Raw genomic sequence first — 144179 nt, forward strand, 5'->3', positions numbered from 1 at the left:
TCCCTGTGCACCCCTCGGATTACATGTACCCCGCTTGCGTCAGCGAAATAGCGTGTAAAACTCCCTGCGCACACCTCGGATTACGTGTACCCCACTTGCACCAGCGAAATCACGTGTAAAACTCCCCGTGCACCCCTCAGAATACGCGTACCCCAAAAGGGCCAGCGAAATCGCACGCAAAACTCCCCGCGCACCCCTCAAATTACCCGTACCCGATCGCGCCAGCAAAATCGTGTGTAAAACTCCCTGTGCACCCCTCAGATTACATGTACCCCGCTGGTGCCAGCGAAATCACGTGTAAAACTCCCTGCGCACCCCTGGAATACGCGTACCCTGCTCGCGCCAGCCCAATCGCGTGTAATTCTCACTTCCGTACTCCCAGATTCACGCAGCAGAGAGGTGAGAAGCCACATGCACCCCCTGCAGCCAGACCACACCACACCACACGGGTCCACCTTAGACCCCACCCCATGCCCCGCAGGCAGCCCATCCACCCTGACCATGCCCCGCAGGCAGCCCATCCACTCTCCTCATGACCCGCAGGCAGCCCATCCACCCTCCCCATGCCCCACAGGCAGCCCATCCACACTGACCATGCTTCGTAGGCAGCCCATCCACCCTGACCATGCCCCGCAGGCTTCCCATTCACCCTGACCATGCCCCATAGGCAGCCCATCCACCCTCCCCATGCCCCACAGGCAGCCCATCCACCCTGATCATGCCTCAGAGGTAGCCCACCCCCCCTGACCATGCCCCGCAGACAGCCCATCCATCCTCCCCATGCCCCAAAGGCAGCCCATCCACCCTCACCATTCCCCACAGGCAGCCCACCCACCCGCACCATGCCCCGCATGCAGCCCATCCACCCTAACCATTCCCCACAGGCAGCCCACCCACCCTCCCCATGCCCCGCAGGCAGCCCATCCACCCTGACCATGCCCCGCAGGCAGCCCATCCACCCTCCCCATGCCCTGCAGGCAGCCCATCCACCCTGACCATGTCCCGCAGGCAGACCATCCACCCTCCCCATGTCCAGCAGGCAGGCCACATGACATCATGCACTTGGGAGCCCCGACTCATGTCCCCTCCAGCCCCACGCAATTGACAGGCACCTGCCAGCAGGCACCGACTCATGCCCCCCCAATTGACGGGCACCTGCCAGCAGGCCCCGACTCATGTCCCCCCCACCCACCCCCAATTGATGGCCACCTGCCAGCAGGCCCCGACTCATGTCCCCCCACCAACCCCCCATTGATAGGCACCTGCCAGCACGCCTCGACTCATGTCCCCACCCACCCCCAATTGATGGGCACCTGCCAGCAGGCCCCGAGTCATGTCTCCCCCACCCACCTCCAATTGGCGGGCACCTGCCAGCAGGCCCCGACTCATGTCCCCCCAAACACCAGGTCATAACTATACAGACCCCTGGCGCTAATGCCAATCCAAATCCCACCCCCCAGTACAAACACCCAACGATCCACTGCACACACTCCCTACTAAATTACCCATTCCATGATAGTCTGAAAAGAACCAGCATGCCCATCAACAAATGTCCTACAGAGCCACACAGTGGCAACACATGACTGAGCCAATGCTCATGGAGACATGCACAAAAGAAATCATAGTAGACCACACCAAGAATGAAGAATCATGAAATGTATTAAAAATTAAAACAAATGACAAAATGAAAATCACACATGCAAATGAAGAAATAATGATTGCAATGTGAAAAAAAATGAAATCCAAGGAAAAATAAAAATCCAAAACATGAAAAAATAAAAGTGGTCCATCCCCAAAGTCCATAGAAATAAATCCTAAAATGAAAAGCATAAAAAACATTACTCCATGTAAATATCAAAAAATATAGTATGTACATGTCTGGAATATTTAAAACGAAAGTCTGAAGGGTCCTGTCGGGGGGAAATTCTCCCGAGGTCGGCTGGGCCGTCCGCGGACCTCCGGGCAGGGAGGCCCCAACTCCTCCCGTATATCCCAAAAAATGAGTATGAGACACACGCAAGAAGCAAGGTGATTCTGCTGTTTATTAAACAAACGGCAGGGATGGGTCAAGGATCGTACGCGTCCGTCCTGACACTCTCTTCTCAATCGTGGGGCTCGCAGGCCCTTTTTACCTTAGTATGACGCGCTACTTGCGTCATCTGGCAAAGTTAGCAAAAAAACCTATCGTCACTCTGGATTGGCTCCTCGAGTGGTAGGGTTAGTATAGCATACGTATAGAGAGCGTTATTAGTGGTCGAGGGTTAGTCAGGTGGTATACTTGGGTTGTCCCTTCAATTTGATACATGAAAATTGTTACATGAAGACCCCTGAGGATTGGCTAATGTTAATGGCATCAGTGATAAGAGCCCCATGTTCTGATTGGTCCACTCGCGAGCCCCCCAGTCTGGGACCATCGCTGTTCCCAGCTCGCGGTGCACCTGTCATTTGCAACAATGTATCACTATGGGTATGTGCAGACAATGTGAGGATTTATTCATATGCTGGAAGGCAGACTACTCCCACCGCCGCAGATGTCCATTGAGTCGCTTAATTGTATCTGCCTGTGTCTTGAAATGTGGTATCCAGGCGCCTCCCTCCTCCTGGGCCTGGCACCCTGTCAGGTTCGGCTTGGTCACGTGAGGTGAGACCGTGGTTGAGGCAGAATTCTGCACAATTAATATTGCATTTTCCACTGTGTGCCTGGCTTAATTTGCAGGCGTGGCCTTGGCGTCGGCTTGTGGCATGCGAGTTTGCAACATTGTGCCCTTGACTGTCTGCTCTCGCCGGGCTCATTCTGCAGGGTCAGCAACTGTACTCTTGCTCATTCAATGTTCATGGAAGCTCTTGCTTGCGGCCTACTTGGGCCTGGTGCATAGGTGGAACCGTTTGATACACAGCGCTTTGGGTTATGGTATCATATTGCTTTTATCCCCAGTATCAGGTCTTCGTTATATTTCTCATTGTAATGCATGGGTTTAGGAGAAGCGTGAGCAAGCATTTTAGATGAGTTCATTGTGCGTCTTGCGTTTCTGCATTTTGAAAAGCCTATGTGAAAAATAATAAAGATGCACGTTGGTGGGTGTGTCCGTCACCTACGTCATAGCACTGAATATGTTCTTCGTGTGGATTGGTGTGGGAGTGTCCAGTGTGCATGTTTGAACGGGTGTGCTGACCGTTGGCTAGGTCGTCATGGCATCTCTAACGATGTGTTGATTTAGTGTTGGATGGTTCAGTCGAGTCCATCCATTCCACAGGTGTCGGCATGGGCAGGGCAGGCGGGTGGGCACGCGGGTGGGCACATCCGTATGTTCCTGTACCAGGGTATTTGGTCGTCTGGTAGATGGGCAAACTCCTCTCGTGGCGGGTGCCTGGGCCGTGATCCTCTAGGCCAGGGGTGTGAGGGGATTGGTGGGAGCCTTTTGTTCCATTCTCCCACTTCAGTCCCCCCTCTGGTCGACTTGTCGACCACAAACATATCCTTTTCCTTATCTCCTCTCACTCTCCATATTTTAGTTACTCCTCCCAAATGTCTATAGTGGTTAACATGGTCTTCAAATGACCAATACATATATGCACAGGTTCCTCCAGGTGTGCAGTATACCCATTTCCCTATGTAGCTCCTTGGTTTTCTTGGGTTTTCGAGCTTCACAGATGGTGGGTCCAGACGGTTGGTGATGATCTGGTTGCGCAATTTCTCTCTCTCTTTTATTATTGTACCCGTGTGTTGGTCATCATCTGCTGGCATCAAGGGGTGCATACCAACCATTTCGATCATTTTGTCTGTGGTGCGTGCCTTCCGGGCCTTCCAAAACCTTATTATGATCAGTGCAGCTCCAGCCAAAATAATGCATCCAACTATAATCTTCAGTCCGTCTGACAGCCAAGATGGCATCCATGACCATAATAGCGAAAACCAGCTGTCATCCTTTTTCACACCTTTACTTTCATCCATCATTTTGGAGTGCATCTGGGCCAATTGTGATACTGCTTCTGTCAGTGTACCATTGTCAGCATCGTTAGCAGGAATGAATGTGCAGCATGATTGTCCTATCTTTGCGCAAACTGCTCCTTCCATTGCTGTGAGGAGGTCCAGTACATATCTGTTCTGTAGTGCTACCATCCTCACTGCCCGCAGTTCCTCTTTTATTGCGTTGAATCCATTTACTGTAGACTTAATCGTCATCATTAGTTCCCATCGAGTTATCTGGAGCCATTTTGCTTTTGCGTAAGCCTGTAGTCCCGGATGTATTATTGAGGAGAAGAACATTGCTGCTCTGCTGAATAGTCTGTGTTCTGGTGGGATTGAAGTGAGTGCTGTTTCCGACCTTCCCCATAGGTAATTTCCTGTCAGAGGTTCTCCTTGTCTTTTCTTTCTATTCAGGACAGTGTTGTTGCTGTTGTTTTGGTTCTCTGGCCCCTTCTGAGGTTGTACAGATCTCTTCTTCCTCTTGTTTCCTTCATCCATTTTAGGGAGGTTCGCCACGTTCACATGTTTCCGGGGCACCACTAGTGATGGTACATTAACGTGTACCATTGTGCATATACCGTTCCACAGAGGGGGCAGTGTGTGGTATGCCTTGTCTCCGCAGGCCCAGTAATGGTCCATTAATACTGCTGTTCCTGCTCCCCCCTCAGGTAACTCCACCACGCTTGCACAGTTGGTGTTGTATCCCACGTTCACTTCTCCTCTATGTTGGTAGCATACCTTAGGTGCAGACAGCGGCAGTATTGTTATTGGGTCTTCATCCTTCTCTATCCACGTTAGCATGGGTACGTATTTGACCCAAGTCATCCAACATCTGTCGTTGTGTTCAGCAATAGTTGTAGTATCCTCTCTCGTTACCATGTTGCTGCCAACCACTCCTATGTCCCATTTGTTGTCCAGGTACACCTTCCCTGTTATTATTATCAGTGGTCTTTCCCAACATCCTTGTTTACCAGGAACTTCAGTGGCGTACCAATCACATGGTAGGTATTGTAGTGTTACTTTCTTTGTTTCTCCTTTTTCAGGGCCACTTGTTATGTATCTGAATGCTTCAGCATGCAAACTGGTCTTGTGGTAACTCAAATAAACCTTGAGGAAGTTGTTTTCGTATGGGTATGTGTCTCACGTTTTCCACACCAGGTGCACCGTGTTCCCTTGAAATCTCCCTTTCGTTTGGAACAGTGCCAAGTATATTATACATCGTGCTGTCTTTTCATCTATTTCCGTGGCAACGAAAGTTCGAGAAGCGCTCATGGCGTATGGGATCAGTGAGCAAACGTAGCAGCTGTCTTCTGTTGTCTGCTTACCTATTTGGGTCATGTGTTGGTACCACATGTTGTTCGAGACGTGAGCTGAATCTTGTATGTAGTTGTCAATACCTTTATTATCTGATTATGTGCTGCGTTTAACTCTATCTCCCTTGTGTGGAATTTTGCTAGTACCACCTGAAGTAACACCTGTTGCAGCCGTGGGTGGGGGTATATTAGGTTTGGGTACAGCCAAAATATTGATAGCATAACTTTTCTGCCATACAGAGGCAGCCAAGAACCCGGTGATCATCAAAATCCCTATCATCTTTATTACAGAGGCTAGTCTCACCGGCATTTTGCTCTTACCTTGCTGCAGTCCGGCAGCTAATTCTTGCGACGTTAAAGTTGCCCGCCTGAAAATTCTCAATATGCTTGTTATTAGTGTTAGTTGTTGTTTTCAAGCTCTCCCTATCAAGTAGTCGTTCAGTGCCCAGGCGCAGAGCTGTTCCCACGCCAATCTAAGCGATCTATCTCTTAGGACAGGAAAGTATTGGTGAAGATGGGGCATTGATTGTTCTATGGCCAAGAGAAATGCTGTGTAGTAGACACATACCCTCCTTCTTTTCAGGTACTTTGGCCTTTTTATGTGATAGACAAATTGGTGTGATAGCTCTTCAGGGTAGTTATCGTCTGAGGGTAGCATCTACTCCTGGGCAATGAACTTTGTTAGTTATCTGTTTCCTTAGCAGTACAATAATATGCGGTACCTGCATGTGCGAGAAAGAGAAAAAGAGAACATTCAAGTGTTTACATGTGTATATGTGAAAGACAATGTCCTTCAGTTGGGTGATTACTGCAGTGGGTAGGCGGTCGAGGGCAGAGGGTTTAAAGCTCAACTGGCGGAAGTCTCTTTACTCTTTGATCGTGTGACCATGGGGTGGGCGGTATGGGAATTACCCTTCTCTATTTCAGTAGTTGTCTCTGGGGAATCTGGGGGGTGGTAGGGTAGGGAGACACTTAGGTCGTCAGCTGTGGTAGAAGTCTCTTCCTCCGTGGGTGACGCTGCTGCTGTTCTTCCAATGGCCCTGTCGGTGATGCTAGGGCGGGTCTGGAGTTTGCAGATCTTTACGTCGTGTAGGTGATTCCAAGCACGTTTGTCCTGTAACTTTACTGCTCTCGTAGATGCTTCCTTTACCAGGTGGGGGCCAGTGAAGCGTGGGCTGTTCCACTTTCTGTTTAAATTGCGGAGTAGTACGTGGTCACCTTTAGCTATTTTGCACAGTTTTCCCTTTTCCAATTCTTTATCCGCGTGTTCTTGTTGATCACTCTTAGACCCGCCCCGCGTGCGCTCGAGCTGTTGAGACACAAACACTACGCTAGTAATCAAAGAAGACACATATTGGTACATTTCATCACCAAGAACAGTTGCAGTGTTTTCATAATCTGTGAATGCTCTTGATGTTGGCGCTAGAGGAAGGCGCATTTGACGTCCGGTCACCACCTCGTGAGGGGTGAGGTGGTGATCGGAGCCTGGTCTATTCCTTAGCTCAAATAGGGCTAGCGAAGGCAATACAACCAACTCTTCTTTGTTGTTTGCTGTATCTTTGCAATTGCCTCCTTCAGTAGGCCATTCAGGCGTTCGCATATACCGTTGGCCTGCGGGTGATATGCACATGCAAATTTATGCTTGATGTTCAGTAAGGATGTGATGTGCTGGAACATTTCATTAGCGAAATGCGGGCCATTATCTGACCGCAGTACCTCGCACACTCCCCACCTGGGGAAAACCTCCCTCACTAGAAATTTAGCTGCTCTGAATGCATCTGGGTGTGAGCAGGGTCCTGCCTCAATCCACCTGGAGAAAGGGCATACTACTACAATCATATACCTATTTCCTTGACATGCGTTGATCATATCAACATAGTCAATATGGATGTGCAGGAAGGGTCCCTCTGGCCGGGGTATAGTACCTTTTATCACCTTCAGCGTGTGACCGGCCGTGAACTGTTGACATGTGAGACAATTGCTGATAAAATTTGTCACATGGGAATTTAACTCGGGACAGAACCAATCTTCCCTAATTCGTGCTGCAATAACTTCCTTGCCTGTGTGGGCTGGGTGGTGGAGTTGGCTCAGGGCGGTGTTCAATAGTGCCAATGGCATTACCATCTTTCCAGTGTTACCCTGGCGCCATAGTGCGTCAGTTGGTGACATTGTACATCCTCTTTTTACCCATATTTCTTTTTCTGCCATTGGTGCAGACGCTTGTAGCTCCATTATCTGTGTGGCTGGGAGGTGGGTGTACCCTTCTCTTATCAACATCTCCTTAGCTATCCCCCTCCCTCTCCCTCTCTCTAACTCTGGGGGGTTCCATATCTCACCAAAATATGCAGCATACTTCGCATGTGCGTCTGCTGCTGCATTCCCTTTTGAGATATGATCTTCTCCATTAGTGTGTGCGGTACATTTGACCAAAGCTAATTCTTGGGGGTCATTTATTACTTCAATTAGTTCAGCTAACAAGAGAGCATGTTGTACTGGGGTGCCGTCAGCTCTCCTAAACTCTCTTCTCCTCCATTTGGACAATCCTGAGTGGACAGTAGACGTGACATATGCGCTGTCAGAATATATGGTCACTCTTTTGTCAAAGCTTTCCTTCAATGCCAAGATCAGTGCAACCAATTCAGCTGCTTGAGTGGAGTAATGCTGTGGTAATTGTACGCATTTCATCGCCACACACACCGGTTCCTCTGTCATTTTTACCACTGCTGCCCCAGTTCTCCTTATCCCATCACTTTGGTCTATTGTTGATCACCCATCAATGAACAAGAGCTCACCTCCATCTAGTGCGTTCTCTTCAACTTTTCTAGTACATGAGTACATTTCGGTAGTCTGTGTACAATCGTGTGCATAATCTCCTTCCTCAATTACTTCTGCTATAAACCTTGCAGGGTTAACCGTGCTGCATCTAACAATTGATAGTTCTGGTCTATATAAGATGATCTCATAACTTGACGCCCTCTGCGTGGTTAGTGTGGACTTAGGCTTGTTCAATATTGCAAATAGTGCATGTTCCACAAATAGTGTGGTTGGGCACCCCATTGTTATTGATGATGCTTTCTCTACCGCAAAGGCAGCTGCGGCGAGACCTTGTTCACAAGGGACATGACCTAACATCACAGGATCCAAGTGGCCGCTGTAAAACGCTACTGGTTTGTAACCCATGCTTCTTTTTTGAGCCAACACTGCTTTCATTACTGCTGAGTCGCAATGTGAAAATATAAAGAATTGTCGTTCATAATCTGGGGTGGCCAGCACCAGAGCAGTTGATATTGCATCTTTCAGTTCATCAAAGGCCTATTTCATTTCCATTGTCCACCCCAACTTTTTCTCCCCTTTGTTAGCTTCTTTTAATGCCTCAAGTAGGGGTCCTATGTATGAGCTGTAATCAAATACCCAGGCTCTACAGTAGTTGCACAGTCCCAGGAACTGCTGCAGTTCCCTCACTGTTTGGGGCAGCAGCGTTTTCGAAATGGCCTGTGCTCTTTGTGGTGCAATCTTTCTTCCGTATTGGGATATGAGCGGACCAATGTAAAGTACCTGTTCCTGACAGTACTGTAACTTTTCCTTGTCTACCTTGTAACCCTTTTCAGCCAATATTGTCAGCATCTTCAATGAGTCCTCTCTGCATCTTTTTTCGTTTGTGCTGCAAATTATTATGTCATCAACATACTGCAACACTGTGCTTTCCACTTCAATGTTACCCAAGTCCATCTGTATTACTATGTTGAAAATTGAGGGTGACTCGCAGTACCCTTGTGGCAATCTGGTGTGTTTCCATTTAGTGTTTCTGTACGTGAAGCTTGTCAGATCTTGTGAGTCTGGGTGCAGGGGTATTGAGAAGAAGGCATTTTTGAGGTCTATCACTGTAAATCGTGATGCCTCTGCTGGAATGTCGCACAATATTGTGGCCGGGTTTGCTGCTATGGGGTATTCTGCTTCCACTATGTTGTTCAAGGGCCTGAGGTCCTGTATGAAGCGCCAAGACCCCCCTTTAGCTTTGCGCACTGGGTATACAGCTGTGTTACATGGTGATTCTGATGGTACCAATATGCCATTATTTATAAGGGCTGTTATTGTTTCATATATGCCCTCGTCTGCCTCTTTTGATAGTGGGTTCTGTTTCACTCTGGGGAGTATAGCACCTTTTTTCAATTTTATTCTTACTCCCCCTATACTTTTTATGCACCCCACGTCATAGGGACTAGTAGTCCATAATGATGTTGGTACCTTTGCCATATCCTCCTCAAAGAAGGGAACTGGGGTGGATGTGGGTGCTTCAAGTGCCATTGCAATTTTCTGCGCCACTTGTTTGTACGTCACTCTTAGCCATATTTCTACACTCATCATAAACACCATTTCACCTTTTTCCTTTTCTTCTGAGAAGAGCTCCTCATCTGACACCTGGGTGAGTCTACATCCCTCTGCTAGTGCTATCACTGCCCTCCATGCTCTTCCTTCTCTGTCTTGGGCATGTACTGCAATGTAATCAGCAGTTGCTATAATGCTCTCTATGTTCACTGAAATCACCTTTCCTTCTGGTTCATTGGCTGGTGTTTCTGGTCTAAACAAATAGGCTGCTGGCCTCTTCCAGATCTTTCCTTCTATTCCTGGCATCCATGTGAATGCCATGTCTGTCCCGTACTGGAACAGTTCACCATCTACTGGCTCAGCCCTAATCACTGTCTGTCCCCAGTATGCTTGCATAATTTGTCATGCAGTGAGCATGTTAATTCCTGGAGTGGAGCAAATTATGCCGTCCTCCGTAAGGAGATCGTCATATTCAACCTGCTCATTATGTCTCTCCCCAGTATATTTACTGGTGAGGCCCTAGAATAGCGCCTCACCAAAGCGGCACTGACATGTCATAATCCCCTATTGATAAGGGAATGTTATGAGTAAAGGGAACCAACCCCCTAGCCCCAGAGAATCCTTGGGTGTTCATGGCTTCACCTGACATCTTAAATTTACCTTCCCTTATGCAAGACCGGGTCGCCCTGGTGTCAACAAGGAATGATAATTTTTTGTCACCTATCGTTACCTCTATGCGTGGTTCCTCCGCACTAAAGGCTGTCTGTGGGCTATCCTATTGAGGGTATAATGATTGACCACTTCCTGTGTAAGGGTTGTGTCCCAGGACCGTCACCTTTCCCAGTTGTGTTTGCTGTTGTTGTGTATTGGTAGAGGTTATGTTATGGTCTTGTATTTGGGCAGGTTGCTGTACTTGCTGTACTTGGGGTTGTTGTGTTATCGCTACCTGTTGTTGTGGCAGTGAATATGTCTGTGGTTGTTGTTGTGTTACTAGTTGTTGCTGCCCATTTCTCTGTTGCAATGTCTGCTGTTGCTGGATGCCCTGCTGTTCCTGTGTGGGCCCTTGTTGTCCCTGTTCACTCCATGATGGTGTGCCTGGTCTCACTCTACATGTGCGTGACATGTGCCCCACTAATCCACAAATCCAACACACCGGTGGTTCCCTGTTCTGCCATGGAAAGCTTCCTGGGTTGTCCTGGTATACTGGTTGCCAGGTGGGGTAGAAATTTCTAAGTCCTCCCCCCTGCTGTTGTGTGTTATATCCGTATCTTCTCCCCCTCATCATTCCTCCCCTTCCCCTGTTGTAATTATAATACCCAGCTCCTGGCGTTGAGTATCCTCCTCCCATGTTGGTCGTGTATGGTTGGAGTGGCGGCAGCTGTTGTTTTACAGTCTGCGATGATTGTATTTGGGAGGGATCTTATGCAGCCACTACTTGTGTGGGGCTTTGAGTAATTGTTGCAGGTGTAGTTATTAGCGCACCTTCCATTGTGTATTTAGTAAGTTTTTTCTGTACTAATTTAGCCTCTTCCGTTTTTCTAACCTCTTCTTGTTGTTTCATTTTTTCTTGCCATGTCCTACAATAATGCACTATTGTCAGTTGTATTTCTGGCCATGCTTTTGCTTCCATCCCCACTACTTTCTTCAGTTGTTTCTGGACTGCTTCTGGGAGCCCTTGTACTAGTATATGATAGAATATTGCTGGTGTCTTGTCCCATTGTTCTCTAGTTTCCATGCGCCACTTCTCTTGAATTTCCTGGATATAATCAACAGGATCTTCGTTCTCAAGCATCTTGCGTGAGGTAATTGCTCCTATGTCTGATGTGTCTGGGTACTGTACCCTCAGTGCCTGCCATAATGCATGTCTGCAGTTTGCGAATGGTGCCCCATCGTGTGAGGTGTTTGTTATTGTGACCCCGGGGAAGCCTGCTCTCTTCCAGATGTCATCTGCTGCATCCCCTAATATTGATATTAGAAGGCCCTTTACATCCCCCACTGCCAATTTCTGTCCTGCAGTGTGTTTTTCCATTTCATATATCCATTTTCCCGCACCTCCACTTAATGATGGGAGCCTGCACTTTATATTTTCCTTGTCTGCATGCTTCCAGGGGACGTATTGTGGTCTAACCCCTCCCCTCTCCAGAAGTGGCATTAGGTTGTGTCCTGGTTGGCCCTTTGGGTCCCACACAATCGAATCCGTACACCCCTCCTCATCTTTCCTGTCTTCTACATCGTCAATGGGGTCCATATTTCCCCTGCTCGTAACTGTTTCTCCTCCATCTCTTCCCTTTCTTTTATCATTTCCTTTATTTAATGTGGGCGTGTGTATTAGTTCTCCCTGCCTGCGTCCAGGGAGGTCCCTAAGCCAGCCTGCGTAGGGTGTCAGTTCGTGTGGGAAGGGCGCGGGTTTAGATGGGCATGTTGCACGTAATGAGCGTGGGGTAATGGAGCATGTGGGACGGGATGGTGACGGTGTGGCTGCATGTGTCTGCCTTTCCGCTATTCCTTGCTCTTCCTCCTCACTTCCCTCCAGTTCTTCCTTTCTCCTGCAGATCCATGGTGATTCTCCATTTGTCCGGGTGATGTATAATTTATCTAAGCTTTCCCTTTCACTGTCTCTCCCTTCCTTCTCTATTCCTTCTCCTTCCTCACTGCAAAAGTCCTCCATTAATGGCAACCCCCAGTCTGTCTTTTTCCCCCTAATCGTTACTGATTTTAAGTCTATTAGATCCGTTCCTCCCTTGTCTTCTTTGCCAATTGCTCCCCTTTGTGCTGATGTTGTTGCTACTTCTGTGTCTCTGTATACATACCTCCTTACTTCACTCCCCCCTCTCCTTTCTTCTCTTTCCCCTTCATTTTTCTCCGCTATTTCTCTACCAATTTCCTCTCTTTTCTTTTTCAATTCCTCCATTACTTCAATACTCGTCTTTTCCATTATCCTTTCTTCTTCTTTCTTCCTTTCCCATCTCGCTCTTTCCCGCTCTAATATACCCTCTATCAACCTCCCTTCTTCGTATTTCCTAGTCGTTTCTGATAGTAATCTCCTTCTCCATATTTCCATTTCCTTTTCTTTCTCTTCTTCCTCCCTTTTCTTGTCACGCAGTGCTGCTCTGGATACCCTTTCTGCTTCTTTCTTTTTCTCCTCAGTTCGTTCCCTCATTTTGTCCAACTCATTCTTGCTTTCTTTCCTTTCCCGTGCTCTCTCTGTTTCCTCTCTCTCGAGCTGCTTGATCAGTGTATTCTGCTCTTCCCTTAATTCTGCTAATCGTTCTTCCAAAATCTCTTCCTTCTCTCTTAACAACTCCTCCCCCTTTCTTTTCCCCTCTTCCCCCTTCCTTTCACTCTTCCTGGTGTTGTCCTCGTCCATTTTCCTTACTACCTCCTCCTCTTCTTCTGTTAATGAACCTCGTAATTTTAATAATACCTGCGCAGCTACCCACTCATCCTGTCCTATTCCTGCGATCTGCTCTTCGTCAATCCCCCCTTCCCCTGCGGGCATTTTTGTGCGAGCTGATCCCGTCGTGCTACTCTGCTCCCTTCTTGTGTGGCTACCTGTGGCTGTATATGGTGGCAGGCTGTATGCCGGGTTCGAGTACCCCTCAGCCGCCCTTAATTGAACCATGTCTCGTAGTTCTGTTAAAGGATATAACCCCCCTTCCTCCTTTTTCACTACCTTCGCTAGGGGTATATCGTCGCTCTGTTCCTTTTTTATTTCCTTTTCGTTTATGTTGTTACTCTTTTCTCCTCCCTCTTCTCCGTTCCCTGTGTTCTGTGTGCCTTCACTCTCTTTTTCCCCATTCTCTCCCTCCTCCTTAATCTTCTCTTCTTCCGTTGGTTCCCCCATAATAAACATTCCGTTTGGTCCTGGTCGGGACCCTTGGAACATCCTCCATAAGTTAAACACCTCCACGTGGTGCATCAACTTCTTCCCCTTGTATGTGTTATGCAGATGGTTTAATAGTGAATGTTGGGTATATGGATCGAAACTGCCATTAGGCGGCCATGGTGTCATCATTTGGTTGTCCGTCCCCTGTGTCCATTCTATGCTATACTTGATCAGTTTCTCCCTATGGGGTGACAGTGTTTTACATAAGTGCTGTAGCGGGGTAGTGAGGGTGTTCCCCCACCCTCCCGATCCTGCCCCGTATGACATAGTAGCGTTTCACTTGTTATCCTTCCCCTATTTGGTAGCGGTTATCTTACTAACAGTTTACACTATACAGCCTTAGGTCTTTACTAGGCCCCGTAAATTTGGGGACTTGCGATAGTCCGCTAAGGAAAATTAATAAAATATAGCAGTTACATTTGTATATTCTTTTCTTTCTTTTCTTCCTTTACCGAACACCTTTACAGCCCCCTGCGGCCGAGGCGCACGTAGCCCCCTGCGGCTGCATGCCCCTTGTGACGTTCTTATACAGCCGTCCCACTTTCACTTGCTCCTCCTCCCCTTTCTACACTTGCCGTGGCCGGCGTTCTCTGTGCGCAGCCACGTCCCCCTTTTCACCTTCCCCCCGATCAACTCATTACCGTTTACCTCCGTTTCCACTCCCTTATCACAACTCTCTTCCCCACCACTCTCAGAAAGAAAGATGCCTTGTGCTCGAGATATCCTATGAAAGCCCTACTGGTGACGTCACCGATCCCTTCAAACTACTGGTAAGTTCTTCATATGTTTTTTAAAAGTTCAAAATACGCTTGCAATCTACCCCTGTTAACGCCACAGCTGTCTTCCTGTCACGCCTGGAACAAGGTAATCAACAATATAATCGGACTGCACACGCTGCGTCGCCTCGCGTGTGATACGCCCCTCGACAGGAGGGCTTAACCAGCCAACTATCTTCCGTATTGGGCAACCAGCTAGCTACCGCCTACAGGGAAACGTCATCTATCTATCGAGTTTCCTGCTCGATCAATAGGGATCCTCATCTACTCATTGATCAATAATTACCAAATTGTAGGAAACCGCACACACACACACCCTTACACGTGGTTGCGACCTAGGCCAATCAGTATCTACGAGCGGCCGCACGTGATGTTTTCGTGCTCCGCCCCCTTTTCTTCCGTAACGTAGCGGACTGCTCTCGCACTTGTCCAGCTACCATTCATTGCACCGTCAACACTAATTTATCAAACCTTCGCCGCGCACCTGTCTAACACCTCCCGCCTCCCTTATTCAGTTCCTCCCCCCTCTCTCACAATTTCACATTGCTTGTTGTGCGTGGCATACTCACCAAGTTCTCTTGATGCGGGGCCGCTCGACTGCGTGCACCCCTCCAAGCGGCTCGCCACCTCCCCTCGTCTGGACCACGTGTGGACACTCGCCAACCGCGGGCGGGATACTTCTCAACCGGCTCCTGAAGGCCAATATCCGGATTGCGCTGTCCGGTCTTCTCGCAGTTCCGTGATGGCCCTGTAGTCCTCAAAAGGGGGCAGCGGCAGAGAGGGCCGCGCCGCCGGGCCTCCTCGCAACGGGAGTACTCGCAAAAATAAAATAAAAAGCAGACCTCAAACAGATCTCAGCAGTGCCTCCAACTTGTCGGGGGGAAATTCTCCCGAGGTCGGCTGGGCCGTCCGCGGACCTCCGGGCAGGGAGGCCCCAACTCCTCCCGTATATCCCAAAAAATGAGTATGAGACACACGCAAGAAGCAAGGTGATTCTGCTGTTTATTAAACAAACGGCAGGGATGGGTCAAGGATCGTACGCGTCCGTCCTGACACTCTCTTCTCAATCGTGGGGCTCGCAGGCCCTTTTTACCTTAGTATGACGCGCTACTTGCGTCATCTGGGAAAGTTAGCAAAAAAACCTATCGTCACTCTGGATTGGCTCCTCGAGTGGTAGGGTTAGTATAGCATACGTATAGAGAGCGTTATTAGTGGTCAAGGGTTAGTCAGGTGGTATACTTGGGTTGTCCCTTCAATTTGATACATGAAAATTGTTACATGAAGACCCCTGAGGATTGGCTAATGTTAATGGCGTCAGTGATAAGAGCCCCATGTTCTGATTGGTCCACTCGCGAGCCCCCCAGTCTGGGACCATCGCTGTTCCCAGCTCGCGGTGCACCTGTCATTTGCAACAATGTATCACTATGGGTATGTGCAGACAATGTGAGGATTTATTCATATGCTGGAAGGCAGACTACTCCCACCGCAGCAGATGTCCATTGAGTTGCTTAATTGTATCTGCCTGTGTCTTGAAACGTGGGATCCAGGCGCCTCCCTCCTCCTGGGCCTGGCACCCTGTCAGGTTCGGCTTGGTCACGTGAGGTGAGACCGTGGTTGAGGCAGAATTCTGCATAATTAATATTGCATTTTCCACTGTGTGCCTGGCTTAATTTGCAGGTGTGGCCTTGGCGTCGGCTTGTGGCATGCGAGTTTGCAACATTGTGCCCTTGACTGTCTGCTCTCGCGGGGCTCATTCTGCAGGGTCAGCAACTGTACTCTTGCTCATTCAATGTTCATGGAAGCTCTTGCTTGCGGCCTACTTGAGCCTGGTGCATAGGTGGGGCCGTTTGATACACAGCGCTTTGGGTTATGGTATCATATTGCTTTTATCCCCAGTATCAGGTCTTCGTTATATTTCTCATTGTAATGCATGGGTTTAGGAGAAGCGTGAGCAAGCATTTTAGATGAGTTCATTGTGCGTCTTGCGTTTCTGCATTTTGAAAAGCCTATGTGAAAAATAATAAAGATGCACGTCGGTGGGTGTGTCCGTCACCTACGTCATAGCACTGAATATGTTCTTCGTGTGGATTGGTGTGGGAGTGTCCAGTGTGCATGTTTGAACGGGTGTTCTGACCGTTGGCTAGGTCGTCATGGCATCTCTAACGATGTGTTGATTTAGTGTTGGATGGTTCAGTCGAGTCCATCCATGCCACAGGTGTCGGCATGGGCAGGGCAGGCGGGTGGGCACGCGGATGGGCACATCTGTATGTTCCTGTACCAGGGTATTTGGTCGTCTGCTAGATGGGCAAACTCCTCTCGTGGCGGGTGCTTGGGCCGTGATTCTCTAGGCCAGGGGTTTGAGGAGATTGGTGGGAGCCTTTTGTTCCATTCTCCCACTTCAGTCCATTATCCCAAAAAAAAGGAAACCTACCTAAAGCCCTATCTAAAATATAACTATATACAAAAAGTGGAGCAAAGTCTGTGAACTCCAAATAATAATAAAAACCAAATGAAACCTAAACCTAAATAACTATATACAAAGGTGGCGGGCTAGTCCGACGGCACACTTATTGATGTCCTGGGCCAGGGCATCATTGAACTCCATGTCGATGTTTCGGAGGCGGGCCTGTTCCCTGGCCTCGAGGTCTCGCAGGGATGCAGCCATGGCCTCCTCCAACTCCATGTGAGTTGCCTTGAGGCACTTAGCCCGCCTCAGAGCCCTGTGCATGGAGTTCTCCACCCTGACCATTGTGAGCTGTGCCCTCTCCGCCTGCCACCGCTCCACACCAATTCGCTGCCCCAACTGCTGCCACATGGAAGACACTCCCAATCCTGGGTCCTCCTGCCTGCTGGCCAATGCCTGCCCCAATGATGTAGAGGGCCCCGAGGCCACATGTCTCCTACGCCGAGCATGCCGCCACCTTTCTGCTGCCTGACGCCGCCACCACAACTGCCTCCGGGTAGATGGCAACACCTGGGGCTGTCGTACAGGTGCCCTGCTTGTATCTGCCTGCACATCGTCTGTTGCCTGGGGTCCAGTTGCTGGGGTGGCTACCTATGCTGCAGCTCTGACTCCCGACTGTGGCAGGGATGGGATCTCAACCAGCCTGGCTGCATTGGTTGGGGTAGGTCCACAGGGGGTCCTGGTGGCATCTGGGCTGGAAGACAGCATGGATAACGACTGGCGTGGTGTATAGTGTGCACAGAGGAGGAGAGGGCCGCAAGACAGAGCGGCACATGGAGGAAACTCCCAACCATGACCCCTCCCAACTTGGCCACGTTGGCACACATCTCTTCGTGATGACGTGTGTGGTCCCCCCAGGAAGCGCGCACGTCATCACGAATGACACACGTGCGCAACGCGACACCAATCAGGACGGACTCAATCCTGTCATGGGTCCCCACGTCCACAAGTAGAGGAGTGCCAGATGACGTGGTACTCCCCCTACCTGCGGACGGGCCTGGGAAGGGGCATCCCTGCTGGTGCATGGTGATGCAGTCACAGTGTCAGGGACAGTGACATGCACAGGCCCGTCCGCAGTGACCTGTGCTGCCTCCTGCCACTGCCCCCAGACTACATCACTTGCACTAGTGGTGCCACTCCCACCAGGCCCCATGTGCGGCTCTGTAGCAGCCTCCTCCTCCTCCGTACACACCACCAACCTGGATGGCTCCGCACCATCTTCCGCTGTCGCCAGCCCCTGTGGGGGCTCACCCGCCTCTTCCATTGCAGCCGTAGTGGTGGACGTGGCACCAGTCCCCTCGCCCCCGGATGATGGAATTTCCTGGGAGGGTGACTGGGTCTTGCGTCGCTGGCCGATGGAGGCATCCCTGTCGCTTTCCTCCACAGCGCTGTCTAAAGCCTCTTCTTCACTCGCCACTTTGTAAAGGAAGACATTGAACACAAGCATCAGGGTACTGTACAATAGTCCCCTAGACACAAAGCAATAGCACATGAGTGGCACTGTCAAACGTCACTTCCATCATGTCCCTCCACAACACATGGGTCAGTGCAGGCAACACACATATAGGAGCAGACATGGCACATGAAACAAACATTTGCATCCATGTCCAAGGGATCGTAGAAACATACAATGGTGGGCTGAAACTCACATGCATCATGGGACATGCTGATCAAATGCACACACATCACTGGAGGGTCATGCATCTGGCCCTGTATACCCCCATATGGTAAAGAGAATTGGGCCAACTAGACCAAAGATGACAGCTAACTATTATTTAAATCATAGTAGCTTTCTATTCATTGTACAAATACACACCAGGTTATACAAAAAGATATACAATATTTATGTTCATGTAAAATTTAACTCCATATACCAAACACAACACATCCCTCCATACACAACTCAGTCATAACTTCTTCATGCATTTGTCATAATCACAAAAGATAGAAACACAGAAGTGATATCGTGTTCATATCACAGTGTCAATTACACACTCAATTATTTTACAATGTGCCCCTGTATCTGTATTCAGGGGGTTGGAAAACTGTTGTCACCATGTTTCGGTTGAGTCCTCTTGGCGAGAGTAAACAATCCCCTCGTATAAAGACTTTATATTCAACCTTCTTCAGGACAGGAGAGCAATCGCCCATTCCGCGTAGCCTCTTTGTAGAAAACAAAAATGAGCATGTGTGGCAAGGGAGCCTTGAATCTAGAAAATAGTGAAAAAATAAATAAAATTGTCATCTCTGTTTATTCAAAGATCCTTTACTGAGTAAGACATACAGCTGTGTGACTTGACTGTATAGCACCAGCTCACCTCCTCTGAGTCTTTCAGGGGCTGGTGAGCCGGAAAAGTGGAGTGGATCCCGTCGTGAATGCTCCCAATAATGGCGCTTCACGTCGTATTCAGTGTCCTGTAGTGTAAGAGGACATGAATACTCAAAAATCTAGAAAGTAGAGTATAACAAACTGTAGTAGTTTCAGCCACTGTCATATGAACAAGATATCACTTCTGTGTTTCTATCTTTTGTGAATATGACGAATGCATGAAGAAGTTGTGAATGAGTTGTGTATGGAGGGATGTGTTGTGTTTGGTATATGGAGTTAAATTTTACATTAACATAAATATTGTATTTTTTTTGTATAACCTGGTGTGTATTTGTATAATAAATAGAAAGCTACTATGATTTAAATAATAGTGAGCTGTCATCTTTGGTCTAGTTGGCCCAATTTTCTTTACCATATTATAGAATTGACTGGAGGGCCATAGACAGTAATCAGGCTTCCCTTATTTTTTCCTACTTAAGTATAGCCCACGGCTGGAAGGGCTTAATAGTCTTCATAAGGTTCCCTAAAGAAATGGATAATGTGAACCTTTTTTCTTTTTCCGATGAACATTACAAAAAACTTTTAGAGACACCCGTATGGCTAACTAAAGATCAGATAGCTGAAACAACAACAGGTGGCAAACAAGACAAAAGTGAAACAATTTTACAAAATAAGAAAAAGATCACGCGTACAGAAGTACATGGTAAACTGATGCTTGAGTACATCAGAGCCGGAATCATCCCGGAAGGACTCCAGGTCAGAAATATACCGTGTATTTTCATTGATAATCCCAAATTTCAGAAAAATGTTAGTGGTGTTGGTAATCGTTGCTCACGTGACTGGATTATATTAATAATCGAGACTGCAGAGGAGGAAACAAAGAAACAGGGGGAAGAGCTAGCAAACATCGAGAAAGAATTTCTTGACAATGAAAATATACAAGACGCTAAGAAAATACTGGAAAATCTAGAACTAGAGATCAAGAAATTTAAACAGCTAAAATTAGGTCGGAAAATAATTAAATTAAAGAAAGGATACAAAGAAGACAAAACCTACCCCTATCTGAAAGAAGGATTTTTCACCAACCCACCATAGAACCCTAATCAGAAATTTAAACGCAATCGGACAGTGACATTCTCTAACTCATCCGGGTCCTCTAGTGGATCCGACCCATCTTTAGCTGGTCCATCAGGGCCACCACAGAGAGGGCGGGGTACATTCCCCCAACAAGGTTTTTTTTTCAGAAGAGGCCCCAGAGGGCTACCACGACAATGAGCACTGCAAAAACAGGGGGTCCGAACCAGGCAGTAGTATTCAAACCAATAAATCAAGATACCCTTCCTATTTTTAATTTATCCTCCCACATTGTAAATTCTACAGAAAAAAGACTCCTGGCTAAGGGCCTTTCATATGTACCCGTCATGAAGGCAGACCCATTCAGTGTAGAGCTAGAATTACAGAGATTTTTCCAAAATATCAGGCTTAAACACTTCTTTGAAGTGTATATACCTAATCAAAACCAAAAACATACGGGTGACAAAGTGCTGGAACCGGCAGACATTAACATCACAGGTCTAAAAATGAAATCGAATTTCATTCTGCCCTCACATACTTGCCCACCAGAAATCATCACCTTTGAGAACCGGGTGACCAAGCAAGTCCTGACCAGCCTGAAAAAGAAAAACTATTGCACAGACAACTTGACCAAAAACAAAAGAGTCAGTCTTCAAAATGTAAGCAATCAGGAGAACTTAACTATAAAATCGGCTGACAAGGGCAGCGGGATAGTCCTGATGGACACTGTAAATTACGACAAAGAATGTATTAGACTGATAAATGACACTAGATCATATAGAAAAGTGGGTCAAGCCCCCACTGAAAGATTACAGGACGAGATTAAAAGCTTTACAGCACACGCCCTCAAGAAGAATGTATCTGCCCTGATGAGGTGAAATTTCTCAATAAAAAACATTCTAAAAAAGCAGCCTTTTATGTACTACCAAAGGTACACAAGAGCCTTGATAACCCACCGGGCAGACCAATTGTGTCAGCAATAGACTCCCTATTGGAACGTTTATCCATCTACAGTGAGTTTTTTCTCAAACCTTTTGTCCTGGCTATACCTTCTTATATCAAAGACACCGCAGACATGAGTAAAATCCTCCAAGGCGTCATGATAGAAACAGGAGATCTTTTAGTGACCATGGATGTGGAGGCATTATACACATCGATCCCCCAAATGGCATGTCTGGAAGCATTAGCAGAAGTATTAGACACAAGCAATAGACCACACAAACCACCAACAGGATTTATACTAGAATGTTCTAGACTTGCCATGACAGAAAATGTCTTCCTTTTTAAAAATCAAATCTACAAACAACAGAAAGGGGTGAGCATGGGGGTACCTTTGCCCCACATGTAGCCAATCTGTACATGGCCAAGTTCGAATCAAGGTCTATTGCCGAAATCCTAAAAGATCAGACACATGGACAGCTGAAGATGTGGCGTCGCTACATTGACGACGTGTTCATCATCTGGCGGGGTGACAACACATCCTTACTTACCTTCCACAAGTGGCTCAACAAGTGTGATCTCAATATTAAATTTACCATCAAGTGGAGCAGAGACCAGGTAAGTTTTCTGGATCTGATGATTAGAAAACAAAGGAACAATTTAGCTACCTCACTCTACAGAAAAACCACAGATAAGAACACCCTACTTCACTACTCCAGTTTCCATCCAGATAGCCTCAAATTTAATTTACCTTACGGCCAATTTCTTAGGATTCGTCAAAATTTCACCGACAGGGAGGATTACAACACACATGCCACACAACTCAAAGAGAGGCTGGACACTCGGGGGTACCTGAAACATTTGGTTAGAAACAATCTAAAGAGAGCCGCTAACACTAACAGAGAACTCACCTTACAAGGCAAGGACAGAAAATCCAATGAGAGATTGGTCTGTGTTACAACATATAACTCCATCAGTAACTCAATCAGATAAATCATTAACCAAAACTGGGATTTAGTCAAAAACCCTGGACATTATCGAAAAAATCAATGTTTGCATTCAAACGTAACTGCAACCTTCGATAAAAGATGGTCCACATCTACCGTGAGAAACCTACAGAAACTACCATCATGAATCAATGGGGACTTCCCCCAATCATTGGACACTAGAAATGTGGCAACTGCAGTTTCTGCCCCCTAACTGAGACCAAACATAGCTTTCAATATGGGGCCAAGACATGGTTGATGAAAGCCATACCAATTGTCGCACCAGAAATGCCATTTATATCATATCATGCCAATGTCACCTACTTTACGTAGGGAAAACCACCAGAGAAGTTAAGGTACGAATCGGAGAATATCACTCATGTATCAGGAACCACACTCCTGACAAACCCTTGGTTGACCATTTTAATAGGAACAACCATAAAGACACAGAAATGAAATGGTGTGTACTACAAACCCTAAGCAGAAAGACAAGAGGCTGAGATATGGCAAGTGCCCTACACCATCTCGAACAGAAATTGATTTACTCTTTAGACACGGTACAACATGGGTTAAACATTTTTTATTTTTTTTATTTTTTATTTGTGTATAATCTTTTTAGATTTTCGGCATTTGATCGTCTAGACTATGCACGGAGATCTGGGTTGCCGTCTAACTCATGGATGCAAATTCGCGTTGGCATCAATGAGGGTTGGTCTTTTCCATGGCGATGATTAGGAGTTTAGCCGTCGCAATTAGCCATCTAGTTCGAGCTCCTGTGATTAGACGGTTCCACCACGTATCTTCATCGTCTACGAAAGAGTTTATGCTCAGAGGGCCAAAGAAGGCGTCCCTTTCTTGTGCAATCGCCGGGCAGGCCATCAGAAGATGTCTTATAGTTTCTATTGTTTGTGGATTTTTGCAGAGTCGACAAGTTTTGTCCTTAGTTGCTGCTCTGATAGCTAAGATTTCCTGGGTGGGTAGTAGATTGAGACAAGCTTTTAGTAGAGTTTTCATTAACAGTTTACTAGGATATTTTGTGCAGTACTCCATTGGCTCTCTAAGCTTGTTAGGAGCAGGTGGCAGATGGCTTAGCAGTTTGTTTGATACTGCTTTTTCGTTTGTGTTTATCCAATCTAGCCATTCCATTTTCGATTTGATTCTTAAAGGATTTTGGAGTAGGTCTTCTTCTGAACACGCGATCTCCTGCAATGTTTGTTGTTGAATTTCAACCCAGTGTTTTAGCATCTCGTTGTTTCCTTTAGTAATGTCTTCGTTAATCATGTGGTATATTTGGAGGCTCTCCGGGTGTCGAATCTTTCTAAATAGCTACATTGTGCTTTGGGCCACTATTGCAGTCAAGGAGAGCAGGCCAAGTTCTTGCCTTATTGCAGCAGATGATTTGGATTTAGGGAGACCAAGTACTGTTCGCCAGATAAAGCCTTCCAATTTAGGCCAGAGAGTGGACGGGATTGAAGGTGTTGCATCCATGCCGTATACCAAGGACGGAATTACATTTGCCTTGTAGAACTGGATTGCAGGTAACAGGCTAAATTTGCCATATTTCCTATCAACTGCTCGGAGTTGGGCTGTTAGGTGTTTAGTCTTTGTCCATAAAGATTGTTGCATACTAGAGCTGTCAATTTCGACCCCAAGGTATTTAAACGCTGAGACGACTTCAATTTTTTGACTTGAAGAGGAACCACTGCAGGCTTTCTTTCTTCTTATTTCCCTTTTTCTGCATGATCAAGATTTTAGTTTTTGATTCGTTTATCTCCAAATTGTTGTCCTTGGTGTACTGTGCGAGGTTGTCCAGTTGGCGCTGGAGTCCGACCTGTGTGTGGTCCAGGATTATCAGGTCGTCGGCGTATAGAAGCCGATTGACCCTTACGTTGCCGACTTTGGGAGAAAATGACCTGATCGTATCTTGAGAATCTTTAAAGTCACCTAGGAACGATATGAAAAGAGCGGGCACCAGCGGGCAGCCCTGTTTCACTCCACGGTGGGTAGGTACATGGTCGGATAGTAACCCTTGGTTGTTCAGACGGACAGACACGCTGGTGTTCGAGTGGAGGGCGATTATGGGAGCCAGGATTTCATCGGGGCAGTTCCATGTCTTTAGTTTATTCCATAGTTTAGGCCTATCAACTCTGTCGAACGCCTGAGATAGGTCGACGAATGCAAGAAAAACTCTTGGTGCGCCCGACAAGACTTTGTCTTTAATGATGCTCAGGATCACTATATTGGCTGCAGTGCTAGCGTTTTTCTGGAATCCAGTTTGTAGTGGGTCAGTAGAGGGAGAAAGCCGTGCCCAATTCTGAAAGTAGCTCAGGAGGATTGTGGCGAAGACCTTACCTACGACATCCAGCAGGGCTATAGGTCGATAGTTGGAAGGGTCCTCTCTGACGCCCTTTTTGAAAATGGGGACGATAACTGCCTGGGTCCAGGAGTCAGGTAATGTCCTTCGGTTTTTGCAGTCTTTAAAGATCAGACTCAATACCGCTGACCAGTCGTCTGGATATTCTTTTAGATCAGAGTTTGCTAACCCGTCCGGTCCAGGGGCTCTTGATAGTTTCAGCCTTTTGATCATTCTTTTTATCTCGTCTTCGTCTGAGAGGTCCACCCAATTACCCTCTAGGGGTCTCGTTGGAGGGTCGATAGAAGTTAGAGGTGAGTCAAAGAATTTTGAGAAGTGTTTGACCCAGTTTTCTTCGGTAACAGAGTTAATCATTACGGTTTTGGGATGACAGTTAGTTTGGTTGACCATAGACCAGAAGTCCCGAGATTTTATGGTAGCTAAAGCCTTGAGCATACTCTCTGCATCTGATTGGTAAAGGTCACATCTTACCTTTCTCAGCCATTGTTGGTATTTTCTCCTCTCAGTGTGGTAAGATTCCCACAAGGTTGCTGTGTTCAACGCAGCTGCTTCTTTAATTTCCTTAAGGATCTGCTTTTGGTTACCAGGGTGGCGTTATACACATGGTTATGATTAGACCTTAGATCGTTGGTGAGCTTCCGTGGTTTTTTAAACGGAAGGAGCAGAGGAATGTAGCTGTCTCTGAAGATGGATTCTTTCACTTCAATATCAGAAGTTAGGCTTTTGTAGTTATCAGTCAGAGTTTTGATGTCTTTGGAGAACATACACAAATGGGTAGCTTGGGAATTTGTCCTGATCGATGGTTTGTAAAATAGGTGGTCGCGCACAGTGGTGTTACATTTAAGGTTCAGTAAGTTGTGGTCGCTAGCCTTTGTTCTAATTATTTCGAAGGAGGTTATGCGCTGGTAGACCTTTTCAGAGACAAAGATGTAGTCGAGGGTGGCTGATGAGCTATCACTTTCCCACGTAGGTATCAGCGTTTGGTCACTCATAACATTGGCTGTGTTGTGGAGGTTCCTGGAGGTCATTAATGCTAGCCATAGTTTTCCCCTTGACTCCTCCGGAGTGTAGGGAGAAGCTTTTGTCTTTGGCGCGGTTTTGGCTACACAGTTTGCGTTTAAGTCTCCACGGATAAAAATGTTTGTGGTTTGATGTTTAATTCTGATTTCATCAATGATATTGGCGGCTGCATCACAGAAATTTTCTGTTGTTGTTTTTTGGGGGTTCCAATAGGCATTGATGATAGCGAGAGGCTCTCGGAAGGTTTTCTTTCCACTGCGATTTCGTCCGTCCATGTGGCAAGGAGAGCCAAGAATCCATAGGTTGCTTCTATTTTCTTGATGATGTGTATGCCTGATCCTATGCGGGTAGCTGTTAATAGGCCAGATGACGGGCGACCCAGTGGGCCTTTGTAGGCAGGAGAGATCTCTATGCTGTAACCATCCAGTGCCGGTTTGTCCAACAACCAGGTTTCCTGGAGGCAGAGGATGTTGTGTACTCCCAGGTTGTAGCTGTCAAGTTCAGTTAGGTGCATATGGCCTCTGGTGTTCCATGAGGCTATGGAGAGAAGCGGTTTTTCCTGTGCTTCTCGTTCTGGTCGCGTCGGGGGGTCGGTGGACTGGCGCCCCCTGTTTGCTGCTACCTTTTGATACCCGGTGTTAGGGCATCCTGTATCCATAACCAGCTACCTTTTTTTGGCACGACGTCTGAGATAGTGGTGGGCAGGTCTAATGTTTTTTTTCTGCTTTCAACAGCGTGTTCCGGGGAGGATCGATGGTCCTGATATCGAACTCTCGAAGGGTGTCGGGGAGTTTGGTGTCTCCCTTTGTCGTTGTAGTTTCTGTGCTCTATTGTTGTTAGGGTTCTCCCATTTCTGGAAGGACCATGTTTCGATTTATCTGGTGTGTTTGTTCGTTCCCAGGCTGATCTGGTGTAATTTTGGATGGTTTCTCTCGACTGAGATGAAGTTTTCCTCCTTCTCGAAGATCCATATAAGTCCTCCGTTCATGATTTGAATCTATATTTTTTGATGTCTGAGGTCTTACAGTTTTCTTCGTGGTTGCTAGTTGTGTTCTGAATTGGGATCTCGTTAAGTATAAAGCCCAACTGTTCTAACTCCTTGTAGACGCCCTGAGGAATTTCACGAAGTTCCGAGCTCCTGATATGAAGATACGTTTTTGCTTGCTTGGACCTGTGGTACGGCTCGATTAAGGTGAAGTCGTTTGAATTTAAGGCCTGTAGTGTGTGTACTTGTTTTAAGATCTTGAGCACTGTTCTTCTGTTTAGAATCATGTAATGTTCCTCCGTGATTTTTTGTTCTATTTTAAATAGGCGGGTAGCTCTTGTTGTAGGAAGTTTTGATCTTAAGAGGGTCTCTTTCTGGTTTGCTTGCGACGATTTTCGCTGCCTAGAGTCGATCTGCTCGGGAGAAGTTACCAGGCGACCTGGCGTCTCTTTCAGGTGTGGTTGAATAGTTCCCGAGAGCTGCGATGTCGTCGTTCTATCCTTGTTCTCAGTTTTATGATTTAAGGATATTTCCTTGGTTTTATCGTTCTTAGAACTGGGAGGGACCTTTGGTGCTTCAATTTTGGAATTGGTAGCATTTTCAACTTGTGGTTCTGAGCTTTCTATTGTGTCCCAGTGCTGTGTTAAGTCAATCATGGAGCTTCGAATTAGGAAGTCCTCAGTGGTCCTGGGGGAGGGGGTATCGTGTGGCTCTGCGGTGTCTATATTTTCGCTCTGGTATCGAAAATCTTGGTTTTCCTTCGTCGTTTTGTGTTGTTTTCTTTTTTTAGTAGTTTTCCTTGAAGCCAGCACTAAATCAAGCGCTGACACTGTTTCCGAGTTGGAAGAATCTTCTTGGGCGCCTGTAGCGAGTTTCAGCACGGGATGGTTTTTCATGGCGGCCACCGATTTTAGAGAAATGTCACTTGGTGGCGTAAGTTTCGGTACTTTGGTCGGCGGACGAGAATGTTTATCAGTTGTTTTTAAGAACACCGGAGCCAATTCTGTAGGTGGAGATGGTGGCGTTGACTGGGTTTCTTTGTCAGCCATACTTGGTTTGGCTAGAATAGTAGATTTTAGGGAGTTTAGTTGTTCGTCGAGTGAAGCAAATTTCTGGTCCCAAGTGTCTCTGTCTGTCTTGTTCCTTTGTTCCAGGGCTGTAATGAAGCCTTCGACGAAAATCAGCTTGGTGTGCATCATTGCTGTGATTGTGATGTGATCTTTTAAAGAGTCACTGATGTTCTCATAGAGTTTCCCAAAGGGTGCTAATGCTATTGTTATAGCCGACATAATAGTTGTTAGGTCGGGTTTTTTTGAAAATGATTCCTTGGCGCTTGGTGTAGATATTTCACTTAACCTTCTATTTTTAGGTGGTGATCGATCTCTTGTTGTACATGGCGATGGTGGTGCTGTAAATGTAAAGCTTTCGTCTGTCTGGATCGATCTGTTCGAGTTTTTTGGTTGGGGTGGAGGTTGGGCAGATTCCAGTTGACTCTTCGATGGGCGGCCAGGAACGCTATACTGTCTAGAGAGTGGTGGCAGTGCCGACTTTGTTTTGGTAGGTGAGTTTTCTTTTGGTGTGCTCTTAGTGGCTCGTGGTTGTGCGCGACCGTTTATTTCTTGTTCTGTGGGTGGAATGGGTTTATTGATGTTCTCGGCTTGTATTTGCGTTTCTGTTTGTTTTGAGTTTGTTTTAGACAGCCCTGGTGCGGTGATTTTAACTGGGGACTGATTTTCCATAGTCTCACCAGGCGGGTTTGCCGTGGGCGGATTTTGGTCGTCCGTAGGGGGTGAGGCGCTATTGGGGTTAGCGCTTCTTTCCGGTGTAGATTCGCCATAAGTTAGTAGCCGGGGTGTCTTTTTTGCGTTTTCAGTCACTTTCCTTACTTTGGGCACTGGGGGTAGGTCTTGGATAGCCTCCAGAATTTCCGCATCCGATAGTTCTTGGTCCTGGTCCAGCTTTCTTTTACATTGTTTTTTGAAGAAGTCTTTAAGAGCGACTGATAGAAGCGGATGCGGAAGGAGTTTTTTTGTTGCACCTTTTTTTTGTATTTTGACGTTTGAGAAGGACCTAGATTCCTTCCACAATTTTTGGCGCGAAGGTTTAGGGGCTTTATCAAGAGGAGTCGGCTTTTTTGATTTTTGGTTTTTCTGTGTTTGGGTGTTCTGTAATATAGAGAGCTCTACTACTGTATAGTCGATTAGGTCTTTTCCCGCATATTGTTGTTTAGAAGAGGGTGCAAAAGGATTGTTTGTGGTAACAGAGGAGTGATCTGTGGGGGATTGCAGACTTGGAACGTTTGTTTCAGTGTTTCCTGCGCGGTCTAGCTCAGAGATTTGAGACTTCCCTATTGGTAGGTTGAAATACGTTGTTTCGTTTGCGGTCTGCCGACCGTCGTTGTTCTGTTGTGGGGAGTCCGTGGTAGGGCTCATTGCTGCGTGGATTTCAGCCAGTACCAACTGGATCGCTGGAGTCACGTTTGTTGCATTCACGGCAGACTCGCCTTTGCGGTGATCCGGAGAGCTTGGTTTCTTGTCCTCTGCTACTTGTAGCTGGTGTGAGGGGCTGGGTTCGGTCCCGTCGGGGGGGGTTGGGGGCCGGTCCTCCTTCCCCTGCAAAGCCCGCCCACCACACCCCTCAGCTAGTTCATGGGTCGGAACCAGTCCTCCCACATGCGAGAGACCACCTGCCAACGGAATGTCTCCTCTGGCCTCCACTGGCTCGGACAGCACAGGGGCAGGTGCCGGCCGTCCTCTGACAGTCACGGCCACTGCTCCTCTCGCTAACCCAGGGGTACGGCGGTGGCTGTATGGAAATCGCAGAGCAGGGGGAGGAGGAGAGGATCGCCGCCACAGTATGCCGTCCCGGTGAACAAGGCGCAGAAGCACCCGTGGGGTAGAGGCATTCCTCCAGCTCATCGATCCGCAGCACAGGTGAGACGGGCAGGTTGGGAGGCATAGTCCGGTCCTTGGTTAGCGATGGCGGTGCGAATGCAGATTTGTTGGTAGCTTGGAAGTTAAAGTGGTTTGAGGAGATCCTAGTCTCCGCATGCTCCGCATGTAGATTTGTTGGGGACAAAAAAGGTGAACGGCGAGAAATGTCAAACGTGTTTTCGAAATCAAACTGCGTTTTTGACGTTTTGCTTGCAGAATTGGTTGCGGTAAAGGGTGTGTTTACACTAGTCTTTGTCTCCTTTACTTTTTTGGTTGGAGGCTTCTGTAAATGAACTTCTGGAGCCTTGTAGTTACTTCTAAGCCTTCGCACTTCCAAGGCTGATTCCGACGGTGACAGCGATTCCGATGGTGATGGCGATTCCGACGGTGTTTGAGGAAGGGTAGGCGCACCAATCGAGGCTCAGATGGCGGGCTTCATCCGGGAGCAGCCGCGGACTGCCGCAGACTGCTCAAACCTCAGCTCAAAGCTCCGCTCACCGCTCCGCGGTGTCTGCTGAGTATAAGTGGGTCCTCCCACAAACGACACAGTAGAAAGACTGCCGCAGACTGCTCAAACCTCAGCTCAAAGCTCCGCTCACCGCTCCGCGGTGTCTGCTGAGTATAAGTAGGTCCTCCCACAAACGACACAGTAGAAAGACGGCCGCAGACTGCTCAAACCTCAGCTCAAAGCTCCGCTCACCGCTCCGCGGTGTCAGCTGAGTATAAGTGGGTCCTCCGACAAACGACACAGTAGAAAGACTGCCGCAGACTGCTCAAACCTCAGCTCAAAGCTCCGCTCACCGCTCCGTGGTGTCTGCTGAGTATAAGTGGGTCCTCCCACAAACGACACAGTAGAAAGACTGCCGCAGACTGCTCAAACCTCAGCTCAAAGCTCCGCATGGGTTAAATATTTTGGTAGAAAGGAATGCACTAAACAGCAAGTAAACCCCACTATGTTCACCAATTAAACCGGTCCAACGAAACTACACTACCCATAATGCACACCAGACGTGAGTTCCCCTCCCTTCGGGAAGGAGGCCCTTCCGGTCACTAAATCGGTGATACTATACAGCACTCGATATGCTCACTAGAGGTAAGTAAGTTATTGTGTCTGCACAGGAGAGACAGAGGTTCTTTTCTGCTAAAAAATCAGGGATACTACATTTCCCACAATCCTAGGCGTATCTTACAAACAAGAGGCAAGTAAATCCTTACTTATATAGCCTCATTCTTGAACACAATTTAGTAACTATGACCCACATTACTAGATGATAGATACACTACAGTGTAGCAACTTTGGGGACTTGTAAGTCCATTGACAAACTGAGTCCCAAATTACGCGGACTCTAACGCCCACAATTCCAAGCGGCTGCGCCACACTTTTACAGCGCATGACTGAACGTTTCCCAGGCAACGCTGGCAAACAATCTGACGCAGCAGACACCGATGACTCGTCTGCATCGGGAATCATTACTTGAATCATTGCTTGAACAAAACAGTAAGTAAATAAGTGTAGTTACAGGGAGCGGCACCGAGGAGTGTAGCTTCACCAGAGCGGATACATAACGCTCCGCATTGTGTTTACTTTGGCAGCCCTACGGCTCTGATGAGGGCACTGTACCCCACGACCCCAGAGAATTAGTCACTGGCACCCAGCATCCAGCGGACCGCAGTTTATACCAAGTAAGCGGCCGCCGCAAGTAAGCATTCTTCTATTCAAAATGTTTTGTGTGAATACTGGCAGTCACCCGCGCATGTAGATGGAACCACATAGGCTGATGTGTGTTCCACATGATTTGTTTCCCCCTCTGCAGGCGTTTCAATCACGCTATTGCCTGAATTGACAGCCCTGTTTTGGCACCACACTGGGCCTCAAGATACTTGAAACAACAGTGAGTACCAACCCACTAATTGAAACTACTACAGTTTGTTATACTCTACTTTCTAGATTTGTGAGTATACATGTCCTCTTACACTACAAGACACTGAATACAACGTGAAGCGCCATTGTTGGGAGCATTCACGACGGGATCCACTCCACTTTTCTGACTCGCCAGCCCCTGAAAGACTCAGAGGAGGTGAGCGGGTGCTATGCAGTCAAATCAGACAGCTGTATGTCTTACTCAGTAAAGGGTTTTTGAATATAAAGAGATGACAATTTATTTATTTTTTCACTATTTTCTAGATTCAAGGCTCCCTTGCCACACACCCCGATTTTTGTTTTCTACAAAGAGGCAACGCGGAATTGGCGATTGCTCTCCTGTCCTGAAGAAGGTTGAATATAAAGTCATTATACGAGGGGATCGTTTACCCTCGCCAAGAGAACTCAACCGAAACATGTTGACAACAGTTTTCCAACCCCCTGAATACAGACACAGGGGCACATTGTAAAATAATTGAGTGTGTAATTGACAATTGTTTGACCTGACACTGTGATATGAACAAGATATCACTTCTGTGTCTCTATCTTTTGTGAATATGATGAATGCATGAAGAAGTTGTAAATGAGTTGTGTATGGAGAGATGTGTTTTGTTTGGTGTATGGAGTTAAATTTTACATGAACATAAATATTGTATATCTTTTTGTATAAACTGGTGTGTATTTGTACAATAAATAGAAAGCTACTATGATTTAAATAATAGTTAGCTGTCATCTTTGGTCTAGTTGGCCCAATTCTCTTTACCATATTATAGAATTCCCTGGAGGGCCATAGACAGTAATAAGCTTCCCTTATTTTTTCCTGTATACCCCCAGACACAGTGGATATAAGGATGACTAGGCTGTATCAGTGAATAAACACACCGTCACGGACATGTGTCATGCATCCATGGCATTTACCAGTCACTCACATACTACTCAGACACACAGACATGTACACCATGCATGTCCATGACAGCAGCACCCATCTCTCACACCCCAAACATGTCCAAGTACAGACACAGGCATGCATACATATGTGCATTCCGCATGCTGCTCCGCATGATGCATTGTGACACATACACTATCCATGTGGGTCACGCCTGACTAGACTCACATGCAGCACCATCATGTCCCTGCACACACACATCCATACATGACCCATTTCACACATACAGCCAAGTAGCTAACTACCACCACACTGCAACATGCACTGTTTTAAACGGGAATGCATGGGCACTTACTGCTCGACTCCAGACGGGCCTGCATCCTGAGGATCTGGTGATGAAGCACTAGGCGAATGCGCTCCGGGACCCTCATCTACTGGGTGGTAAGGTGGCCCTGGTGCCTCACTGCATCCGCTGCGTCCAAGAGGCGCCATGCCTTCTTGAGGGTCGTGGACTTGTAGTCCTCCCAGCGCTTCTGGACATGTTTGATGTTGTCAAGGGTTTTGACCCATGTTGAATCAATAGACTGGGTAGATGTGGGGATGAGCTGTCGCCGCCCATTATTCTATCCCAGAACAAACTAAATCAATAGACTGGGTGGATGTGGGGATGAGCTATCTGGTCTGTTCTATTCACGCCAGAATAGAAGAACCGCGCAGTTTGTGCGCACACCAAAATGGTCGCCTAACCTTCCACCCACCAGTGCGAGCGTGATGGGCCAGGGGTGCCATGAGTGGAATGTGTGCCAAAGGAAAAACAGCAGTGCCTGTTAGCTTAAAAAGCACTTTGAAATCACCTTGGTTTCTCTGAATGCAAGCTTTCAAACATTGCAGGATATTCAAAAATCTCACTGAAGACCAGCAGACATTTGGCAGAATGAAGTTTTGTGTACATACAAAATCTGGAAAGAAAAAGAGCCCAAAACCATGTTCATAACAAAATTGGCTGAGCTGTGGAGGTCAGCAGCTTAAGTTAAACTGAACTGAAAACCACCATTGGGCTACACACACAGTAGCCTGAAACCATTGGGAATGGCAATGCTGATTGCCAAAAAGCAACTCAGAACTGTGGGGAATTCATTTTCTTAATCCCAAAATGGTTGCAATACCGGTACTCACCACTATCAGAAAGCCGGCGTTTTAAACCACCAGACTTTTGTATAAAACTGAACAAATGAAACAAAACCAGGCCAAGGAAAGACTTGCTAAGAGGTGGATACAATGTAAAACTATATTCTGAAATGACTTGAAGGAAGTAATTATTTAATGTATATGTAAAAATTGTAAATTTGATTTAAACTGGGAACAAAAAGTGACATGTAGATGAAACCTGGCTTAATGAAACTGGATTCTGCCTGACAACTACCCCCGACAGGAGTTGAAACTGGATCAACAGCTGTGTTCCCAGGCCTGGCTGCATTCTGCTGCCCCACAAAAAGGAGGTCACATGGCCCTGTTGATTGAAAGGGGAGTGGCAGCTGGGGACTGCAGGAAATTGAACAATGGGCCTTCTTTGGCTCAGGCAAATGTTATATTGGGGGGCCATAAAGTGGCTTCCTCTTAGGGAGGGGCAGTGCCTCTGCAAGCCAGCTGAGCTTGGGGGAAGTGGATAAACCAGTTATTCCACCCTGTGATGTGGGAAGCCACACGCCTTTTTGACCAGAGCATAATTTTAAAAAGATAGATAACGCATAGTGCGGACTGGTCAAAATTATATAATTAATATCATTGTTCTTGTGATTTTTCTGTGCACGTTTTAAGAGGCGTTAGGACCCTGTGGTGTATTCTGGGGGGTTGCTAGCGGAAAATAGGGTCTCACTCCAAATGTATGCATGTTAAAAATCTGACACTTTATCATCTGAAACCCCTCTCCCTGGTGCACATTTGTGTAAAATCTGGAAAGGTTTAGAGGTCGTTATCTGGATGAAAAGGGGAGAATTCTGTCATCAGTGGACACAACATCGTACAAAGACAGGGATTGGATGGTTTGGTGCTACAGAAAATATGTAAACTGAACCTATAATATGAGAAAAATGTTACATAGATAAATATGTATTTGGATCAGAAATAGATTTGTGTGCAATTTGACAAGGGGAGGTTCCTCTGACCATAAAACCTACAGCATCACTCTGACACTCCATTTCTTCCCCCCAATCAAGGGAGAGAGGAAAGCTTGGCCAATGATAAGTGAGAGGGGCAGGCTTAGCTAGGCCCAGGCACACACCCATTTTCAAAACACATAAAAAGGGCCACAGAAACCCAGGTAGGGGACAGTCAATTCCATTTTCTGCGGGACGCTCTGCCGGGAGACTCCAGACTTCACATCCATCAATCTCCAAAGACCAGAACTTTACTTCAGAACTTAAAGCAAGGGCCTAAACCTACAAACTGAGAACTCTTCTCAGCAGGCCTCAGCATCCTTAAAATCATCTGCAAACTATTCCACAGCCGGGCGAGCTGTCTGAATTCTGTGCCAAGAACTTTTGCCAGTACCCAGAAAGCAGTGTTACATCCAGAATCCACTTGATCCGGACCGGAAGCAGACCAGAGATCCAGAGAACCACAGGCCGCTGTATCCAGAGAGCTGACCCAGATCGCTGTGAAGTGCCGAGACCAGAACTGGAGTCCAGTCCAAAACCTGACCAGATCCATGGCGAGCCCCATTCCTGCCCAAAATATATTGTGAGTACCGCCAGAACTGTGCAGAACCCAATCTCTTAGTTAAAATAATCTAATCCAAACTATTTTAACCTAAGTAGAACTGCCTCCTAGGAATCGTGTCATCTGTCATTTTTAAAGCTGCACAACTGTCACCTGTCAATTCTGCAGATGCAAGCTGTCACCTGTCATTTTGAGTTTTACTTTAAATCCGAAAATCTACCTTTATTAAATCGTCCGTATCTCTTGAACCGTTTGGGCTAGGAACGAAATTTCATCTGAAAGCTTAGAATCTAGGCTTTCCAACGAACCTAGAACCTGTAGAAATCAGCTGCTTTTTGCTTCTCTTTGTTAAAATCCGTTTCCAACCTGGTAACAACTCATAGGGCATTGCTAAAGTGAGCCTGAACTAATACCAACAAGCATCTCTCACTCACCCTGAACCTCTAGAGGGAATTAAAAGCAATTTTAGCACCTTTTCACTTCCTTGCAAACCACATTAAAGTAATTCGCCTGTGTTTAAAACTCCTCCCTGTTTTCGCTAAGTTTGCTGGGGGAACTGGAACTGTGTATTGCATTATAAAGTGTGATTTGTGGGATTCTTGAAGACTGTGTTCTCTCCTTCCATTTCTTGTATTGCATAGGGGGGGAGTGAATTGGCAACAGAAAAAGTGATCATATTACCTTTTACTAAAATCATAACAAGTTATTTCTGTACTGCATTTTATTCCACCTTGCATTTCCTTGAAACCATCAAGCATTTTCAGCTACCTCATCCTCTACACTACTCCTAAGTAACCAAATCAGTGTACCCCTGTAACATTATCCATTGTTGATCACGGTCGTATTCTGAAGTGTGATATCAGTTATCAATTTATTTATAAAGTGTGATAGATATATATTGTTGAATTGTCCAAATAAACATTTTAAATTTGCAAAACAAACCTACTTCTTGGCTCAGTGGTGTCAGGGGGATTCTAAGAGGGGGGTGTTATACAAGGGTTGTCATCCAGAGTACTGAACTGGATATAAAAATACACCAATAAGGGTTTTCCTCAGCATCCCAGACTAGGCATTGACTTAGCTGTAGTGTTGATTGAATATCGCTTTCAATGTCGCGGGGTGCCTCCCCCTCCATGTTGATGGCACCCACTATGTCCTTCCAGATCCTCTTTCATCCTTCCTTTTTGGCACGCAATGTGGTGAAGAGGGCATCATAATGCCCCAGGACTTGCTCCACCGTGATGCCAACTTCATTTGCACTGAAGCTGGCAGCCCTCTGCCCCTCTTCTGGGGGGTTGCCACTGGTGCCGGATGGTGTTGCGTTGGACATGGCAACCCCCGAGGCAGGTGTGGCTGGGCTTTGGAGCAATGGAATACCAGTCGGGAGTCTACTGTTCTAGCAGGGGTGGTCACAGCAACTGGACCCCTGCAGATGGCTGATGTGCATGCACCAAATGGCAGGGCACTGTTGGCAGCAGGCAGGCAGGCAGCCGCAGATGGCTTGTAGGAGGCTCCTTGGGTTTCTGGGGGGCAGGAAATGGCCTTCTGGGCAGGAGAGTGGTCTTCTGTGTGCTGTTGCGTGGCTAGCTTGATGCAGAGTGAATTGGCACATGAAAAAACAGCACATCAGCGTGTAATCGGAGGAAAGGGCCTTAGCGCGTAAGCACGTAAGTGACGTTATGCGCACAGGCGTTTCCCTCGGCACGGGTGCAAAAACAGCACATCCGCGTGTGAATGCGTGTAATTCAAGGAAAGGGCCTTAGCGCATAAGCGCGCCAGTGATTTTAATCGCCCCGGGCGTTGCCTTCAGCACGGATTAAATTTGAGCACAGGCCAGCAGTCCACTGTATGTGCTGTTCATGGAGACCGACGTGTGTGTTTACTCTTCTGGATTCACACGCGATTACTTCACAGCGTTTGAAGTTCGTACCTCTTCTTTTGACAGGGTGTTGCTTACGTGCACAAGCACGTGTGTTTTTCTTTTTCTTTTCCACGCAAGGCAAGCGGTGAGTCGCGCCCGCTTTTTTTTTCCCATGGTGGTTACCCCTGTGCATCACTTACCGTTTTCCAGGTCATAGTAGCCCGCGTGTTCCACGCGTATGTGTTTTTTGTGTCCCTGGGTGCCACACCATACTGCTGGAGGTAAAATCCACGCACATGTGCTACCGGGGTCGCGTGCACGTTTTTCTTTTGAAATTGTACTGGTTTTTTATTTGTATTTAAAAAAATATATTAATTTCATTTAATTTATTATTTTTTGGGGGAGGCCTGAGCATTGCTTGACCCGTCATTTTTCCCCAGGGGTCACAGACAGCCTTGCAGGAGCACAGGGGTAGCTCTGGTTGTATGTCAGTGTGAATTGGCATTTTTTTGTGATGTCCAGAAAAATAGGCAAAATGCAGATTCCTCCTGCTGCAAACTACGCTTTTGACTGAATAAAACGTCAAGGTAAGTCCCCAAGCCAGAAAAAGAAAAGGTTTCAGAAAACACGTGTTTGAATTCACTCTTTTTCTGTTTGTGTCTATTCTGTTCACATCTAGGCATCTCTACAGAAGGGCCACAGCATTGTTTCTTTGTTGTACTTTGTGCTTCACATCCTGGTGTTCCCCAAGAAAGGACATTGCTCTATATTTTGAGCTCCATTGTATCCACATCTCGGTATCCCTAAGAAACTCACTAATAACCTTATAATGAACCACCCCCACTCACCACGTGGCCACAAACCAAGCTGACACAGCCAGAGAAAACCCTCCCCATTGGTGCAAACAATTCAAAACTCTACATCTCTCGTATCAACGTGCAAAACTCAGCGACCGACCAAGCACTGTCAAGTAAAACTATGGTGGCCTCCAACTTGGAAACAAAACGCCTCCGGTGTACAAGTCAATATCCACCTCAAAAAACATGTGAACAGATGCCATTTGCTCCGGGTTGTAAGTGCACCGACAGATAACTAAAACTCCTTGGGCATCATTACATGCTTTGGCGGTATTTCAGTGGTAAATCTGGTGAAAGGCACAGTGAGTAAAAGCAGTGGCTGCGAACTCTCAAGTGGTTAATAACCACTGAACAGGTTATCAGGCCTTGTTCTGTCGAGAGAGGGGCGCCCGCTACCTTTGCAAACTAAATTTCAAGGAACCTGGGATTGGTAACCCTAGGTCTCCTGGGGGCAACCAGACGTGGTCTCCCTCTCACTGTGCTTAGAGAAGAATCAGCTTCACCTCACTGATGATCCCCAACAAGGGCGAAACACGTGTATGGGGTTGCTGGTGGTACTCTCGTTCAGGTTGGAATTGCCATTGCATTTCGGTGCTGGACTGCCCCTGGGCAGGACAAAGACTGATATGCAAATGGATATTTCCCATCTGTGAAAGGCACAGTGAGTAAAAGCAGTGGCTGCGAACTCTCAAGTGGTTCATAACCACTGAACAGGTTATCAGGCCTTGTTCTGTCGAGAGAGGGGCGCCCGCTACCTTTGCAAACTCAGTGGTAAATCTGCTGACATACCAGCAGACAGAATTACTGTTACCACCCTTGGTCCCACGGACTTACCACATGATTACAAGTGGTGGTAGGCGGTGGAAGTCCACATTTTCTAGAGTACATGGGACTCCATGGGGATTTCTGCAGAATGGCTGCCCATGTTAATTCTGCCGGCTGTAAGTCTGCTGGAGGTGATTGCGCTTATTTTGCTGTTTTATGGCGGTAAGGTGGAGGATTTACTGCCAGCATTTTTCTGGCGGAAAATCATCCTGTGCCTCTTGATCGGTTACCACTCTAGGCCTGCTGCACTTGTGCCCTGCCAGCCAAATTGAACTGTACTTATTGTGCCACTATTGGTTGTTTGCCAATCCCTGCCTATTGCATATATTCCATGCCAGTCAATCTCAATTGCTTCTTGCATAGCCAAATTAACCTGTACTTATTGTGCCACTATTGGTCACTGTGCCTCTTGATCGGTTGCCACTCTAGGCCTGCTGTATCTGTGCCCTGCTAGCCAAACTGAACTGTATTTACTGTGACCTATGAGTCATTTGACTTGTACACTGCATAGCACGCACATTGCGCATCTAAAAGCTGTCTCTCTATGCCGGCATTTTTACTTGCTTGCCATCCTTTCTTACGTCTTATTGCACTCTCCTGCCCAACTGGTACTGACCCGTTGTCTAGGTAGATAACTTCGGTTCCACCCCTACTTCACTCTACCTTTGACTTAGCCCTTAAAATGCATTGCACCTTTGATACTCACCCTCACCACTTATCCTCATTTGATAGTGCAACAAAGCTTGCACCCCTGTCCACTCGACATCTCGTCACGTACTTATTGTTCACCTTTCAGATCCTAACCCGGTCACTGCTCCTCACCTTCACCACATAGCTCTACGTCTCGCCCACTCCCACAACTAGTATAACAACATCTCCCGTATTACCTCTCGCTCTCATCATGACAGGCCCTAATCCTTATCTCAACGCACCGGCCCTCTGGCTACTACATTTTTCCACCAAACCTACTCCTAATCAACCATGCCCCATTATCATTAGAAATTCCAGACTCAGCTTGCGCCTGCGCCACCTACCTCTCCACCGACCTACAACAATCAACAACATAGTTACACCCACCAGACACCACACGGTGCCTGACATAGGCACATTGAATCCGGTTGTGAGTTCCTCTCTATCTCAGGCACACACTGCCAATTGTCCACCATTGCATCACCACGTCATATCGACCTCACCTAACCATTCCAGTCAACCATGTGCCTCATCAGTTAGAAACCAAAGATTAGCCTCCAGATGTCATCACTGGTCCTACCACTTGAACAATCCCACGCTCGACAACATTTCAAACTTTAGCGATAACAAAACCCCGGCCCACTCGGCTCCTGAAATTGACTCTCCTCCTCATGTTCACAATGCCATCACTGCCCCTAAACTCAAAGGCGCGCTCATCAACGCACGCTCCGCCCCCGCGCACGCCCTAGATATTGCAGATTTCATTGTCCCAGAAAACCTCGACTTTCTCGCAATCACAGAAACTTGGCTGCATGCAGCATCCGGCCCTTCTCTGACCCTGGCCATCCCTGACAACTATTCCATTATCAAGTGTGACAGGGACACCAATCAAACTAAGGGGGGTGGACCAGCCTTCATATTTAAGAGCTTGCTTAACCTTAGAGCTGCCAACAGCCTGCGGCTGCCATCAGCGGAATTACTGTCTATTAAATTGCCAATTTCACCTAATCACCCGGCCACCGTACATCTCGTTTACAGGCCCCCTGGCCCTACCTCTTCATTCGCAGAGGACATTTCATCTATCCTAGCTACCAGCACTAAGCCCAACTCGCTAATCATTATATTGGGAGACTTCAATCTAGCCTTCCAAGATACGAATAACGCCAAAGCCATTGACCTAGAAAGTGTTCTGGCCGACTTCGGTCTCACCCAACACGTCAATGAGCCCACCCACATCAAGGGTCGCACTCTTGACTGGGTTTCTGACATGAACTGTGTGCTTAACGTCACCTCTGTGTCGCCATGCGCATGGTCTGATCACCACAAAATATCATTCTCCATTAATTCCAGTCCACCCACAGATAAACCCAACCTTGCCCATCCCACTTCCACACGCAACAAAAAGGATATTACGGTTGAGAAATTACTCCCACTTATCCTTCCTCTTTTGAACTCGGCGTCCACCACCTGCTCGGACCCCACAGTGCTAGTAGACAGCTACAGCCATGCCATGCTAAAAGCCCTCAACGCCATTGCCCCCCTCAAATTGTGCAAACAAAAACTGAGGCTCCACCTTAATTCTGGGTTTACCCCACACTCACGCGATCTGCGTAGAGAAAAAAGAAAAGCTGAGGCTCATTGGAAAAGCTCACCTTCTCTAGTCAACAAAAGCAACCTTACCGCAGCCTCCCTTACCTACAAAGAAGCCATTCTAGCTGCAAAAAAGGAAATATATAACAAAAGGATCATTCAAGCCCAATCAAATACCAAGGAACTCTTTAAGATCCTCAAGGAACTGGAGTCTCCTGTCGCCCCGCTTGATACGTGCACCCCAGACACTGAATGGTGCTCCAATATTCAAAATGCACTGCTTGACAAAATTGCCATGCTCCAAGCCAAAATTAATACTAAAAAAAGCTACCTCTCTGACTCAATGGGTAACCCCTGTCTTACAAAACCCCTTCTCCTAAACATCCCTTCAAACCTTTCAGCTTCTCACCCCTCACCATCAAGGAAGTCAAAAATATCATAACGAAGCTTAAGCCTTCCAATTGCAAAGGTGACACCTGCCCTGCACCGGTCATAAAGGAAGCTGCACGTGATCTCGCCCCATTCATTACCTCATTCATTAATGCCTCCTTCAAATCGGGCATTGTACCTGACAACCTTAAGGATGCTTGGGTCATCCCGTTAATCAAAAAACTAATCTCGATCCCAGTAATCCCTCTAACTACAGGCCCATCACCACAGTGCCTTACCTTCTCAAAATTCTGGATCGCGCAGCCTATCTCCAAATCCAGGACTATCTTGAAACCAACAATCTATTAGGGCTTAGACAATCCTTCTTCCGTCCCAGACACGGTACAGAGACAGCCTTAATTGATTTGAAAACCCAAATCGAGGAGCTGTAAGACAAGGGCAAACTGGCGCTCCTGCTCCTCCTTGATCTTTCAGCAGCCTTTGATTTGGTCGATCACCAAATCCTCTGCCACCACCTCAAAATTGCGGCCCACTTCTCTGACGCAACCACATCTTGGATCAGCTCTTTTCTGGCAAATTGAACCATGAGGGTCTTCTCTCCCCCAGCCTCAGCTGATCCAGACCTTATCCCGTGCAGAGTTCCACAAGGATTTTGTGTATCTCCCACACTTTATAACGTGTTTACTAAACCGCTCTTTGATATGCTTGACTATCTGGGTGTCTCCTACACTAATTATGGGGATGACACCCAGATACTCATCCCTATCAATGGCGATTATGTAACAGATGCTAAAGCACTCAATGCAGTCTACACTGTCATCCAGGCCTGGATAGCTCATTATGGGCTTTGCCTTAATGATGAAAAGACGTAATTATTCATTCTTGGCTCTCAATACACACTCACTAAACTTGACCCCAAATACAATTCCTTCATCATTGACGGGAACGATATCAAAGTCTCCAGCGTCACAAAAACACTTGGAATATACCTAGACTCTACTCTGTCCCTCAATCAACAAACCATTGCAGTTGTCTCAGCAACATCCTATACTGATTCTCGCCAGAACCCTCATGTCCAAAATTGATTACTGCAACGCCCTCTACCTAGGGACTAGTCAAAGAAACATTGATAAACTCCAGGTCACCCGGAACAACGCAATAAGGGCAGCTCTCAACGTCTCCAGGCATTCCCACATATCTAACACTAGACGCAACTTGCACTGGCTACCCATCACTCACCGCATATCGCTCAAAGCACTTGTTCTAACACACAAGGCCCAGAACAATGCAGCTCCGGCTTACCTATCCACACGCTTCATACAACACACAGCAACTAGACAACTAAGATCTTCTCAGGCTCACATTCTGATTATTCCTTGTTTCAAGCTACAGACAGCCAGAGGCTCGAGCTTCCCAGTCCTTGCGGCTAAGCTCTGGAACACCCTACCTAATGCACTCAGAAACCTTCCTTACATCCATTCCTTCAAAGTTAAAACCAAATTGTGGTTACATGAACGGGATGCCCTAGCCTCCTCTGTATAATCCTTACATCTGTTAATCCCATTACCGATTGCTCATTGTAAATAGACTGTTTATACTGTATACTTAGATTCGTTCCTTTCCTCTCTATTCGATGCTCTGAACTTTATGTAAATATGTGTAAAATGTATATTGTATCTATTTTCTGTAACTTGTAAGTGCCTCTTAAACATGCGCCCAGATGCCCCGGGGCAAGGTGTGCACTACAAATAAAACAAATACAAATACAAATACCACCAAAGTTGCAGTGCTGCAGGGCGGTAATGTGGCAGTAATGCAGTGGTAACAAAGTTACTGCTGCTTAATCACTGTTTAATCTTCACTGCCGTACTCATAAGGAGGCCTAATCCCAACAAACCTCTTGCCACACACACACAGACACTATTCTTTTTGAAGTGCATGACTGGAGGGTTCCATGTGATTTTAACGAATACACAAATAACAAAAACATTTATAACAAATTAAAAATAATGAAAAAATAGCAAGTTTATTTTAGTTTTTCAATTTGGGGGTCCCCCCAAATCCCCTGTTTCCCCAACTGTATTACCCCACCCCAAATCCCTCCCTGCCACTTTTAATCCCTTACCCCACCCCCTATATACACTTTAAGGAAAACATTTTAAATGTTTTCGTTATTTAGGGTTCGTTATAAAAGCAATTCGTTATTGTAAACTTGATTAAATCACTGTATGCCTACTGGAGACCATGTAAATGGAAGCAGAGTGCAATACAAAATCCTAAGAACATAGCCGTTTCTGGTTGCTATGTAAGGTATGTTGCTAGTTGCAGGACAGAAACATTATGCATGGCAGCATTATCCAGGCTAATAGAAGAGGGCATTGGTCGGTGAATGAGGTGTTTGCTACAACTGATAAGGCAGAATACCAGGTTGTCCTATCGCAAGCTTACACTAATCAACCAGTCTTGATTTTTAGGCTAAGAAAGTACGAAGAGTGCAAGCAACTGGCCCTTTTTCTCACTGCCTACCCTGTCTGGTTGCAGAGTCACCGCTGCCTTTCACATAGTCTTAGAAACATATTCTGCGTAGGGAGCTCAAGATATATTTCCTCAATATAGAAGGCTAAGTGTTAATATACTTTTATAGCCTACTTGCAAGTAAGGCACCACTATGTGCTCAAATTAAAATAATTCTAGCATGGTATTATCAACAACACTCGCCTTTATAAACAGTCTATCGTTGACTCTGCCACTCTTTGCCACTCTTGGGTTAGGCTTGGCTGTCACAGAGTTAACTTTCTGGAGTCTTACCCGGAGGGCAACTTCTAGAGATTCCCAGCCAATTAAGCCACCAAACATCAAAAAATGTCAAAGTACACGCTTGAGCCCCCAATGCACACACCATTGCATTGTGTACTCATGGGCGTAGGACATGGGGGGGGACAGGGGGAACAAATCCCCCCCACAATTGTAAGTGGGGGGATGTAATGTCATTTATCCTCCCAGAATATGTTTGGTGTGTCATACAGGGATCTGTTTTTGAAGTGGGGGGAGGGCTCCCCCCTGACCCCCAAAGCATGGGGGCAATACCATGGGGCAAATGGGTGATCATCTGCCCCCAGGGAAGGTGGCAAACAAAAAAAAAAAATTTTAAACATAGTTTTGGGTGGGGGTGGGTGCGGGTGGGACCACTAGCCACCAGGGATTTTTGCAAGGGGGTGGCCCTCCCCCCACCCTAAGTGGATGGGGGCACCTTATGTAGCCCTCCCTGGGGGTAGAGTTCTGTCCCTGGGAAGGGGTACATGAGATGCCCCCATCCATTTGGGGTGGGGTGGAGAGGCCACTGTAATTATTGGCAGAACCACCCCGCCCCAATATTGGGGCAGCACGTTTTGAGCCCCCCGGGGGCAGATGGCCACACACATGTGCCCATTTGCCCCTAGTGAAGGGGAAAAACTAAAAAAAAAACATTATTATAACTTGTTTTGTGTGGGGGTGTGGGCCCGGTGGGGCCCACTAGACCACCAGGATTTATTTGTGTTTGAAAGGGCGCCCTCACCCCCCCAACCTAAGTGGATGGTGGGGCACCTTATGTAGCCCTCCCTGGGGGCAGAATTCTTCCCCTAGGGAGTGGTACATGGGATGCCCCCCATCCAATTGGGGTTGGGGAGGAGAGGCCACTGCAAATATTGGCAGAGCCACCCCCCAAGCCTTGGGCAGTACGTTTTGCCCCCCCCCAGGGGCAGATGGCCACACACATGTGTACATCTGCCCCTACTGAAGGGGCAAAACAAAACATGTGTTATATCTTGTTTTGGGTGGGGGTGCTGAGACCGGTGAGACCCATTAGACCACCAGGATTTTTTGTGTTTGAAGGGGGGTGACCCTCTCCCCCTACCCTGAGTGGATGGAGGCACCTTATGTAGCCCTCCGTGGGGGCAGATTTCTGCCCCTAGGAAGGGGTAAATGAGATGCCCCCATCCATTTGGGGTGGGGGGGGAGGCCACTGCAAATATTGGCAGATCCAGCCCCCAAGCCTGGGGCATTATGTTTTGCCCCCCACCCAGGGGCAGATGGCCACACACATGTGCCCATCTGCCACTAGGAAAGGGGCAAAACAGAAATAAAAAAATTATAACTTGTTTTGGGTGAGTGTGGGGGGCCACTGAACCACCATGGATGTTATTAGTGGAAAGGGGGTGGCCCTCTCCCCCACCCCAAATAGATGGGGGGCATCTCATATAGCCCTCCCTGGGGCAGATTGCTAGATTGGGTTTATGAGTGGGTTAGCCTTTTCCCTTTGCGCCCATGTAGGTGCACCCACACATATGAGGTACGTTTCGTCGGGACACATGTGGGAATGCGGGAAGGTAGGACATCTGTTGTTGGCGTCGTGTTTCGGAGGGTGGGCAGAGGGAAACGTCTCTGAAATTTGGTGTAAAAAAACACATTTTCGGACATTTCACTCTGGACACCCACCGAAAATCCCCAGCAAAGTCCGAAACTATGACCACCTACATTTGGGGAAAAAAGGGGCCAAATGTGGCCGAGATATCTTATGTGACAAAAAAGTTACAAGGGATTGAATGGCGACATACCAAAATCACCAAAAAAGGCCTTGGCAGAAATACCCATGGCAGTTAAGCGGGTCAGACGGTAAAGCCCCAGAAGAGATATCATTTGTAAGGTAGCTCAGTGAGTTAATGCTCCAAATGCATATTGTGCACAAGAATATGTAACACCTGTGTTCAGCACCTGCCTTACTCTTCCGGTGGGATAATATGCTGAGTGAATGCATTCAGCTTTCGATGCAACACAGCATTTTCCAGGCCAATTGGTTCAGAAAAAGTGGTGGAAAACACTATTACTGTCGCTTTTTCTAATTGGCTGGATTTTCATGCATTTTCTGGGTGGAGTTCGGGAGCCGAGTGGACACACCAGGACCCCCTGTATTGCCCGCTCCACCAGACAAATGCAGCCTTACTGCCAGCATGGATTCTCATGCTGGAAATAAGGAAAGGGATTCCTCTGGGATCTCCTTGGAAATTAAACCTGGTAAAAGCGGACAGAGTCCAGAGGAAGCCATTGTCAATTCCGCCAGCAATCGCTTATTGTGTGAGGTATTTACACTCTTCCAGAGTGGAAAAGCAATGTGATTTCACCTGCCTTTTATGCTAAAATCTTCAATTTTGTGGCAGAAAAGTAAAAACTTGTGCCAATGGAAATGGTCCACTCCATGCAGTTTACTTTGCGCCTTGATGCTTGTGGGTTTTGCGTGATGCTTCACATGTAATAACTAAATAAATACATTTAACCTGACCCCAGATAAATGGCAATTTGTGATCAGAATGAGTAAGCATGGCATCTCGCTGGTACGAGGGTATCCTGTGCTTCTTGAGTGTGTTGGCAAATGCCCTTAATTGCCATCTCACATTAAACAGGTGCTTAAACCCATCATTGTGGATTGCGCAATAATAATTCGACAGAGGTATTTCAAAAGGCCAATTTAGCTCTTTGGGTGACATTGTCTTAGTGAGAGAATGTTGCCCAGAATGTGTCACTTTCTCTGCGGAGTGAATTTTGCCCACTCCGAGGAAGAAGTGTGAAAAACCCACAAGGGCACAGTGCCCTACTCTTTCTGTGTGTGCCTTCCCCACAGGGCGACAAATGCCGACTCAGACATGGGTAAATCTCAGGTGGCAAGCCTTGTACGCTAGTTGATGTGGCAAAGGATTCCAGACTTCCAAGGCTGATAACATTAGTAGCATTGAGTTACATGCCATCTGACAGGTATGTGTGATAAAGTTGCAAAGCAGTGAAGTTAGTGGGCTAAAGCAGGAGGCAAAGGGTACGTATGACCAAAAGTAATAGGCCCCTCCCTCCATCATGGCTGTAAGGGCCAGGCTCCAAACCAGGGCAAGAATGCCCTCCAATCATCCATGCCCACGAGTAGGGTACCCCTCGTTCTCCAGGAACCCTGTTGAGCAACCTCTGTGCTTTCCAGGTGATACTAACATTATTTAAAGCCAGAAGTCTAAAAGGTATTTGCTTAATTGCAGCTGGAAATTAGCTCCTGGCGTGATCGAAATGTCTTAACCAAGTGTGACATCATCCCCTTCAATTATAAGCAATATGTGTGTTCTCGCGTTTCTTCATCCACTGAATTACTGTTAGAAACAAAGGCAAGAGTTGTGTCTCTTGTGTAGGCATTCGGAAGGCAGTTGCCAGCCTCTGGCATAATGTGCCCATGTTCTTCCAATATTGGCTAGCTGTTGCCCTCTTATGGCCAGGTAAAACCATTATAGCAGTGACTGGCAAATGCCTTTCCCCGTAAAGACAGTAAAGCGGAAATAAGAGGCCAATTCAAGACACGGAACAAATAGCAGTTAAGATAGACTGCTGCTGCCATTGCTGTGCTAGGGGGAATAGTGTTCAAGCAAGGAGGTATATATTGAGCAAGCAGTGAGACAAGGGAGAGGCAAAGAAAGGCCAGAGGGGCTCTTTGAATAGTGTAACAGGGCAGAGGACCCATGCTCTGCTGTCCTAGTAACATATGAGAGAATCAAATAGATCAGGCTTTGCAGCAAATGTTAAAGGAACAGAGTCCTGCTCTGCATTCAGAATAACAAAGGCAAAGAAAGGCTAGGCTCTAAAGCCAGCATGAGATGGAATAAGAGGGACCAGACTCATCGTGAGAGGCTGGCCCGGCCCTCACAGGAGCGCTAGAGGGGCAGCCCATATAGCGGGCTGCCCCACTGGCCACCCCCCTGGGTCCACATACACCGCAGTTACTAGGCATCCCCCGGGTCCGATGCATCCGGCCGCGGACATGTGGAGTGCTTATAAGGGGGTGGGCTTGCGATCGCTCATCCTCCTTGTTTGCTGTACCCCTCACCCCCTGAGGCCCCACACAAAAAAAGTAGCAACTTGCAGTTGGTAGAAAAGGCTGCAACTCCTTTATTTGGCAGGAATCCACTTACAGGTGATCTGCCTCTTAACGAGCTGGCATCCTAGCTGTGGCCCACTGGAAGTAATTGTTATTTCCTCTCTCTTACCATGAGCTCATAGTCAGATGACAAATCCAGAAATGAAACATATAAAGACATGTTCTTTGCTGCTGCATCCTTTAATTTTATTCTGGTTTCTTTTCTTCTTTTGTCTTGTTTTATACAGTGATGATATTTGTAATTTAATACATACTGCTATTTTAATTTTAATGTTGTGAAAAGTCGAGTTCTTTGACTAAAACACAATAAATATAGAAAGAAAGTAAAGTCCCCAAGGTATCCCCTGCCCCCCCCCAGATTTGATGTGTCTCCTACACACATGTGTGTACTAACTTTCAATTCTCCAAGTATGCCTTGGGAGCACAACCCAAATATAACAACACTTTAGGACATATCCGTCACCTCCGTTTTGCAGATCCAGGGCTCAACTAACAGGATTGATACACACCCATGCATTACATGGGTGTGTGTCACCCATGTAATGGGTTATTACAACACATTATTCACTGCTTCATTCCTCCCTCTCTGTGTTCGTAGCATTTATTTCTCACTTACCCATCCCCCTATCTTTCCCTTGCTCATTTCCTTTCCTTAGCCGTCTAAGGTCTGGATGCCAGGGTGCTCTGATTCTACTACGATGGTGATTGTGTGCAGTATTAAAGCAAATTTACGTAACACTACAAATGTAGTGAAACTTATTTCTCAAAATGTCGGGCTGTCCCATCCTAAGTGTAAAATAATCAACCAGTCCTGACTTTAGGCACCTACAATATTGCATTATATCGTTTGTAGGTCAATATTGACAAATTATGCAGATATGCAAAACGAACAGTTCTTACATTGCCAGGGCATGAATCCACAGCTCTGTTACAGCATGTGGGTCCACTACATATGAGTGCAAATGACATAGTTGGGTGAAAAAAGTGAGAGGTTTGCTTCATGGCTTTCAATTGATGACGCTCAAGTTATTTTTATAGAGATTACTCCTCTTCTGCTGCAGAAGAGAGAACATTTTCCAATTTATGTATGTATGTATGTATGTATGTATGTATGTATGCACATATACATGGGCTGCATATAGCACGGATCTAGCAACCAAGCAATGGATTCCTGTATAGAAATGTGTAAATATTGTAATTGTAATTGTTTATGTGTAAAACGCTTATACACAAGTGAAGAGCGTCAAAGCGCTTCAAGGAGGGAAGGGAAATAGGGGATATCATTGTCATTCTTAGGCCTTTAAGATTACGAATGAACTAACAGCAATAAATAGCATACTAGGCCAGGGCATTTCTAATAGTATAAGTGCGTGACAAAGAGTGGGGGGAGAAATGTGGGGGGTTTGTGGAGGGGGAGAAACATACAAGACAAAGAAAGAGTTGGTCAACAAAGCACCTATGCATGCAGGCAACTAGGGAGGGGAGGGAGAGGAGGACAGGACAGACAACCATGCTAAGCCTAGTACATTCAAGGTTGTGCAAGTGCGCAGACAGAAGTGCGAGGGAGTATAAAGAGAGAAGTCATATTCTGGCTAGCAACTGCATACAATACACAGATTAATGCTGTAGAGGGAAAAGATGGAGACATTTAATTCATCTGGTTAGACTAGTATGCACAGAAAAACACATATTTAACTATAAATGTCTCTGAGTCTGCGACTCTCCCTCGCTCTGCTCTCCAGCTAGACTTTTTGTTCGATGGAGAGACTCTTTGCAGGAGCAGCACTAATTTGTTCCAATCCCACAGAGTCACAGAAAGCTCCCCTACCACTCCCCAGGGATGAGTGATGTGTTTAATATCAGCGTCCCAACCATTACTCGGGACGCCACTTCCGCTGAATTTGCGTCGTGTTCAACAAGCAGCAAAGGAGAGTTTATTATATAGATTGATGGCGTATACGTGCATCTGTCTCGATCACGGGCAGTAAGGCGCCACGAAGAGAACTCAGATTATCTAGGAGAGTGGGCAAATCACGGTGTATGCAAAGAAAGTTCAACATGTTATGGACAGTAAACCTATATCAAGAGCTTAGCATTTTAGGACAGGAGTACTCAGCCCTAAAGATAAGGGGTATATCAGCCATTTTTACCCCCTACAAATAGGCAAATGTTGCCAACAAAGACAAATAGGGGTTGAAAATCCTCACAACAAAAAATAGGACATAGACACATAAGGGGCCTCTCTCTCCTGCTCGATGGCTATGTTTGGACCAGTACTACACGCAGAGTCAGAGGAAGAAACTACTATCATTAGAACTGTCTGATCTGAGGTCAATATGTATAAGACATGTTTTACTCACTTCTAAAATACTTCGGTTAGGATTGGGAGGTACTATTATTACTCCCTAATAAATCATAGTACTGCCAACTTTTAAAAATAGAGAGTAAAACACTCCCACTTCCATATCTTTTCTGGAGCGCTGGGCGTAGTGATTAACACTTCAATGTAACTTCTTAGAACAGTGCTTTTCACTCCCAGTAATTGAATCAAATTACAATAATATGTAGACAATTAGAGCGCAATTAGGATGGACTATTAAGGGTAAACTTGGAAGGATAGGGAGGCAATGGGTGCTGAGGGTTGTGGGCAGGGGATACAGGTGAAGGAGGGAAAGATCGATCGAGTCTTCACTGGATAAGCAAATGCGCTTCTGATGAAGCTGTTTTGCTGTTTTGCTGTTTCATACAATCAAACCTTCCAATCTGTTAGATTTATTATCTAATAATCTAAGCCTGTTAATAATCAATATTTATTAGCATTTTGCCTTCTTGGTTCCACCATACATTTTGCGGTAAAAAACAAATCAAGCTCTGGCCATCATCCTAGATTAAGGGGCAATTCATAGAATTTAACACAGAAGCAGCGCACACGGGCAGCGCAAAGCGCAAAGAGGGAGCGTGCACCAGTGTGCGCCAACCGCGTGCACCAAAACCCATTTTCACGCACAGCATATTCATAACCAGCCGTGGCTCAGAGTGGTGCAACGACCCTTCAGCAGCGGCAGTTATGCCCCAACCCCGCCCCATGCGCCAAAAACATCGCATAAATTCTCTACATGGCGCGAAGGCCAGTGGACCAGCATACAGCCCCCCAACCACGAAAACGCGCAAAAAATGCTACACAGTCCTCACGTGCCAGCGAAATCACAGGTAAAACTCCCTGCACACCCCTCGGAATACAGGTACCCCGTTCGCGCCAGCAAAATCGCATGTAAAACTCCCCACGCATCCCTCAGATTACCCGTACCCCGCTCACACAAGCAAAATCGCATGTAAAACTCCCTGCGCACCCCTCAGATTATGCATACATCGCTCGCGCTAGCGAAATCGCATATGAAACTCCCTGTGCACCCCTCGGATTACCTATACCCCACTCGCGTCAGCAAAATCCCATGTAAAACTCCCTGCACATCCCTCGGATTACGCGTACCCCACTTGCACCAGCGAAATCGCGTGTAAAACTCCATGTGCACCCCTCAGAATACGCGTACCCCAATCGCGCCAGCGAAACCACACTCAAAACTCCCCGCGCACCCCTCGAATTACCTGTACCCGATCGTGCCAGCAAAATCGTGTGTAAAACTCCCCGTGCACCCCTCGGATTACACGTACCCCGCTGGCGCCAGCGAAATCGCGTGTAAAACTTCCCGCACACCCCTGGAATACGCGTACCCCGCTCGTGCCAGCCCAATCGCGTGTAATTCTCACTTCCGTACCCCCAGATTCACGCAGCAGTGAGGTGAGAAGCCACATGCACCCCCTGCAGCCAGACCACACCACACCACAGGGGTCCACCTTACACCCCTCCCCATGCCCCGCTGGCAGCCCATCAACCCTGACCATGCCCCGCAGGCAGCCCATCCACTCTCCCCATGACCCGCAGGCAGCCCATCCACTCTCCCCATGCCCCACAGGCAGCCCATCCACACTGACCATGCTTCGTAGGCAGCCCATCCACCCTGAACATGCCCTGCAGGCTTCCCATTCACCCTGACCATGCCCCGTAGGCAGCCCAGCCACCCTCCCCATGCCCCGCAGGCAGCCCATCCACCCTGATCATGCCTCACAGGTAGCCCATCCCCCCTGACCATGCCCCGCAGACAGCCCATCCATCCTCCCCATGCCCCGAAGGCAACCCATCCACCCTCACCATTCCCCACAGGCAGCCCACCCATCCGCACCATGCCCCGCATGCAGCCCATCCACCCTGACCATGCCCCACAGGCAGCCCATCCACCCTCCCCATGCCCCGCAGGCAGCCCATCCACCCTGACCATGCCCCACAGGCAGCCCATCCACCCTCCCCATGCCCCACAGGCAGCCCATCCACCCTGACCAGGTCCCGCAGGCAGCCCATCCACCCTCCCCATGTCCTGCAGGCAGGCCACATGGCATCATGCACTTGGGAGCCCCGACTCATGTCCCCTCCAGCCCCAACCAATTGACAGGCACCTACCAGCAGGCGCCGACTCATGTCCCCCCAATTAACGGGCACCTGCCAGCAGGCCCCGACTCATGTCCCCCCCACCCCAATTGACGGGCACCTGCCAGCAGGCCCCGACTCATGTCCCCACACCCAACCCCCATTGATAGGCACCTGCCAGCACGCCTCGACTCATGTCCCCCCAACCCACCTCCAATTGACGGGCACTTGCCAACAGGCCCCGACTCATGTCCCCCCAAACACCACTTCATAACTATACAGACCCATGGCCCTAATGCCAATCCAAATCCCACCCCTCTACCCCCAGTACAACACCCAACTATCCACTGCACCCACTCCCTACTAAATTACCCATCCCATGATAGTCTGAAAAGAACCAGCATGCCCATCTACAAATGTCCTACAGAGCCAACAGTGGCAACACATGACTGAGCCAATGCTCATGGAGACATGCACAAAAGAAATCATAGTAGACCGCACCAAGAATGAAGAATAATGAAATGTATTAAAAATTAAAACAAATGACAAAATGAAAAACACACATGCAAATGAAGAAATAATGATTGCAATGTGAAAAAAAGTGAATTCCAAGGAAAAATAAAAATCCAAAACATGAAAAAATAAAAGTGGTCCATCCCCAAAGTCCATTGAAATAAATCCTAAAATGAAAAGCATAAAAAAACATTAAGTCTGAAGGGTCCATTATCCCAAAAAAAAGGAAACCTACCTAAAACCCTATCTAAAATATAACTATATACAAAAAGTGGAGCAAAGTCTGTGAACTCCAAATAATAATAAACACCAAATGAAACCTAAACCTAAATAACTATATACAAAGGTGTTGGGCTAGTCCGACGGCTCACTTATTGATGTCCTGGGCCAGGGCATCATTGAACTCCATGCCGATGTTCCGGAGGCGGGCCTGTTCCCTGGCCTCGAGGTCTCGCAGGGATGCAGCCATGGCCTCCTCCAACTCCCTGTGAGTTGCCTTGAGGCACTTAGCCCGCCTCAGAGCCCTGTGCATGGAGTTCTCCACCCTGACCATTGTGAGCTGTGCCCTCTCCGCCTGCCACCGCTCCACACCAATTCGCTTCCCCAACTGCTGCCACACGGAAGACACTCCCAATCCTGGGTCCTCCTGCCCGCCGGCCGATGCCTGCCCCAATGATGTAGAGGGCCCAGAGGCCACATGTCTCCTACGCCGAGCATGCCGCCACCTTTCTGCTGCCTGGCACCGCCACCACAACTGCCTCCGGGTAGATGGCAACACCCGGGGCTGTCGTAAAGGTGCCCTGCTTGTATCTGCCTGCACATCGTCTGTTGCCTGGGGTCCAGTTGCTGGGGTGGCTAGCTATGCTGGAGCTCTGACTCCCGACTGTGGCAGGGATGGGATCTCAACCAGCCTGGCTGCATTGGTTGGGGTAGGTCCACAAGGGGTCCTGGTGTCATCTGGGCTGGAAGACAGCACGGAAAACGACTGGCGTGGCGTATAGTGTGCACAGAGGAGGAGAGGGCCGCAAGACAGAGCGACACATGGAGGAAACCCCCAACCATGAGCCCTCCCAACTGGGCCATGTTGGCACACATCTCTTCGTGATGATGTGTGTGGTCCCCCCAGGAAGCACGCACGTCATCACGAATGACACATGTGCGCAACGGGACACCAATCAGGACAGACTCAATACTGTCATGGGTCCCCACGTCCACAAGTAGAGGAGTGCCAGATGACGTGGACCTCCCCTACCTGCGGACAGGCCTGGGAAGGGGCATCCCTGCTGGAGCATGGTGATGCAGTCACAGTGTCAGGGACAGTGACATGCACAGGCCCCTCCGCGGTGACCTGTGCTGCCTCCTGCCCGTGCCCCCTGACTACACCACTTGCACTAGTGGTACCACTCCCACCAGGCCCCATGTGCGTGTTACACCCCGACCTTCGCCTCATCACGCTCCCCGGTGTCTGCCCCGTGCCTCTTCAGTATCCAGCATTAAAAAGGACAGTTGGGGAGCTCTATGTAAGGCCAGAAAGAGAGACAAGAAGGTGGTTGCTCTTCATCAGGGGCTACGGCGCCGTCATGCACCTTTTTTCTCATGGTGGCAGCTGCCATGGAGAATAGCTGCAACAAACTACATTTCCCAGAAAACCTGCCATGGATTGTAGTTCCCGGCATTAATACGGGAACCTCGTTTTCGATTATGTTCCGCCTCCTTGTTGTATTTAAAACACAGCGTTTTTTCAGAACGCTGCTTCTGTTTATAGTTACAACCGGCATTTTCTGAAGTGCTACCTTCTGTACCTTAAATCCGGAAGTCTCCTGTTTTCTCCGTGTACCGACCTTGCCTGCACACGGACTCCTACATCTTGATTCTACTTTAGTATTGTTTGTTGTTCGCCCGTGTACCGACCTTGCCTGCACACAGACTTCTAATTCCTGATCCTGTCTTGGTTTTGCTTGCTGACCGTCCGTGTACCAGACCTCTTGCCTGCTCCTGGACTCCTGGATTGTGATTTTGTTGTGTTTGCTGACCGCCCGTGTACCAGACCGTTTGCCTGCTCCTGGACCCCTGATTTAAGACTTTGCTACTGTTACTTCCTGTATGAATACCATCTCTCACTTGGCCACGGACTGTTGAACCCATTCCTCACAGTGCTTGCATTCTTCTGGGGAATAACACTGGTAAGAACAATTCTTCATTTTTGGAATCCTGTCTTCATCGAACTGTTACCTCATCTTTGGATAACATTGCTTCATTTCTAAAGTGCATTTTGGACCGCTTTGCTGTAGTGCACCATCCTGAAACCAGTGCGACCCTCGTTCCGTCCGGGGATAGCTACCCTACTAACATTCCTTTTTTTTTGTTTTATACTTTCGTTGTTGCCCAGGATTCTTTGCACTATTCTTACCTCCACCAGTGGTAAAGTATATTTCTTTGATTACCATCATTGGGACGTTTTCACATTTAGCTAGTATCTAAAGTCTCTTCTGCTTTATAGGTTGCTCCAGGTCCTTTTTTGTGGCTTAAGGGGAACTCACTCAGGTACTTTATTAAGGGTAATAGTCTTGGTGAAAGCCAGGGTTGAATCCGATAGAATATTCATCTCTTGTTTTTTCTTTACAGCTGGGTCCGTGGCGGTGTGTGCTCCCCGCTCTTTTGATTGATCGGTCCCCTTGTCTGTATAGTTCAGCAGGTGGTCATATCAGTTTAAAGAGTTCATTCGATCACAGAGAGGAGGCCCGGGTGGAGGCTCCAACCCGAGCTCTTCAAGCAAATCCCCAGCACAAGAGGACCGGTCTGTTTTTTACGCACTCCCCATACCGGTGAGTAACAAAAACAGAAGCCGATGGATGAAGTCGATCCTTTGGCCACCTTGGTTCGCTTGGTGTCCGAACTTCGGTCTGACATGACAGCTGCACATGATGCTATCCATCATAGGATCGACAGTTTACGGAGTTTTCCAGCTCCCAAAACCCTGGGGGTGGATACTTCTGCTGCTGCTGCATCGGGTTTGAGTGTTCCTACGGCCGCTGCTTCTGGCTTTACGGCAAACCCTGTGCTTATGGCTACCCAGTTCCCGCTGGCCCCCCAGAACGTTTCTCCGGGGAACCCAAACAATACCGGACATTTATCAACCAGTGTAAATTACATTTTCTGTGTCGGGTCACTGCTTTTCCTAATTCCACTACAAAGGCAGCCTTTGTCCTTTCCCATCTTGGGGGTACAGCAGCAGCTTGGGCTAATCCGTTACTTGAGTCCAATAGCTATGTCCTTTACGACTGTGATGCACTCATCACTGCCATGAACAGAGTTTTTGACACCCGCTATAAATCTCAGGCGACTGACCTGGAGTTTCTCAATCTGCGTCAAGGCACGTCTTCTTTGTTTTCGTACCTTACCAGGTTCAACCAATTGGCAGCTGAGACCGATTGGCCTGAAGAGAAAAAATCAGCCGTTTTTTATAAAGGGTTGTCAGAATAATTAAAGGACATTTTGGCTACAGTACCAGTGGTTCCTACCACTTTTGGTGAATTGTTAGATCTGGTTTTGCAAATAGATGCTAGAAGGTCCGAAAGAAAGGGGGAATGCAAGGCACCAGTCCCTGTAACTCCCCATGTGGACCAGTCTTCTCCTTCTACTTCTGTTCCAGAACCTATGCAAATTGGGGCAGTAAGAGGTCCTTTGACCCCTGCACAACGTGAATATCACAGATCACATAATCTATGTATGTATTGCGGGTCTGCTGAACACCAACTGAAGGACTGCCCTAAGAAACCTGTCAAAATGTCGGGAAACGCCAGAACCTGGCGATAGACAGAGTCCCTACGCCGGGGGTACTTTCTTTGGACTCCCATTGTGCTATTTCTGCTCCTGTTAGCCTTCCTGTGGTGTTTACCACTATTGAAGCTAATACCTTTCCTTCCTTGGCGATCATTGATTCTGGGGCCACCGGAAATTACATGGATTACGATTACGCCACACGTAATAATATTTCGATTTTGTCTAAAGCCCAACCCGAGGATGTTCACGCTGTGGATGGCACATCTTTGATCTCTGGCCTGGTTACACAAAATACCTCCTTAGTTCGTATGCAAACAGAGGAAGGACATGCTGGGTCGATTTCCTTTGATCTAATTAAAGCCCCTCAATTCCAGGTCATTTTGGGCATCCCTTGGTTGCAACATCATAATCAAGCCATTGATTGGGCAAAGAAAACCGTTCAGTTTCCTTCGTCTGAGTGTAATTAGAAATGTTTCCAAGACACTAGTGTGTCCCCTGAGTCTTCTTGTCAGGCTTTGGTGGCGTCCATGTCTGTAATTGGAGCCATCACTAAGTCTCCTGAACCCGAAATCCCTCCTGAATACAGGTCTTTTCGAGACGTGTTCGACAAAGGAGGGGCAGACCAGTTTCCACCTCATAGGCCCTACAACTGCCCCATCGACCTTTTGCCAGGGGCTAAGATTCCTGCTGGTAGGGTCTATTCTCTTACTGTACCAGAAGATAAGGTGTTGAAGGAATATATTGACAAGGCCTTAGCTATTGGCTTCATCAGACCTTCCAGGTCCCCTGCGGCCTCTCCTCTCTTTTTTGTCCCTAAGAAGGAGGGAGACCTCCGCCCCTGTATTGATTATAGGGCATTAAACGCGGTGACAGTAAAAAACCAATACCCCCTCCCGCTCATTTCAGTACTTTTAGATCAACTTGGTTCCTCTGTAATCTTTACTAAGCTTGATCTTAGGGGTGCATATAACCTTGTTCGAATTAGAGAAGGGGACGAGTGGAAGACCGCCTTCAAAACACGTTATTGATTGTATGAATATCTGGATATGCCGTTTGGCCTGTGCAACGCCCCGGCCACTTTCCAGGCGTTTATGAATGACATTTTCCATGACTGTTTGGATCAGTTTGTGGTGGTATATTTGGACGATATCCTCATATACTCGTCCTCCAAAGGGGAACACATGAAACACGTGCAAATTGTCCTGCAACGGTTGAGAGAAAACCACCTATTTGTCAAGGCTGAAAAGTGTGTTTTCAATTCCACTGAGGTGGAATTTCTTGGTTATGATCTGACCAGTCGGGGTATACGAATGAGTCGTTCCAAGGTTAAAGCTATTTTGGACTGGCCCGTTCCTACATCGATTAAAGCCTTGCAATCATTTTTGGGGTTCTCGAACTTCTATAGGCGCTTCATCCGTTCCTTTTCCTCTATCTCTGCGCCTCTGACGGCATTGACTAGTTCTAAGAAATCCTATCAATGGAACCAGGAGGCACAGCAAGATGTTGATGCCCTTAAGGCAGCATTCACTTCCGCCCCAGTATTACAGCATCCTAATCCTTTACTCCCATTTTTGGTTGAGGCCGACGCTTCTGGGTCGGCTATCGGGGCAGTTCTTTCCCAGAAATGTCCAAATTCAGGAGAGGTTCATCCAGTCGCATTCTTTTCAAGGAAATTGACCCCTTATGAGCGCAACTATCCGATCATGGAACGGGAACTCCTAGCCATAAAAGATGCTTTCTCTGAATGGCGGCATCATCTTTTGGGGGCTCGCCATCAGGTCACGGTCTTTTCAGATCATCTGAGTCTTTTGGCATTTAAATCAATGAAATGCCTTACTGACCGACAGGCTCATTGGCATCTTTTTTTTCCCAGTTTTATTTCACAATCACATATCGGCCGGCCCGACAGAATTCATGCACAGATGCTTTGTCACGCATTGCCCTTCATTCTGGCAGCGATGTCTCTGACAAACCTCTTTTGTTACCTTGTAACGTTGTCTGTGCCTGCACCCCTCAACCTACTCTGCGGACCTTGATTTCAGATTGGGTCTCTGCACATAAAGAAGAATGTGACACTCTTAATCTTGATGTGGTTCAAGGTCTGCCCTCCATTCAGGGACACTTGTTTGTGCCTCCAGGACAGGCACGCTTACGTGCCCTGGCTTGGTCACGTGACTCTCTATTTGCGGCTCATCCGGGTCAACAGAAGACGCTGGAGGCTTTACGCCGATGGTCTTGGTGGCCCACTATGTCCAGGGATGTGATTGACTATTTGGCATCCTGTTCAGTATGTTCTCAATGCAAAGTCTCCCGTTCTAAACCTGTGGGTCTGTTACGCCCTCTTCCTGTGCCCCACAAACCATGTTACGTGGTTTCTATGGACTTTGTTGTGGACTTACCTCCTGTGAAAGGCTTTGATACCATATGGGTGGTCATTGACTACTTCACCAAAATGGCATTGTTCATTCCCTGTTCAGGTCTACCTTCTGCTCCTGTCTTGGCTTCCCTTTTTCTTAGGAACGTTTTCCGATTCTTTGGGCTGCCTGCTATTATGATTTTGGACCGTGGCTCTCAGTTTACATCACGTTTCTGGAGGGCCTTGACTGCTTCCTTGGGTATTGACGACCGGTTCAGTTCTGCTTATCATCCTCAGACTGACGGACAAACTGAGAGGGTTAATGCCACCCTTGAGCAATTCCTTCGGTGCCTCTGCCTCCGCTTTCAAGCCTCATGGTTGACGATGCTTCCCTCTGCAGAATTCGCTTATAATAATTCTATGCATAACGCCTCAGGGGTCTCACCGTTTTTTGCTCTATATGGCTGTCATCCACTGTCATTGTCACTAGACCCGACTCTTCCCATCGACAACCCAGCATCTCAGGACTGTGTGAGGGAATTGGTGATGATCCGTAGAACGGTCCGTTCACATCTACTTCAAGCCCAAGGAAGGGCTAAAAGAAATGCTGATCGTCACAGAAAACCGGCACCTGACTATAAAGTGGGCATGAAAGTTTGGTTGTCCACTTGCAATTTGCGAATGCCTGGCAAACGCTTGTTGCTGCCTAAATTCGTGGGTCCTTTTTCCATCACAGAGATTGTAAATCCGGTGGCTGTACGCCTTTCCTTACCTACCTCTTGGAAACAGCATCCTGTGTTTCATGTCTGTCTTTTGAAACCTTGTCCGCCCTCTATTCGGCTGCCCGATCGCCCCCTCCGGTTCAGGTGGACGGTGGTGATGAGTATGAAGTGGCGGAGATTCTGGACTTTCGTCTCCGCAGGGGGCGCCACTTTTATCTGGTCGATTGGAAAGGGTACGGTCCCGAAGACAAATCCTGGGAGCCATTATGCAACATACATTCTCCAGCGCTCTTACGCCGCTTCCATGCTCGGAGGGGGTCTGCGCCGCCTTTGGGGGTGGATGCTGTTACACCCTGACCTTCACCTCATCACACTCACCGGTGTCTGCCCCGTGCCTCTTCAGTCTCCAACGTTAACAAGGACAGTTGGGGAGCTCTATGTAAGGCCAGAAAGAGAGACAAGAAGGTGGTTGCTCTTCATAAGGGGCTGCGGCGACGTCATGCACCTTTTTTCTCACGGTGGCAGCTGCCATTGAGAATAGCTGCAACAAACTACATTTCCCAGAAAACCTGCCACGGATTGTAGTTCCCGGCATTAATACGGGAACCTCGTTTTCGATTATGTTCCGCCTCCTTGTTGTATTTAAACCACAGCGGTTTTTCAGAACGCCGCTTCTGTTTATAGTTACAACCGGCATTATCTGAAGTGCTACCTTCTGTACCTTAAATCCGGAAGTCTCCTGTTTTCTCCGTGTACCGACCTTGCCTGCACACGGACTCCTACATCTTGATTCTACTTTAGTATTGTTTGTTGTCCGCCCGTGTTCCGACCTTGCCTGCACACAGACTTCTAATTCCTGATCCTGTTTTGGTTTTGTTTGCTGACCGTCCGTGTACCAGCCACCTTGCCTGCTCCTGGACTCCTGGATTGTGATTTTGTTGTGTTTGCTGACCGCCCGTGTACCAGACCTTTTGCCTGCTCCTGGACCCCTGATTTAAGACTTTGCTACTGTTACTTCCTGTATGAATACCATCTCTCACTTGGCCACAGACTCTTGAACCCATTCCTCACAGTGCTTGCATTCTTCTGGGGAATAACACTGGTAAGAACAATTCTTCATTTTTGGAATCCTGCCTTCATCGAACTGTTTGTTAGGCAGAAACCTGTGCAGTTCCCTCTGGGACCACTGCAAAAGATTTAGGACTACAGGTGTTTGGCGGTAAACCCACTTGGCAGCAGTCCGTACCACACAGATTCACTTGGTAGCTGTGGCTGAGCAGTCAGACTTCCCTCAAGAAGAGTTAGGCAGTATACAGAGTATTCACAATAGGTCAAGAGCACACAATAGAACAAGTAAACACTGACCAGGGCTTGGTGTAAAAGAGATATAATTATTTATTTAAAACCACATCTAGAAAAACACACAGGCACTAATAGTAATCAATTCAAAAACACAGTCACTAAAAGATATAGGGGGTCATTCGGAGCATGGAGGTAAGGTTTAAACCATGCCGGTAATGATTTACCGGCATGGTTTTCCGCTCCATGCCGTTCCGACCCCTCAGACCGTAAATTACGGCACCGTAAACTGCAATGCCGTAATTTACTGTCTTGGGTCGCGCACGCGCCCCACCATGGCGAAATGAACGGCATGGCGTAAACCGGAGCTGATTCCAAGTAAGGAGCACACGTAAATTATGGCCTCCTCAAGGCCGTAAAGTACCTTACTGGCATGGAGTACATACAGGCATCTCAGAGAAGGAGTAAAGAACCCTGAGCAGTGGGACCCAGAGCAACAGGTGTACACATGCAACACAGACAGAGGCCAGGAGTCTGCCACAGCAGAAAAGGAACACACCCACACACCACCCACCTCCCACACCAAGATGACACCAATCGAACAAGCAAGGCCACAACCACACAAACCCCTGCAACAACAACACGCCTCCCCACTGAGGAGACACAGGGAATAGAAGGAGGGGGAACCAGGCCCTGCAGCGAGCACCATACAAATGTACATGCCATCCCCGGCACAAGTGATGGTGTTGCCTGTGCCCCACACCCATGTCAAAGGCACCCACCAGCACACAGTGGCATGTCACAACCATCCATTATGCGGCCACATATACAAGTGCAGTTACACCTCCCCAAGCACACAAGGGTCCACCAATCCCCAACATGGACCACCCATGAGATACACAACAGTAAAGCTGGACCTAATGCAAATGGAGGCATGCCAAATGACAATGGTGCCCCTGACAGCACCCACAGGTCGTATGTGGACCAGCTTGGCATGCACGTTGCGGACAGCAACTGCAAACAATACTACTCCCCCTACGTGCAGATGGAATGCAACGCTACCAAGAACCGCACACATTGGTGGGCCCGACACCAAACAACTACACATGACTCAAATGGCCAGCTGATCACCACGCCACCGCACCACATGGCCCAACATGCAGGATGACCTGTCTGGCTGGCTGCTGAGTCATCTGACTGTGTCATGCAAGTGCACTGGTGCCATGGGGTGGGTGCCTGCATGAACCAACTGCGTTGAAACGATGAAGCCACTGTACGGAGTTCACCCCAAAAACAAACCTGCCACAGAACCAGTGCAACGGCACATGTGAACAGATTCCCACTTTGCCAGAATAAGGCACCCACATCACACTACATCTCCACCAACTGACAAAGGGCTAAGCACACTACACCAGCACCACTCATTGGCGGACACCACAACCGCAAGCGCATATCGGAGGACACACTGCACATGCACAATGTGGCATCCCCCAGCCTTGCACCACATTGGAGACCCATCCCTGGGAGTGGAATTCACGGAGGGCAGCAGGGGTACGAAAACACGTCACCGGCATGGCACCCCCATAGGAGTGTTGGGAATCATCATAGAATGGATCAGAGCAGGATGAATACCATGCTCCACAGACTACAGCCATCGCACCCAAATAAGAATGAACACAGTACACAGCACCACAATGATCCGACATCAGGACACCAGCATGCAACAAAGGAACATGTACCTCAAGATGTCCACACCATCGTTCACGGACCATCATGTATACACAACACCCCACTGCATTACATTGCATCGGACACATATTTGTGTCCCTGATCGTGCCCAATACATCCATGGACATGTCCAGATGGCCATCATTGGAACCCTGCCATGACAGCCAAGTACTGTTCTCCACCATGACAGTCCACACACCCACCTCATTTGGCGACACATGCAGCTGTTGTTGGCTGTCCCTTGACAGCAAGCCACATGACCCCTGTCATGAACCTCTGAACAGGCCCATGGGGCAACCAGACTATGGCCATACCCGTCCTTGCGTATAGATGAAGCAGTCACCAGGCTTGCGTGATGCAAATATGTGCCGGTGGACCAGGACTGGTGGCTGATCCCTCCAATGATATCTGGTGTCGAATGGGCCCATGCCATATGTGCAGATGGACAAAAAGTGCATCCCTACGTGAGCGGATATCACCCCTGACATGGTACTGCTACAACCACAGGACGATGCGGTGAAGGCGGAGGGTGCAGTGCCAACAAAGGTCCATTGAGGCTGTGCACTTGAGGGCCATGTAATGCTCTGTACTTACAGTGGACAAGGTCTCCAGGACACAAGTGAGTAGAGGGTGTCATGACATGGGCACACAGGGCAACGGACTTGTGCATACTTGTACACCATGCACTGGCAGTAGTCAATAAAGAAATGTGCAATGATCAATGTCCACAACGGTTGAACTTTGCGACACCAATTGTGTATTGTGATAATGAAAAAAAATAGTGCTTACATCAGCAACTGCCCATGCCCTCTCCCCCCAACTCCAGAACACACCATCACCTCCCTCCCCCCTCCCGCCTCCCCCCACTCCAGAACACACCATCACCCCCTCCCACCTCCCCCCAACTCCAGAACACACCATCACCCCCCTCCCCCCAACTCTAGAACACACCATCACCCCCCTCCCCCCTCCCCCCATCTCCAGAGCAGTCATCCCATGTAGGGTGTGGGGCCCACATGTGGCAGGAATGGCTAATGTCTCTTGCCCCCCTTGTCTGGGGGAGGCAAATCCCGGTGACGCAAGGAACGCTGAGTGCGTCTCTCCGGGCTGCATTGCGTGGCCTCACTTGTCGCGGACGTGTCCTCCTGCTGTGGCTCCGTATTGTGTTGCCCTGCCTCAAGCGCATTCGCTATGCGATTCAGGACATGGCATAGCCGGGTCGTGCTGTCCGTCAGGGAGTCGCACAATCTGGTGGTGCAGTCGGTGAGGGACTGCCGCATTTGTATTAGTTCCTCATGTAGTTCTGCCCTGGCCTGGCGATTGTCCTCAATATAGTTCTCAATGAGATCGCTCAACTGGCGCACCCGGTGCTGGTCATGAGAAGGGAGACCATCTGAGGATCCACTTGCACCAGCATGCTCTGCAGGGGGTGGTATGGGTGGACTTGGGGGAACGACGTCATACCCCTGCGGGTCAAGTGCAAGACTGTGCACGGGTGATTGTGCATCCCCGGAGTCGCTGCATGACGCCAGGGTCACGAGGCATGGCTTTGGCATGTGCATGCTGTCTTGTTCGTCCTCCGACATGGGCCCCTGGATGGGTGGCGGGCTGGGCTCCCACTCATCCGGCGCGGTAGCAGCAGCCTCACCTGAGACGCTCGACTGTGCCGAGCTAGGGGTTTGCACAATTGCTGCCGCCGAGACTGTGTGGGTTGCTGGTCTGCCAGCTTCAAGTGGCCTTTCCGTAGGCTGGGGGATGTTTTTCTTTCCTGCTGGCTTCGGCCTGACCCTGCCAGTACCCGCATAGGTGCTTGGGCGGCTTCCTTGGGGCTCTGTGCTGTCATGGTCTGTGCCTGTGGGGGTAGGAGAGAGGGACAACATTAGTGTATGTGCAATGTCCTATTTGCATACATGGTTGCATAGACATTTCGGTCATTTACTGTTTGTTTGGTTTGGGGGGTAGCTATAGCAGTGGCACATGTGCATGGTGATGACATATACACATGTTTGGGAGTGATTATTTGTGCCCTGGTCATGTACATTTTGGCCGGTACAATGCCTACCACGCTGGACAGTGTGCATGATGGGCTGTGCAAGTCAATGCACTATGGTTGATGTGCGTTATGTACTCGCACTTGGGCCAGTTATTGGGCGGCACTTGCCTCAGCATTTGTTGGATGGGGGGATGCATTGGATGGGGGGAGGGCAACACGAGAGGATGCCTTCCATGGCCCCTGGGTCAGTTTACATCATGCCATGGACATTGCCAGTGTACACTGTCGAGACTCACCTCCTTCTGCAGAAGTCGTTCCCCCACACTCCATGGTCCCCACGCCCTCAATCGATTCAGTGCCAATGAGCTCCGCACAGGTCTCCTCCCACGGCTCGAGTTGTACTGGGGTACTTGGCCCACCTCCCGTCTGCAGGGCCTTGCTGCGGTAGCTGGAGAGGAGGCCCCGCACCCGCACCCGCAGGTCATCCCACCGCTTGCGGCGGTCCCTGAGAGTGCGGGGGTGTTGCCAACAGCGCTCACCCTCTGTGCCAGTTCCGCCCAGATGGCCTTCTTGCGGAGGGTCGATTCCTTGCGCATGTCGCTACTAAAGACTACATCGGCATGCTCTGCCAGTTAATCCACCATGGCCTGGAGTTCATCGGGGCAGAATCTCTGCTTGCGGATGCGATCCTCCGCCCTTTTTGGTGCTTTCGGCATGTCCTGCGGTGCCTGGTCCGGTTTCCAACTTTAGTTTCCTCACAGGGCTGCTGGCTGCTGAGGATGGCAATGGATTGTGTTTTTAAAGATGGCCGCCGCTCTCCTTCCCGTTCCTGTGCGATGTCGTAATTTCCGGTTCCTTTTTTTTCGGTGACCGTAATTTACGGTCACCGTAAATTACGGTCCCGTTATGCACTGGCGCTAATGCTTACAGGGCGGTGTTTTACTTTACGTGTCGCTGCATGCCGGTAGGGCTTTTTCGGGGGGTTTTGCGGCAGGCCGCGCGGTCCTTTTCCGGCATGGCGGAAAGCACGTGTCCGTGAGCTCGGAATGGGCCATAATTTTTGGCCTACAACCAGCACGGTGTCGTACTTTTCGCCATGCCAGAAAATACCGATGCTTACCGGCATGACTCGGAATGAGGCCCATACACTCCCTTAACAGAATATTAGACAAGTCTTAAGTAAAGCCCCACTTATTTTCAGACAGCGGTGAGCGCTTAACGTAGATGGCACTCTAATAGTTTGTTTTAAAAAGGGAGAGAAAAAGCAGAGAACAAATTGAAACAGATCCCAACACTTTTTCAAGAACACAACAAGGGAGGAAGGCAAAGTAAAACCGTGAAGTTAGAGTAGAAGAGGCCGGATCCACTTTCAGAGGATCCAAACGAAATGTGTCCAAGGTCACACGGTTGCAGTGCACAAAGGTCTTGTAAAGGTTCAAAAAGGAGTTGGACCACAGAAAGGGACCAGTTAGAGGGTCAAGGCGGCCAGCCCAGTCCAGAAGGTTAGGGAGTTATTATTACCTTGTAGCAATCTTTAGAAAGGGAGGCCTGGCGGACACGGTACCTTAAAGTGGTGGGAACGCTCCAGCGGGGGCAGTTGTTCCTGGCAGCGGGTGCAAGTTGGTGCTTCGTCCGGGGGAGGAGAGGATCTCGTCGTGGAGGAAGACAGGAGTCCGTTGCACTGCCAGGGAAGAAACCAGCCGCAGAGTTTCTCAGGTACAAGGCAAGGAGCGATCTGGTGATTCGCGGTTCAGTGGTGAGTGGCTATCCGGCTGCCGGGGTGCTTGGCACGGGCAGTTCGACCACAAACCGGACTGGGGTGCGAAGAAAGAAAGGAAAACTGGTTGTGCCCACCAGTCAAGGGAAGAAGCCTCTCCAGCCGGGAGATCTTCTCTGTCGTCAGGAAGTGGTGAGTCGGTTCTGCAGGGCTCCACCGGTGGTGTCGTCGTGGTAGGTCAGCTGAGCTTCTCCCTCATCGGATTCTCAGGTCCTGTGGCGACTTCTGAAGTTCCAGTCCCCAAAGCCCTGCTTTTATGCAGAAAACCCCCATTCACTCAGCCTAGCTGTCACTGAAACATGCTAAGTGGTGAGCCGGCCGACTCACCACTTGGGCCAATCACACAAGAGTGCGACCTGAGTTACCAAGGTAACTCGGTCCAGGGTGCCTAAACCCGCTCCCACACCCCCTGTGGTACCCAGACAGAGTGGCACCACTTTTGGAGGCTTCTGTGGAGAAGCCTGCTAAAAAGTGGAACAAAGGGCTCGACTTGGGTTGGAGTCACAGAAGAGAACACAAACGCCATTTTTTAATCGATTCTTGGCAAAAAATACCAACCGGAGAATTAATATTAATTAAATAAACCGGCGGTATGTTCGAGGCTATGAGAATTAAATAATTAAAGTTGGTAGCCTCGAACAATGGGAAAATCCCATAGGAAAATATTTGCGGTCGAATATAAAAAGTAGTTTCCACTGCCACCAGCCAAACCTCGATCAGGGGGGACGGAGACGTGCCCCCTCGACTAACAGACCCCGGGGCAATCGAATTGCCCCGACCAGCACGTCCACAATATGATGGTTTGCACTGGTTTCTGTTAATAATTTGGGACTAGTAAAGCCAATGGTGACTTTACATGCCCAGGGAGACAGTAATCAGTCCCAGGGTATGGAGTCTATGGTGGGATGTCACTATGACACCCCTGTATTACTGCACGGAGGGTGCTGTGTAACACACATAGGAAAACACATGAGACCCTATGGAGTAAAGGACCCCATAGCCCATAAAACACATTACCAGTCAAAGGAATACCATTAATCATGTCCAAGAGTGGGAGGAAAAGAGTCTCACTCTTGGCAGGAGGAAAAAAAAACTCCGGAAATCCAGCAAAGCTGCTGGGGGACTCACTAGGTTAGGAAATTCAGCCTAAAGAGAGAATTCTCCCTAACACTGTTACCTCATCTTTGGATAACATTGCTTCATTTCTAAAGTGCATTTTGGAACGCTTTGCTGTAGTGCACCATCCCGAAACCAGTGCGACCCTCGTTCCGTCCGGGGATAGCTACCCTCCTAACCTTCCTTTTTTTTGTTTTATACTTTCGTTGTTGCCCAGGATTCTTTGCACTATTCTTACCTCCACCAGTGGTAAAGTATATTTCCTTGATTACCATCATTGGGAAGTTTTCACATTTAGCTAGTATCTAAAGTCTCTTCTGCTTTATAGGTTGCTCCAGGTCCTTTTTTGTGGTTTAAGGGGAACTCACTCAGGTACTCTATTAAGGGTAATAGTCTTGGGGAAAGCCAGGGTTGAATCCCATAGAATATTTATCTCTTGTCTTTTCTTTACAGCTGGGTCCGTGGCTGTGTGTTCTCCCCGCTTTTTTGATTGATCGGTCCCCTTGTCTGTATAGTTCAGCAGGTGGTCATATCAGTTTAAAGAGTTCATTCCCTCACAGAAAGGAGGCTCGGGTAGAGGCTCGGGTGGAGGCTCCAACCCAAGATCTTCAAGCAAATCCCCAGCACAAGAGGACCGGTCTGTTTTTTACGCACTCCCCATACCGGTGAGTAACAGTGCGGCTCTGTAGTGGCCTCCTCCTCCTCCGTACACACCACCAACCTGGATGGCTGTGCACCATCTTCCGCTGTCGCCAGCCCCTGTGTGGGCTCACCCGCCCCTTCCACTGCAGCCGTAGTGGCAGACATGGCACCAGTCCCCTCGCTCCCGGATGATGGAATTTCCTGGGAGGGTGACTGGGTCTTGCGTCGCTGGCCGATGGAGGCATCCCTGCCGCTTTCCTCCACAGCGCCGTCTCCACCCTCTTCTTCACTCGCCACTTTGTAAAGCAAGACATTGAACACAAGCATCAGGGTACTGTACAATAGTCCCCTAGACACAAAGCAATAGCACATGAGTGGCACTGTCAAACGTCACTTCCATCATGTCCTTCCACAACACATGGGTCAGTGCAGGCAACCCAATGCAGGAACAGACATGGGCCATGCAACAAACATTTGCATCCATGTCCAAGGGACCGTAGAAACATCCAATGGTGGGCTGAAACTCACATGCATCATGGGACATGCTGATCAAATGCACACACATCACTGGAGGGTCATGCATCTGGCCCTATATACTCCCATATGGTAAAGAGAATTGGGCCAACTAGACCAACTAACTATTATTTAAATCATAGTAGCTTTCAATTCATTGTACAAATACACACCAGGTTATACAAAAACATATACAATATTTATGTTCATGTAAAATGTAACTCTATATACCAAACACAACACATCCCTCCACACACAACTCAGTCACAACTTCTTCATGCATTTGTCATATTCACAAAAGATAGAAACACAGAAGTGATATCTTGTTCATATCACAGTGGTAGGTCAAACAATTGTCAATTACACACTCATTTATTTTACAATGTGCCCCTCTGTCTGTATTCAGGGGGTTGGAAAACTGTTGCCAACATGTTTCGGTTGAGTTCTCTTGGCGAGAGTAAACAATCCCCTCGTATAATGACTTTATATTCAACCTTCTTCAGGACAAGAGAGCAATCGCCAATTGCGCATTGCCTCTTTGTAGAAAACAAAAATGAGCATGTGTGGCAAGGGAGCCTTGAATCTAGAAAATAGTGAAAAAATAAATAAAATTGTCGTCTCTGTTTATTCAAAGATCCTTTACTGAGTAAGACATACAGCTGTCTGATTTGACTGTATAGCACCCACTCAGCTCCTCTGAGTCTTCCAGGGGCTGGCGAGCCGGAAAAGTGGAGTGGATCCCATCGTGAATGCTCCCAATAATGGCGCTTCACGTCGTATTCAGTGTCCTTTAGTGTAAGAGGACATGTATACTCAAAAATCTAGAAAGTAGAGTATAACAAACTGTAGTAGTTTCAATTAGTGGGTTGGTACCTCTGCCTCTCTTCTGGGGGGTTGCCACTGGTGCCGGATGGTGTTGCGTTGGACATGGCAACACCCGAGGCAGGTGTGGTTGACCAACTGAGTCCTGGGGCTGGGCTGTGGAGCAATGGAATACCAGTCGGGAGTCTACTGTTCTAGCAGGGGTGGTCACAGCAACTGGACCCCTGCAGATGGCTGATGTGCAGGCACCAAATGGCAGGGCACTGTTGGCAGCAGGCAGGCAGGCAGCCGCAGATGGCTTGTAGGAGGCTCCCTGGGTTTCTGGGGGGCAGGAAATGGCCTTCTGGGCAGGAGCGTGGTCTTCTGTGTGTTGTTGCGTGGTCAGCTTGATGCAGAGTGAATTGACACATGAAAAAACAGCACATCAGCGTGTAATCCGAGGAAAGGGCCTTAGCGCATAAGCACGTAAGTGACGTTATGCGCACTGGCGTTTCCCTCGGCACGGGTGCATAGTGAATCCACACGTGCAAAAAAAGCACATCAGCGTGTGAATGCGTGTAATTCAAGGAAAGGGCCTTAGCGCATAAGAGCGCCAGTGATATTACGCGCCTTCAGCATGGGTTAAAGGTGAGCACAGGCCAGCAGTCCACTGTATGTGCTGTTCATGGAGACCGACGTGTGTGTTTACTCTTCTGGATTCACACGCGATTACTTCACAGTGTTTGAAGTTCGTACCTCTTCTTTTGGCGGGGTGTTGCCTACGTGCACAAGCACATGTGTTTTTCTTTTTTGTTTCCACGCAAGGCAGGCGGTGAGTCACGCCCGCTTTTTTTTCCCATGGTGGGTCGCCCTGTGCATCACTTACCGTTTTCCAGGTCATAGTAGCCCGCGTGTTCCAGGCGCATGTGTTTTTTGTGTACCTGGGTGCCACACCATACTGCTGGAGGTAAAATCCACACACATGTGCTACCAGGGTCGCGTGCACGTTTTTCTTTTGAAATTGTACTGTTTTTTTATTTGTATTTAAAAAAATATATTAATTTCATTTAATTTATTATTTTTCCCCAGGGGTCACAGACAGCCTGCAGGAGCACAGGGGTAGTTCTGGTTGTATGTCAGTGTGAATTTGCCTTATTTAGTGATGTCCAGAAAAAAAGGCAAAATGCAGATTCTTCCTGCTGCAAACTACGCTTTTGACCAAATAAAACATCAAGGTAAGACCCCAAGCCAGAAAAAGAAAAGGTTTCAGAAAACACGTGTTTGACTTCACTCTTTTTCTGTTTGTGTCTATTCTGTTCACATCTAGGCATCACTACAGAAGGGCCACTGCATTGTTTCTTTGTTGTACTTTGTGCTTCACATCCTGGTGTTCCCCAAGAAAGGACATTGCTCTATATTTTGGGCTCCATTGTATCCACATCTTGGTATCCCTAAGAAACTCACTAATAACTTTATAATGAACCACCCCCACTCACCACGTGGCCACAAACCAAGCTGACACAGCCAGAGAAAACCCTCCCCATTGGTGCAAACAACTCAAAACTCTACATCTCTCGTATCAACGTGCAAAACTCAGCGACCGACCAAGCACTGTCAAGTAAAACTATGGTGGCCTCCAACCTGGAAACAAAACGCCTCCGGTGTACAAATCAATATCCACCTCAAAAAACATGTGAACAGATGCCATTTGCTCCGGGTTGTAAGTGCACCGACAGCTAACGAAAACTCCTTGGGCGTCATTACATGTTTTGGCGGTATTTCAGTGGTAAATCTGCTGACATACCAGCAGACAGAATTACTGTTACCACCCTTGGTCCCACGGACTTACCATATGATTACAAGTGGTGGTAGGCGGTGGAAGTCCACATTTTCTAGAGTCCATAGGACTCCATGGGGATTTCTGCAGAATGGCTGCCCACGTTAATTCTGCCGGCTGTAAGTCTGCCGGAGGTGATTGCTCTTATTTTGCTGTTTTATGGCGGTAAGGTGGAGGATTTACTGCCAGCATTTTTCTGGCAGAAAATCATCCTCCTTACCACTAAAGTTGCAGTGCTGCAGGGCGGTAATGTGGCAGGAATGCAGTGGTAACAGAGTTACTGCTGCTTAATCACTGTTTTATCCTTCACTGCCGTACTCATAAGGAGGCCTAATCCTAACAAACCCCCCTCCCAACACACACACACACACAGACACTTTTCTTTTTGAAGTGCATGACTGAAGGGTTCCATGTGATTTTAACGAATAGACAAATAACGAAAACATTTATAATAAATTAAAAATAATGAAAAAATACCAAGTTTATTTTTGTTTTTCAATTTGGGGTCCCCCCCAAATCCCCTGTTTCCCCAGCTTTATTACCCCACCCCAAATCCCTCCCCACCACTTTTAATCCCTTAAACCACCCCCTATATACACTTCAAGGAAAACATTCTAAATGTTTTCGTTATTTAGGGTTTGTTATAAAAGCAATTCGTTATTGTAAGCTTGATGAAATTACTGTATACCTACTGGAGACCATGTAAATGGAAGCAGAGCGCAATACAAAATCCTCAGAACATAGCCGTTTCTGGTTGAGTATGTAAGGTATATTGCTATTTGCAGGACAGAAACATTATGCATGGCAGCATTAACCAGGCTAATAGAAGAGGGCATTGGTCGGTGAATGAGGTGTTTGCTACAACTGATAAGATAGAATACCAGATTGTTCTATCGCAAGCTTACACTAATCAACCAGTCTTGATTTTTAGGCTAAGAAAGTACAAAAAGTGCAGGCATCTGGCCCTTTACTCACTGCCTACCCTGTCTGGTTGCAGAGTCACCGCTGCCTTTCACATAGTCTCAGAAACATATTCTGCATAGGGAGCTCAAGCTATATTTCCTCAATACAGAAGGCTAAGTGTTAATACACTTTTATAGCCTACTTGCAAGTAAGGCACCACTATGTACTCAAATTAAAATAAAGTCTAGCATGGTATTATCAACAACACTCGCCTTTATAAACAGTCTATCGTTGACTCTGCCACTCTTTGCCACTCTTGGGTTAGGCGTGGCTGTCACAGAGTTAACTTTCTGGAGTCTTACCCGGAGGGCAACTTCTAGAGATTCCCAGCCAAATAAGCCACCAAACATCCAAAAATGTCAAAGCACACGCTTGAGCCCCCAATGCACACACCATTGCATTGTGTACTAACGTTCAATTCTCCAAGTATTCCTTGGAAGCACAACCCAATTATAACAACACTTTAGGACATATCCATCACCTCCGTTTTGCAAATCCAGGGCTCACCTAACAGGATTGACATACACCCATGCAATACCAGCACATTATACGCCGCTTCATCCCTCCCTCTCTGTGTTCGTAGCATTTATTTCTCGCTTGGTGGTGGCATTGCCATCATTGCCAAAATTAGCCTAAACATGAGAACTACCTCCATTCCAGACTCAAACTCGTGCGAAGTATGTGCTATCAAACCCCCACTTCACAACTCCCAGACCCTGTCTATCTACCTTATTTATAGGCTCCCCAGCCCGGTGGGTACATTCGAAGAAGATATTAACTGTCTATTATCTACTAATCTCAAAGCCTCCACACAACTACTCATTCTTGGAGACTTCAATCTAGGTTATAATGAACCATCATACAAACATGCCATCAACGTAGCCAATACCCTCACTGAATTAAGACTAACCCAAAAAATTGTGGAACCCACCCACAATAGAGGGAGAACCCTTGATTAGTTAGCAGACTATAACTGCTCCGCCTCCATTACCTCCATCTCCCCACAATTATGGACGGACCACTACCCGGTAACCTATGACTTATCTACCACTAGGCCACTCCCTCCTGCAGCCAATATGCACCTTCATGCCTTACCAGGAACAAAAAAAGTATCACTAAGGATAAAGTAATTTCTGCTATTCTACCCATCCTAAACCAACTCGATGAACATCTAGACCCAGAGATGCTCGTCGAAGAGTATAACAAAATTATACAAACCACTCTTGACAACATCGCCCCTCTAAAACTTAGACCAAGCAAACCTAAAGCCCACCTTAATAAATGGTTCACCCCTGAACTGAAAGATCTCCGTCAACTTAAAAGAAGTTGCGAATCCACTTGGAGACTTACCCCATCAGAAGACCATAAAAACAAACTCATAGAAATCTCATCACAATACAAGAACGAAATTATCCTGGCCAAACGCAACTCATATAATAAGCATATATCTACAGCCAACTGAAGTATGATGGAGCTGTTTGCTATCTTAAAGGAATTAGAGTTGCCTACTCCCATCCTAGATATTTGCACAAAAGACAAAGTCTGGTGCACAGAGATACAACAGGCTCTGGCCAACTAAGTTACTGTGCTCCCAAAGAAAATAGCGGCTAAGAAAGCAGCACTCAATCAACCGCCAATATCTAACGCCAACCCACCTTCTATGGAGCAAAACACAACTATCCTATTTAGATTTGCAAAAAAATCTATCCGGGAGGTGGAGAAAGTCATCCTCTCTCTTAAGCCGTCCAATTGCCAAGGCGACTTGTGCCCTGCACAACTTATAAAAGATGCTGCTAGAGAACTTTCCCCCTTCATAGCTATACTCGTAAATGCCTCATTCACCTCAGGCACTGTGCCGTCCAAGCTGATACAATCATGGGTAGTGCCATTGCTAAAAAAAACAATCCCTAGACCCCCTCATTCCTACTTACTACCGCCCCATTACGACAGTCCCCTTCCTGTTAAAAATCCTGGACAAGATTGCATATAGCCAAATCCAAAAATTCCTAGAATACCACAAGCTCCTAGGAGTAAGGCAGTCTGGCTTCCGTCCACAGCATGGGACCGAGACCGCTCTCATCGATTTGAAAGCTCAAATTGATAAGCTAAGAGACAAAGGTCATACAGCCCTCCTTTTACTCTTGAATCTCTCAGCCGCATTCAACCTTGTAGAACACAAAGTCCTCTGTAACCACCTGAACTCCGCTGCACACTTCTCTAAAGAAGCCATAATATGGGTTGAATCCTTCCTCAGCGAAAGGACCATGAGGGTGTTCTCCCCCCTCAGATGCAGCAGACCTGATCCCCATCTTATGTGGCATTCCCCAAGGCTCCTGTGTATCTCTGACACTATACAACATATTTACTAAGCTCCTTTTTGATGATCTGGACCTTCTTGGTATTACCTACACTAACTAAGCAGATGATACCCAGATTCCCCTCCCACTTTCAGGGGATTACAATAAGGATTTGCCCTTGGTAAATAGGGTGTATCTCATCATCCAGGCATGGATGGCTACTCACGGTCTATGCCTGAATGATGACAAAACAGAGTTAATCATTCTGGGCACACATTCTAATCTCAGAAAACTAGGCCAGGATCACTCTGCCTTTGAGATCGACGGGAACACTATTAAGGTAGCCAAGGAAGTGAAGACTCTAGGCTTCCATCTAGATGCCACCCTCTCCTTCAACAAACAGGTGAATTCACTGGCCTCTGCCACAGTTTACACATGTAAGCTCATCAGAGCAGGTAAACACTTTATCTCAAATGACAATTGCATGATTCTAGCTAGAGCTCTTGTTCTATCTAGACTCGATTACTGCAATGCCCTATATATTGGGGCCAACAAATACATCCTACATAGAATACAAATTCTACAAAATAATGCCTTAAGAGCAGCTCTTGGTATCCCTAGATGATCATATATCTCTAAGATAAGGTGTAATAACAACTGGCTGTCGAGCCAAGACAAAATCATACTGAAAGTTGCCTCCCTCCAGACCCTCAAGAACCTCCAATGCCAACACACTTATCATTCCAAGATTCAAGATTCAAATTGACCAAGGCCGGAGGCGCCAGCTTCCCCGTCCGGGCAGCCCAAGTATGGAACTCACTGCCCCACACTATACGTGAGGAGAAATCCTACCTTAAATTCAGATCCAATTACATCAACCATCTGTAGTGTTTAGCATCATGCGGCTCGTGCATACAGCCCGTGCACTCTGCGTGAGATGAAGGCACGAGCTGCGGAAAGTAATGACGTAACACAGAGAGGGGGTTTAGAACGCGGGGAGAAGTGAAATGACAGTTGAAGAGACGGAGAAGTGAAGACACGAAGCCTCCTTGTTCATGTCCCTTTTTCTATAGTATATAGAGCATAATAATAAATACTATTAATGAAACAAGTTCATAAGTTAAATATATGTATATTAATAAATATACAATTACGTCCTACCACTTTGTATCGATTCTTCAGTGGCGACGAGGCGAACCTTTTGCGGCCGTTGAGAAGGATCTCCGGCTGCGCATCAGGTAGGAGCAGCTCTTACCCTTATCCGAGAGCTGCCGCCGTCACGAACTATACCGCTTTATTAGTATTCACGACGGCGCAACCCTGTGAAGAAACCAAAACCCCTACGCCACTCCCCGTCGAGCAGCTTTCTCTTTCCACTCTCCCAAACGATTACACACATCCGGCAGTACACGCCCTCCTCATCTTAATAACGTCTAAGCAATAAGGAGGCTGATCATTAAATAAAGAGAGTCAGGAAAGGTGGCGCCGGGCAACACTAAGGAAGTACACACACACTGACACGCTGACTAAACCACATCAGCTGTGAAGTTTATACAGAGCCGATGAGTGGAGGCGAGCTGAAGGGGAGGGGTTTATGAGCTCACAAAAAAAGAGAAACTGTCTACCTGAATTAAGCACAAGTGAAACTGACACGCGTACAAACACATAAAACTGGGCTGTGTCATTTGAGTCTCCGCAGTTTCAATGCAGTGCCACATACTCTGTAAATCAAGTATAAGGAGAAAAAAAAAATATATGAACGATTCATAAGAATCAGTACTATTGTTCAAATCCCAAGTGAACTAGGCAATCCTCATTAATCTACTCTTCCTCTTCACAGTATTCTTTTCTCAACTGGCAATCTTCATAATTTTCATTGCTCTTCCTCCTCACAGTAGTTTCAATAATCAATAACTACAAAATTTATCAACCATTTAGATCAACATGGCGATGCAGGGAGTCCAACCACCACACATGTTTTTGCCAGAAGTGGGAGAACCTGCACTTCCGTGGAAACGTTGGCTTAAAGCTTTTGAGCACTATGCACAGGTTGTATGTGGAGCAAATTACAGCACAGAGAGAAAGAAATCTCTATTGTTACATTGTTTAGGTCCAGCTGGACAAGAAAAATTTGAAGACTTACCTGATTTAACAGATGATGAGACAGGGGACATGAACGGATACGAAATAGCCATTGCTAAACTTAACAAACATTATGATAAGAAGATGAGTACCATCCTAGAAAGATATAAGTTTGGAAAGAGAATCCAAGAGAAAGAGAAATCTGTGGAACAATATGTCACAGTTTTGAGGAAAATGGCCCGCAATTGCAAGTTTAATCAACAACTTGATGAAAGAATCAGAGACCAATTTATGCTTGAGTGCAGAAGTGGCAAGGTTAGGGAGAGACTATGGTCTGAAGATGATCCTACTCTTGACACAGTGTTGAGATTAGCCAAAGAGGTGGAGCACACTGAGACATGTGTGTCCACTTTAGAAAACAGAATAAAACATATATCTGTCAAACCATCGGTCAGTTCAGTACAACTAGACCAAGATGATGAACTAGGAGTGATAAGAGGCAACAAGAAGAAGAATATGACGCCATATCACAGTGAAATGCAATCAAATTACTACAATCGGCAAGGCAGAAATTCCGGTGGTGAGGAAGTGTACAAGAATCGCACGATGGTGAAGAGACCTGACAGAAGTGAAGTCAGAAAGAATAATAGATTCGAATCAACCAGAGTGCCTACATCAGGACGAGACCGCCAAAACAAAGAACAGCTTACACAGAGTGGAAGGGGGAGAACCAGACAAAGATGGTGTTACAGATGTGGTAGTCCAAGTCACTGGGCAAACAACAAAGAGTGTCCTGCTCTCAAAATGATTTGTAGGAGATGCGGAGGTAAAGGACACATAGCCAAATGTTGCAGGAGCAACCCAATTGAAGAACAAAATTCGAATTGGATCGGAAATGATGATGAAGAAGAGGAGTGTGTATTCATGGTCACAGATGAAGATGAACATGTTGAAAGTCCAAAGACACAAATTTCTGTGAATGGTTTACCGGTTGTTATGATGGCAGACTCAGGAGCCAAGTACACACTCATACCAGAAGAACTGTGGAAGAAATGTGGTCCAGAATACCTACATGAAGCAGATGTAAGACTTAAAGCATATGGTGGAGCCAGAATAGATTTAATTGGATGGTTTAATGCTAAGCTAGAATTTAAAGGCAGACAAGCGAGTGGTCGCATTTATGTCTCAAAAAGAGGAGAAACTGCATTACTTAGCTGGACCCATCAAAAACTACTCAAAGTGCGACTAGATCCAAATGCTGATGAAGCAGTTTATCAAATTGACGGTACACATGTTGAAGATAGTAAGAAAGTCAACGATGAAATATTCAGAGATGATGTGATTGGGTGTTTAAAAGGTTTTCACACCGCATCTTACTCAAGAATGGGTGAAGACCCATTGCCCAGAAACTCAGAAATGTACCTTTAGCTCTCAAGACAGAAGTCAAAGAAGAACTGAACAAATTGGAAATGCAAGGCATAATTGAGAAAGTTGATGCTGCGGAATGGGTTTCACCATTGGTTGTAGTAAGGAAAACCACTGGAAAAGTAAGATTGTGCGTTGACATGAGGGAATTAAACAAATGCGTGATCCCAGATAGACATCCGTTGCCCAATATACAGGAACTGATATCCACTTTAGGACCAGCGAAGGTGTTTTCCACTTTAGACCTCACAGCAGCATATCACCAAATCAAGTTACACGAAGACTCCAATTGTTTAACAGCTTTCATCACACCAGAAGGACTCTACCAGTTTCGGAGAATGCCGTTTGGGTTAATTTCAGCGGCTTCTGTTTTTCAAAGAGTTATGCAAAGGATTCTTGGTGACATGGAAGGAGTAGTGTTTTTTCAAGACGACGTTTTGATATATGCCAAGGATCAAGAAGAACACACTAAGAGACTAAATAGAGTCCTACGAGAGTTGTACAAAGCTGGAATGGTGTTGAGTAAAACCAAATCTAAGATAAACAGGAAGGAAATATAATATTTGGGACACGTGATATCAGGAGAAGGTATCAGACCAAAGAAAGATCTGACAGATTCCATCAAATCTATGAAGATACCGGAAAACAAGGAACAGCTAAGGGCATTCCTTGGGATGGCAGAATATTATGCTAAATTTATAGAAAATGTTTCAAACCATACAGTTGAATTGAGAAACCTATTAAAGATGAACAAGAAATTTGAGTGGAACAAGAAATGTGAGAAGGAATTTCTCTTCATTAAAGAAGCCTTAAACCGAGCTCCAGCACTTCAAAGTTATGTTAGAGGTAGAAAGACTATAATAACGACCGATGCAAGTGAAGTAGGTCTAGGTGCATCCTTATCACAACATCACAATGGACAAGAAGTAGTAGTCGCATTCGCATCCAGGTTTTTAAAAGGAGCAGAGAAGAACTATGCCACCATAGAGAAGGAGGCTTTGGCAATTAAATGGGCCACTGAGAAGTTTCGGACTTTTGTCTGGGGAGTACAATTTACTATTTACACAGACCACAAGCCTTTAGTAGCAATTTTCAGTACCAAGGATCTAGATAACGTATCTAGCAGAATCAGGAGATGGGTTTCAAGATTACAAGAATTCAACTTCAAAATTGAACATATTTCTGGTACAAAAAATGTTACAGCAGATTGTTTATCACGACTGACTAACTTAAATGATGTTGAGGATGCTGAAGACATAGCTGAAGAACAAGATTTAGTTTGTGTAGTGGAAAGTCAAGCCGTGACTGAAAAAGAATGGAATGATGAAATGAAGAAAGATGAAACATTACTAGAACTAGTGGAAAAGGTCAAAGAAGGAAGGTGGAGAAAAAATGAGATAATATGCACTAGCGTCAAAGCATTTTGGGACGTAAGAGAAGAATTATACCTGAAAAGTGGGTATTTAATGAAAGGTGACAAAATAATTCCTCCTACCAACCTGAGAAAGAAGATTATGGAGATGGGCCATGAAGGACACCAAGGGATTGTAAAAACAAAGAGGCGGATTAGGAATACCTATTGGTGGCCTGGATGTGATCGTGAAATTGAAGATCAAGTCAAGAAATGTATCCTTTGTTCAAAAAGTGATAAAATATGCATGGGTGCTAGTTATCCGATGGTTTTAAGAGAGATCCCTGGGAGTCCCTGGAGCAAAATTGCTATGGATGTGATTGGCCCAATTTGGAGTGATAGGTGTTCAACTTATTGTTTAGTAGTCATTGATATGCTAACCAGATGGGTTGAGATTGCTTTCTTACCACAAGTTACTACACGTAATGTTATAGAATTCATAGAAGAACTGTGTGAAAGAGAAGGTTATCCAAAAGAGGTTCTCACAGATAATGGATCCCAGTTTAAATCCAGGGAAATGGAAAAATATTTGAGTGACAGAGCCATTGATCATACATTTTGTGCTATCTACCATCCACAGACCGTTGGGATTGTAGAGCGCTTTAACAGAGTGATAAAGGATGCTATCAAGTTAGCATGGGCAAATGGGAGAGAGTGGAAGGAAGTTGTTAAGGAGACTTTAATAGCCCACAGATTTACCCCTCACAGCTCCACTGGAGTTACTCCTTTTGAATTAAGTAGGGGGAGAAAAGGCCACACAAAAATGTACCCAGGATGGATGGGTGAGCTTGTGAAGAAAGTAATTAATGTAGAAGAAGTAAAAGAGAGTATTATGCAGAGACAGATGAATAATAAAAGATTGCATGACAGGAAATGTTTCAGAAAAAGGCCTGAGTTTCGAGTGGGAAGTTGTGTCAGAATAAATCTTCCAGCAAATCTGAGACAAAATGGATGTCAATGGTCCAGACCAGTTAGAGTTGTGGATGTGTATTCACATGCAGTCAAAACACAGGATGGCAGAGTCTGGAATAACGAAAGAGTAATGATATTAAGAGATGAGAGTGTGAAGAATAGAAATAATGATATGGTAGAAATGAGCAGAGAGAGAAAGAGAGAAAGAAAGAGAGGAAGTGAAGTCATAAACAAAGATGATGAGCGCAGATGGGAAGAGAAAAGTGGTAGGAATAGTGGTAGAAACAGAATTTTTTTGAGTGTGTCTTCCTTGCCAACTTGCACAGATAACCAGCCAGAAGAAAGAGACGGAGGAGAAAAGATGCGATCTAGAACAGGAAGAAATTACAGACCACCGAAATATCTATATGACTATGTGGACTAGATAATCTAAATACACTCAAGTCTTTGTTCTGTAAAGAAGGGGGATGTGTAGTGTTTAGCATCATGCGGCTCGTGCATACAGCCCGTGCACTCTGCGCGAGATGAAGGCACGAGCTGCGGAAAGTAATGACGTAACACAGAGAGGGGGTTTAGAACGCGGGGAGAAGTGAAATGACAGTTGAAGAGATGGAGAAGTGAAGACACGAAGCCTCCTTGTTCATGTCCCTTTTTCTATAGTAGTTAGAGCATAATAATAAATACTATTAATGAAACAAGTTCATAAGTTAAATATATGTATATTAATAAATATATAATTACGTCCTACCACTTTGTATCGATTCTTCACCATCTGAAGAAATCGATCAACTAGCCAGTACCTCCTTTCCCCCCATTACCCTGCTGATATATTACCTGTAACCTGTATAATATTATGTATATATATATTTATTGTCTTACTGCTACGGCCTGTATATATGCTAGCATTATGTGTAACCATGTAACTATGTAACTATGTAACCTATGCCTCACATATCCTGTACTGCTGCACCCCCTTACCCTCGGGTCTGGTGCGCTTTATAAATGAATAAAACAAACAAACAAACAAACAAACAAGCTTGACATCCCATTATCTTCCCCTTGCTCATTTGCTTTCCTTAGCCGTCCACGGTCTGGCTGCTTGGGTGCTCTGATTCTACCACAATGGTGATTGTGTGCAGTATTAAAGCAAATTTACGTAACACTACAAATGTAGTGAAATTTATTTCTCAAAATGTCGGGCTGTCCCATCCTAAGTGTAAAATAATCAACCATTCCTGACTTTAGATGCCTACAATATTGCATTATATCGTTTGTAGGTCAATATTTACTAACTATGCAGATGTACAAAATGACCAGTTCCAACATTGCCAGGGCATGAATCCACAGTTCGGTTCCAGCATATGTGTTATATAGTTGGGTGAAAAAAGTGAGATGTTTGTCTGCTTCAGGGCTTTCAATTGATGACGCTCAAGTTATTTTTTATAGAGGTTACTCCTCTTCTGCTGCAGAAGAGAGAATATTTGGCAATTTATGTATGTATGTATGTATGCACATATACATGGGCTGCATACAGCATGGATCTAGCAAACAAGCAATGGATTCCTGTATAGAAATGTGTAAAGTATTGTAATTGTAATTGTTTATGTGTAAAGCGCCTATACAGAAGTGAAGTGTGTCAAAGCGCTTCAAGGAGGGAAGTGAACAAGGGGATATCATTATCATTCTTAGGCCTTCAAGATTTCGAATGAACTAACAGCAATAAATAGCATGCTAAGCCAGGGCATTTCTAATAGTATAAGTGTGTGACAATGAGTGGGGGGAGAAATGCTGGGGGTTGTGGAGGGGAAGGAACATATAAGACAAAGAAAGGGTTGGTCAACAATGCGCCTATGCATGCAGGCAGCTAGGGAGGGGAGGGAGAGGAGTACAGGACAGACAACCATGCCAAGCCTAGTACATTCAAGGTCGTGCAAGTGCGCAGACAGAAGTGCGAGGGAGTATAAAGAGAGAAGTCATATTCTGGCTAGCAACTGCATACAATACACAGATTAATGTTGTAGAGGGAAAAGATGGAGACATTTAATTCATCTGGTTAGACTAGTATGCACAGAAAAACACATATTTAACTATAAATGTCTCTGAGTCTGCGACTCTCCCTCGCTCTGCTCTCCAGGTAGATTTTTTGTTCGATGGAGAGACTCTTTGCAGGAGCAGCACTAATTTGTTCCAATCCCACAGAGTGACAGACAGCTCCCCTACCACTCCCCAGGGATGAGTGATGTGTTTAACATCAGCGTCCCAACCATTAATCGGGACGCCACTTCCTCTGAATTTGCGTCGTGTTCAACAAGCAGCAAAGGAGAGTTTATTATATAGATTGATGGCGTATACGTGCAGCTGTCTCGATTACGGGCAGTAGGGTGCCACGAAGAGAACTCAGATTATCTAGGAGAGTGGGCAAATCACGGTTGATGCAAAGAAAGTTCAACATGTTATGGACAGTAAACCTATATCAAGAGCTTAGCATTTTAGGACAAGACTACTCAGCCCTAAAGATAAGGGGTGTACCAGCCATTTCCCCACCCCCCTAAAAATAGGCACATTTTGCCAACATAGACAAATAGGAATTGAAAATCCTCACAGCAAAAAATAGGACATAGACACATAAGGTGCCTCTCTCTCCTGCTCGATGGATATGTTTAGACCAGTACTTCACGCAGAGTCAGAGGAAGAAACTACTATCATTAGTACTGCCTGATCTGAGGAGGTAATTATGTATCTTTTTTAGGTGCATGAAGAGCTAGGTACAACTGAATATTTATTACAAAAACATTTCTGTTTTACAGTTAAAACATTTTTTACTCACTTATAAAATACTCCGATTAGGATTGGGACTTTTTTACTCCCTAAAAAATCATAGTAGTGCCAACTTTAAAAAATAGGGAGGGAAAAACTCCCACTTCAATATCTTTTCTGGAGCGCTGGGTGTAGTGATTAACACTTCAATGTATCTTCTTAGAACAGTGCTTTTCACTCCCAGTAATTTAATCAAGTTACAATAATATGTACACAATTGGAGCACAATTAGGATCGACTATTAAGGGTACACTTGGAAGGGTAGGGAGGCAGTGGGTGCTGAGGGTTGTGGGCAGGAGATACAGGTGAAGGAGGGAAAGATCGATCGAGTCTTCATTTGTCGCTGGATAAGCAAATGCGCTTCTGATGAAGCTATTTTGCTGTTTTACACAATCGAACCTTCCAATTTGCTAGATTTAATATCTAATTAAGTAAGTCTGTTAATAATCAATGTTTATTAGCATTTTGCCTGCTTGGGTCCTCCATAAAGTTTGCGGTAAAAAACAAATCAAGCTCTGGCCATCATCTTAGATTAAATGTTATACCTCTTCCCCCAGTGTGGGAAGAGATGTGTGTCATCACTTCCAGCAAGCGCTCTGAATTTGGCAGCCTTACTCTTTCCTCCAGAAGAATTAATTCTTCATAATATTTGCTGTAAAGGTGACATGTAATCGAGGTTAAACCATGGAGTCTTCATGGAATTGATGGAAGGGGACTTCATTACATTTTTATTAACTTCTGTAAAACAAAAATCCATCAAAATAACAAATTCCTTTTCAAGTGCAACATGCAACTCAATTATAAGCTAAAGAAATAAACTGAAATCCAATGGTCCATTCCCTAAGCTTTCCATTAGGCGTCAGTGACCAATTGATAAAAGGATGCTGGATGTCATGGCTGTGCTGATCTGCAGGTTCTGAGCTGAAAGTATTCTCTTTTCTGAGGCAAGTTGCTTTTGAGTTGGTGGTCAGCAGTTAAGGATGCTGGATGTCATGGCTGTGCTGATCTGTAGGTTCCGAGCTGAAAGTATCCTCTCTTCTGAGGAAAGTTGCTTTTGCGTTGGTGGTCAGCAGTAAAGGATGCTGGATGTCATGGCTGTGCTGATCTATTGGTTCCAAGCTGAAAGTATACTCTCTTCTGCGGCAAGTTGTTTTTGTGTTGGTGGTCAGCAGTTAAGGATGCTGGATGTCATGGCTGTGCTGATCTGTAGGTTCCGAGCTGAAAGTAGCCTCTCTTCTGAGGCAAGTTGCTTTTGCGTTGGTGGACAGCAGGTAAGGATGCTGGATGTCATGTCTGTGCTGATCTGTAGGTTCCGAGCTGAACGTATTCTCTCTTCTGACCCAAGTTGCTTTTGCGTTGGTCGTCAGCAGGTAAGGATGCTGGATATCATGGCTGTGCTGATCTGTAGGTTCCGAGCGGAAAGTTTTCTCTCTTCTGAGGCAAGTTGCTTTTGCGTTGGTCATCAGCAGGTAAGAATGCTGGAATTCATGGCTGTGCTGATCTGTAGGTTCTGGGCAGAAAGTATTCTCTCTTCTGAGGCAAGTTGCTTTTGCGTTGGTGGTCAGGAGTTAAAGATGCCTGATGTCATGGCTGTGCTGATCTGTAGGTTCCGAGCTGAAAGTATTCTCTCTCCTGAGGCAATTTGTTTTTACGTTGGTGATCAGCAGTTGCCGTAATTTTGGCTTAACAGTCAATCCATCAAATAGGAAACTAGAGCCTCTTCACATTATTAATAGTTTGTTTCATGTTGAATTCTGGGCAATTCTAATTGCTGTACATTACACGTATCATTGTTCTCCAATGCAATGGTACTCATTCTGCAACTTCGCAAGAATGAAGCACTGAGTTGGACCATGGGTTGTCATTTATGGTTCACGGCTGCTCCCCGTGGCCCTGCTTCGGCAGGCCCTGGCTTACTGGCCCTCACACTGGGATGTCAAAGTGTGATTCTTTTCCTCTGTGAAAAAACACTGATGGCTTTAAATAAATCACTGGTTTCGCCACTCTGTGTTTGGTTGCATGAACTTTCCAGGATTATGACTTTTGGTTGCAAAAGGAAACTATATTTTCATCAATAGCACTATCCCTGGCTTCTTCAGAATTATAACTGTGCAGGGAGCTTTTTCTTCTGTAAGCATTTCCTGTGTGTGCATGCACATGTGTATGTGAATGTGTGGGTGTGCACGCCAACGCAAGCACACGTACAATATTTCTGTGCTTGAAGTTTAGGTGTAATGGCTTATTTATTATATGTAGCACTTCATTGTAAACAGAGAAAATCACCTATTTCAATTCACTTTTGTACATTTATGTACCTGCAAATATATGCAGTATTTAGAATGGGTTGGGGCTAGCTCAGTGAATAAAATACTTACGGCTGGTTATTGTGTTCCTCCTGCATCCTATCACAATAAAACATGCTTATTTTTACCTGACAGGTTTCACAAAAGATTTCTTTTATATTCTCAGATTGACATATAGTGCCTCATTAGGAGTGAACCGGGTCAGAAAAAATGTTGATAACATGGCTGGCAATACTGGCTCTGGCATTTTTTTCCGGACCAGCTCACTCTGAGTCTGCCGTCAGGGGCAGTGAACTAACAGCAGGCAGGACCTGCTGGGAGTTCAAGCCCCTAACGGTAGAGAAATCAGCACCAGCACTGTTAACAACAGCAGGTATCATAGGTACTCTCGCCAGTGGTGGCCTTGTTTGCAACACTGTGTCACTGTTAATACAGGCCACACAATCTCTCAGCTTGATGTTAATGCTTACATCCATGCCTGGCCACCAGTAATCTTCTCTTGTAAGTCCTTTAGTCTTACTTTGTCCAAAATCGCCTACATGGGCAATATCCATAATCAATTCCCTTAGGCACCACGACTTGAAGTCCTCCCTTCCATTCTTAGCTCATTCTGTATCCTCTAAAGTCTATTAAACTCCACACCAACACCATCTCGTGGACAACCCTCTTTTCCAAATGCCCACACCCGTTCCATAACTTATCTGGTTTGCATCAGTCATCCAACTCTTTCTCTTTTTTTCTCGTGAAATCAAACACACCTCGCCTTTACCTTTTTCTGCCTCTGCCACTTAGTCACCATCGCCGTTACTGTCTATAGCATTCTTCAACAAAGCATCCGCTTTTCACACATGTATTCTACTTGAAAATATAATCCCTGCATACTTCTAATGCACGTAACAATCATCATAGATACTCCGTACAGCCCTTTATTATTTAATTTAGAAACCAATGGTTTGTGGACAGTAGCCATCGTAAATTGTCTTTCCCACAAATATGTTTTAAATGTCTCCATGCCCCACATACATGCCAAAGCCTCCCTCTCCAACACTGAATACCTTTTCCCAGCACCCCTCAGCGTGCAAGATGAAAATGCCATTGTATTAATCCCCATTCCATTTGGTTGAATGAATACACATCCGGTCCATATTAACTGGCATCTGTATACAACATCACCTGTATGTCGTCCTCAAATCCTTGTAACACTGGTGTGTTAGCTATGCCTTGTTTAATCTTTTTTCAATTCATCTTCACACTTATCCCACAGAAATCGCACATTTGTCTTAATTAATTCCCTTGAATGTTTTTTTATAGGATACATTCTTGATAAACTTACTATAGTATTCTTCCAACCCCAAATAGGATGCCTCCTCATTCTTGTGTTTAAGAGACGGTATAATAGTCACTGTTTCAATTACATCCATCTTTGATTGCACCCCATTTTCTAATAATGAATGCCCCAGGTAGTCTACCTTTTCTTTTCTGAACTCACATTTTCCTAATGATATTGTCAATCACGCTTCGCTAAGAGTCTCTATAACACTTGTCAATCCCCCATCATGCACTCTTTCATTTCCAGTGCAACCCAGACATTTTTTTCCACCTAAACAGACCAAATAGTGTTATGAAATAGATCCATTGGACCTGGATGTAAATATATCTGGATGGATGCAGATTTAAGTTCTATATAGGAAAACATGTGCGCACCTGATTTCTCAGAAATGAATTCATTAATCTTAGGCATAAGGAATCGATCTGCTGTCACATTCTTATTGAGACTCCTATGATCTATACACAGCCTAACCACTCCACTACTCTTTCCTACAACCACTATTGGATTTATCCACTCTGATGATCCTGCTACCGCTATAAAGTCTTAGCCCAACAATCTCTTTAGTTCCTCTTCAATTTCTGCCATCAAAGTCAACAGTATTGTCCTCACTTTAGCTATGCAGGATTATCCCCACTTCTCAACTTAATAAAGTGAATGAATCCCTTAAGAAATCCAGTGCTGCTCCTAAACACTTTTGGATACTATTTTGTGATCCCTTTCTCTATTTTACTTTCTAAATCTACCAAAAGGATTTCATCTGGCTGTGATGGATCCAGTTTTATTCCTAGCTCTGCCTGAGCATCCCATGACAGCAAATCTCCTCCTGTTTTAGTAACTTGTACCACTCCATCAGCTTTGCGATCACCAAACTGAAACTTGGCCTCAAACTCTCCAATATTCTTGATTGGTAACTCATCATACGCATGTGAAGTCACTCCCAAGGTGCAACATTGACTAACGAGTAGTCAGATCCACTGTCTATCAACATTTCAACTTCATCCACCTTTCTAACAAAATGTGGTTTGGGCCTCTTAGGGCTGGCATTGACTGCATTAACCATGTATACTTCATTATTCTCCACCACAGTATCTCTAGATACATTTGGTCCACTTAGGGAGGTTATATCTTACACTGACTTCCCTTAGTCAGACGTTTATTTGCAGCATCTCAGCTGGTGTCCTTTCCTATCAAACAATATATGCATTGTGACACATTCTTTGTCACTCCCTAAGTGCTCTGTGCTACCACAGCGATATCACCTCTTCATGTTGGGATTCTTCACTTCCACCCTTCCTTTCTAATAGTATTATTCATGATCAAGATTTTTCCTGCATACAACCTTATATGCCTCTCTGTTGGCCTTATGGCTTTTATCTATCTTCTCAACAGAGTTAATGTTGTCTGAACCTATTCTATTCGCGTTTGGATCCAGCTCTTTAATGCAGCTTTTAGTATACTCCACTAACTTCACCACCACAATGGCCCTTTCCAATTCTATGTCTCTCTCTTACCACAACTCTTCCTTAGTTTGTGATTGACGCACTTGATTAGCTGATCTCTCAAATGTTCCTCCCTACAGTGTCCAAAGTCACAAGTATTGCTAAACCACGCAGTGCTGTTATGAGCATGTCTATCGATTCACTTATATTGTTTTCCCTAGTGGTGAGATGGTATCCAGCAAGGATGTTATTTTCCTTGACTGTGAAGCGTGTGTCTAACTTGTATAAGCTTATTTCAAAAACTTTCAGCCCTTCTCTAACACCTCAGTGGGTCCTGGCATCATTTAATATATGACTTAACCCTCATGAGCTAGGCAATAATACAGTAATTCTTATCATTTGTAAATTTTGTACCACAAACACTATCAGGGTAATTCATAGAATTTCGCAGAAAAGTGTCGCAAGCGGCTGGCGCAGAGTGTCCGCGTGCGATTGTCTGCGCCAGGCACGTGCGCTAAAACCGATTTCCGCGCACAGCGTATTCATGGATTTTAGGCTCCCAAACCAGCCGTGGCGCAGAGTATCGCAGCGACCCTGCAGCAGCGCCAGTAACGCCCCCAAGAACGCCCTTGCGCAAGGAAAAGCCATCAAAATCGCTAAATCATCGCAAAGGGCTGCGCTAACCCTGGACCAGTTTACAGGGCTGCCAAACAAGGAACGCAAAGCGGGTAACGTGCATATCAGGGGTACGCGTGAAGTTATACACGCGATTAGCCAGGGTACGTGTATTACAGGGGTACGCGGGAAGTTGAACACGCGATTGGCCAGGGTACGTGTATTACAGGGGTACGCGTGAAGTTTTACACGCGATTAGCCAGGGCACGTGTATCACAGGGGTACGCGGGAATTATCACACGCGATTTGGCTGGGTACGTGTATTACAGGGGTACACGGGAAGTTTTACACGCGATTCGGCTGGGTACGTGTATCACAGGGGTGCGCGGGAATTCTCACATGCGAATTGGCCAGGTACGTGTATTACAGGGGTGCGCGGGAATTATCACACGCGATTTGGCTTGGTACGTGTATTACAGGGGTGCGTGGGAAGTTACACACGCGATTAGGCTGGGTGGGTCCTCACAGGTGTTCCCTGTACACCCTCCACGGCCCCTGCAGGCAGCCCACAAAACAGGGGACTACCCTGCACACCTGCTCATGTCCCCCTGCACCCCCACCCCCCAGCAGTGCAGGGGCACCCTCCACCAGGCCCCCACTCATGTCTCCCACCACCCCCACCCCCCAGCCACCAGGGGCACCCTCCACCAGGCCCCCACTCATGTTTACCACCACCCCCACCCCCCAGCAGTGCAGGGGCACCCTCCACCAGGCCCCCACTCATGTCTCCCACCACCCCCACCCCCCAGCAGTGCAGGGGCACCCTCCACCAGGCCCCCACTCATGTCTCCCACCACCCCCACCCCCCAGCAGTGCAGGGGCAGCCTCCACCAGGCCCCCACCCATGTCTCCCACCACCCCCACCCCCCCAGTCACCAGGGGCACCCTCCACCAGGCCCCCACTCATGTCTCCCAGCGTGCTACGTGTATTTCAGGGGTTCGCGTGAAGTTCCTCACGCGATCGGGCCTGGGGGAGCGGGCTACGTGTATTCCAGGGGTGCGTGAGAAGTTCCACACGCGATTGGCCTGGGCGCGTGTATTTCAGGGGTGCGCGGGAAGTTCCACACGCGAATAGCCTGGGCGCGTGTATTTCAGGGGTGCGCGGGAAGTTCCACACGCGAATAGCCTGGGCGCGTGTATTTCAGGGGTGCGCAGGAAGTTCCACACGCGAATAGCCTGGGCGCGTGTATTTCAGGGGTGCGCGGGAAGTTCCACACGCGAATAGCCTGGGCGCGTGTATTTCAGGGGTGCTCGGGAAGTTCCACACGCGAATAGCCTGGGCGCGTGTATTTCAGGGGTGCGCTGGAAGTTTTACACGCGATTTCAGCAGGGTACGTGTATTTCAGGGGTGCGCGGGAAGTTTTACACGCGATTTCAGCAGGGTACGTGTATTTCAAGGGTGCGCGGGAAGTTCCACACGCGAATAGCCTGGGCGCGTGTATTTCAGGGGTGCGCGGGAAGTTCCACACGCGAATAGCCTGGGCGCGTGTATTTCAGGGGTGCGCGGGAAGTTCCACACGCGAATAGCCTGGGTGCGTGTATTTCAGGGGTGCGCGGGAAGTTCCACACGCGAATAGCCTGGGCGCGTGTATTTCAGGGGTGCGCGGGAAGTTCCACACGCGAATAGCATGGGCGCGTGTATTTCAGGGGTGCGCGGGAAGTTTTACACGCGATTTCAGCAGGGTACGTGTATTTCAGGGGTGCGCGGGAAGTTTTACACGCGATTTCAGCAGGGTACGTGTATTTCAGGGGTGCGCGGGAAGTTCCACACGCGAATAGCCTGGGCGCGTGTATTTCAGGGGTGCGCGGGAAGTTCCACACGCGAATAGCCTGGGCGCGTGTATTTCAGGGGTGTGCGGGAAGTTCCACACGCGAATAGCCTGGGCGCGTGTATTTCAGGGGTGCGCGGGAAGTTTTACACGCGATTTCAGCAGGGTACGTGTATTTCAGGGGTGCGCGGGAAGTTTTACACGCGATTTCAGCAGGGTACGTGTATCACAGGGGTACGCGGGAATTATCACACGCGATTTGGCTGGGTACGTGTATTACAGGGGTACACGGGAAGTTTTACACGCGATTCAGCTGGGTACGTGTATCACAGGGGTGCGCGGGAATTCTCACATGCGAATTGGCCAGGTACGTGTATTACAGGGGTGCGCGGGAATTATCACACGCGATTTGGCTTGGTACGTGTATTAGAGGGGTGCGTGGGAAGTTACACACGCGATTAGGCTGGGTGGGTCCTCACAGGTGTTCCCTGTACACCCTCCCCGGCCCCTGCAGGCAGCCCACAAAACTGGGGACTACCCTGCACACCTGCTCATGTCCCCCTGCACCCCCACCCCCCAGCAGTGCAGGGGCACCCTCCACCAGGCCCCCACTCATGTCTCCCACCACCCCCACTCCCCAGCCACCAGGGGCACCCTCCACCAGGCCCCCACTCATGTTTACCACCACCCCCACCCCCCAGCAGTGCAGGGGCACCCTCCACCAGGCCCCCACTCATTTCTGCCACCACCCCCACCCCCCAGCAGTGCAGGGGCACCCTCCACCAGGCCCCCACTCATGTCTCCCACCACCCCCACCCCCCAGCAGTGCAGGGGCAGCCTCCACCAGGCCCCCACCCATGTCTCCCACCACCCCCACACCCCCAGTCACCAGGGGCACCCTCCACCAGGCCCCCACTCATGTCTCCCAGCGTGCTACGTGTATTTCAGGGGTTCGCGTGAAGTTCCTCACGCGATCGGGCCTGGGGGAGCGGGCTACGTGTATTCCAGGGGTGCGTGAGAAGTTCCACACGCGATTGGCCTGGGCGCGTGTATTTCAGGGGTGCGCGGGAAGTTCCACACGCGAATAGCCTGGGCGCGTGTATTTCAGGGGTGCGCGGGAAGTTCCACACGCGAATAGCCTGGGCACGTGTATTTCAGGGGGGCGCGGGAAGTTCCACACGCGAATAGCCTGGGCGCGTGTATTTCAGGGGTGCGCGGGAAGTTCCACACGCGAATAGCCTGGGCGCGTGTATTTCAGGGGTGCTCGGGAAGTTCCACACGCGAATAGCCTGGGCGCGTGTATTTCAGGGGTGCGCGGGAAGTTTTACACGCGATTTCAGCAGGGTACGTGTATTTCAGGGGTGCGCGGGAAGTTTTACACGCGATTTTAGCAGGGTACGTGTATTTCAGGGGTGCGCGGGAAGTTCCACACGCGAATAGCCTGGGCGCGTGTATTTCAGGGGTGCGCGGGAAGTTCCACACGCGAATAGCCTGGGCGCGTGTATTTCAGGGGTGCGCGGGAAGTTCCACACGCGAATAGCCTGGGCGCGTGTATTTCAGGGGTGCGCGGGAAGTTTTACACGCGATTTCAGCAGGGTACGTGTATTTCAGGGGTGCGCGGGAAGTTTTACACGCGATTTCAGCAGGGTACGTGTATTTCAGGGGTGCGCGGGAAGTTCCACACGCGAATAGCCTGGGCGCGTGTATGTCAGGGGTGCGCGGGAAGTTCCACACGCGAATAGCCTGGGCGCGTGTATTTCAGGGGTGTGCGGGAAGTTCCACACGCGAATAGCCTGGGCGCGTGTATTTCAGGGGTGCGCGGGAAGTTTTACACGCGATTTCAGCAGGGTACGTGTATTTCAGGGGTGCGCGGGAAGTTTTACACGCGATTTCAGCAGGGTACGTGTATTTCAGGGGTGCGCGGGAAGTTCCACACGCGAATAGCCTGGGCGCGTGTATTTCAGGGGTGCGCGGGAAGTTTTACACGCGATTTCAGCAGGGTACGTGTATTTCAGGGGTGCGCGGGAAGTTTTACACGCAATTTCAGCAGGGTACGTGTATTTCAGGGGTGCGCGGGAAGTTTTACACGCGATTTCAGCAGGGTACGTGTATTTCAGGGGTGCGCGGGAAGTTCCACACGCGAATAGCCTGGGCGCGTGTATTTCAGGGGTGCGCGGGAAGTTCCACACGCGAATAGCCTGGGTGCATGTATTTCAGGGGTGCGCGGGAAGTTCCACACGCGAATAGCCTGGGCGCGTGTATTTCAGGGGTGCGTGGGAAGTTTTACACGCGATTTCAGTAGGGTACGTGTATTTCAGGGGTGCGCGGGAAGTTTTACACGCGATTTCAGCAGGGTACGTTTATTTCAGGGGTGCGCGGGAAGTTTTACACGCGATTTCAGCAGGGTACGTGTATTTCAGGGGTGCCGGGGAGTCCTACATGTGATTTGACAGTGTGGGTCCTCCCAGGTGTTCCCTGTACACCCTCCACGGCCCCTGCAGGCAGCCCACACCACAGGGGACTACCCTGCATCCCTGGTCATGTCCCGCAGGCAGCCCACCCAACATGGGCATGCCCCCCAGCAAAGGCACATGTCTCCTTGAACTAATGAACACCAACTCATGTCCCCCACCACCCCCACCCCCCAGCACTGTGGGGCACCTGCCAGCAGGCCCCCACCCATGTCCAACTCATGTCCCCCACCACCCCCACCCCCCAGCACTGTGGGGCACCTGCCAGCAGGCCCCCACCCATGTCCAACACATGTCCCCCGCCACCCCCACCCCCCAGCACTGTGGGGCACCTGCCAGCAGGCCCCCACCCATGTCCAACTCATGTCCCCCGCCACCCCCACCCCCCAGCACTGTGGGGCACCTGCCAGCAGGCCCCCACCCATGTCCAACTCATGTCCCCCACCACCCCCACCCCCCAGCACTGTGGGGCACCTGCCAGCAGGCCCCCACCCATGTCCAACTCATGTCCCCCACCACCCCCACCCCCCAGCACTGTGGGGCACCTGCCAGCAGGCCCCCACCCATGTCCAACTCATGTCCCCCACCACCCCCACCCCCCAGCACTGTGGGGCACCTGCCAGCAGGCCCCCACCCATGTCCAACTCATGTCCCCCACCACCCCCACCCCCAGCACTGTGGGGCACCTGCCAGCAGGCCCCCACCCATGTCCAACTCATGTCCCCCACCACCCCCACACCCCAGCACTGTGGGGCACCTGCCAGCAGGCCCCCACCCATGTCCCATCCATGCCCCCCCCTGCACCTGGGTCACAACAAACGATTTCAGCAGGGTACGTGTATTTCAGGGGTGCGCGGGAAGTTTTACACGCAATTTCAGCAGGGTACGTGTATTTCAGGGGTGCGCGGGAAGTTTTACACGCGATTTCAGCAGGGTACGTGTATTTCAGGGGTGAGCGGGAAGTTCCACACGCGAATAGCCTGGGCGCGTGTATTTCAGGGGTGCGCGGGAAGTTCCACACGCGAATAGCCTGGGCGCGTGTATTTCAGGGGTGCGCGGGAAGTTCCACACGCGAATAGCCTGGGCGCATGTATTTCAGGGGTGCGCGGGAAGTTTTACACGCGATTTCAGCAGGGTACGTGTATTTCAGGGGTGCGCAGGAAGTTTTACACGCGATTTCAGCAGGGTACGTGTATTTCAGGGGTGCGCAGGAAGTTTTACACGCGATTTCAGCAGGGTACGTGTATTTCAGGGGTGCCGGGGAGTCCTACATGTGATTTGACAGTGTGGGTCCTCCCAGGTGTTCCCTGTACACCCTCCACGGCCCCTGCAGGCAGCCCACACCACAGGGGACTACCCTGCATCCCTGGTCATGTCCCGCAGGCAGCCCACCCAACATGGGCATGCCCCCCAGCAAAGACACATGTCTCCTTGAACTAATGAACACCAACTCATGTCCCCCACCACCCCCACCCCCCAGCACTGTGGGGCACCTGCCAGCAGGCCCCCACCCATGTCCAACTCATGTCCCCCACCACCCCCACCCCCCAGCACTGTGGGGCACCTGCCAGCAGGCCCCCACCCATGTCCAACTCATGTCCCCCACCACCCCCACCCCCCAGCACTGTGGGGCACCTGCCAGCAGGCCCCCACCCATGTCCAACTCATGTCCCCCACCACCCCCACCCCCCAGCACTGTGGGGCACCTGCCAGCAGGCCCCCACCCATGTCCAACTCATGTCCCCCACCACCCCCACCCCCCAGCACTGTGGGGCACCTGCCAGCAGGCCCCCACCCATGTCCCACTCATGTCACCCAGCACCCCCACCCCCCAGCACTGTGGGGACACCCTCCACTAGGCCCCCACTCATGTCCCCTATTACCCCCACCCCCCAGCAGTGCAGGGGCAGCCTCCACCAGGCCCCCACTCATGTCCAACTCATGTCCCCCACCACCCCCACCCCCCAGCACTGTGGGGCACCTGCCAGCAGGCCCCCACCCATGTCCAACTCATGTCCCCCACCACCCCCACCCCCCAGCACTGTGGGGCACCTGCCAGCAGGCCCCCACCCATGTCCCATCCATGCCCCCCCTGCACCTGGGTCCCAACAATCCCCAATCATGACCGTAATGGCCAGCCTCCCCTGCCAAAAGGCCCAACCAACTATCACATCCACCCACACATCAGAGGCAATTACATGTGACACACCCAATGTAAATAACGCAAATTAACATATGTCTGTCACACACAATCGTTGCAAGTGAATGTTGAAACACCCCACATGTCATGCATGAAAGCAATGAGATGATACTACACATTGAAGGATGAAATGAAAATGTATTAAAAATCAACTAGAATGGAAAAGAAATAGAAAAAACCACAAAGCAAAACAACCAAAAGAAGAAGAATGTTGATGAAAAAAAATTCGAAACACAAAGCACAATCCTAAAAAATGGTGTCCAAAGTCACAGTCACAAAAGCAATCCAAGTGTAAATGAAATATAAAACACATTGCTCCATGTGTCCAAAAAAAAATCCTAAAAAATCCATCATCCATCCAAGAACTATATACAAGATGATCCTGGGTCCATGAGCCCAACCAAATTAAACCTAACTATGTCAACTAACTAAAAACTGAACTATATACAAGAAAGTGGCGCATTGTCCAATCGCAACCAAAAAAAAATAACTAAAAATTTAAAGGAAACCTACCACTAACTATATAACTATATACAATGGCAGCGGGCAAGTCCTGTGGCTCACTCTGTGATGTTGCCGGCCAGGGCATCATCGAACTCCATGTCGATGTCCTGGAGGCGGGACTCTGTCCTGGCCCCGAGGTCTCGCAGGGATAACCCCATGTTCACCTCAAACTCCCTGCGAGCTTCCTCGAGGCACTCAGCCCGCCTCAACGCCCGACGCATGGAGAACTCCGCCTTGACCATGGTGAGCCGCTCCTCTTCCGCGCGCTGCCGCTCCGCACCTATCCGCTGGACCAGCTGCTCCCACACGGAAGACACTACCATCCCAGGGTTCTCCTGCCCTCCGGCCGATGCCTGCCCCTCTGATCTTGATGGCCCCGAGCCATGATGCCTCCCACGTCGAGCCTGCTGCTGCCTCCGACGCCACTGCCTCTGCGTGCACGACGGCATCCAGGATGATGGAAACCACCGACGCCGTTGTGCACGTGCCCTGCCCGATGATGCCGTCACATCCTCCATCTGCTGGGGTCCAGTTGCTGTGTTGTCCACCCCTGCTGGCCCTCTGACTCCCGACTGTGGCAGGGATGGGATCCCCACCGAGCTGGCTGCATTGGTCAGGGCAGGTCCACAGGGGGCCCTGGTGGCATCTGGGCCGGAAGACGGCAAGGAGAACGACTGGCGTATAGTCTCCACAGAGGAGGAGAGGGCCGCCAGATTGGCCGACACATGCAGGAAACCCCCGAACATGGCCGATCCCAATTGGGCCACGTCGGCACGGTGCTCTTCGTGATGACGTGCGTGCCCCTCCTGGGAAGCACGCACGGCATCACGAATCACAGCCGTGCGCATCGCGACCCCAATCAGGACCGTCTCCACGCGGCCAGGGGTCCCCTCGTCCGCAGGTGGAGGGGAGTCAGATGACATGGACATCCCCTCTACCTGCGGACGGGCCTGGGACGGGGCATCCCTGCTGGTGCAAGGTGGTGCACCCACAGGTTCAGGGACAGCGATATGCACAGGCCCCTCCACGGTGACCTGTGCTGCCTCCTGCCCCTGCCCCTGGACTGCACCACTTGCACCAGCAGGGATGCCCCCACCAGGCCCCATGTGCGCCTCAGTGGCGGCCTCCTCCTCCTCTGTGGAAACCACCAACCTGGATGGCTCCTCGCCGTCTACCGCCGTAGCAGGCCCCTGTGGGGGCACACCCACCCCTTCCGCTGCAGCCGTGGGGGCATCCCCGCCGCCTTGCTCCACAGCGCCGTCTCCGCCCTCTCCTTCACTAGCCGCTGCGTAGAGGGAGACATAGAACACAAGCATCAGGGTACTGTACAATGGTCCCCTAGACAGGAAGCATTAGCAGATGAGTGCCACTGTCAAAGTACACTTCCATCATGTCACACCACAACACATGTGTCAGTCCAGGCAAAACACACACAGTGACAGTCATGGTGCGTGCCATGGACATTTCAATGCATGTCCAATGGACTCTCGAATCATACAATGTAATGGGACTCACATGCATCATGGGTCATGCCTATACCATGCACACACTTCACCTCAGTCACATCCATCTGGCCCCGTACACCCCAATCACAGTGCATACAAGGATGACTAGGCTGCATCAGTGAATCTGTACATTGTCACACACATGTGTCATGCATCCATGGCACTCACAAGTCACAGACACGCAGGTCAGGCACACAGACATGGATACCACATATGTATCTGGCATCAGCACCCATCCCTCGCCCCCACCCATGTCCAGGAACAGAGACTGCCATGCTCTCATGTGTGCAATCTGCACAGGGCTCCCCATGTCGCATTCAAACACATGCAACAACCGTGCGGTTCACACATTACAGGTCGCACATGCATTCCCATGATGTCCCTGCACACATACATGCGTACATGGCCTATGTCACACATGCAGGCAAGTATCAGACAACCAGCACACTGCAACATGCCCTGTCTCACACAGCAATGCTTGGCCACTTACCGCTCAACTCCAGACGGGTCTCCCTCTCCAGGACCTGGGCGTGGAGCGCTGGGTGTGCGCGTTCCAGGACCCTCAACTGGATGGAACTCATGCGGCCCCGGCCCCCCTCCACGAGGCGCCGAGCCTTCATGAGGGTCCTGGACCTCAAGTCTTCCCAGCGCTTCTTGACCTTCTGGATGGTGCGGGTTGCCACCCCCTCCGCGTTGATGGCAACCACACAGTCGGCCCAGATCCTGTCCCGTCCTTCCTTGTTGGCGCGGGATGATCCGAAGAGGGCATCATACTGCCCCAGGACTTGCTCCACCAGGACACCAACTTTGGTGGCAGTGAAGCTGGTGCCCCTCTGCCCCTCTGGCTGGGGGTTGCCACTGGTGCCAGATGTTGATGTGCCCGACATGGCAACCCCAGGGGCAGGAGTGGGTGGGCAACTGGGTCCTGGGGCTGGGCTGTGGAGCGATGTTATCCGAGTCGGGAGTCTTCTATTCCAGCAGGGGTGGACACAGCAACTGGACACCTGCAGATGGCTGATGTGCAGGCACCAAATGGCAGGGCACGGGGGCAGCAGGTAGGCAGGCAGGCAGGCAGCAGCAGATGGCACGTGGGAGGCTGCTCGGGGCACTGGGGGGCAGTAATTCGGCCTTCTGGGCAGGAGCGTGGTCTTCCGTGTGTTTTCGCGTGGCCAGCTTGATACGGAGTGATTTGGCACGTGAAAATCCTGCACGTCAGCGTGAAAATCGAGGAAAGGCCCTTAGCGCGTAAGCGCGTCAGCACGCGTACGCGATTTCATTGGACCAAAGGCCCTTACAGCGTAAGCGCGTCTGTGACGTTTTGCGCACGGGCGTTGCCCTGGCAGGGCTTGGTGATCCCGCGTGCCTTTATGTTCTGTACGTGCTTTTCGTGCGGTGCGTGTGTTTTCCATCCGTTGGGGTTCACACGCTATTACTTCACAGCGGGTGTTGGCTACGCGTTCTTCTACACGCAAGGCAGACGGTGAGTGGTACCCCGCTCCCCCAGGCCCGATCGCGTGAGAAACTTCACGCGAACCCCTGAAATACACGTAGCCCGCTCCCCCAGGCCCAATCGCGTGAAAAACTTCACGCGAACCCCTGAAATACACGTAGCACGCTCCCCCAGGCCCGATCGCGTGAGAAACTTCACGCGAACCCCTGAAATACACGTAGCCCGCTCCCCCAGGCCCGATCGCGTGAAAAACTTCACGCGAACCCCTGAAATACACGTAGCCCGCTCCCCCAGGCCCGATCGCGTGAAAAACTTCACGCGAACCCCTGAAATACACGTAGCCCGCTCCCCCAGGCCCGATCGCGTGAGAAACTTCACGCGAACCCCTGAAATACACGTAGCACGCTCCCCCAGGCCCGATCGCGTGAGAAACTTCACGCGAACCCCTGAAATACACGTAGCCCGCTCCCCCAGGCCCGATCGCGTGAAAAACTTCACGCGAACCCCTGAAATACACGTAGCCCGCTCCCCCAGGCCCGATCGCGTGAAAAACTTCACGCGAACCCCTGAAATACACGTAGCCCGCTCCCCCAGGCCCGATCGCGTGAAAAACTTCACGCGAACCCCTGAAATACACGTAGCCCACTCCCCCAGGCCCGATCGCGTGAATAACTTCACGCGAACCCCTGTGATACACGTAGCCCGCTCCCCCAGGCCCGATCGCATGAAAAACTTCACACGAACCCCTGTGATACACTTAGCCCGCTCCCCCAGGCCCGATCGCGTGAATAACTTCACGCGAACCCCTGTGATACACGTACCCTGCTGAAATCGCGTGTGAGACTTCCCGCGCACCCCGGTATACACGCACACGTATTTTTTATCAGCGGGTGTCCGTGTTTGTGGGTACCCCTTTGCACGTCATTTTTCCTGGAGGGCCACAGTATAGGACATTCATCATGGCAGTATATAGGTGCTATTTGTTGGCGCACCTTTTGGCGCACATTTCTTACAGCCGCAGAGACGCTACCGCCTGCTTTCTTGTGGCGGTCGTGTTTGTGCCTGTGCGCTGGTTTGAGCGTGCGCTTTTTTCCCCTATTCTATTCCATGAATACGTGTTGTAGGCGAGCGTGTGGGAGTTCCGCGCACTTGTGCCCTGTACTTCCCCCGTGACGCCCACGTTTTGGCAAGTTGTTCCCCATTCCGAGTGTTACGCCCGTGTTCCGCCTACTTTTGTTGCGTGCGCCGCGCTATGTGCGAATTTTGCTGTGGCCTGTGCGATTTTCGCTGTGACCTGGCGCACGCTGTTAGATGGCCTGTGCGCCAACGTGCGCCGCGCACTTTTTTATCGCACATCCGCTGGTTTTCTCGCGCACGGACTTCCATGAATCGACGTGCGCTGCTTTTCGTGCGATTTTCGCACTTGCACTGCGATTTTCGCTATTCCATTGCGATTCGCACGTTTTTGCCCACTTGCGCCGCGCTAATTATTCCATGAATCGGCCTCTATGTCTGTACATTAAAAACCTTTCCTTCCAATCTGCCATTTAATTTGTGGGCTGCCCGCCACATGCAGACATAAAGGGGGTCCAGGTATGTTGGCCATTGTTGCCAACTGTACTTCTCACTCCCTTCCTTTACTAATTCCTTTTTTATTTTTCATATATAAATATATATTTTAACAAAATGTGTACAGACAAACCTGTGGTAACTCCATGGGTTCTTGTATAATGCCGACATACTCCAACCTTTATATGGGGTGGTGGGAGCAAATAGTGGCCCGGAGTGACACGTTTGATAAGTATTTAGACCATATTATGTGTGGTACAGATATATAGAGGACATTTTCATTATCTGGAAAGGTACCGAACAGGAATTGTTGCAGTATCTAAGATTGGTCAATGATAATGATATGAGTTTACATCTGACTACCACTATTAGTCAGACTCAGTTGGTCTTTTCAGGGTTATAGGTGACAGGATCTAAAACAAAAGTATTGAATGCCTTTTTTTCGACACCAAAAGGACCGAAAAAAAGGATCGAATTTATCATAATTTTTTTTTATATGGGGGGATTTCCCCCAACCCCTGTTTTCTTTTTAAAAAAAATGTTTTGCATACCAAACTAAAAAAATATATAAATGAATAAATAAAAAAGCGTTCAACCCTTTTTTTTCTGGTCCTTTTGGATTCGAAAAAAGGGCATTCGATCCTTTGTTTTCGATCCTTTGGCTGGACAGCCTTTTTAGATATTGAATTGTCAGTACAAGATGACTTGCTAATTTCCACTCTGTACTCCATGCCACTAGCCACCACCCCAAATCTCTTATTAAATCCATACCTTATGGTGAATTTCTCAGAGCAAAGCAAAAGTGTTCAAGACTTGTAGACTATGCTGTTGAAGCCAAACAAATAAGGGAACAGTTCTCCAAAAGAGGTTATTCAAACAACATGATTGATATTTCATATGAAAAAGCAGCTACAAAAGGTTGGCCTGAAAGTCAATGCATCATAGTGCACCATTGTAGGAGACTCAAAGAGAGGGAAAAGGAAACTATTCGGAAATGGCAAGCAGAAGAAGCGAAACTAGTACAGATCAGACTAGTGAAAGTAGCTGCTGTAGCAGCAACACCGCCCCCAGAACAGATGGGGGAAGAGGAAGGTGTCTCCATCACCACACAGGCGAGGATGGCCGCTGTGTGGCAGACAATGGGCAGGAACAATGGGGATGAAATCAACATTACAAGGGACCCCAGTGGCAAGGAAGACTGGCAAGAGGACGAGGTGGGTCCCAGGGATAGAGGGAAGGGGGATTCGGAGGTCAAGGGCCCAAAGGAGGAACCCAAGGGCAGAGTTGGTAATGCGGGAGGTGGGGGCACTTTTCCTGTGAGTGCTGCTGCAAGCAGGGTGGAAACTACCCATATAACCAACCCTATAACAGCCAACAACACTACGGGAACCCCCACCCTGGAAGCCAGCCCACTGAGGCCAGCCCAGGGAGCATATGAGATACCTCTACTCTACCCCCAGTTACCTCCCTAGATGCCCGGCCCCAGTACTTACCATCAATCCCTCACACAAAGCAGGTACCCCAGAACCACCCCAACTAACAAGCAGGTAGAAGCAGTAACCCTTTTGCCACCGCCCAAACGGCATGCCAGCACCTGTTATGCTCACCTGGTCTCTGCGGGGACGTTGGGGCACGGTTGCAGCCCTCCCAGGAAGTAGGACCCCCGATCTGATTCCTCCCGCTGCAAATTTTATGTGGGCTGCTGCGATTGATTGGAACCCTGCTACTGCGTAGATATAAAAGGATGTAAGTTTACTGGCCTGCGAGCGAATACCCTCTCAACACCTTCCTACCATAGTGTGGTGAGCATGCATTGTCCCATTAATGCTCACTTGTAGATTATTAAGGGTGAACTCTCCATCCTGCTACTTCTGGCAGGGGCAAATGTAGAATGAGGACTGAGTTCCTTCACTGGTCCTTTATACGTGGTGTCCAGTCCAGTCGCGCCTCGAAACATTTGTGTATAGGCACGTTATAAATGCCATATAATATCATATCATAGCTGCGACTATAACACGCCTTTCTGGTAAGTGTCTTTCTGTTTTCTGTTTGTTGTAAAGTATTGATATTGTCTTGTTCTCAGCCTGTTGTCAGCTCTGTAACATTGTCTAACATTCTCCCCACATAGGTATGATTGTGGTCCAGCAGAGAAACAGAGCCCGAAGTGGCTCCAGATGAGGAGCTGAGGATTCCGCGGCAGTCCGGCAGCTGTTAAGTGTGCTTTTAAGGACAAGCATGAAGTATTTTGCAAGCACGACTTTAAACTGCAGGTTCATATGTCTAACCTTGTCTTACCTTTTACAGGGTCCGCCTTCATGGAAGAAGAAGATGTCGTTCTGCCGAGTCCAGCTTTGGAGTTCTGCGTGCCGGAGATGAAGAAGATGTGAGGCAGCAGTGCTGGGAGCTGGTGTTCTGCATGCCAGAGATTAAGAATGGATGCGTAGGAACAGGAGACTGGACTGCCAAGGTAAGTGCTGATTAACCCAGGCGGTGGTGAGCGTTACGCTGCATGAGAATGCAGATTAACGCAAAGCGTGTGCCCTGGGGTTGGGCTGGCTTTTATAGCTGGGCTCTTAAGGCCATGCCCACTAGCTTAGTCCTGCTGGCCACACCCTGCCACTACTTGGAGTTGCACGTGCAGCTGAAGATAGAAGGCCACACCCGGACTGGTTACACACAAGTGGAAAGTTCTTGAAAGCACTCCTGCTCATAATAAAAGAGTCTTGCCCCTGTTTCAAGCACTCCTGCCCATAATAAAGAGAGTCTTGCTTATGTTCTTCCATGAGCCTGGCGCCAAAGGCACCAGGACTGAGTCCAACCGGGACCCCCATGTATAAACATCCCAAAGTGACGTGCGTGGACCATGGTACCCCTTGCTCCCTCCACCTTATAGTGCTGCTCCTGTGATCCTGGGCAAGTGGCCATGACAGCACCTTTGTTTAGGTATTCCTGTACATTTGGAATTAACCAATCTTTCTGGAGATCGCCAGCTATATGCTGTTTCGAACTGTGTGCTGGGAAATGTAGTTGTTCAAACCCTGTATATAGTAACTCAACTGGCATAACAACCTTTCCGGTTGCCTGTTGTGTCCATAACAGATCAGTGGGCTACTGAGTACAGCCACGTTTAAGCCACAATTCTTGCTCTGTACTCTGTGCTCTGCTTGGCAGCTCTATTATCTGGGTAATGGGGAGCGCCGTGCACGCATCTGTTTTATGGGTTCCCTCTTTGCTTGTCAGAATGCATTCTGTACCCACGTGTATCGAGAGATATGCTGTTGGGTTGGCAGCCGCATCTGCAGCTGCGTTCCCCAAAGATGTTTAGTCTGTGCTCTGTGTATGTGCTAGGCATTTGACGACGGCCACCACAGAAGGTTCTGCGAGGGCCAGAATCAGCCGGTTTAGTAATTCTGCATCTTCCACTGGTGACCAATCTGCTCTCCTGAACCCTCTCTTTCTCCATCTTTATGGTCCAGCGTGTACCGTCGTAATGACGTACGCTGATTCTGAATAAATTGTCACACTGCATCCTTTTGATGCTTGGAGCGCCTCAATTAGTGCTACAAGCTCCGCTGCTTGTGCAGAGTAATGCATTGGCAATCGTTTCATGTTCAATATCTTGTACTTCCCATCTTCCAATCTCACTACAGCAGCCCTTACAAGTTTTCCCCTGTTTCTTGGTCAGTGGACGCTGACCCATCTATGAAGAACACTTCTCCCTCCTCTAGGGCTTAATCCTTTGCTTTGGTATGTCATCCTCTTCTCTCTCATATGTTGCACAGTCGTGATCTTGCATGTCCTTGACAGTGCATGGTTTGGTAAGGAATGTGTCACGATTTACTGTCTTACACCTTACCACATGGATATTGGGGCTGGACAGAATGATTTCATAAGCTATGCTCTCTGTGTAGTCAGGGAGGATTTTGATTGTTCCAATATTGCGAACAGCGAGTGTTCAACGTACAGAGTGACGAAGCACTCCATGACAATGGTAGAGCTTTTCTCAATTGCAAAGGCGGCAGCTGCAAGAGCCTGTTCTCAAGCAGACTGACCCTGCATTACAAAATCGAGTGTGCCACTACAATAGGCAAGCGGCTTGTGTCCCATTGAGCTTTTCTGTGTCAGTACTGCGGTCATGAGGGTGCCATTTGAGTGTGAAAATAAGTAAAACTGCTGATCATAGTCGGGGGTGGCTAATACTGTGGCTGTTGAGATCAAACTCTTTAGGTCATTAAAGGCTGTTACCATTTATGCTGTCCATGTGATGCCTGTTTTCCCTTTCTGAGTTTACATCAGACCTTGCGGGAGCAGCCTAGTGTAAGCTGTGCAATCTAAGATCCAGTCCCTGCACTAATTACATAGCCCCAGGAACTTCTACATCTCTTTTACTGTTCCTGGTTTGGCAGGGGCACATACCTTCGCTGCTCTGTCTGGAATTATTCTTTTGCCATCTTTGGAAATAAGCTGGCCAGGTACAGGACCTCTTCCAAACAGTACTGTAGTTTTTTCTTGTTCACTTTACGCCCGTTTTGTGCTAGTAGCTCGAGCAGAGCAATGGAGTCTCTCCGACAGCTCTGTTCGCTGTCACTACAGACCAGTAGGTCTTCTACGTACTGAATGATCATGCTGGGGACCTGAATGTTGCCAAGATGTTGCCAACATCTTTGTGCAATATCGTATTGAATATGCTGGGGCTTTCGCAGTACCCCTGGGGTAAGCGACTGTGTTCCTATCTCCTTCCCCCCAGGGAAGTAGATATGCCAATTATGCCTTGGAATAAAAGTGCTTGCAGTGTTTCCTGTATCCCCTCCTCTGCTTCCCTATACAGGGGGTATTGCTTCACTCTTGGCAGTATAGCTCCTGGCTTAAGCATTATTTTTACATAGGTCACTTCTTTTAACATCCCCACATCACGTGGGTTAGCAGTCCATAGGTGGAGCGGGACCTGCTGTATGTCTGTTTCATAAAAGGTTGGCAGTCTCCTTACAACTGCCATGAGGGGGATTGGCAGTTTCCTGTACTGTACCATAATATCACAAGGAATGCTGATTTCTAACACAATCTCCCCATCACTGTTAATTCGTGCAATAGTAATCAAGTGGGATCAACGCACAGCACTGTGCACCACTCACATCCATGAATGTCAGTACGGATTACGACACATCTTTTAGCAGACACTTGCACCCTTTCTAGATCTAGGGACAGAATGGTACCAGCTACCATTTCCGGTAGTTCAGTGTATCACATGCCAAGTGTTCAGCACAGGGTGACTCTAAGAACGTTATGGGGCACTCTGCCCCGCACTGTCAGCCCCGTCCGTGATCTGCACATTGACTATGTAGACATTGGAGAAAGATGTGATGGGCTTGATACTTAATTGTGGTTGTGTGTCCCTTCTCTCGGTGGGTGGAAGCAGGGCCCTGTGCCCACCCAGATGCAATGTGTGCGGCAAAGTTCCTAGTGAGATAGGTGTTCCCCAGATGGTGAGTGTGCAAGGTTATACGATCAGATAACAGCATGCACTTCTTCAATGAATTGTTCAAAGAGGTCACATTCCTTCTAGGGATAAAACACAAGATATGTTCAATTTACCATCCGCAAGCAAATGGGGGGTGGAGAAAATAGTCTCCTCAAGAGTAGACTATCCAAGCCATGCAACTCTTTAAAGAAAAACTGGGTGTACTGTCTGCCCCTGGCACTGTTTCAGCTATGCACACAACCTAGCAAGGACCACCATCTTTCCCCCCATGAAATCATAACTGGTCAACAGATGCAGACGCCACTGTCACCAGTAAGAAGGGCTTCCGATGCACAAAGAATGGCCACTGTCCTAGGAGAAGAATTCAAAGAGTACCTCACACAGCTCACCCATGCAATACAATGTATATCAAAACAGATTGCACCCCATTCACAGCCGAGAGAAAGACAACCACAGAGGCACCAGCAGAAATCATCCCCATGCAACCCTTAATGCCAGGAGAATGGGTCTATGTGTGAAGCTTCATTCGGAAGTGGAAATCGCCAAGGCTCCACAAACCATACAAGGTAGTGTACTGCACCCCGCTTGCTGTTAAAGTGAAAGGGTTGTGGTGCTGGATCCACCTTTCAGATGTCAGAAAAGCACAGTGTAATATACTCCAAGCATTGAGACTGAGAACCAAACAACAACCACTGCACCTTAACAAGCAGCTCAAAATGAATTTTTATAGTTACATGTGACATACATAAAAAGGAACATGCATTGCTGTTAGAGCAGGAGCTATTATAAATGACTCTGTCTCTCTTTCTCTCTCTTCCTCTCCTCCTCCTCTTCCTTCGTCCTGTCTACATTTATATTAATGCCCCCCCGTTCTATTCCTCTCCACAGGTGCAATGATGGTGGAATTGACTCAGTTCAACGAAAATGCAAATGTTGATAGCAGTATAAATAGGATTAGCGCAACCAGAGCCTATAGCCATATTTGTGGCATGCACTTCAGCGCAATACTTTTCACATTGTTGATGATCATTTTGGGGATTAATTGGGGAACATCTTTTATTTGGGGGGTCCCATATAAAAGAAGGGGGTGGGCAAATGGGGGGGCAAATGGAAGTGGGAAAGTAATATATCTCTGAATCTACATAAAAATGGAACAAGAAACACCACAGGTATTCCTATATTCAATGACAACATGACAGAAAGCCTACCGGATGTACCAAATATTACTTTTGTACCCCCCAGAATGTTTAAAGTTCAACAATCTATTGTTGATCTCAGCCTCTAACACAGTCTTAGGTTCATCTAACCCCACAACTTTAAATGAATGAATGAATGAATGTAAATGATAATGTTTCACCAATGACTGGTGAAAAACCAGTAATGCCGAACACCACAAATGCCATGTGTAGCGACTCCCAATCCACGCTGTGCACTAGCTTAATGGTCCAACTATTAACATCACGTGTACAAAGGTCATTATGTAGTAAAAGTAGACCATGTAAAACCCTATTAGAGAAACAACAGTTTCCCTTGCGCAGTGATAGAAGAAAACGGCAAACACACCAGTACAAATATGAAGCCTGCCGTGGTTTAGGACTAGATAAAGTGGAGAACTTTAGAGATCCCGACACTCAAATAACTGGTACTCTGACATGCGTCCATTGGGAAGATGAGTTGCTGAGTGTGTTCCTTAATACTGCATGTATCTGGGGCGCCCAAGGATTTAGTACCTCAAGAGGTACCCTTAGTAGAGTCACAAAGTCACATCCACCTTGCACTATGTGGGTTGAATGGCACCTTTCAGGCACGCAGTGTGAAACTAAAAGTCTTGGATCCAGACAGCCACAAATGCAAGGCGAGATTGAAAGACCCAAAATGCTTCAAGGAACCCTTCCTAGACATAGTAGGAACAAGTTTCATGGAAAACAAGTGGCGAGAAACAATTTTCATGTGCAAAGCAGAGGGACTGCATGGTCATTCCGAATAGACATTGGCATTCGCAGAAAAACTATGTGCACAAATATAAACAGAACATATGCTGGACAAAGCTAACATGGGTCACTGCCATCGAAAAAGCAGTGAAATTACAGCAAGAGGACAATTATTGTTTCTATGGTGAAGGGAATTCCTCCATAGGGTCCGACCAATACTGTAACAGAAACGTGATCGATCCAGATCTCAAAAAAGGAACTGCCGCGCTGATGGACTACTACTAGGTTTGTGGCACAAAAGCATACTTGCACCTCCTGCCATCATGGAGGGGCTATTGTTCATCTGCAATGCTACTTTCAGCCCTGTTGGTAGTACCCAAGAAGCACCTAAAGGGGGGACCATTGCCTGACTATGCACAAGCCCCGACTGAGTCAACGGAAGTAATTCCTACAGTATCACCCCATCCTCCCAGAGAAAGAGCGCCCTGACTGTCTGTTTAGGAACAAACAATCCTCCAACTATATGTCCCAAGAATCCTATGACCTGCTTGCACAAATACCCGATGAATACAAACTCATCAGCTCTGCAGAGAAATGTTTTGAATCTCTTGTGCCCAGAATCCAAGCAAGAGCAAATGCCAAGAGGCTTCAAATCGTCTGCTGGGACCTGATCCAGTTGGGAAATGACACGTAAGAAGGTTCAATGTCATCAAAATGAAAATGAGGACCCTTCAGGTAATGACAATGCAAATAGCTATATCCTCGACCTCCTCACAGCCATGGAGGGCAGGGTTTGCAAAAAGATCGGGAGTTCATGTTGCACGTTCGTACCTTCAACAGACGCTGAAAATGGGACACTATTGCATATGATGGCAGAAGTGCATGAACTCTGTGTAAAAATGAAAAAGGAGCAGGATACAGAGACGACTGGGTAAACATGGCATTCAGTTGGGTACCGTCATGGCTTGGAATAACTATGAAAATGCTGATCACTATCATCATGTTTCTTGTGGTGATTTCTGCGTGTGCCAGCTGGATCTACGTTTTTGTGCAAAGGTGGTACCTAATAGTGCAATGATGATGGTGACAATTGGGAATAGCAATAGTAAAAATGTACCTCATTATACACAGGAAATGCAAATACAGACAGGAGAAAATGATGGTATCAAATATCGTATGGTTGCTAAATACCATGGTCATGGGGATGTGGTGGACACTTTATATCACACAACTATTGCACCCCCACCACACCCCGAGAATTATAAGGAGGTGTAGGTAGATTTGGTGGGGGATGAGGGATGCATATGCATGACCTGTACATCGGCACAATATGCACAGCGCGAGGAAAGTCTGAGGAGTGTGTTTAGAGCATGGGTGTCAATAAAAGGTATGAATCCCAGCATTGGAGGAAGCCAAAAGGGGGGCAACTGAACGAAGAAGTGGAGGGGGGATTTGATACTGTATGAGTAACAAAAGGGAGGAATGTTGGGATGGAAATCCAATCTCACCTCAATAGGTGTGTCAGAATTAGGTGAACTCTAGAGGAAGACAAGGGGGGAGAAGCTCACACCTCCAGGGTGCATATAAAAGCCCTAAAGCTCAAAGAAATAGGTGAAAATCACTAGCCATTACCCTGCCCCGCAACACCATTTTGTATTAGGCCCAGAACAGACATACTGAGGTCTGCGGCGCTTGCCTCTCGAGTTCACAGAGAGGTGCCAAGCCATCAGCACACCAGGCCAGCTCAGCATCAGTCCCGTTCCATTGAAATCCATTTCCCTTCTCTCGCTCCAGTGTTGCGAATATTTAGGATCACATTCAGGAATGCGCCCGGCACAGAGCGTGAGAAAGTACCAGGCCCTGTGATGCATCCATCCATCCATCTCCACTAAACTGCCATTGGGCCTCTGACCCCCACCCTGCCCAACTGAGGCCAGCCACCCTCTACTGACCCGGCCCTCAAGCCCTAACCTCTCCAAGGTGCCCACCAGGATGTCCGGTCAAACATTTGAATCCAAAAGAATCGAAGGATCGAATGCCATAGGATCGAGCGAATTTGACCTAAAACAAAAGGGTTGATTTTTTTTTTTTTCTAAATATCTTTTTTTTTTTGGGGGGGGGGAAGTGGTTTTTACCACAAAAAAGGGGGTTTGGTCGGGGGAACCCTCCCCAAAAAAAAAAGTAAAAAAAAAACAAATCGACCCTTTTGTTTTAGGTCCTTTTGATTAGACCCTTTTGTCATTCGATCCTTTGCATTCGAATCTTTGACCTATAACCGCCCACCATCAATCTACTAACGCACACGACTGAATATATTCCCAATAGCAACACAAGTCCCCTCTAACATGAGGTACCAGGGAGGATAAATCAGAGATCAATCCCCGGGGAGGAGACTTTGGGTGCGGGAACTGCAGTATTAATGAAGCCCTGAATGTGGGGGTCAACATAACTGTATTTTATCCACCTTTCTCTTAGACACCCCTTTCATATGATGTTCAGGTGCCTGCCATGATGAATGAATAACTAGTTCCTGTTGTTTAGCTAAGATTAGATAGAGTGTTTCTAATGTTCGCTCTGACCTTCACAGTGAGGATGAGCCCAGCTGACCCACGTGCACTAAAATTGACTGGGAAGAAACCGGCAATTAGCACCTGGCATCCCCAATGGAGCAGGCTTCGGGTATATGTCCACACCAACCAACCGTACGTGGGTAGCAGAGTTCTTTGCTGGCATTTATATTCTATAAAATGTTGTTATCCTTGCAAAACTATCTCTTTGCTTTATTCCCTAGTGGGTTGTATTTACTTTGTAGTGTGCGTTCAGAGGTCTAAACCTTCAATATCCCAGGTACCCATAACAGAATAGTTGACACTTTGTCTCGTTTACAGTGACAGAGATTTGGCAGCTCGCACCACATACAGAAGAGGAGATGTCAGTGACACCAGAGAGGCTCCGGGAGATAGCGATGAGGACACTTGTGGACAATTCAGTGACAGGTTTGGTTGCAATGGTACAAGGGGCATTGGACGAGCTTTCTGAAAATAGAAAAGACGAGTGGGTCTATTGGGGAGCAGGAGGTACTGAAGTTAATAACGGGGACCCGGATGGCCATGTTAGCCAATGGCGCAGCCCCGCAGTGCCAATTTCTTTGCAGGTTATCTAATCATTGTGTTTTTGTCGCTGGCGATCATGCAGCGCCTAAACTAACCTCCTCCCCGGTAGCCTAACACAGCGGGGGCCTGCACAGTATGTAGAGGAGGGGCACACCCCATGGTCTTCAGCTTCCAGCTTGCGCTGATGGAAAAAGAAAAGCATAACAGCACTCTCTGCAGCCCATCAGCGGCGGCTGCCAATGTGCTTCGCCCAGACCGACAGGCTCTGAGAGGCTCGGGGAATGGTGGCCTAAGTATGCTGAAAAGGAATGGACAAGTAAAAGAGAGCTTCCTGGAAATAAATAGAGGAACGGATTAAGGTGTAAAGGGGGTACGAAGGAATGTGTAAACAAGAAGGTGCTGCCGATCGTCTGGGATTGTAATCATGTATTGAATATGTTATTGTCTGGTTTTCAGTGACAGTGTGAAATGTGTGTTAATAAAACTGCGGCCTTGTTATGCCACACATAGAGAAGTTGGTCTGCCTCAGTTGTTTAGACAAAGTGGGCTGCTTAGGATGGTAGGTAGCTCACCGGTTGGGAGGGGTCGAGCAGTACCCGACTGCCCATGCTATGTAGACGTTTCATTAGAGAGCCTCCTCTCACTGTGGTCCTAAAATCCACAACTTGCAAATTCTTGGAAGACCGGGCATGAGATGGCCATGCCACTTGTAACTATGCAGTCTCCTGCTCCCTGCTTGCTTGCACAGACAACTCCTGAGGGAAACCTCCAGGCAGTGTTGGAAACACTTGTGTGCCCTGAATCTGACTTGCAGGAATAGGGCAAAGATGAGAAAAGTAACAGGCAGGACAGGAGAATGTGGTTAGTGATATTAGAAAACTGCAGAAAGAAAGTGAATCAAAATGCAGAATCGCATTCAATGTATCAGCTGGTAAATTTCACATTCTCATGAGAATACCAGGAAAATAGACTAATACCGTTATGAGTGTAATCATTGTAGTAGATCACAATCAAAATACATTAAATGTGGAGACACTCAAAAGCTTCTTATCTGCTGAAGGAGCAACCATAAAAAAAAAAGAATGGGCGTTGCAGGATGTTAAGTCATACGGCAGGGTATCAGTATATTGGAAAGACTTCTCGCATGGGATTCAATTGCAAAACAAGTTGTTAAACTACAAAGAGGTCACAGGAAATCTGGGAAATGTAGTTTTATGTTTAAAATAGATGTATTTCCTGATGAAAGACAAAGCAACGAAATGTAAGCATAGTACTCTGCTCTGGGTCTTTCTACTAAATGGAAGACCACTGTAATACACTTCAAGAAGTAACAGCGGACACCAAGTGTAAAGCATTGCAAGAGTTAACAGAACAATGCACGCAGAAAGCAGATCATACCCCATGCACGTAATGCGGTCCAGAAACAGGAACCCAACCTCATTATCTGAATCAAAGATAAGCATCGGAGTGACAGGCCGGCCATTGTTATAGGCGAAAGATCCTGCCAGCGGGATTCAGAACTAGATGCCGAAGACCACCCCTAAGCCACATCTGATAATGGGAAGTGTATTCTGCAGCCATTATTAGTCAGGACACTGTGCATGAATTAGCCTTGCTCCCGCCTCCCCTGTCCCCTGTGGGGATCTAGAAGGAGAAGTCGTCCCACCCCTTCACCATCCCCCCTGGAAGGGGTGTCCCTTTCATTCCATTCTGCTCAGATCGGATAATAGGATCATCTTGCCAATTGGGGCGCATTTATCTGTTGCCCTGGAGAGAGGGGACCTCTGTGCTTTAGATAAAGCAGTAATCGGTGCTGGGAAACAGATGGCAAGATTGGGAAGAAATGAGGCTGCAAATTCTGAAGGAGGTGATGATACTGTCAACCCTTCAGACCCAGTTAAGTTGCTAAATTGACATCCCGCATCCAGACGTCATCGGGCCTTCCACATGAGTGACGCATGCCTTTGTTGGGGTAAAATAAGAGAACTGTTTTTATCTTTGAATTTATCGTAAAACTTCCCAAATACATAACAGACATGTACTGCATTTTTATGGATCTCCATTTTCAGCTACCTCTAGAGACCAGAAATGTCCTATCTGATCTTTCCTGTCCATGGGATATCACTCCTATGTGTATGTCCAAGGGATATCACTCCTACATATATGTCCATGGGATATCTTACTCCTGTGTGTATGTTCATGGGATATCAATCCTACATGTTGGTCAATTGGATATCTTACTCCTATGTGTATATCCATGGGCTATCACTCCTACGTGTATGTCCATGGGATATCACTCCTATGTGTATGTCTACAGGATATCTTACTCCTGCATGTATGTCCATGGGATATCACTCCTACGTGTATGTCCATGGGATATCACTCTTATATCTATGTCCTTGGGATATCTTACTCCTATGTATATATCAATGGGATATCACTCCTGCATGTATGTTCATGCAATATCTCTCTTACGTGGATTTCCATAGGATATGTTACTCCTACAAGTATGTCCATGGGATATCACTCCTGCGTATATGTCCATGGGATATCAATCATATGTGCATGTCCATGGAATATCATTCCTACATGTATGTCCATGGGATATCTTACTCCTATGTGTATATCCATGGGATATCACTCCTGTGTGTATGTCCATGGGATATCTTACTCCTACAAGTATGTTAATGGGATATCACTCTTACGTGTATGTCCAGGGGATAGCTCACTCCTATGTGTATGTTCATGGTAAATCACTCCTACGTGTATGTTCATGGAATAGCTTATTCCTACATGTATGTCCATGAGATATCACTCCTACATGTATGCTCATGGGATAGCTTACTCCTACGTGTATGTCCATGGGATATCACTCCTATGTGTGTGTCCATGGGGTGTCTTACTTCTACATTCATATATAGGTTGATTCAGTCCACATGTGCTGCTGGTACATTCAGAGGAGGTGCACTGGTGTAGAAAAATACAGAGACAGGACACTCTCAAAGGCCTCTGACAAGAGAGCTTGGAGGTAATGGCCAGTGAGAGAGGTAAACAGCGTGCCACTAACAACAACTGTGAGTGTAATGTTTGTTCAGTGTCACAAGTGATGCCCTTCCATTGCATTCCCAGCAATCTTTGGTCATACTTAGGTTTGTGCCTGTGTGAAGCTACTTGGTGCTCCGATTGGGCAGCAATCATATGGGGACAGACAATTTGCTCTGGTTCAAGTTCAATTTTGCACGGTAAAAGCACTAGGGCAAGGTTTGCCCTATTGCATAAAATATTTGAGCCCTATTAGAACACGTTTGCATTATAACATGTGTGATATTTCATGATATTAACACCAGGGCATATTTGCCCTGAGGCAAAAACCTCTCCTTTCAATGCAGTTTTACAACCAGGGCAGAGTTTGCCCCAGTGCTAATACAAAATGGTATTAGTACTAGGGCAAAAAATGCATTGAAAGGTTTTGTACTGGGGCAGTGTTTGCCTTAGTCTTAATACTGTGTAAAAGTGCAATTGAAACGTTTCTGTGATCTGGCCCATGATGTGTAATGTCAGGTTGTTTTACCTAATTTCATTTCGTTTAAAATCTTTAGACCGTCATTCTTGGTTTAATAAAGTTATGTATATGTACTGCCCTATACGACAATAGCAATTTCCTATGGAGCAAAAAGCAAACTTTTTAGCTAAAGTGCATGGTCTACACGAAGAATGGCTTTGAACTCACCATAATATTGCTTATGAATGATAATCAGATAGAAGAACAAGTAAACAGGATGGCCATACAAACCAGTAGTGGAACCACTGAAGGCACACCACTAAATGCTCACACTGGAATCAATACAACCGGCTATGGATAAAAGGGCCAAGAAGCTCTTGCAAGGATAACAAGTTTTATTTCTACAAAAATAGGTATGTCAGCAAAGAACTCTGCTGCCATGGAACATTCTGCCCAAACAGAGTGCAAGCCGAAGCTTTAAAGGGGACACAGCATCATAGATTACATAATTTGTTTACAGTGGAACCCTGCGTGGCTGGTTGGTGCAACCCTATACATGGCCGCCCTACTCCATAGGGGATGCCAGGTCATTGGTCCAGTCCGTCCGTCTTCCATCACGTGGGGTCTGCTGGGCTCATCATCTCCAGGGAACGAAGGCCACAGAAGCAATTAGTAACATTTGCTAACAGTGCTACTCTATCAACATACAATGCACCTGGCATGCTCAAAGAATGGCACTGGGGGGGTGTGGCCAACAGCGCGATGAAGAGCACATAGGTCTCTGTCGCTCCCGCGACCGCTGCAATAATCCTGAAATAATCGCCTGTTAACACTACTTGCGGGGAATTAAAAGAGCCCCCGCGCATAGTGGACATTGCCGTGCCCATCTGGACCACGCAACGGAAGTAATCGGATGCTGGGAGCGAAGCTGTGTCGAGGAGAAGTTGGACCCGGGGCCGCCTGGCGCACTCCCAAAATGGCCGCCTAGGCGAAGCGATCCTGACTTTGGCGCGTCCAGTGTGGAGTGGCGCTCTGACAACCTTTGCCTCGCTCTCTGGGTGATCTGCACGGCAGATCGTCTTCGCTGCGCGGGCACTGTCCTGGCGAGCCGCTGGCTCGCGATCCCAGACGAGGGAGGAGACGGGAGGAGCTGGGTGCCCTCCTGGGGACTTGGAGCAGCCGTCGCCTCGCGAACGAGACCCTGAGCGAGGCGGACCAGCGGAGGCTGTGGGCCGCCACGCCCGGCCTGGAGGAGCCGGGTGCCAGTCGCCCCTACACAAGGAGCTCCGCGGGTGAGTGCCCCCTTCGGCCTGGGTACCCAGACACCTGCGAACCTTGCAGGCCCCCCCCACGACACTGGACTGAGCGAGCGGCCCCCACTTAATACACCTGCCAGGTGGGGATGAACGGGGGCCAGGGCCAGGACACTATACGAGCCTTCCCCCTTGGCCTGCAAGGATCCCAGTCTGAGGTGGCGGCCGGTGGAGAGGCCCTTCGCGAGAACCGAGGGCCCTCGGCGCGCAGAGGGGTCTGGAGACCGGCGATGCTCCGCCTTATGGAGACTAATAGCTGCACCACATCCACGAGATCCTGAACGGCCCCACTGTGTAGAGGGCTGCTAACCTCTTTACCAACCTGGGGACTGCCTTGTCCGGGACACTCGGCAAGTCGTGCTTGGGGCCACTAAACCTTCGCACAGTGGAGGTTTCACTCGAGGGGGGTGAAGGGGCTGCAACACCTTCACGACAACCTTAACAATCAACATGTTCCACGCCAAAACCACCGCGAATACGGAAGCGATACAAAGGAGGGGGTTAATACAGCCCCATTGCATGCACCACACTGATCACGGAGTGGCGGATCCTCGTGGGGCCCTGGCGACAACAAGGGGAAGCCAATAAAGAAAACCCCAGGCCCTGGCAGGAACATAGCCAAGTGTGCAAGACACGGTGTACGATCCAAATCCCCAGCGCACCAAGACGTTTCTATTGATCACCAAGGGCTGATCTGGTGACAGCGTGCAACGCCAACACAACAATCAGCGGGGTCTTTCCCCCCGGCCAAGCCACCTCTTTTTCCTACTGTGGCACACGCATGCGCTGGTGTCACAATCATACGCGCTGGGCCGCGCTACCGACCGGGACTCAAGCCAAACAATCCTGAGTGCCTAGAGGCAGTGACTGCAACCTATAGACAACGCGTCAATCCTCTGTGATAATACCTAGCGCTTCCAATAAAGCAGGTGGCGGAAAGCAAGCCCGGTACTGCATCAATAGAAGGACAACTGCGCTGTGCTACCACTGCACGGCCGGGCTGGGATCGACCTAGCTAACACCCGACTAGACCCCTGGCAGGAATACTCCTATAAACCACGACTGCCGGGCCAAGTGGTGACCAAGGGCAAGGAAAAGATGAAGAAGCCCAGTATGCAGAATAGAATTGAACAATACACAGTGCCCTCGTCACAACAGGCTGATCTCCAACCACAGCACTCCGAAGAGACGGAGGCCGTACACACGCTCTCCCTTAAAGACGTCATGGCTGCTATTGCAGACTCCTGCTCATCTATGGAGCAGAAGATAGACCGGATAAGTCTAGACGTCTCCCTCCTTAGACATGACCTGCAGAAGCTGTCCACACGCACTGGGGAAGCAGAACAGCGCATTTCGACTACCAAAGATGGGCTACACAACGTGCAACAACAACTCCACGGCGTCTCGGCCACACTTAAGACACTGGAAGCTAGGGTGGAGGAAAGTGAAGAAAGGTCCAGGCGGAACAATGTCCGCATATTCGGGATACCTGAGAAAGAGGAAGGGCCCTGCATGGAACTCTTTCTGGAACAACTACTAACGGAACTGTTTGATTTGCACTCCTTCTCAAAATTCTTCTCCATTGAGAGGGCACATCGTATGCCCGCAGGTAGACCGCTGCCCAGCGCTCCCCCACGCACTGTGATAGCGAGGTTCTTGAACTACCGAGATCGGGATGCGCTCCTCCAACTTGCAAGAACGAAGGGCACGATCACCTTCAACGGGTCCAGACTGGCCTTTTTTCCCGACTACACGAAGGAAGTACAGAAGGCGCGGCAGTCTTTTGGGAAACTAAAGAAACAACTTCAAACACTGGGAGTCAAGTACGGCCTGCTATTCCCTGTACAATTGAAAATTTACCATAAAGGCACAACGCTCCATTTTGATGATCCCGGGGAGGCCTGGCGCTGGACGGAGCAGCATATTGAAGGGGACTGGTCCACAACCTGCGGCAACAGAAATAGAACCCCCAGACCACCACCGGAGCAGCGTCGCAGACCGGACCGACCGCCGCTGCCGGATCCACCAGTGGACGGAAGGGACGAACCTCCACCTTGACTCCTCCCGAGGGCTCCATCTCCTGGCTGGCGGGTGCTCACCTCACGGACGCCGCCGCAGCTGGCCCTCTTGGGGACCACCAAAGGCGTTTCTTATACATACAAAGCGGTAAGCGGAGCATTGCTACCCTCCCACTTGGGGATTTTTAAAGGGGGAGAACAAACCCCCCCAAATTTTTCTACTTCAACTTTCACAAGGGTTGTTAAGCTGACACTCTACTTTTCTTTTTGATTGTCAGAAATGGTTGGGCGACAGGTACTTCATGTTGGGGAGGAGTATAGGGAGTTGAGAAGAGTTTTTTGTTCCCCCAGGATCAGCCTTCCCCGGTAACTGTCAGGGGATGGTAGGACTCTCGGCCACTTGGGACCGTATTACACACAGGCAGCGCTTCAGCCATCACTCCTTGTTTCTTTCGCACCGCCACACACCGGGGCTGCAGCCCTGCGGGCCATTCGCCCGCCCCTCCGATAATCCTATTAGATGCCACCTGATCAATCTCAAACGCCCACGGAATGTAAACGGGATGGGCTCCACGATCAAAAGGCACCTGGTTAAGCAGCTACTCTCCAGATACTCCCCCGACGTGGCCCTGCTTACTGAAACACACCTGGCGGGGGCACACTGTAAATTTTTTCTTCGAACCAATTATAGGACCGCTTTCCATGTGGGATATACCATGGGGTCCATGGGCACCCTTATTCTTATACGTAAACGTGTCCCGTTTGCTTTGCAGGTACTAGAACGCGAGCCTTGGGGGTCGCTACGTGATGGTGTTGGGGACACTCTGGGGGGAGACATTTGGGTTTGCCTCAATTTACTTCCCACCTGGACTGGGGCAGGAACTTTTCAATGACCTCCCCACCCTGATGGGCAGGCATCAAATGGATAAGTTGTTTCTGGGTGGGGAACACCCTAGACCGCTCCCACTTTAGACAACGTAACCCAAACCTTTCCACGAAGCTGTGTAACTTTGTGTCTGCCCTAGGTCTCTGTGATGTATGGCGGGAACTGCACCCGGGGACCAGAGGTTATTCGTTCCACTCCAGGGCCCATGGCTCCCTTTCCAGACTAGATTACCTGTTTGTTCCGCACACAGAGCTTTTTAGAGTACTCTCGGCAGACTTGCTCCCCCGGGGAATCTCGGACCACTCACCCCTGATGGTGGAGTCGAGGCTGCAAGGAATAACCCCTCCCAGAACGTGGCGGCTGAATACCTACTATCTGGGCTGCCCGGAACTGGTTGACCGCCTCACAGAGGTCTCGACTGAGTATTTCGAGATCAACGACACTGGCTTACATGACGCAATGGTGTTGTGGGAGGCCTATAAGACCATGCTCCGGGGAGAAATAATCTCCTGGATGGCGAATAGGAGGAGGGAGAGGCTCTGCAAGATAGTTGAGGCAGAGGCGAAAGTAACCCACCGAGAAAATGAACATACCCTTGATCCTACCCCACAGACCCACACGTCCCTTACACGTGCCACGGAATACCTCCAAAATCTCATGCTAGATAACGCCAAGCAGGCCCACTGGGAATCCCGAGCTAGGATATACGAACTGGGGGAAGACGCTGGCTTGGCTGGAGAAGAGATGTGAAGGGCAGCGCTGCGTTCGGGAGATCATCACCCCCCAGGGTGAGACTTGCTGATCAGACGCTGAGATAGCAGAAGCCTTTGCTCAATTCTATGCTGCATTATACCAGGCCCCAACTCTACCACTGGATCCAACCCTTCTTGATGAAGTGGTGATTCCCACTCTATCGGTGCAGCAATGTGAGATGTTGGACTCTGACCTTTCAGAGGCCGAAATAGTAGAAGCCCTTGGACAACTGCAACCGGGGAAGACCCCGGGCCCAAATGGGTTCCCGATAGAAATCGGGCAGAAATTAGGGGGTAATAATACAGCGCCTCCCCTGCACCAGATGCTGTTGACCGCCCTGGAGTGAGGCTCTCTCCCAGATGACCTGTGCAAGGCCACCATAGTGGTTATCCCCAAACCTGATAAACCCCAGGAGCAATGTGCCTCTTATAGGCCGATCTCGCTAATCAATAGCGAAGCCAAGGTCCTGGCCAAACTCTTAGCTAACCGGCTCCAACTGGTAGCGGACACACTGATACACCCGGACCAGTGTGGCTTTATGCCTCACAAATCAAATCAAATGAATCTACGCCGACTCCACCTGCCGCTAGAACGGGCTCCCATCCTTAGTACCTCACTGGCCCTATTAGCGTGTTTCAATCCGCTGGGACAGCCTCTAGGAAATCATGACCCGTATGGGGTTTGGAGAAGGTTTCCTGGGTTGGGTAAAATTACTATACACAAATATCCGGGCAGAAGTCAAAGTGAACGGGTGGACCTCCCGATCCTTCACCTTGGGCCATGGCACACGACAGGGCTGTCCTCTTTCCCCCCTCCTCTTCGCCCTTGCGATGGAACCGCTGGCACTGTGGCTTCACCAGAGCGGGGCATGGATTGGATTTAGATGGCCGGAGGGACATGAAGACCGCATCTCTCTCTATGCTGACGACCTCCTGTTATACCTGGCTGATCCAGCTTGGTACTGCCCCATAGTAACCCAGATGCTTGTCACCTACGGGGAATTCAGCGGATTGAAAATCAACTGGAAAAAATCTGTATTCTTCCCAGTGAAGGGGGGCGGGACAGGCCGACCTACCAGACTGCCCATACCGGTTGGAAAGGCAGGGCTTCAAGTACTTGGGGATCTGGGTAACATCTGACCTTACCAAGTATGCAATGCATAATCTCCAACCGTTCATGAATAGATTTGCTAACGACGTCCACCACTGGAAACTCCTCCCTCTGACCCTCCTGGGGAGAGCCGCACTCTTTAAAATTACATCTCTTCTAAGATTTCTATATGTTCTACAGAATGCCCCGCTCACGATCCCCACCTCTGAATTCAACCGCATAGAAACCCTTCTCAGGGAACTCATCTGGGGGGAGGTCAATCACGGGTGGCATTAAGCATGTTGCAGAGGTCGGTTTGGGAGGGTGGGATAGGCGTACCTCGCCTCCAAACCTACTACTGGGCCTCACAACTCGCAGTGGTCAATGACCTGCTTCACGGAGATCGGACACTGCCTCACATTAGAGCGGAACTAGAATCCATACAGGGCACAGATCCATTGCAGGTGCTATACCAATCCCCGCAGAGGCCCCCCCCACCCACAATCAGGGCCCATATCACTACCATCTGGAGACAGGCACATGTGTTTGTTGGGTGGGGAAATAGAATAACGGCAGCGCAACCTTTATGGCGGAATAGCAACCTGAAACAAATCGAGAAACTTGTACCATGGGGGACGCCTTGTGTGAGAGCGGAAATCCTTAAGGTTGCGGATATCCTGAAAGAGGGGAAAATTACCTCCTTTGAAGACATGCAATGTAAATTTCACCTGCCCACAACCGAACGATATCACTTTATGCACTGACCCATGCCTTGCGAACCCACATACCCACGGAAGACACGGTCCCCGACTATACACCAATAGAACGCAACATGCTCCCAGCTTACATCCCCAGCAAATGCACATCTACTCTGTATAATGCCATCACTTCCTTTGCTAGCCCCGAACTGTCGAGGCTAAATGTGAAGGAGATGTGGGGGAGATAGATCCAGAGGATTGGATCCAGGTCCTGATGCACCCGCGGGAGGTGGTCATCTCCTCTAGACTCAGATTGGTGCAAAATCCTGCATAGGGTGTACTATCCATGGACCATTCTGTATGGCTGGAAGAGGGCAACAGACCCGAACTGTCTCCGTTGTGGAGAGGAAGAGGGCACCTTCTTTCATACACTGTGGTCATGCCCCCGGATCCGCGCCTACTGGAACGCTTATTGTAGGGAACTGTCCAAGGCCCTCACTTGTCCTATTGAACTGGACCCGCGGGTCCTGATTTTGGGTGTACCGGACGCGTCCAATTCTACCAAGTGGAAAAAACTGCTATTAAACACTGCAACGGCCCTGATGAAGCGCAATATTGCGCAAAAATGGGGAGTGCCCGACCCCCCGACATTGGAACAATGGATACTCGACATGGACACATGTGCCATGGTGGAACACCGGGTCTATGGCGCAAGGGGATGTCCGACCAAGGCATCTAAAATATGGGGGAAATGGGAAGGCATTGGACCTTTACAACCAGGGATAGTGGTGATCTTTCCATGAATGGAGGAGGGTTGGTGCGGTGGGGGGGGCGACTCATGATGATTGGCGATACTAATAACATTATGCGAAATTTCGAATGAAGATGCTGTCCTGGAGTGTTTTAATTTTAATTTTTATCTTTTCTTTGCCCTCTTTTCTGCTTTTTCTTTGTTACTGGCCCCTTGTTTGATGGGTGTCTTGTTTTTGTTATAAAATACAATAAAAATATTTTTTTTTTTAAAAGAATGGCACTGGGGAAGTCTCGAGGTCACAGTAACCCACACATTCGTCACTCATCCCAATCGCGTCTCTCGGTTTCCAAGGCTTCCACCCTCACTTTTTAATTGTACTTTATCCCTCCCTTTAGCTCGCATTACAAATCATGTCATTATGAAATAAAGGTGGGGCGACCATGCTCTTAGTTGGATTGGTTTATGGTCAGTGGTCTGGGATCAACTGGTATCTTGGAATTCAGGGGTCTTGGGACTAGGGCAGTTGTAGAGGCTATAACTCGTGGTTGGCTGGGTGGGGGTCGGAGACCTGCTTTGGCCTGTGTGTGATAACACGTACACCAATGCGCCCAGGGCTGTCTCGTGACCTTGCAGGGCCCATTCTTTCTGGAATACACATTTAGCAACAACTTTGGAACAAAGAAGAGTTTCTATGAAAGTTAGCAGCGTGGGCCTCTCTTGTCAGCGCTTGGGCTTATTCCGATCTCCCCTTCAGGCTTGCGACCTGTGTCTAACTCACTAAATGCTGCATGGCCATGCAGGCCCTATGCCTCGACTATGACTACTTAATATCTGCAAAATGGCGTCTTCTGTTATACGCACACTCGGCCTGATTCACAGATAATTTTCCAGTGGGATTGTGCCATTATGAAAGGCTTCTGTGAATCAGGCCCACTGTGTCTAAACATCTGAATTGCGTACAGTATTATGATTGTGTGGGGACCTATAGAATGCCCTCCTAGTCTATTATAGTTCTTCCAATGGGGCTCGCCTCACCCTAAAGCACATAGGGACGTGGGAGGGATTTGCTCCCTTTCCAACACCACCAAGAAGTTAAAATGCCGAACATTTATATACCAGTTTTCACAATTTCCAGACATCTACTTAAGAACTATAGGCAAGCTCCAGGGAGACAGCACTGAGTAGGCTGCTGGTCATGTGACCAGGCCCTGAAACTCTGCTGCTCCGTCCACCACCAGTTTTCACGCTTTCCAGGCATATACTTAAGGACTGTAGGCCAGCTCCAGGCAGACAGCATTGAGCAGGCTGATTGTCATGTGACCAGGGTCTGCCACTCAGTTGCTCCACCCACCACCTATTTCACCAGTCCTCCTAAGGTGTCCTCATCTCGGTGTCCTTGGCATAGGACGGATGAAAACAAGGCCCTACCTCGCCTGTTTGGGCATGATAGGGCCAAGGGCCAGACCCACTATCCTGTATTTCACCTACAAAGTAGTCACTACTACTGCTACTTGCTAAAAGACATCACCAAATGTCTCCTCCATTAACAGCCTTTCCCTCCCTTGCTATGGTTCGTATCGCCAAGTGCCCTGGGCAGCCCTGTCAATCGTCCAGGGATGAGAGCTCAGGTGCTCGCCTTGGAAGCAAAACGACACGAAGCAACACAGGTTCGATCCCCGGGTCCGCGCTTAGAAATCTCTGGGTATTTAAGCGAGTTATAAATACGTAACTAAGACAAAACAAAACAATTACGCAACTAAAAAAAAAAACAATTCCTGTAACAGCGCCTTGATGCCTGCAGGCTGTGTGAGCGCTTTAAAAATGCAAAAAAAAATAAAAAAATAAATAAGCTGCCCTAGCAAACCTCATTAATATCCCCTTGTCCCATCCAACACCCATACACCACAAGCACATCAACAAGCACAAGCACATCAACTGCTCGTTCCACTTCAAGTGTAGCATCGAAATAGCCACCATCCATGTAGTGGATGAAATCCTCCAAATCATGGATAATGGTGACTCATACCTCCTCCTCTTCCTTGACTACTCAGCTGCATTTGACACCATCAACCATCATATCCTCCTCTCACTCCTTGCTGACAGGATTGGATTCTCTGATGCTGTCCTGATTTGGTTTACCTCATACCTCTCTGGAAGACACCAATGCCCTCATTCCGAGATTGGAGGCAGCCATGGTGCTATTTGCACCATGGCTGCCTCCAATTCCGGGTCCGGCACCGGTCTGGTTGAATGGGGACTTACCGGGACATTCCGACCTGTGTGGACCCGGTAAGTCCCCATTCAACCAACCATTCCCCATGCCCATTTGAGCCCCTATAGGGCTCAATGGGAATGGGGAAGGCGCTAATAACGGGCCCGCGAATAGCAGGCCTGTTATTAGCGCCTGGTCCCTTAGCGGGACCCGTAAAGGACGTGTGGTCAGACCACACGTCCTTTATGGTTCCCGCTAAGGGACCTCGGAATTGGGCAGTAAGGGATTACCGGCACCAGTCTCCTTACCGGTGCCCGGTATCCCTTACCACCCAACTCATAATGGCCCTCCAAGACGTCCAAATGAACTTGTTGCTGTTTATCCGATTTCCAGTCTCCTCCTACACAGTTGAGTTGACTCAATAAAGGCAGTGTGTATGAACAAGGTACCAAGACCAGGAAGCTACTGGCTTGGCTGACCTGGTGGATTGACGTGGATAGGTGGTTGGTCGAAATTAGGGTCCAGCAGATGGTAAACAAAAAGGAGCTACATCCTTATTACTGGATTGTACACAAGAGGGAGACAAGTCATATAGCTGACTTGTCTAGAGATCTTATCCGTTGGTATGGGTGAGAAAGAGGAGAGTAAGAGGGATGGAAAGGGCGGCCAAGGGAGGCCTGAGAGAGGGTGCGGGAGAACAGAGGATAAAGAGGAGAGTGAGAACAGGATCTCCTGAGTTTTGGTTATGAAGTGAGAGGCGAGTGCAGTGCAGTGGGTCAGGGATGGCAGAGGAGAGGTGGAGACTGCAGTAGGATTGGCGAGCTCCTTGTAGATTTCGAACAGTTCAGCTGTGTTATTAGTGGCCCCAGAGAGGCGGGCTTGGATATAGCCCTTCTTCTTAAAGTGCATGGAGAGTCTGTATTCTCTTTGGATTAGGTGGCAGGCCAGTCTTTCAGAGGGTGTGCTGAAGGCCTGCCACTTCCCCTTGCGTTTCAGAGAGACAAGGTCGGAATCATACCAGGTGTTGCATTTTGAGGCAGGCTTCATAAGGATCCTCATGACAGGGCAAGGATGTCCAGAGTGTTTGAGGGGTGAACAATAGGAATGGCTGTGTCAGTGTGAGAGTCACAGGCCAGAGTGGGAGGGGGAATGAAAGTGGTGGGAAAAGCAGCAACAGACACTCGCTTCATCGGTCGAATGAGGAAGAAGGAGTCTGGCTCTGCAGGCAGAGGCATAGCAGGGGGACCCAAGAGATTCAGGTGAGAGGACAGGAGGGCATGGTCAGACCAGAGGGGTTTAGTGAGAGGGTTGGACATGGGGATTTCTGCAGAGATGATGGCATCCAAGGTGTGTCTGGCAGAGTGCGTCAGACCGGAGGGAAGCATGGTGAGAGAAAGAGAGTCACAGAGGCTTTAGAAGTGTCCAGAGGTCACATCAGGTGATTCAAGGTGAATATTGAAATCACAGAGGAAGAGAAGCTTGGGGATGGAGGCAAGGAGAGAAGAGGCAAGGTCAGACCACTCCAAAAGGAAGAGGGGGACAGGCACAGGGGTCCTGCAGATGGTGGCAAGAGTCAGCAAGAGGATAGGAGAGACACCAAGCCACAGATGAGGCATTTGACAGAAAAGTAGGTCTCGGTGGGTATGATAGTAGCAGGGACCATTCAGGGAAGATCAGGGCCATTCCGCTCCCCTGCCGGTTAGGCTGGAGCTAAGAGAGGATTTCTAGCCCTCTGGGGGGAGAGTGTCAAAAACAGTGACAGAGCTGGCAGTGAAACATGTCTTGGTGAGAGCGAGGGTGTCAAGGTCAAAGTCTTCAAGAAGATGACAGATGTCAGAGGAGTGTTTAACAGTAGAGCGAGAGTTGAGGGTGGCTAAGCGAAGCTGGTTGCAACCTTTGAAGGTCTTCCGAGGAGGGATACAGGAATGTGGTGTGCCCGCCGGTGGTGGCGATGGGGCCAGAGGGGAGGCAGAAGGAGGAGAGGCAGGAGAAGGGAGGGAGTTGATAAGAGATGGAAGACGCCTCTCAAGAAGGTGGAGGTTGAGCTGACAGTGCCATTCTGGTAGCCATTAATAATGCCTCTTGAGGATGGGAAGTGTGCAAGAGTACTTCCCAATAGGCTCCACCGTTAATGGGAGAAGAAGAGAAAGGGGAGAGAACTGAAACCATATAGGGAGTCAAAAGGTCTGGAGAGGGAACATCAAAGAGGATGTCAGTGACAGTCTGAATGGAAGAAGCATTGACGTAGGTGTCAGCGATGGGCAGGCCAGGATTGGAGACAAGGAGATCTTTCTTAATCCTTTTCCTTCCAGACTTAGAAAAAGAGATAGGATTGGGGGGGGGGGGCGCTGTTGCGCCAAAGAAAGATGGCCGCCTGAGTGTGTAGCTCCGGACTACAAGGGCCCATATCCTTCCATATAACCTCGTAAAATACATTTGGAACATCCATTGTTGCCGTGGCTGCGAGATTGAACTGTGTTCCACACTCGTGCCAAATTTGGGATCTGGAGACCCCCTGTAAACCTTGCTATCACCACCAACTACGAGGCGCTGCTGACGGCTGTTTTCGCCCGGGGACAGAGCTCCGTGGAGCTCGGACCAGTGAAGCCACCCGACCCCCGGCGCAGACGGCCTGTGTGGGGGAGGGGCATCGGAGCGCGTGTCCCGCACTGAACGACCGCGCAGCCCAACGAATCTCCTGCGGACTTGCAGCTGCACCGTACCATTGCGGGCTGGTGCCCGGGGCCTGAGACCTGTGCTCCCCCTCTCATTCGGAGCCGGAGCTGTGGGCGGCCGGAGCCATCGCGTCTGTCCCGCGCTACAGTGCGGCTTGTCTGCCCGTCTCCCTCGCCCCCCCCCTCCTGCGTCCGACATCAAGGTAAGGAAGGCAGGTGGTGGGGAGCGGGCTCGAGAGCAGGGATCCTACTCCTGCTGCCGTGGACAGTGTGCAGATCTGCAGTGGCACTCAGCTCTCCCACCGCAGCCACCCACAACTCGAACGCCCTCGAGGGAGCGACTCGGGGCCTGTAGCCCTCATGACCCCGGACACTGTCGGGTTCTCCACTCCCCCCTACCTCTTCATACCCAATATACCAACATCCTACTGAAGAACCAACGGGGGAATCCCTGATAGCGCGCTTTCTTCTCACTCTAATCCATGACCACTGTGCCGGCACCTTATGCACCAGCGCTGCAGTGACTCGGTCACTGGCCACACGCCTTCTCGGGGTTCGAGCGCCCGCCTTACACTGAGCTGACCCGGCTATACTGGACCAACAGTGCCTTCATCCCCCATCGACTCTGCCTTAGGTGTCGCCCTCCCACGTGTCCGAGTCCTGCACATTTGGGGACACATAGTAGGCTTAACAGGAAAGCTTGAAGCGCACCTTGCTGCAAACTGGACACTAACCCTGACCCACAGGGCCGAAAAGCTACATTAACCCAGATAGCCCTACCACACTTCCTCTGTGGGCCCACTCTTGTCTAGGTTCCCGGTTCCTGAACCCAAATTATTTGCCTAGCATTTCCTACGCAACCAGAGGATCTGATATCATTGGAGACACCTGGATACTGGATCTGTTTTTGGGGCTCCCCCCCTAGTCTGTATACTCACCTGGCCAGCTAATCCAACCCTGTGAACCCTACACAGCATTGATCTCGGTGCCTGTCATACGCCTACTTGGTGTGAGGGGGTGCCGCCCTGGGCCCCGGCACCCGCCCCATACTAAACCGGCCCTGATGTGTTGAACCACTGGTGCCTTCGCTGCCACGGACTCTATCCCAGGAGGCCCCCACCGCTGCCGCCAAGAGGGCAGGCCCGGCCATTCGGGGCATGCTCAAATCTCTTGGAAAGAGGTTTGGGAGCATAACCCTGCCATAAGTTGGACACTGACCCAAGGGCCCGGGGAGCTACATAACTGTGGGCCCAAGTATCCCTAATCTGCAACTATTATTGTGGGATTCTCACTACCTCAGAGTGCCTACTTTCGTCCGGGATTCCGAACCCTGAACCCGAACTTCAACATGACCAAGGGAGCTGGTGCTGGGAAAAAGCAAGGTTCATTAAACATGTTCGCTAAAACGCCGTCCAAGCCCGTCCCAGAGGACCACGAGGGGCAATCTACTACCTCTGCCCCATCGGCTTCAGACGACTCGCAGAAGATGCTGGAATACATTCGGGATGGCTTGACTACACTCCATACAAAACTAGATGACATGAATGGGACCATCTCCTCCATTAAAGCCCATATCGAAACAACGGATGTAAGAGTCGCTGAGGTTGAAACTAGATTGGGAGTTGCCGAAGACGACCTGGGCTCTCTACGCACTGCAGTCTCCACGCTCACCAACCGGGTGACAGCGGTGGAGAAGAAAAATGACGACCTCGAATCCCGCTCGAGACGGAACAATTTACGCATTATTGGAATACCCGAAGACAATATCTCAGAGCCCATGGAGGACTATGTGGAACGCATCCTAATGACACTCGTTGATGCCCCTAAACTCCCCTCGAAATTCGCTATTGAGAGAGCACACCGCTCCTTGGCTGCAAAACCCAGACCTGGCGCACCGCTGCGACCCATTATAGCCAGGATTGTAAATTTCTGGGACCCCGATTCCCTCCTACGAGCGGCCAGGATCACGGGAGAACTTCTCCTTGGTGCAAATAGGATCCACCTCTACCCGGACTACTCAGTGGCGGTGCAACGGGAGCGCCAATCATTTATAGCTGTAAAAAAGAGACTTTGAGATTTAGGAGTCAGGTACTCCATGCTGTTTCCTGCAAAATTACGCATTGAACACTCCAACAAAACTTTCTTTTTTACGATCCCGGAGGAGGCCTCTAGATTCCTTGATGTGCACTTCCCTGGCAAATCCACTGCTGCCAGGTGCCCAACCTGTTATGGTACCTATTTGTTGAGTTGGGGCAGTGATGGGCCGCATTTAAGCTCACTCATAGAGGTTCTAGACCAAGCACCCCTACTTTGAATGTACTTTTGATTATTCCTGTTGTGTTGACCCTCTGTGCTTTGACCTTCCCTAGGGGAAGAGTCTCACTTTGTTTGACTATTATTGATACCCTACGGTCACTCTGGGGCTTGTTGCGGGCCGGCCCCCCTGCAGGGGAGCCGGGCTCAGCGAAATGCTCGCAAGCATGATGTCTCAGGGCTGGAATCTATGGTAATGCATAAACATGTTGCGGTGACCCACCTGTCTTTACCATAAATCCTCCACTCATGTAACCTAAGCTGAATGCACTTGTTACTCCTACTGTATTTTGTACTATCCTCACCCTCTTCTAGTCCGTCGCGCCACGGTTAGGACTGCTAACAGACCCCCAGGGACTGATGCCGAGTTGTTTGTTGATGATTTGTTGGGTATTGGGTTTCATTCCTCAAGTTGGTGGAGGGATGTGGGCGTGAGCCGGGGGAATTGGGTGTTATGTTGGGAAAATCTTGGCAACCACCAGAGAGTGCACACGTGCCATACTAATACTACACAGGACCCCAGATGGGGTAACGCATGGGCCTAAGCCGAGAAGGCGTGGACCAACACGAACCCACAGTACAAAATTCAAACCACCACTCCATGCAGATGGCGGATAACACCATAACCTTCATGAGCTGGAATGTTAGGGGTCTAGGCAACTACAGAAAGATGCGACAAATACAACTCTATGCTGAGCGTCATGGTATCCAAGTCCTGTGCTTGCAAGAAACCCACGCACGCTCCGAACAATGCGAGAGATTCGCTAAACAATGGGGACCCCAGAGGTACTACACAAATTACTCTACTCAAAGCAGAGGCACCCTCACCCTAATCCATAGGAACCTTAAATTCAGTTGCTCCCATTCGCATGTTGACCCCCTTGGGAGATATGTACTCATTATTGGTAAATTACAAAATCAAGAGGTAGCCATTTTGAATATGTATGGGCCTAACATAGACGACCCTGAATTTTACCTGCAACTGGCATCGATTCTTGAAAGTTACCCCCAGACCCTGATCATATGGGGTGGAGACTTTAACACGATTTTAGATGTTACCCTAGATAGGTCGGGCTCCAGACCTCGCCAGCTTTCAAGGGCGGCCTACACAATCCTCACAACATTACCCCGACTGGCTGTGGTCGATGCTTGGCGCTTGATGAACCCAACTCCCGCACGTACACCTATTACTCCTCGGTGCATGATTCACATTCAAGAATAGATAGATGGCTAGGGTTCGACATACTAATAAGGTGCCTGTCAAACCTGGCAATTCTCCCCAGAAGGCTGCCCGATCACTCCCCGGTGGTCGTCTCTCTAATTTGGGGACATGACTCTGAAAAAGCGAGACAATGGAAAATGAGGCCCTATGCCCTCCTGGACCATACCTTCGCCTCTGAACTCGAGTCCTCCATCGAGGAGTTTTTTGAGCTCAACACAGATTCAGTACCCTCACTAGCCACCCTTTGGGAGTCATTCAAAGCATACGTCAGATGTATAGCCATATCTAAAGGTTGTGGCATTCTGAAATGTATTCGGGAAGATATCGCTGATTGTGAATCGTCCCTGGCCGACCTGGAATCCCAATATTCTCTGGACCACTCTTCCTCGGCGCTTGCAGCACTGGGTCAGGAGCTGGCTAGGTTCCGTGGCCTTGCAGAGCGGGAAGTTAAGTTCCTTGACAATCCCCGGGGAAGTTAGACGGTATGGGGAAGGCGAACGGCTGGGCCGAGTACTGGCCAGGTTTATTCGACACGAGTTTGGCGCTACCAACATCCCGGCAATTGTAAGGGCCAATGGCACTCTAGCTACCTCATCTCAGGATATCAACACAGAGTTCCTCGCATTTTACACATCTCTGTACTCTAAAGCGGATGAGCCTCATATCTCAGAAATCGACTCTTACCTAGAGGAACTTCCTCTTACAGCCCTATCTTTTGACGCTTCCGCTTCCCTAGACAGACCTTTCACCATCGAAGAGCTGACCAAAGCCATCGATGCACTCGCCACGGGCAAGGCCCCTGGTCCTGACGGTCTCCCTATGTACTTTTACAAACGTTATAAATCTATCCTAGCCCCACAATTACTAGCATTATGGGAAGAGGCATGCGAAGTAGGCACACTTCCTCCCTCTCTCCGTGAGGCCATGATAACAGTACTCCTCAAACCTGGCAAACCCCACACCCAGTGTGGCTCATATCGCCCCCTTTCGCTAATAAACTGTGATGTTAAAATATTTGCGAAGCTACTGGCTAACCGCCTAGCTCCACTCATGCCTCACATCATACATCCCGACCAGTCAGGTTTCGTCCCAGGTAGGTCCACATCCCTAAACCTTAGGCGGCTCTTCAATGTGATCAGTAGAATTAATCCAAACACACAGGCGGTAGCAGCCACCCTGGACATGCAGAAAGCATTTGACTCAGTGTCTTGGGAGTACTTGTGGAGAGTCATGGCAAAATGTAGGTTTTGTTCCAACTTTGAATCCTGGGTCCGACTCCTTTACACCAACCCAGTCGCCAGGGTCCGCACCGAGGATAGATGTTCCACCCTCTTCCAGATAGCCAGGGGGACGCAACAGGGATGTCCTTTTTCCCCATTAATTTTTGCCATAGCAATTGAACCCTTCGCGGACATGATGCGCCAATCACATTCTCACAGGGCTTGCGCACTGCGGAGCAGGCTGATATCGTCTCCTTATATGCGGACGATGCTTTGCTCTACATCCGCTCCCCAGAAGCCAATTTAGCTCCAATCCTACATGACGTGACCCGATTCGGTCAGATATCCGGTCTCAAAGTAAACTACTCTAAATTGACCTTGTTTCCACTCACGGACAACACACAACCACCCACCGCCCTTCAGGGGTTCACGTGGTCCCATTCAACCTTCACCTATCTGGGAGTGGCTGTCTCCCAGCACGTCGAGAAGTTGCGCACTGACAATTACCAGAATTACTTAGCAAACCTAACGACCAAAACTGCAAGTTGGACTAGACTCCCCATCTCCTTAGCTGGCAGAATCGGTATCCTTAAAATGGTTGTGCTGCTTCAACTCCTATACCGCTTTACAAACATTCCACTGTGGCCGGGTGACAGCTTCTTCAAGAGGCTACGCAGCATTACTAATACCTTTCTATGGCACTCCGGTGCAGTCCGGATCAAACTGACTACACTCACCACTCTCAAAGAATTGGGCGGGTTTGGCACCCCCAACTTCCTCAGATACTGGGTAGTTGCTCAATCCCAATTTGCCTCCTACTGGTTTAGTACAGAGATCCCCCCTCCTCATGTCCGACTTGAAAAACTAAAGGTTAGTGAACGCACAATTGGTTCCCTAATTCTTAAGCCTGTTCTATCTGATCCTGACTCACCGGACCCGGTGGTTAGCACGTCACTTGCAAAATATGGGTAATGGTCCCAACACCTAATCCGTTCCATGGTGACCTCCCGCTCTGGAATTTTCTTCCTGATGTCCCATATATTCCGCAAACTATAGTCTCCCGCTGGTCGGAAGCTGGCTTCCTGACCCTGTGCGATGTATTTGAACGGGGCAACTTCCTGGAGTGGTCGGACCTTCCTCTACCCCTTAGACGTAAGCCATCAGCATGGCTACAATACTCCTCACTTAGGAGGGTTCTCAAAGCCAAATATCCCGAGTTTCCTGCAATCCCTCCGGATGACCCCATAATAACTGAACTATGCTCTTCCGATGCCTTCAGAGGGAAAGTATCTAGACTTTACAACATGCTGCAGAATAGAGCCGCCCCCTCTTTTGTCAAGCTAAAACTCAAATGGGAGGAGGACCTCGGAGTCGAGATCACTGATAAGCGCTGGGCCCGAATGTGTTCGCGTACCCAGGAGGTGTCCTACAACTCCAGGTTTAAATTAGTACAGTTCAAGATACTGCACAGGTATCACCACACGCCAGCTAAATTACACTGCATGTTCCAAGAGTATTCACCTCACTGCCCCAGATGTGGAAGCGACCAAGCTACTTATCTTCATATGATCTGGCACTGCCCACACCTTACACAACACTGGCAGGACATATGCTCTTCTATGTCAGACATACTAGACTGTTCCATAGATTCATCTCCCATGCGCTGTCTCTTTGATGAGCTACCCAGTCTGAAACGTGACACCAGGAAATTGGCTGGGCTCTGTATGTTGCTGGCAGTGCGCTGTATTTTGTTGCGCTGGCTTCGCCCCAACGCGCCCATGCACTCCCAATGGCTCCGGGCAGTCACCTGGGTGCATGACAGGGAGGAGGCCTGGGGGGCTATGCAACACCCTCACTCCAGACCTAGGGATATCTGGCAACGATTTCGCAAATACATGTCTGCTCTGTCCTCCAGCTCAGATTCAGAAACCCCCCCTCCTTCCCACTCTTCTCGGTAGCTCTTTGCGGGATTCACTTCCCTCTCAAATCCTGGGCGTAAGCCTCCCTTCAGTATCCGCTCTAAAGGTTTCATGTAATAATGCTGCATTTTATTGTGGAATCTGCTTTCTATGAACTGTAGGCTGATGCCGTGATGTACCTTTTCTGATCAGTTCAGTGTCTTGCTTTTGTTTTTTCCTCAATGGGTTGTCAAGTTGAATAAATAAAGTTTTTAAAAAAAAGAGAGATAGGATAGGTGATAGAGTAGCAGTTAGACTATATAGGGGAGATTGTAAGTGCCATGGAGGTAGAGAGCAGCAAGATAGAAAGGGGGAGAGTGAGAGGGACAGAGAACCTGCACAATGCACGACAAACTCATCAGGCGGCCAAACAGCAAGACAAGTGCAGACGATTCAGGTGAACAAGATTGAAGAGGGAAAATCCGAGCCGACTCTCACTCCTGGACGACTCCACAACCGGAAGAAGCACCAACAGCAACATGGCCGCCGATCATACAAACTCATGCCCATCCCCACTGCTCCCTTAGGGACAATTACCGCAAACGGATGAAGAGACACAAGACAGAGTTGAGGAGATCCGCATGGACCGCATTGACTAAAGGCACTGTACTAAAAGCTGGCATGAGGCATGTCATTGGAGACATCCTGATGACATAGCTCCGTTAGAAACTAAGCACCCGCGCAATCCACACAATTCACACACATTCACACACACCAATCTACATGAAGAACATGTACAGTTTGTGAGATAGAGGACTGTGACACCTACACTAGCAGCAAGTTTGTTATTTTACCATTAGGCTTGCTGTAGCACCGCAGGAACGCAAGAAGCAAGAAGAGCTTGTATATGCCTGCTGATTTTTTTACACAGCTAACCCTATGGAAGGACAGGAGCACCCAAGGGACCTGACCAACTGTAAAGCTCTTAATAACATGGACGTTATGACAACTCCATCCTGGAGGCCAGAGCAGGCCTCAGGAGGAAACAAGTAGGCCGCAGCAATCGCAGAGGAATCCCAACCTTTGAGGAGCTGTATTTGCAGACTCAACTCCGGTGTAAGCACAGACTGCCAAGGTTATCATGTTGCAAAGCCACATTCCATATCCTTATTATCATATCTTTGTACAGCACTTTGGCGTGAGGCGCTTTATAAATCAATAAAATACAAATACAAATATCCTGAGCCAAGAAGACATCAGCGGCAGCAGCATATTCCCTGTAAAATAACCACTAATTCGGGGCAGTCGAGCCAACAAGAGTGGTCTCTGACCATGTGACTCAGCCAAATTGTGAACACGCCAAGACTCAGAGGCTGAGAACGAGCAGCAGCCCCACTGCTGGACAGTGACTTGCAACATAATGGTTACTTCTCAGACACCACCTACGATGGGAATGGAGTGCTCTCATGGCACTAGTCGTCTTCACACTATTGTTATGTATAGTTGAAATTACTGAAACATAATATACATGCACTGAGAACAGGTGTCTCGCGGACTGGGAACAGCATTTGTCCAAGACTTGGGGGCCCGCAGCCTGACCATTCAGGACCCTGGGTTTTGGAGGCAGATGGCGAGGGTTGCCAATCAAATACCAGGCTTCCTCACTGTAACATTTTGAGTGTAACGTCTTTCGGGGATGATCCAAGTATACCACCTGACACAGACCTGTCCAATGGTAACCCTTTCTATAGGGTCCTATACTGGACCTACCAGTCAGCAGGCCAATCCCAGACCTCGATAGGTTTAGGAGGGAGTCAGCCAAGTGACGAGGGTTGTTGCATCACGAGGACACAAAACTGGCCTGCGAGCCAGACTGTGGCGAGATGTGCCTGGATTTTGCTCGGCATGTGACCCCTGTGCGTTTGCCTAATAAACCACAGTAAATCCTTGCTCCTTGAGTGGACCTCGACTTCTTGGGACCAGGGAGGTATTTAGGGCCCTCCATGAGCTAGGAGTCCGCGGACCTCTGTCGGCTCCAGAAATGACCCCGACAAGTTTGAGTCCAGACCAGTGAAGAGAGACCTGTGCTGGAGTATATCAACCGCGTCTAAGGCGGCAGGGGAGATGCATGGCACCACAAGTCAAACAGGTCACCAAAGAAGGGTGTTTTGCTGCTCCTGTCATAACCTTACCTCCAAGTATGGGATTATCGTTGTAAGATCAAATGTACATCTTTAGTTGCCTCATCAAGACATGGCCCCAACGCTAGGTTCTTCTCTCTAGCTGCTGAGTGCACTGCAATTAGACCACTTAGGACAAATATGAATAGTACTGCCGGTGCCGTCACCATACTTGCCAACCCTACCGATTTAGGCGGTAGGGTACCGCTTTTTAAGCAGTTCTACCGCCTACTGATTTAATGGCACCAAATACCGATTTTTTTACTTAAAAAAAATGGGTTTTTTTAAAACATTTTTTTTTTGCCCACACCAGCTCTGGGAAGTCTTTCAAGGGCTCCCCTGAGCTGGCGTAGCGGGAGAAGACGCGGCATGCAGGCTTTTGATGTCAAAGGCACCCACGGTGGTGGGCTAAATGTGCCCCTCTGCCGCGGGTGCCTTTGACAAAAGGCGCCATTAGTCCCCCACCACGCCAGCTTGGGGGAGTCTGTCAAGGGCTCCCCCATGCTGGCGTAGCGGGAGAAGGCGCGGCATACAGGCTTTTGATGTCAAAGGCACCCACGGCGGTGGGCTAAATGTGCCCCTGCGCCGCGGGTGCCTTTGACAAAAGGCACCATTAGCCCCCCACCACGCCAGCTCAGGGGAGTCTTTCAAGGACTTTCCTGAGCTGGCGTGATGGCAAAAGGCATGGCAGGCGCCTCATTGTCATTGAATGCACCCACAGGCTCATTCAATGACAATGGGCTGCTGATGCGCCCTATTCCTATCATTACCTCCTCGTCTGACTATTTTTGAAACTTTAAGATTCCTACAGATTTTTGGTCATTTTTGTGCAGCAATCCAGTGATGAAGATCCTTAAATCTGCTCAAATGTCTGTAGCTACGGCCTTAGGGCAACCCTGTCCATTTCCTGTGTTGCAAAAGGATTGGAGGAACCTCATCTAAGATGGCTGCCATCTTAGAACACCCTTCTGCACTTCACTCATCCGGCTAGAAGCCACTGAACCATGTCAGACATCTGGAATAATGTCAGCTCTTTTGTCTGGTTCCTTTGGAAATTGTACAAGTAGACCCTATCTCCTACTTGGTATTCCTTTTTGGTTGTTTTTAAGTCATATTGAGTCTTCATCCCCTCTGCTGATTTTTCCAGATTCCGCTGAGCGTACGCCAAAGCATGCTGAAGGTGTTTTCTTAGATTCTCAACATACTCATGAGTTGTGGAGGCGTTACCCATTTGGTAAACAAGCATGTTACGGTTAACATGTACTTGTTCCCCCTAGAGGAGCGAATCACAGGCCCGATGAAATCTACTTGTAAATCTGACAAGGCAGTGTCATCCCAAACTTCTGAAGGGGAGCTCGTGTGTGATTGTTGTTGGCTGAAATTGTGCACACACAAGACAGCCCTTCAAGTATTGGTCGAGGTCCTACCCCATGTGTGGCCAGTATGCAACCTCCCGCAAGATTTCTAAAGAAATGTGAAAACCCTGATGACCGGCGGTGGCCGCGTCATGGGCGTGACTAAGCATCAGGCTTTGGAATGAGGTAGGTTCCACCCACTGGTCACAGCCTTACCAACAAACAGACCTGGATTGAGAACATTTCGGGACACTTCATCAACACTCTGAGGTCCTCTTTCCCAATGTAATCGGTATCCATCAGAGGAATGTTCTCAGGGTCCTCAATGCGTTGATAACATTTTCCAATAATTGGATCCCCTTTTTGTGCCTTGATTAAATCAGTCTCTGCAGTCTCCTTACTCCACTGGGCGATTGAGAGTTCATTGTGAGCATTTGCCTGGGACCCAGTGATAGCAGTGACCTGGATTCCCCCAACAGGGACTCGATCGCAAGGAGATCCCCCTGGATGGCTCCAGTTTTGGCCAGCTGATCAGCTAGGTAATTTCCAGTTTTGTCTGGCCCCTCTATTCTGGAATGACCCTTGATCTTTTTCCAATTGATGGTCATCCCTCTTGAGGTGACTAGATCATCAATATTTTGTGTTAGTTTGCCATGTTTCAGTGGTTTGTAATTAGCACATAGCATGCCTCTGGTTCCAATTAACTAGGTGCTCCATTAACCCGTTCCGGACATAATCTGAGTCAGTGATTAAGACCAGTTTGTGGAGTTGGTGTTGGACGGCAGTGAGGATGGCCTGATGAAATGCCATCAACTCCGCCACCTGACTACTTCTGGGACCGATTTTGTACCCAGTGGAGGGTTCGGGGCATGATTCACCTAGGCATTCCCAACGCTGGCCACCAGTTCCTTTTCCCCGTTGTTGTCAACATGGTAGGAGCTCCCGTCCACATAAACTGTGGGCATTCCCTGACATGGCAGTTGTCTTCTTCATAGACTTTGTGTGGAGAATTCAGGTACGTCTCCTTGTTGTCCTGGGTTTTAAGACTTTCGTCCTCGAGACAGTTTTCTCTGGCACAATCATGCAAGTCAGTCAGACCTTGCGCGAAGGGACTCTTCTTGTTTTGGCCATATCTGACCTCCACAGGAAAGCCTTGCATTGACAAAATCCAGGAAGTAATTCTGGAATTACTCACATTTCCGGCCCGGGTTCTGTCACTTTGGAGGCATTGCAGAGGCTGGTGTGGATTCTCCACTATGATGTGTTCCCCATGGACGAACGGGCAGTAATTCTTCAATGCCCACACTGTTGCCAGGAGTGCCTTCTCACAATTGTTGAATTTTTCCTCCACAGAGGATAAAGTCTTACTTGCATAGGAGATGACTTTATTGACCTTGTCACGCTTTTGATAACATACTGCTGTCAAGCATGTATTCGAGAACCCTGTCTCCAAGAAGAACTCCTTGTTTTTGACAAGGTAAGCTAGACAAGGTGCTTGTGGGAGGCTTCTTTTGAGTTGTTTTACTACCTCGGCTTGTTCTGGACCCCACTCCCTCTTGACCCACCGATTGAACAGATGGATTAGGGGTCTTGTGACCTCTGCGTAATCCTCAATTAACTTCCTACTGTAATTAGTCAGTCCAAGGAGGCTTCTTAGCTCACGCAGAGTTGTGGGGTCTTTTAGTTTTAGGAGTGCTTCCATTTTCTTCTCCTGGGAACAAAGACCTTCTGGAGTTATTTCATGACCCAAGAAGTTGACACGGGTCCTGCACCACTGTGCCTTTTGGAAGGACAGTTTTGCTCCGGAAACCCTCAAATGGGTCGGAACATAATGGATTTCCACTATATGTTCCTCCACAGTTGAGCTTTTTATCAGGACATCATCCAAATAGGCCAGGTTTCCCCTTTCACTCAAGTCGGGCATGACCTAGTGTAGGAAGATGTTGAATTAATTGAGTGACTGGGAGTCCAGGTCCATGTGTACTGCTGCCCCCGAAGGTAAAGGCCAGCTTGTATTGGTCCTCCCTACTGACGGGCATGGTCCAGTACCCATTGGTCAGGTCAATGGCAGTGTATACCTTTGACCCCTGGATCTGGCCCAGTCCTTGGTCAATGTAGGGGAGAGGCCATCGGGACATGTGGACCCGTTTATTTAGCTCCTTATGGTCTGCACAGAGTCTCCATTGGCCATTTAGTTTTAAGATCCCCAGAACCGGATTATTAAAGGTGCTGTGGACTGGACGAATTATCCCACGGGACTCAAAGTTTTTGATGATTTCCGTCAGGGACTCCATAGATGTGAGAGGCAAGCGATATTGCAGGGTCCATGGGAATTGTTGTAGTATGGATTTCGGTGCAACCATAGTTGTACGAGTCCACAGCAAAGAGATCTTGAAAATCTATGAACACCTGTTTCAACTTTTGCTCCGGAGTCTCACAGGCATCAGCTAGGTTGACTCACTCTTCAACCATTTGCCTGAAGCCTGGAAAGACTTTGGGTTTTGGTATCTCAGCTGCCTCCTCCAGCTGGATGGAGAGGTCTCTCGTTAGAGTATTGACCTGGACAGAAGGTTTCAAGTAGGAGAGGCAGTCATTGTGGATCTGGAATATCACCTCATCCTGCATGATGTCACAGATTACCTCTTCCTCACAGTAAGGGCAGGAAGAGTACACCGGGAAATTCCCCCCTTGCCGGGTGAAGATCCTGTCTGGTGGTAAGTCATTGTCACTGTCATTGTCAAAACAGTCATTGGGGATTGGTACTATCAGTTCATTTCCTAGATCCGTGGAAAAATGTCGGTCATCAACCGCCATTCCAATAATGATGACTGCGCCCAGAGTGATACTCCTAGGGTCACTGTTGTTCATCAATATTGGAATGGTGTTGTGTTCTACATTGACTAATCATGTAGGGTTTAACCCCAATGACTGCTGTTGGAGATGGGCATTGAGGTGTACATATGCGTCAGGATTTTGCAATTTCTGCCCTCATTTAATTTTTAATTCAAGTGGGAATAGTCGGGTACGTCCTGGGATGGTGACCTCCTCTCCAATTTGAACTTCAACTGCATAGGGCAGCAATTGGGCTGACCGAAATGCTTTTTCAGAATCTTCAAAGCCCATGGGATTGCCCCCTAGTCGGGGCCATGCTTTGTAATTTATCAGGTCCAAATTAATTGCAAACCGATTGAGAATGTCACTGCCTAAATAGAATGCAGCAGGGACATCTCGCACAACCGAACAATTATGTTCTATGCTTTTGTTACCTATAGAAATTTTGAGTATACACCTGCTAGGCAGGAGATGTTTGGAATTGGGAGTTTCCAGGCCCATTTCCCACTTATCAATCAATTTAAATGTGGGAATAACTGGATCTTTTGGGAGTTTTTTTAACATGGCTTCGCTGATGAAGCTCTTTCCGTTGTTCATGCACACTCAGGCGAGAACAGACTCCTTCCCCTCATTTAACTGAATAGGGAGGAAGAACTGTTCTCTCATTTTCTGAATGTCAGCTAGACTTTGAGCTGGTTTCTCATCACTTTTGAATATAGAATTGGGGTTTTCAGATTGTGAATCAGTATACAATTTCAAAGTATTTCCTTCTAGTGTGGAATGCCACTTAAAACCAGAAGGAAGGTTGATTTTCAGGAATGGAGAGGAGTTCCCATCACCAGTTTGTTGTCCTACAGCAATTACTGTCACGTCAGGTATTTGATTATTCTGGAAATGAAATTCGATATGATCAGATTTTGGTTCAGCCATGTGGCATTTGCCATTTAAACTAACCTGGTTGACACTCCGTTTCAATTGTATTGGCCTGTTAGTCTGAGTCCGGAGGACCTTGTTCACACAGTCTATTAGGGGGGACAACCTGCGCAGGATGTCATTCCCCAGTAGACAGGGTGTTCCCTCTGGAGTCACGACTATGACCAGGTGTTTCACCTTGTGTCGCCTGATTTTTATTTCCAAATCTGCAGTCCCCTTCGACAGGAATTTAATTCCCATCGAAGTTCTGGAGTTGTCCAGGAAGAGGGTTGAGAGGGATCTGATATCTCTCCCCCCTTCCTGAATTTTGCTGCTCAAAGGCCTTTTTTGACAGAAGCGTGGTTTGGGATCCAGTGTCCGCCAGTACTGAAATTGCACATTACCCTTGCACTTGAACGGGGGCATATAATCTCCCCTCCTTCTCCTCAAGAGGGCAAAGGTAATGAGCATTTTGGACAACCTGGGTAGTCAATTTCTTTATTTTGGACTCTGACACAGTGGCATTTTTTACTATTTTCTGTGCCGGAGTCTGGGAATCTGTAATGAAAATTTGGCATCCTGAAATAGTGGAGATTTTGGAATCCACTGTTTCCCTTAGCTCTGTGATGCCCGTGCTTACCGGGTGGCAGTCACTACAACCAATTTGTGGGGAGGATCCCTCCATTACTATTTTCTTCTCCGGAGGACAATCTGGCGTTCTGGAATGGGTGACTCTGTATCATTCCTCACACCCACCCAGTCTTCATTTAGATCTCTTGGGACCCATTTTTCTTTGGGAGGAATTCCCCCATCCCTGAAGGAGATGATTTTTGTTCCCAGAATCCTCTCAGGATTTTTACCCTTCAAACTGGTGGACACTAACTTCCTCCACAAAATGGGCCTATTTACTGTCTTTGTTTCTCCTACCAACCTCTGTTCCCTGGTTTGCAGATTTTCGGGGGCAAGAGATTTTTGTTCCGGTTCCTGGGTGTCCAGGGGCTTTTCGCGGATTGGGTTGTCTGGGCTCCTGAAAGCAGAGAAAGGAAGGAGGGTTGTCCTGCAGGTTGGGGTTTTGTGGATACCAGGGAAAGAAACTTAATCCAGCATTTGGAGAATTACTGCCCTCCTGGGGGAAGCTTGGAGGGAAGTATCCCGGGGCAGTATCTACCTGATTGGATCCCCCCTTGAGCTGGGGGAGTCCATACATACCCCAAGATCATTCGGTTGCCCTTGTATCTGGGACTTATATAATCAGGAGAATTAGGGGTCCGATTAGTGGGATTGCTTCCCTGACCGCCACATGTTTGTGATTGGCCTGTACACCTTCTTGGCCCTGGTCTTTCTGGTTTGGGATTGGTGCATTTTTAGGCTTCCCCATTTCTAGGTCAAAAATGGGGGCAGACTTCACCTCCGCCACCTTAGCAGCCGCAGGGGTGTTGGCTGGTTTGGGGTTTTTGGTCTGGTTTTTATTTTCTGCAGGTTGTTGGACTTCATAAATGCGGGCACCCTGATCTATTACCCAATCCAGAGATCTTTTATCATGGAAATCCCTCACCAGCTGGGTCATGATTTATTTTGGGAGCGCATGAAAATAGGTAGTGACACATTCTCTGATATCCTAGTGGTTTGTGCAAAGGTGCATTTTAGCTCCTGCACAAATTCTCGTGGGGCCTGATCTTCTCGACACTGTATATTGTAGGCCGCTGTGCGAGCCTCTTGGGGGTTTCTATGGGTGAAAAGGGTTTCAAGATGGCCACCTTGTAGGTGGACCACCTTGAATGTTTTTGGTCTTCCAGTCCAGCAAAGAAGCTGGAGTATTCTGGAGAGAATGTCCATTTGGCATAATCTATACAGTTCTGGCTATCTTTTATGTGAAATGTGTCCATCATTTGCTCATAGAGTTCCAAATGCTCCCATACAGAATATTTTGCGTTTTTATTGTACAGTGTCATTAAATTACTGATGGCTTTGATATGTCTAATAGGGTCTTTCACCAGAACTCCTTTTGGTTTTTCTGCCTTCTTTCGCCATGTCACCTGAGTCCATTCACCCTCAGACTCAGAGGTGCTGCTGTTTGAGTTCCCCTCATGATCACCTTGGAGCTCCCTGATTCTGTGAGCTTGAGAGGGGCTTGCAGAAAGGTGGGACCTAGTTTCTTCTCCCCTGTGGCACACATGAGAGAAGTCTTCTGACTCCTCCCTGCTTGCAGGGTTGGCAGAGTATCCCTCCCCACTCCCCTGATTGGGTGGAGGTCTTCAGGATGCTCTTTCTGGGCCTCTTTTCCTGTTGTTCTTGTGCAAATCGAACCAACTGGTCCCTTTGGAGGTAGTGATTCTGCAGATCGAATTCCCTGACTTTCTCCTCATAGGAGGTTTCCCGGGTCAGAGACACCAGCCATTATATTTTTGCATCTATCCTGGGAAGCCCTTGTATCAATTTCTGGGGGGCGCTGACCTGTCAGCTCCATCATGCTAAGCCTATTTCATTCTGATGGCCTCATGGTTTCTAGCTCCTGTGAAGCGGTAGCCATGAAGTCAGCAGTGCACAAAGTATTAAATGGGTTGGAGTCCCTTAGTACAGATGTCATCATACTATGATCAGGGATTGCCCTGTCCCTCTCTACCTGTTCTGGGTCCCTCCAGTTTGTATTAGATCTAGGATACTCTTTCTCCAACCCCTCTAGTTTTTCCTTTTCAGCCCCTATCTCTTGATAATAGGGAAAGGTCTGAGCCTTTTGCTCATCTATCAGGGCTTTACTGGCCTCTATGACCCGCTCTTGAGCTGCCACTTGCTTGTGGAGCTCATCTTTCTCCTTGCAGAGGGCCTCATTATCTCTTTGTGCTGTCTGTATAGTTTGGGAACACTGCGCCAATTTTCGTTGCAGGAGACTCACCTCCTGAGTTTGTGCATTTTTAGTTTGGGTGTTCTCTTGCAGAGCACACCTTCAGAGTGCTCCAATAACTTTACATATTCTGTTTTGAGTTCATTTAGATTCTGCAGGCCCAACTCACTATCCTGTAAATCTGTTTTTAAATTGCTCACTTCTTGACATAGGGCATCTTTCTCCTGATTTAAGGTGCCCCTCT

The sequence above is a fragment of the Ambystoma mexicanum genome, chromosome 2p, assembly GCF_040938575.1.
Source record: "Ambystoma mexicanum isolate Mex_15411 chromosome 2p, UKY_AmexF1_1, whole genome shotgun sequence".
Lineage (NCBI taxonomy): Eukaryota > Metazoa > Chordata > Amphibia > Caudata > Ambystomatidae > Ambystoma > Ambystoma mexicanum.